Source organism: Neolamprologus brichardi, chromosome 10, assembly GCF_056152115.1.
Source record: "Neolamprologus brichardi isolate AB-2024 chromosome 10, ASM5615211v1, whole genome shotgun sequence".
Lineage (NCBI taxonomy): Eukaryota > Metazoa > Chordata > Actinopteri > Cichliformes > Cichlidae > Neolamprologus > Neolamprologus brichardi.
This window is the reverse complement of record NC_142113.1, coordinates 20417272-20536169: the sequence shown is the minus strand read 5'-3', so window position 1 is coordinate 20536169 and position 118898 is coordinate 20417272. Positions and strand designations below refer to the sequence as shown.

General features: G+C 40.6%; 14 protein-coding genes and 1 pseudogene across 20 annotated transcripts; 1 reads left to right on the top strand and 14 right to left on the bottom strand.

The window, feature by feature from the left end:
* Nucleotides 1–6200: 6200 nt before the first annotated feature.
* On the bottom strand, nucleotides 6201–13463 carry pcyox1l (prenylcysteine oxidase 1 like). 4 transcript variants are annotated; one of them, XM_006784899.3, is made up of 9 exons: nucleotides 13030–13463; nucleotides 11355–11561; nucleotides 10978–11152; nucleotides 9710–9970; nucleotides 9557–9618; nucleotides 9294–9434; nucleotides 8662–9073; nucleotides 7859–8148; nucleotides 6201–6971 (listed from the first exon to the last, which is right to left on the bottom strand). In XM_006784899.3, the coding sequence occupies exons 1-8, from the start codon at nucleotides 13136–13138 to the stop codon at nucleotides 7899–7901; spliced, it is 1617 nt and encodes a 538-aa protein (XP_006784962.1). In that variant the 5' UTR covers nucleotides 13139–13463; the 3' UTR covers nucleotides 6201–6971; nucleotides 7859–7898. The 4 variants fall into 4 exon arrangements, with proteins under 4 accessions (XP_006784962.1, XP_006784963.1, XP_087703504.1 ...); XM_006784900.3 differs by having other exon boundaries at nucleotides 7869–8148; XM_087847378.1 differs by having other exon boundaries at nucleotides 6201–8148; nucleotides 13030–13462.
* Nucleotides 13464–14163: 700 nt separating this feature from the next.
* On the bottom strand, nucleotides 14164–33746 carry tcerg1b (transcription elongation regulator 1b (CA150)). Of its 4 annotated transcripts, none has more exons than XM_006784894.2 (21): nucleotides 33644–33746; nucleotides 31878–32109; nucleotides 30379–30531; nucleotides 28963–29239; nucleotides 28635–28877; nucleotides 26338–26397; nucleotides 25114–25314; nucleotides 23752–23858; nucleotides 23553–23641; nucleotides 23284–23444; nucleotides 21897–21978; nucleotides 21649–21784; nucleotides 21384–21473; nucleotides 21157–21275; nucleotides 18983–19133; nucleotides 18682–18846; nucleotides 18251–18433; nucleotides 17819–18028; nucleotides 17623–17706; nucleotides 16035–16135; nucleotides 14164–14900 (listed from the first exon to the last, which is right to left on the bottom strand). In XM_006784894.2, exons 1-21 carry the CDS (start codon nucleotides 33688–33690, stop codon nucleotides 14699–14701), a joined length of 3093 nt encoding a protein of 1030 aa, XP_006784957.1. In that variant the 5' UTR covers nucleotides 33691–33746; the 3' UTR covers nucleotides 14164–14698. The 4 variants fall into 4 exon arrangements, with proteins under 4 accessions (XP_006784957.1, XP_006784958.1, XP_006784959.1 ...); XM_006784895.3 differs by having other exon boundaries at nucleotides 17849–18028; XM_006784896.2 differs by lacking the exon at nucleotides 26338–26397.
* Nucleotides 33747–36437: 2691 nt separating this feature from the next.
* Nucleotides 36438–41133, bottom strand: LOC148100934 (uncharacterized). Its single transcript, XM_087847379.1, has one exon. It carries the CDS (start codon nucleotides 39758–39760, stop codon nucleotides 38279–38281), a length of 1482 nt encoding a protein of 493 aa, XP_087703505.1. The 5' UTR covers nucleotides 39761–41133; the 3' UTR covers nucleotides 36438–38278.
* An 87-nt stretch (nucleotides 41134–41220) lies between these two features.
* On the bottom strand, nucleotides 41221–44754 carry LOC102783660 (uncharacterized). Its single transcript, XM_006784893.1, has 5 exons — nucleotides 44462–44754; nucleotides 44225–44359; nucleotides 42828–43067; nucleotides 42462–42726; nucleotides 41221–41528 (listed from the first exon to the last, which is right to left on the bottom strand). The coding sequence occupies exons 1-5, from the start codon at nucleotides 44655–44657 to the stop codon at nucleotides 41288–41290; spliced, it is 1077 nt and encodes a 358-aa protein (XP_006784956.1). The 5' UTR covers nucleotides 44658–44754; the 3' UTR covers nucleotides 41221–41287.
* Nucleotides 44755–47813: 3059 nt separating this feature from the next.
* On the bottom strand, nucleotides 47814–57204 carry LOC102783374 (clathrin interactor 1-like). Its single transcript, XM_006784892.2, has 12 exons — nucleotides 56993–57204; nucleotides 54520–54624; nucleotides 54308–54404; nucleotides 53811–53919; nucleotides 53372–53548; nucleotides 52835–53003; nucleotides 52325–52541; nucleotides 52159–52240; nucleotides 51994–52071; nucleotides 50033–50355; nucleotides 49677–49860; nucleotides 47814–48690 (listed from the first exon to the last, which is right to left on the bottom strand). The coding sequence occupies exons 1-12, from the start codon at nucleotides 57031–57033 to the stop codon at nucleotides 48290–48292; spliced, it is 1983 nt and encodes a 660-aa protein (XP_006784955.1). The 5' UTR covers nucleotides 57034–57204; the 3' UTR covers nucleotides 47814–48289.
* A 2813-nt stretch (nucleotides 57205–60017) lies between these two features.
* On the top strand, nucleotides 60018–63809 carry LOC102783085 (pinopsin-like). The gene is made up of 5 exons (XM_006784891.2): nucleotides 60018–60339; nucleotides 60646–60814; nucleotides 61828–61999; nucleotides 62103–62336; nucleotides 63578–63809. The coding sequence occupies exons 1-5, from the start codon at nucleotides 60018–60020 to the stop codon at nucleotides 63770–63772; spliced, it is 1092 nt and encodes a 363-aa protein (XP_006784954.2). The 3' UTR covers nucleotides 63773–63809.
* A 151-nt stretch (nucleotides 63810–63960) lies between these two features.
* Nucleotides 63961–76508, bottom strand: tpst1l (tyrosylprotein sulfotransferase 1, like). Its single transcript, XM_006784890.3, has 6 exons — nucleotides 76296–76508; nucleotides 71845–72526; nucleotides 70533–70691; nucleotides 70127–70380; nucleotides 65953–66154; nucleotides 63961–64526 (listed from the first exon to the last, which is right to left on the bottom strand). Exons 2-6 carry the CDS (start codon nucleotides 72250–72252, stop codon nucleotides 64491–64493), a joined length of 1059 nt encoding a protein of 352 aa, XP_006784953.1. The 5' UTR covers nucleotides 72253–72526; nucleotides 76296–76508; the 3' UTR covers nucleotides 63961–64490.
* A 1420-nt stretch (nucleotides 76509–77928) lies between these two features.
* Nucleotides 77929–81692, bottom strand: crcp (calcitonin gene-related peptide-receptor component protein). The gene is made up of 6 exons (XM_087846884.1): nucleotides 81647–81692; nucleotides 80708–80744; nucleotides 80514–80612; nucleotides 80331–80425; nucleotides 80156–80213; nucleotides 77929–79163 (listed from the first exon to the last, which is right to left on the bottom strand). The coding sequence occupies exons 1-6, from the start codon at nucleotides 81652–81654 to the stop codon at nucleotides 79017–79019; spliced, it is 444 nt and encodes a 147-aa protein (XP_087703010.1). The 5' UTR covers nucleotides 81655–81692; the 3' UTR covers nucleotides 77929–79016.
* A 1049-nt stretch (nucleotides 81693–82741) lies between these two features.
* LOC102782207 (E3 SUMO-protein ligase ZBED1-like) lies at nucleotides 82742–85035 on the bottom strand. Its single transcript, XM_006784888.3, has 2 exons — nucleotides 83901–85035; nucleotides 82742–83779 (listed from the first exon to the last, which is right to left on the bottom strand). Exons 1-2 carry the CDS (start codon nucleotides 84968–84970, stop codon nucleotides 83122–83124), a joined length of 1728 nt encoding a protein of 575 aa, XP_006784951.1. The 5' UTR covers nucleotides 84971–85035; the 3' UTR covers nucleotides 82742–83121.
* Nucleotides 85036–88455: 3420 nt separating this feature from the next.
* LOC148100933 (claudin-4-like) lies at nucleotides 88456–89262 on the bottom strand. Its single transcript, XM_087847376.1, has one exon. It carries the CDS (start codon nucleotides 89153–89155, stop codon nucleotides 88493–88495), a length of 663 nt encoding a protein of 220 aa, XP_087703502.1. The 5' UTR covers nucleotides 89156–89262; the 3' UTR covers nucleotides 88456–88492.
* A 1214-nt stretch (nucleotides 89263–90476) lies between these two features.
* LOC148100932 (claudin-4-like) lies at nucleotides 90477–91267 on the bottom strand. Its single transcript, XM_087847377.1, has one exon. It carries the CDS (start codon nucleotides 91215–91217, stop codon nucleotides 90591–90593), a length of 627 nt encoding a protein of 208 aa, XP_087703503.1. The 5' UTR covers nucleotides 91218–91267; the 3' UTR covers nucleotides 90477–90590.
* Nucleotides 91268–92547: 1280 nt separating this feature from the next.
* Nucleotides 92548–94181, bottom strand: LOC102795047 (serine protease FAM111A-like; annotated as a pseudogene).
* A 2911-nt stretch (nucleotides 94182–97092) lies between these two features.
* Nucleotides 97093–97903, bottom strand: LOC118453803 (claudin-4-like). Its single transcript, XM_035905380.2, has one exon. The coding sequence runs from the start codon at nucleotides 97779–97781 to the stop codon at nucleotides 97119–97121; it is 663 nt and encodes a 220-aa protein (XP_035761273.2). The 5' UTR covers nucleotides 97782–97903; the 3' UTR covers nucleotides 97093–97118.
* Nucleotides 97904–103828: 5925 nt separating this feature from the next.
* Nucleotides 103829–104625, bottom strand: LOC148100931 (claudin-4-like). The gene has a single exon (XM_087846883.1). The coding sequence runs from the start codon at nucleotides 104567–104569 to the stop codon at nucleotides 103943–103945; it is 627 nt and encodes a 208-aa protein (XP_087703009.1). The 5' UTR covers nucleotides 104570–104625; the 3' UTR covers nucleotides 103829–103942.
* Nucleotides 104626–109650: 5025 nt separating this feature from the next.
* LOC102783389 (serine protease FAM111A-like) lies at nucleotides 109651–117262 on the bottom strand. The gene is made up of 4 exons (XM_087846882.1): nucleotides 117126–117262; nucleotides 114429–114499; nucleotides 112794–112909; nucleotides 109651–112056 (listed from the first exon to the last, which is right to left on the bottom strand). The coding sequence occupies exons 3-4, from the start codon at nucleotides 112833–112835 to the stop codon at nucleotides 110206–110208; spliced, it is 1893 nt and encodes a 630-aa protein (XP_087703008.1). The 5' UTR covers nucleotides 112836–112909; nucleotides 114429–114499; nucleotides 117126–117262; the 3' UTR covers nucleotides 109651–110205.
* Nucleotides 117263–118898: the final 1636 nt, after the last annotated feature.

Genomic DNA, 118898 nt, shown 5'->3' with positions numbered 1-118898 from the left:
TCCCCAAGTTTATAATTTTTATTATTATTTTTATTTCTTACATTTTTATTTAGAAAGCTTTAGGTTTTTTGTGTTTCTTGGGAATCGTGTTTCGCTATAATATGTTTAAAGTGATCTTGAATAGTTCTTCAGGCTTTCGGAAGGGTATAATCAGTGTCTTAATAGGTTTTGGTTTAGACACCGATTGCTTTTTCATTCATTTTTGGCCCAGTCCTTGTACCTAAGCATTTTCAGAGGAATATTTTTTGTTTGTTTGTGTGTTTGTTTGCTAAGACAATGAACTCTGATCTATGAATCATTCAAGCACACAAAGTCTTCTGATTCAAGGGATGAACCGGTGTTGTTTCTACTCATAACAAACAACATGGCAAAGAACCAGTTAAATTTTTTTAATCTTTAGTCACAAAACCTTTGCTGAATCTACAAAAATGATAACACAGTTTGAGAGAGATAAAATAGCATTTTTGCACCAAGAAGGTGATTCCCAAAAAGCTGTTAGCTGAAAACATGGCATATATCATGGTTTGCAGTGTGTCCTTAAAAAAAAATTGGAAAATAGATAAGTGGAGGACAAAAGAAGAAGGGGAAAGGCTAAAAGTCTATCTGTAGCAGATGTCAATAAGAAACGGGGAAAAGTATAGCAAAGACCTGACACAACACCTGAGAGATGCATATGATCCTTCAGATGATCTATTGCTCACTGACGCCTCATCAGAAATGGTCTCAGTGGAAGGGTGGCTGTCAAGAAGCCATTAATAAGGAAGAGAAACAAGGCAAAAAGGTTGAGGTACATGTATGTCAAATTACACAAGAACTTATGGAGTGATGAATCCAAATTTGAAAACATTAAGAACAAAACACCATCAGTATGAATGGTGAAGGTCAGGAGAGAACGTCTACAACTATCTGCAAAATACAGTTGAAACTTTCAGATACAGTTGAAATGTTACAAGACTCAAAACCAGGTCAGGCAGTGTAAAACACATCACACAAACACACAACTGAAATAAGCTAAAAAACAAACAAACAAACAAAACAAAACACTGACAGAGGCATAAAGGGAGAGAACATAAACACGACTGCACTAGTGCAAATTTTTGGTATGTGTTGGGCTTTATGAATCAGTCAATAACACTGAATAAAAACAGGAAACTCTATGGGTGTGCAGTCACTAACACTGAGCAAAGACGGACAGATTCCCTTCAAAGTTTTTCTTAAAAGTTTTAAGGAGTGATAATGACAGGGTGATAAAGTGAGAACATACTCAGATGCCATGCGAGTTCCTGGCGAGATCAAATGAACATCCATGGTTATGACTAACTGAGTAAAGAGCAAACAAAGTTATCAAACAGCTTTTTAACAAAGAGTCTATATGATAAAACAACTTAGTGTCCTTGTCGAAGAACAGACACATCCTTTCAGAAGAACCAGTGGCAAGCTGAAAAATATAATTTAAAAGCTTTCAGTTCTCTGGTTGAGGAAAAGCAGGACTAACAGAGTAAGTCTCCATTGAGTTCATTCCAAAAGAAATTATCCAAAAGGGGGTCATAAAGCCAACTGTTCCAGGCAGCCTCCACCCACCTCTTCACTGGAAAGAGAAACCACCAAGTGTCAACACGGGTACAGACTGCCACAAACAAATTTAAATTTACCATTAAAACATCCTTGAAAAAAAAAGACTTATATTTTGATCTGAACTAAAAGTCTTGATGAAAGAAAGGGAGCAGAAAAAAATTAGTAATTTTAACAGAAAATGAAACAACATAGCTCTTTCAGTTTCATTATTACTCAGTCCAAAAAGTGAAAGCTTGATGGGTGGTCTTCAGATGTGGGGGTTTGCAGTCAGAGGACTCTCTTAAAGAATCACATCGATCTCTTCTGCAGACTTCCAAGGCAGACTTAAGTTGTTCTGGTAACACGTGGTGGACCAATGCCTCACTAAGACAAATATGTGTCAGTTTTTCCCCTTTAATTTGTTTCCCATCTGTATCTGTCAGGTCGGCTGAATACAGCAGTCTTACAGACTTCCACTGATTTAATAGCCTCAGAGTAAACAGATCACATGCACATCAAACGGCCTGTGGGAAGCTCTGCCAGGCTGGTAAGGGATGGGAGAGGATCAGATAGAAGAGAACAGTATGAAATATGGAGTGTGTGTGTGTGTGTGTGTGTGTGTGTGTGTGTGTGTGTGTGTGTGTGTGTGTGTGTGAGAGAGAGAGAGAGAGAGAGAGAGAGTTCTGTGGAATTTCTGAGCCTCTGCTGAAATTAGGTTTCACAGGAATTCACTGCATCCTCAGAGCAACTCGTGTCTGCCCACTCAGCTGCACTGTTATCAATTAAATCCCTTTATTTAGCACACTTTTTTGGTTATGAGTTATCGTTCCATCAGCCTAGAAAAGGATTATACTGCATAGTACTACATACTGATCATCTACCACAAGTGGTAGGGGTGAGGGGAGGAAGACAGGACAAAGACATGTTGTAGATGAGAGCCAGTGTACATCATGGAAATCCCCCAGCAGCCTACACCTATTACAGCGTAACTAAGGGAAGATTCAGGGCCACCTAATCCAGCCCTAACCATATGCTTTAGCAAAAGGCCTAATCTTAAAAGTACAGAGGGTGTCTGTCTCCCAAATCCAAATTCGAAGCTGGTTACAGAGAAGAGAGGCCTGAAAGCTGAAGGCTCTGCCCCCCCCCCCCCCCCCCCCCTCTACTTTTAAGTACTCTAGATAAAAACAAATAAACTGGCAGTCTGAGAGCAAAGTGCTCTAACAGGGTGCTATGGTTCTACCTGATTATTCAATACCTTGTATGTAATTTTGAATTCAATTCTGTATTCTCTTTTTAGTCCCTGTCAGTACTCTTGCTGCAGTATTTTGGATCAACTGAAGGCTTTTCAGGGAGTTTTTAGGAAATCCTGATAATAATGAATTGCAGCAGTCCACCCCACAAGTAATAAATGCATCAACTAGTTTTTCAGCATTTATAAGCATGTAGTTGTAAATCCATCAGTCCAATTTCTTAACCACTTACCCCACATCTAAAATATGTCTAATAGCAATTTATAATTCTCTAAAAAATGCTATAATCAGTAGATGTATTTCAGATAAAGATAATCCATTTGGCTTGTGTCAATGTAGCTTGCCATCACCAGTGTGTGAATGTGTGTGTGAATGGGTGGATGACTGGATATGTAAAGCGCTTTGGGGTCCTTAGGGACTAGTAAAGCGCTGTATAAATACAGGCCATTTACCATTTACCATTTGTGTCTGTATGATACATACACTCACCAACTACTTTAGTAGGCACATCTGCTCAACTGCTTGTTATTACAAATATCTAATCAACCAATAACATGGCAGCAACCCAGTGCATTTAGGCATATAGACATACTCAAGACAACCTGCTGAAGTTTGAACCGAGCATCAGAAGGGGGAAGAAAGGTGATATCAGCATGAATGTTGGATGTTTGTTGGTGTCACATAGGCTGGTCTGAGTGTTTGTGATGAGAATGTTTACAGAGAATGGTCTGAAAAGGAGAAAATATCCAGCGAGGAGCAATTTTCTGAGTAAAAATGCCTTGTTGATGTCAGAAGAGAATGACCAGACTGCCTCAAGCTGATAGGAAGGCAACAGTAACTCAAATAACCTCTCTTTCTAACCAAAAACACACAGAAAAGCATTGGTGATTGCACAACACGTGAAACCTTGAAGCAGAAAGCCAAACCATGTGCCACTCCTGTCAGCTAAGAACAGGAAACTGAGGCTGCAGCAACTGAGGAATGGGCTCACCAAAATTAGATAGCAGATTGGAAAAAGTTTCCTGGTCTGGCCTGCTGGTGTAAACAACCTGAAAGCATTATAAAAACAACTGGAGAGATGAGATATTTTATTGTTCAGTTTTCATTACTAATGATGTAATGTCCCAAGTATTTAAAATCAAGGGGAACCTTGCATCTGAAGAAAACATCTTCAGTCAATTCATTATATAAAGGTGCATGATGACAGGCTTGATGATTTATGACTATGGTCATAACTCATCAAGCCTTTGTAAAACAGGGTAATGGTCACATAAATATTTAATTATAAGAGTTTGACCTAGTTGGCTATGTGCCCATCAACCCGGTTGATTGAATGACGAAAAAGTGCATAAGTGGTTGAGCCTTGCGTTCTATTTTCAGCAGTGTGATTGTTTTCCTGCTGCTAGGAAGCCAAGCAGGAGAAGATACAGAGCCCATTATATGTTACATTACATTGCTGCAAGCCTGGAGATGGCTTTTATTGCCTCAAGTTACAGCAGCACCATCATCCCTTTACATTTAAATAACCTGTAAAATACACTATATATATTTAATTGCATTTCTTTCAGTAGATGATTAAAATGTGTTTTTAATGTCTTTATCTTCAGTAACCATCTGATCTGATCTACATAAGAAATTCTGTGATCCAGAGAACGACCAAAGGACCTTGGGTAACCTCCCCGGAGATATGGTCAATTTTCCGGGTACAGACGCAGAGGCAAAACGAATAATTCATTGTGGAATAAGTACTTACCCTGTCAGAGTGATTTAGATTATATGCCAACTGGAGCACAGAATTAAAACTTGACTGGACACCAGGAGGCTTGTTTTTCAGGACTTTGCATTATTGAACAAATCAATTTTCTTATGTGTAATTATTAATAGAGAAGAAATAAAACCCTGTCTGCTGACACATAGTCAGCACTGAAGTAGACTTCTTAGTGTCCTTGTTTGAAAGCCAAAATGAACAAAAGCTCACTACAATAGAATAACTTTTATTCTATTAACAGTCAGAGAAAAATGCAAATTACTCTAAAATGCATTATTATGTGCATCAGAAAGATTAAATGCAACATGTTGATTAATGCCACTTCATTTTTACATTTCAAAAAGAAAAAAATTTTGGCAAGTACAATATTTTACAATCAGTGTATGACATTTTGTGAAATTAAACACTTTGTTAAACATTAACTTGTTGGTTCCGAATGAATTAAGGCATCTGACCTCAAGCACAGAAATAGCCCTCAGCTCATTATTGTTACCAAGTCTTTAGGTGGTCAAGCCCCCTCAATAGCCCCTCAGATCTCTCATATGGAGGACTTGATCCCAAGGACAGGAATCACTGGACTGAACTCCCCAGCTGGATGTCAAGTAGGTAAAATTGCCTTACCAGCCAGCTACAAGAATAACACGCTGTATACAAACCAATAAGGTCATGTACAGTTAGTTAAGTATTTGGACAATAACAAGCATTTCGTTAACTGATTAGGAACTGCAGACATTTTTATTCAGTTCTTCATTTTCCGAGGCTCAAAATTAGTTGGACAATAATCCGACAAGCACATTGATGGCCAGATTAAAGATGTGGAGCTGACTCAAAGTGTAAACCTTCCATTTGATAGATCTTCACTGGAACTCTATATCAGGTAAGAAGAAATACTTGATGCCTGTGGGGGTGGACATCATTAGGCTGAAAACCAAAATAAACATACAGAGAGACGGGAAAAACTTTAGGAGTGGCTAAATAAACAATCTGGTACATTACGAAAAAGAAGGAATGCACTGACCAACTCGGAAACATCAAAAGGCCTGAAAGATCACAGAAAACAACTAAAGTGCATTATGACAGAATTATTTCCAATGGTTAAGAAAAAAAGCTTTACAACATCTGACCTCTATTAAAGAATGCTTTTCATTTACTGAAGACAAGCGTGAAGCCACAGACACAAAAACAAGTATCAGCTGAAGGTGGCTGCAGTAAAGACCTGACAGAGTATCTAAAAGAAGGAAACACAGCATCTGGTCATGTCCATGGGTTCTGGACTTCAGAGGATTGGACTGCAAACAATTTTCATCAAAGTATTTAAAACAATTCTGGTATTTAAAATTATGTTTGTCCAATTACTTTTGAGCCTCTGGGGAACTCTGTATAAAAATTGCTGTAATTTCCAAACAGTTAATGCAACACGTTTGATAAACTCACTCAATTAAAAATGAAAATCAGCACTGTGGTGCTATGCAAAGACAAAAATACAAATATTGTGTCATTATACAAATACTCATGGACCTGACAGTATAATGAGTAATACCAAGGGGCAATTTATTACTACTTTCACTCTGTACTTACAGTACAGCTTTATTACATGTTTATGACTATACTAGTTTTTAGAACCCCCCCCCCTAATTTAAGTACTACTGTACTATTCAGAGTGCACAAATTGGAATGGGAACATTTAACACCATAAATACAGGAGTTTGCCAGATAATTCCAATTTCAGACCCCATTCGTCTCACTGCTCTTTAATTTGATCATGTTTTCATGATCAGAACTTTGCAGCTGACACAGACAAGTAGTCTGAACAGTATTGAGATGTGTATTTGCTAGAAAATTTACATACAAGTACTGGGGCTACAAATTCTACTGTTATACCTAAAGAAGCAATTTTTGAAATTTGAAATTAAAAAAGAAAAAGAAAAAAAGGGCTAAAAATACACAGTTTCCACCACATTGATTCTGAGGCCATCACAGTGTTTTAAATCAGTGTCATCAGCCACTTTTCAACACACAACAGAAATCACATTATCCATCAACTGAAGCCCTTTGGAGTCACAAGGTTTTCTAGAAATCCACTTCAGCCCAAATCCAGTGTAGATAAATTAGAAATTCAGAAAACAAGACTACTCAGTCACATGAAGATAATCAGCTGTCAGCGATTTCTCATTGTGTCTTCGTACAAACCTTTTCCCCATTCTGAAAGTGAAACCCAAAATTTTCATGTGTGTGCTTTACATGATTAAAGTCCTCAGCAGAAAAGCTTTTTTCCCACTGACGCTTTTAATGCTTGCGAGAAAATGGAAACATTTGTGGTCAGCAGCAGCAGCAGCAGCAGCAAGGATCTGTCCTCTGCTTTTATTCAGTCCGCTGTGAAAGCCGGCTGGCTCATTTCCCTGAAGAAAAAAAAAAAAATTTCCGCTGGATTATGCAACAAAAGCAGCAGGAAGGGGAGATAATGATGAAAGAGACAATAGAGCACTGCACCAGTGGCCACTACCATGGGTTGGTGAATAATTATTAATTTACAGAAATCCTACTGAGATTACTTTAATGAGATCTCATTGGTGGCAACAACCAGTCCATTAACAGTCCCTACATTTACAGAGTAGCAGCAGCAGTGCTGTGGTTTTGATTAGATGACAAAGTTAAATCAGTTACGTACTATACAACAGCTTATTGTTCTAAACGCTTTCTTGGCTTGGAAACAGAAACATTTGTTTAAGAAGAGCAGTACCAAAGCCGTAAACTGGTATTTATATTAAATGGCGTTCATTAACAGCACTACCACCTCCTAACAGTCCGTACAGTATACAGCACGCCAGCTGGTGTTCACCACATTTGCTTGGTTTTCTTATTTCTTGGCAAAGGAAAGGTCCTTGCGGCATCATTTTTGGATGGAAACTGCCAATTAGCATCGGCAATAAATCCACAAACAAAACTGCAACATGTCTCTTTTATGTGGCACAGAGAATCAATGAAGTGAAACAGGCCTTTTGAGTAGCAGAGCAGGACCAGAGTCTGTTAGTCTGTTAGATTATTGGCACCATTATCTGTCAGATAATGGTGCCAATATAATGACTTGATTTATGGTTTTTGATGTTTACGTTTAGTTAGGAGGCAGCAGGGTTAAGTTATGTTCAACTTACTGTACTGACTGAATAAATTCAATGCATTCACGAAAGGTTATATTATATAAATGGACATCTAAATTCGCTTGCCACTGGTCAAAATCACAAAAAGTTTATAATTTGGTTGGGTGACACCATACACTCAGACATACATCACATTACCCATCTGGGTCTTAGCATTCGTTTGTGAGGTTATAGTTCGGTTTTGATCCTGTGCACCAGATCTCTCTGGTCCACCATGTCTGTCTGTCTATTCCAGCGGTGGTAGGCTAGCAGGGCGATATTTTTGGCAGCCACTGAGCTCATCTCCATGGCGCTACCAGCCCACTCAATCCCATTGAGGTAGTAGAGATTGGGGTGCAGCTCCACAGGTGGCAGTCGCTGGCTGCTGCTGTAGCGAGGGTAGGCCTGCCACTCCGTCACCTGCACTGAGTAGTACGACCTAAAATTGAAGAGAACAGTATGATAGAGTAAAGCAGCCAATTTAAATAAATACCTAAATTTCACTACCTGAATAGGAATATTTGCTGGTTTTCTCTGTCTTATACAATAGTAAATTTAAAAACTTACACTAGACCTTGACTGATATTTACCGATATCAGCGCTGGCATTTATAACAGCCGATACATTACAAATTCAAAAGGACGAGACGTTTGAAAAATACCCTTCAAACATGTAATAAAAGCACAAACAACAGCTGAACCAGTCAGAGCCTAAATAAGTAAACGTGGAGTCATCCACGACTTGCTGTAACCACAAATCAAGTTTATTTTTAAACTGAACTGACTCTTACATAATACTAAGAAACGTTAGGGAACGTAATCGGCCAATATATTGGATTCTTACAGATTGGTTTTAAAAATCTCATATCCGTCAGGCTTTAGTTTGTACCAAACAAATACAGAATTGCCCAGGCATGACTCTGGGATCAACTTCTGGGAAGAACATGGCTGACCTGAATAGCGTTTTGAGCTGAGTCTTTTCCAGCAGCTGTGGGGAGAACACCTTGTAGACTCCAGCCTCCTGCGGCTGCTTACGCCGGAACCCTGCTGAGATGTTGACGGGACAAACACTAGCCACGCTGTTAAAGAACAGATCAGGTGTGTCGGTCGTCAAGACGCTGGCGAAAGGGAACAGACGGGGGTCCGGGAACCCAAAGAAGGAAGTGTTGAGGTAACCATGGACGATGGTTGCTACAGTGCTGTGATAGCTGCCAGGCAGCTCATCAAACGGAGGCGTGAAACCTTGAAACTGGACTCCAGACCCGACGCTAGCCTGTAGAGGCGTCGCCAACACTACAATGTCATACAGCTCTGATGCCGTCCCAGTTGCCGTGGTGAAGCTCAGCTGGTACTGGAGTCCCTCTCCTGTATTACAAAAAAAGCTCTGTGGATGACAGTGTAAATCCTGACAAACCATCTCATTCTTTCTTTCATGTTTGCTTTTATGTTCAGCTCTCTCTTCAACACAACAGGTGGATTATAATATACAATGGACACACAGACTCACAAAGAATAATCAATACCAGTAAAGCTGTCACAGCTGAAAAAAAAACTTAAAAAACAGGACACATCAGGATGGCATTACCTGAGTGGATGGGAGAGATGGAGTTGACCTGTGCCTCCAGCAGGTTAGCACTGGCCATTTTCAGCAGGCCTGAACACACCAGCTTGTTGCCTCCTTCCACCGCCCACAGGTTGTTCTGGGCACCAGCTAAAGACACAGCTCCTGAAACACACACAAGCACACGCAAGCTGAACAGACAGTGCCAAGTGCTTTAAACCAATTATCAGCTGCCCACACGCTTTCCTGTTCTCTCACTCCCACAGACCACCCCGCTCCCCTCTCACCTTGCCTTCCTCTTCTACTCTCAACCCTGCATCTCTTTTCCTCTCTCGTCCTTTCCTTTCTCCTGAGCCAAATCAGAAAGGAAGACGTTCAGGTCATAACTGTCCCCGAATGCACCTTCACAGCTGTTGCCCTCTTACTTCACTACTCATCACCCCTTCACTTCTTCCTCCACTGCTGCTTGCATCTTCCCACTTAGCTGACCTACAAAGGCGGGGATGCTGACATTCTGTCCGTAGTTGATCCTCATCACGGGTGCGATAACCTCATCAATGAAGCGTTGGGACACACCCAGCTCCAGCAGCGAATCGGACAGCGGCCTCCGGGTCATGTTGATGAAGCCGCTGCCCCCGAGAGAGTCCAGCAGTTCCTCTACGGAGCTAAAGGCGTAGCCGTGGGCCTGGTATTTGTAGATCCTATATTTCACATGCACAGACACACAAATTATAACAGTTAACGACTAAATCAGTAGACAGAGCAATATGGAGATGTTTTTTTGGTTTCGTTTCCTGCTCAAAGTTATTCAGTCAGCAATAATCTATTGGCAACAAATCAGAGACGGAGAGAGAGATATAGAGACTTGTGGTTGTCGACTTAGAGAGAAGGAAAGAAAGAAAAAAAGTGATGAAGAGATAAAAATCACTTCCTGAGGGAGGAAATAGATGTTGGTGGTGGAGGAAGGAAAAAGCAAAATTCTGTTTCTGGTTCATCTTTCAAGGCAAAACTGAGCAGAGGAAATATAAATGTAAGCAAAAGATTTGACATGTTTGGCCCTGAGAGGGTTTGATATCTGAAATACACTCATGCAATTCTACACTGTATATTTGTGTTGCTGGAGGATAAAGACAAGTTTCATGTCAGTGGTCCTTTCTCACTGGCAAATCCCAGGCAGATGGCTATCTATATTTACGCAGACCTCATGCTCGGAAAGGCACACAATGAGTCAAGGTTTTGCAGTTATTATGGCTGCAGATGCCTAAGGCGCAGAGAACAATAAATAGCTCAAAAACAGGCTTCCCCCACTGACTGCAACACCAGAAGGGAATGCTGTGCACATTTTAAGGGCAAGACAATTGTTTTTATAGTTCAACCTTATCTATGAGATAGAAAAAACAATTTTGGGAAGAAAAGCACTTGAGGCATGAATGACTCAGCTGGATCTGCAGTGCCAATTTTGGAGCATTCATGTCATTACCACTAATCAACTAACAATACTGCCACCAGAAAAAGGCAGGAGAAAAAATGAGCATTAAGAAATAAACAAAGCTTTGCTTCCACTTGCAGAGACACCCACAACAGAATTATGATACCCTGACAGCGCAGTTTGTAGCGGCGCCCCTGCCACATCCCATCAAGTGTCCAACATGCAAAGAAGCTGAAGAGACAAAATAATAAAATCAAGGCACTAAAATTTCTGACTCACCTCATAAACTTCTCCATAATCTCCTCCACCCACATCTGCAGACGTATGAAGCTAATACCGTAGCGCCACCACAGCCGGAACAGGTCGAGCAGGTACCAGTCCGTCTCCTCCAGAATCACCTCTTCGCCGTTAAATACCGCCATCTTTCCGGCCACGTTGCGACGATACTTCAAACCTTGTTTGGGCAAACACAGGACGACACGGAGGACCAGCATAATGTCAGGTTTCTAACTTTCCTCTTGTAAAGTGATCGCTTTTGCTGGGGAATATTTAAAAAAACAAACGCAAGAATCCCTCCACTGGTTTGAAAAAGCAAAGCAAAATTTTAAAATCTGACCTCTGCTGTGACTAATTAATGTCTTTGTCCATGAACTCACCCAGCTGCTTGACAAACTCCTGCATGTGGAGGTTGAGCGAGTGAATAATGGAGCCTCCAGACTCATAGTCGTTGTGATTGACGGTTACGGTGGCGAGACGGCCTCCCACCTCTCCCTTCTCAAACACGTCCACCTGGACCTCTGGGCCAAAGTGCTGCCGCAGGAAGTGGGCAGTGGCGCTGCCTCCTATCCCTGCCCCAACCACAGCTGGAGAGCAAGAGACACAGAGTGAGGTTGGGTGATGAAATGTGCCTTAAATCTAACGGAGATCTATAATACAGTGTAAATTTTCTGTTTGCTGGTGTTGTTGGCCTCTCTATAAGGGTAGTAACAGTTTCATCAGTATTTACTATTCATCTATAAGTGGACTAAGGATGAGGACAATAAATTATGCTTTTCTTGAGTTTTTGGGTTATCTTGAAGTTTAGAGGTTGAATAGAGGCACATTGATAGGGCATATTGTTTAATATCGAATGATCTCTTGTTACAGCACTTCCACTCATCATGGGGATGAAGGTCATTGTAATTCTGACCTTTTAATGATTTCTTTGAACTGTTCTTTTTTTCAGGGTGAAATGACTGTACAGCATACATCTTTACATATGACTTTAAAAAACAATAATTGGGTGCACAAGTTTTGGATTTTCTTTAATCCACATAGGCTTCAAATTAAACACAGATTCAAATATATATATATACACTCAGTTAAATCTTTTATAAGTGGCGCTGAAGGCTCTACAATGTTGTTTAGTTTGACAAGGCCAAGGCCTACTAACTTCTCATTAGTGATCACGATTAGGAAGCTCCCTTGTAGCCATTTGTATACAACTGCAGATTCCAGGATTATCAAACAAATGTAATTGTAAAAATTATTCAGATGTATCAAAACTTTGCCTGGGGCTGTTACCAGTGGTACTGGTACATTGGGGGGAATAATGAAGAAGGACTAATTCTTCAACCTTTGGACACAAGTGTTCCAACAGAACAATGACCCCAAACACACATCGAAACTGTTTTGAAAAGGCTAAATCAGACTAACATTAAGTTTCTGGGATGGTTTTCCCAAAGCCCTGACCTCAACCCTGTTGACACTTTGTGGACTATGCTTAAAAGCTGGGTCTGTGGCAGGAAACCAACCAATTCTGCCAATAAACTCACATTGAGAAAGAAACCGCCAAAACAAAAACAAAAAATACCATGACATTCATGCTCATGATGACAGTATGAAAAACTTCTGACTGCAACTGTATGTAAAAGGAAAAATGAATTTATTACTTTGATGTTTAACTTAAAAAAAACCAAACAAACACATTATTATTTTGTTTTTTCAAGTGTAAGATTTGCTGTATTTCCTCTTTTGTGCTTTTATATTTTCCGTCATATCTTTAGGTTTTTTGGGCCTCCTGGATGGTGATGACAGCTGAAGCTTTACTTCCTGTTTATTTGAATAAAGGTTGCTTCAAAAAGCAAATTAACAGATAACTCCTGTCTATAATTAAGCTTTCTTAGTCACGTGACACACAATGTTCAGGCTAGGTTAGTGTTTGCCTTTATCTTCAGTATTCGGAGACCCCTGATGGATGCTGCTTATTCATCAGCCCTCAGACTGACTGAGAGGCTAATATTAGCTGAACTAAACACCTAACTAGGATGGTTTAATAACTGCTTTTCTTGCCTATCTTTGAAGGCGGAGCTCCGTCGACAGGACCGTGTTCCTCCGGGTCTGCGACAACAAACCGGGCTGCCAACACAGCGACGAAAAGAGGGAGCAAAGAGCAGCCCATAGCGACAGCAAAGCAGCGATGACCGGATGAAGAGGAGAGGATGCGACCGTTAGGCTAATAGCACACGAGGCTAGCTTCTACCTTCTCTATGCGTTCACAACAGTAGAAACTCAACGGTGTGACGATTAACGTGTAAGTAAATGAGGCCGAATAAGACGAGGATACAGCACAAAGGATGGATAAAGATGGTGATGATGATGGTGCAGCAGTTGGACCGCCACTCACGTCCACGTCCGGCAATATCACGTGATCCAAACAGATTGTTCCGACCAATCAGAGACGGCCGACTGCTGTGTCGTGCATGTCAGTGGTTTTCAAGCTTACTGCTTCCAAATTACGCTGAAAAGCACACCTTTAATGATATCTATAGAAAATATGTATATTATATAGCATTTTTGGTTGTCAGATGAACGCAGTTCTGAGCATAACACCCACATGTTTGTTCATTGCTTTGTTTCCGGTGCCCTCTTGTAGAACGTGAAGTTTTTTTTAAGGAGAGATTGGTTTTCAGTTGCCTCTTTCACTTGCTTGGCGGAATGCTGGCATTAGTTAATTCCTTCCAGCAAATGACTCACTGTCACTGGAGGCTGTTTACATCCAGCTGAAACCATAAAGCAAACTGCTTTCACAGGAAATTTCCGCCCCTCGGGTGGTTTTGTGTCAGAGGGACAGCTCTGGAGACAAAATTACAGAGACAAGGCTGAGATGGTTGGGACACGTGCAGAGGGATATGTTTTTTTTCTCTCCAATATATTACTTAAAAATTGTGTGTATTGTACAATTTATTTAGGTTTGTCACTAAAAAAAATAAATTTCAAAAACACACATTTAAAATATGATACACTTGTTGTTACAGGGTTAAGGAGTATTTTATAAATACTTGCAGTTTTAATAACTGCCTAAATAAGTGTCCCGGTGCACTTACAGATTCTTGCTGAGCAGCAAGACTTAACTTTTTGACATGTGTTATTTGAGAATAAAGTGTTACCTCGATTTTGACATTTCAAATAATCCAGAGCACAGCATATTGAAAAACAGTGGAAGTCGTCTTTATTTCATTCAACAGAGAAGCTGCTGCAACACTGGAGTGAACCACTGAGCAGAAACTAACATTCACACTGAGCCGCTGAAAAGATGACCTGGCACAGTGGATCTGTAAGGCTTAAGGACGCCTCAATCACATGCATACACACACTCAACCTCATTTACATCGGCTTTCTTACATCTGTGTGGCTGCACAACCTGCAGCCTCATTGCTATCCCTCCTCCCTCTAATGTGGTCAGTCAGAGGTGAGGGGTTAAGGGTCACCTTGGGATCAGGTAACCTCTAGTCCCTGCGCCTCAAACGCAGGGCTTTTTCATGACTTTGACATAACACAGAGACGTTAACCGTTCATCTCTATGGTACACATCTAAGCAACGTAACCCCCCTGAAAAAACACTGCATGGCCAGCCGTGGGCCTGGAGAGCGGAGATCAAGGGTGCTGAGGGGAGGGCATGCTCTGGCCAAAGGGAGGGCGAGGAGGAGTACAGCACTGGCCAAGACAGTAATTAGATTGGTCACTTGGTAGATCGTCGGGTAGGCTCAGAGGCGGTGGGAGGAGGTGGTGGGCCACGGCGGTCTAGATCTTCAATGTAGAACATGATGAGCTTCCTGCGCTCCTCTGGGACACACTCCAGAACAAGGTACCGCTTGTCGTTCTGAAGAATCTTCTCTACGTCCTTCAGATGCTGCTCCGACTCCTGGATGAGCTTTCTCGACCTGGGCACAAGGAGACAGGGAGAGCGCGCTCACAAGCAGGAATACAATAAGATGAACAGCACCCTCTCCGAGTCCCGGGGATGGAGTCTACTCGCTCTAGAGCTGAATGTTTTTAAGACGTCAGCCCGATTTAGTTGGACTCAGGCATGCTGCATATAGCTGCCTTTAGTAAAAATAGCTGTGTTAACTGACAGCATGTCACCACTTCTAAAATTGGTCCTCATGAAGCTACAAAATGTAACAACGTTGCATCCTGGATGCTCTGCAGCAGATAAAAAAAAAGATCTTGCAGAGGGTAATAAAACCAGCAGAAAAGATCGCTGGCTCTGGTCTTCTGTTGCAATCAAAGAGACTGCAGAAGCAAGACACCACTCAAGAGCTTTATATAAGAGTCACTAAAGACAGATCTCATTCTGCACTCACTGTTTGACCTGTGCTAGATGCTACAGGTCCATCAAAACAAGGACACGTAGATTAAAGAGCTGTTTTTATTCAGCTGTGCTACATCAAGCATGATTACTGCAATACACTATGAGACGTTCTATTTAATTCTCGACTCCTTTGTATTAAAAATAATTTATTATCTTTTACTGAGAGGGCTTGGATTATTGTGTGAATGGCTTGTTTTTGTAGTGTTCTTTATTTTGGGAGTAGCACTTCTGTTACGTTGTATTATTTTAACACTGTAGACAATGAAAGGCATTCTGATTCTGAAAATGTTGAACCTCACTGCGCTCTGTATGTGCGCACATCAAGGACTAGTGAGCTGCTGAGACAAACTTAAACATACTCAGGTGTGAACCGTGTGCAGCGCAGTGTGAGTGCAGGCCAGTGGGGATACAGGGACAATGGTTAAAAACTGTAATTCAGATATTCTCACTATTAAGCAGACTACGGTTTCAAGTCATGCAACCTGTGCAAGAATCTTCCAGTGTCGTTACAAAAAATAAAATAAAAAATAAAATAACTCAGATTTCACCCACACCAGTTTTCCACTAAAACATCTAACACACCATCTGCTTAAAGTTGCAGAGAAATAAAGACTAGATGAGCTTTATTTATAACAAGTTCCTAGGAAGGGGCACAACTGTGTCGGGTTATGCAAACTGAACATATGTGAAACAAAGCACAGACCTGTATGTGATGAACTTTGTCTCCTTTAACAGTGTCCTGAAGTCAGCTTTGGCTGTGATGTATTTGTCTTTGATGTAGTCTTCAAACTCCCGCTGTCTCTTCTACAAACAAGGACAAACAGAAGTCAGAACTCCAGAAAATGGGAGTGTACTTCACACAAATAATTAAACTCACATTATAATATGTTTAAGATATATCAGCCACTGTTGAGAAGCTTTGCAGTCCACAGGCAACAGCTTTCATTGTAGAGGTAGGATTATGAATAGAAACACCACATGAATCCAAAACAACGTAAGTTGCCAAGTCCTTGAGATCATGACGATGAAAGTAATCATTTGATTACAAGAAGCCTTTGAATAATAGAGTGAATTCATGCATGCATTTTTTTCCATGCTGACATTTAATTTGTAATTTAGCGTTTGCTTCGATCTAAACGTTTCCTTGAATAGGACGGATGCGGTTCAGGCGTCTACTAATCGGAAGGTTGGCGGTTCAATTCGTGGGCCCCCCTACTCAGCATGTCAAAGTATCTGAACCCCCATCCATTTAAATATTTTAAGCTTCCCCAAATCCATCCATTGGAGTGTGAGCGTGTGCGAACGATACACAAAAAACTGCTTGTATGAATGTGTGTGTGATGAGTGAATGAGGCTTGTAGTAAGAAACCACTTTGAGGGCTCAAACTCAGTAGAAAGCCTCCTTGTAGACACACCTATGTAATGGATTTCAAAAGGTTAATTGGCACTATGTATTCTTGGCGTCTCAGCTCGCAACCAAAGGTGATCAGGAGATCCAGCACCACCTTATGGCAACAACCAACATGGGTTTAAACTAAGCAAAAAAATGAATTAATTGCTGTTTTAATTAAAAAAAAAAAATAGAGTATTTGTCCTTTTTCTGTCCTTCTGTACATGATGGTGATGTTTTTATGCTGCAAACAGCAGAGCACGTTGAAAGCGAAAGTTGAGACATTTGAACTCTGGAATTTTCTGGACTTCCCCTTTGTCGCATTTCGCTGAACAACAGAGAGAGTTTATCCACAATAATTACCACACACACCACCGAAGATTCAACAGAGAGCGAGAGATACAGCATCACTTTCACTACCCTCTTGATAAATTCATTCATGGTTTGGATTTTATTAGACGCGCTTTTAGTCTGCAGTTTTAAGTCAAATCATCTTTTGGGCTGACTGAAGAGACGTGGAGCAGGACTGGATTTATAATTCACTTCTGAATTATCCGATTCTTTTGTTTAGACTGGCAATAAGATAAGATAAGATAAGGTTTATTAGTCCCACACGTGGGAAATCTGTTGTATCACAGCAGAAAGTGGACAGTGCAAAGTTATAGCAGCAAAAATTTAAGAAAAACACTGGAATAGGATAAGAAGCAGCTGTGAAGACTGCTACAGGGTGTTTAATCCTAAGGTGTGGCATTAAGTGAGATTTTAAGTGAAAGAGACAAACACACTACAAGTGACACATTACAGAGCAATACTGCTTTCTTGTGACGTACTTTTGCAACACGACTAATCTCTTATCATCTTATAATAATATAAAGATGGGTTGGAGCCCATAACGTCTTACCCTGTCACTGGAAGAGAATTTAATACAGCGAGGATCGTCTTTGATAACTTTCTTCACCTCCTTCCATGTGGTTGTCAAAGTAATCTACAACACACACAAAAACAACAACCTTTTCTTTAAAATTGTCAGTGATCGAGCTGCAGATCTATCATATATAATGTATTATATATATAACATATAAAATGACTTCTGGCACCTTTTTCTGTCCTGTTTTTTCACTTCTTACCATGCTGGTCTCATCCAGCAGTTGTCTGAAATGTTCCTTCTTTTTCTTGGCCAGCGCTTCTACGTGTTCATTAAACAGCTTCTCCTTTTCCTCTCTCTCCAGCAGCGAAGCTGACTCCCAGCGATGGTCTTTCCGCAGGTTACGACGTGTGTCTGACCATGTTGCATCAGAAGAACGGACCTGAAGGGCGAATGCAAAAACAGCCATGAAAAAAAAAACTGCTTGAAAGGATCAAAGAGGGGGGAAAAACCCATCTAGTAGGATTAGCCCCAAAATAAGCAACACATGAACTGTAACATTTCAAATACTTGATCCTTGAACAATGATCACAACTTAACGAAACTCACACATGATAAGAGCATGTGTTTTTTCACACCCCAGTGTTTCTGCAGAGCACCTCACCATGTCAGACATTAGAGCTTTGAAATGCTGGATGGCCTCCTCCCTCTTATGCTGTTCCCTTTCTCGGTCGATCTCTTTGGTCTGTTCTGATCGGGCCTTCTGGACCTCCCGCTCCCTCTCTCTGAGACTGGCCTCAATACGAGCCTGACGTTCCAGCTCTCGCTCCTTCTCAATGTCAATGTTCTGCAGGTGATATCACAAGAAGTCTGTGTAAGCTTCTTTCGATATGTTGCACTAAATTCTCTCTTTTAGAAATACAAGTTAGGTTGAGCTGGTGCCATATACATCAGGTCAACGTCCAGTTAGTTAACATTTATTACATGTGCACCTCCCTAAAAGTACATGAACAGTAATCATTCCAATGAATGCTTTCGTACACATCAGATATCAGCACATAAACCCTGACGTTATCTCCACAAAGCTGCTCCTACCTTGGCTTGTTTTTCCATGAACTGTTTGAAAAGCTCTTCTCTGAGTGCAGAGCTCTCCACATTCTTGTATCGCGGGTCAGTCTCTAGCCTCTCTTTCACTTTGCTCCACCGCTGACCTCCCTCTATATGCTGCTCACTCAGAAGATCAAAAAAGTCCTGCTTGACCTTAAAGAAAAAAACAAACACGTCAAACTTTATTATAAATCTGGGTAAAAACAACGTCAGCAGCAGAGACGCAACTCTGGAGAGTTTAAGGCTAAGAAAGAAAGACGGTGCACTTTGAGGTGTGAGTGAGTCTTACCTTCTCTCCCCTAGACTTGGAGTCCTCTTTTTCTCTCTTCCTCATAGCAGTGATGAATTCCACAAAGATAGCCTCCCTGTCTTTCATCTTCTCTATGGTCTTAAATCTGGGATCTCGGCCATGCTTCACTGCAAATTCACTAAATGTTGTCCTGCAAAAAAGCAAATATGCTGATTATTAGGAAGCAAAACCACTCGGTACAAAGATACTTAAAGTCTAAAAAGGACCTTGCAAAAATACTGGTGGCTGACAATGCTACTCCTTAGCCTCCTAGTAGATGCGTGCATCTGATTTTCAGAAAACATGACCTGACCTTGACCTTCGAAATCATCTGAGATTTTTTTTTTTTTTTTTTTTGTGGGGGGGGGGGGGGGGGGGGGGGGTAGAATTTCAAAATATTACGCTACCTGGTTCCTGCATTTATTCATTCATAGCCTACTCAAACAAAAGCCTCCTTTCCACTAGTACTTACTCAGCTAAACTCTACTTGATTTTTAGGGTTTTCTATTTAGTCGTAGTATTCGGCAACAGTTACTGTTTTTAGTACCTCAGGGCTGAAGTTCCAAACCCCTGAGTTGAGCTGAAAATGTGATGTCAACAGGCTGCATGCCACTGATTGGTCAGGAGGTGACGTCACTGGATGAGAGTCATTCCTTCATGAGAATCAAACCTGACATTTTTGAAACCCGGCGATGATGTCGCTTCGATGTCCTGCATTACTGTGTTGTGTTTGTGTTGCATACAAATTACATGACGGCACTTTCTCACCACCTTGCTATAACGACTAGGGCTGGGTATTGTCACTGATTTCTAGAATCGATTCGATCCACGATTCCATTCAATTCGATTGGGGAAATTTTGCCTCAGTCTATTCTATTATACTATTATAATTCTGATCACGTATCAGTACACTTCCATATTTTTATATCTATAAAAAGAAAGCTGACAGTTGCGAGCCTTTATCAGAAGTGTAAGCATCACAGCAGATGCCTTTGTGTCAAAGTAACTGAGGATAAAACACAGAAAAACATGAAGGCGACTTTCCTTGCCTGGAATTTTATAGCAGATGACCTTAAAAATATTCTGCAGTAGATCAAAAACGAAAGACAGTGATTAATCAACATATGAACATTACCTGATGCTGCTGAAGTGAAGCAGAGCAAAGTTACAGAGGTTTTATTAGAGACACAGCTAAGCATTTTGCAATTTTGCATAATTTTAAAAAGTTTACATTTGTTCAGAAGCCTATTGAACAGCAGAAATGAGGCTTTCTTTTCAGAAGTAAGTAAAAGGAAAAAAAACAGCGGCCGACAGCGCTGTAAACAACGGTAGATTTGTGCGTAATAAGCAAGCGAAAAATGCAGAAAAAAGATTTTTAGATGGAAAACTGTTCTTGAAGTACAGAGAGAGAGAGAGAGAGACAGCGAGCTCTGCATGATGTGTGATTTTATCGTGGGGGAAGCAAAACAGCAAAACTAAGAGTGAATTTATGACGATGTTTACGTGAAGCGAAATGTGAAGCATAGTTTGGATCTTCTTTTGCTGCTGGTTCAGTCAATATTGTTTGGAGAGAGATAAAACTAACAGCTTTAGAATCAGCGCAAAAAGGGCGTAAACACAAAGCGCGGACCCGCCGAAACATCAGAATCAGCGAGCTGTCAGCTTTCAGCCCCGACCGTGTCCGTGCCTTCGGGTGAGAAAGGCGACATCTCACTGATTCTGATCTGTCGGCGGGTCCACACTTTGTGTTTACGTCTTTGTGCAGAATCCGTGTACCTGCTCTCATTTACTGTTTTAGCTGTTTGGTGGTTGTTGAAATTTTGTGAGGTTTAACCTGAGATTCTGGCGTTTCGGGCAAAATAAAAGTATATTTAAAAATCAATTCAGGATTTTAATGAATCAATTTTACGTTATCCAAGCTAGAATCGATTTTAATTGATAAATCGATCATCAAAACCCAACCCTAATAACGACCCTACCCACACTGAGGGGGTACTCAATTGAAATGGAAAATGACCGAAACCAATGGTTGAACGGCGCTTAGTAGGTACTAGTAAAAAAGAGGCAAACGAGTAATGTAATAAGACTTTTCTTTTTGAGGGTAATTGTAGTGGTGACTGATTTGACCCCATAAAACCACTATGAAATGTAGTAAAAGTGGACTGTCCTGTCACCTTGGTGTGAGCTTCGCCTCCTCCATCATCCTCCTGAACTCATCTTTGGCCTGCATCAGCTTGTTCTTCTTCTCCTTCCTTTCCTCCTCTGCTCGTGTCTTCACATATTGATCAAATACCTGAAGCACAATTATACCAAAATGACTCAAAGACCGCAACAAAGTGTAACAGCTAAAAATACAGTACAGAGAAATACTGAGAAAAGGGTAAAAAGAAAAAAAAATAACCTGTTTCCTTTCTTTGGGGTTCAGTAGTAGGTAACGTGGATCAAAAACAATCTTGTGGAGTTCTTTGTCCCAAGTTGAGAATGCAGACACCTACAGGCAGGAAAGACAACAACAAGACTAAACGGTGACCACGTGTCTGACAAAAGCCTGAAAGATTTGACATTTCCGAGCATGTGCAATGGAAAGAAAATCTCAACAAGTGAGAACAATTCATCTCATGTGGTTCTCTCAAACAAACTTTATTTTTAAAAAAAGGATGTGTTACCCCTCTCTCCAACAACATATCTTTGAACTGGGTCATCCTGGCCTCTAGTGGCACTATAGCTCTTTCTCTAGCTGCTCGGAGCTCTGCCTCCATGGCTGCTTCCTTCTCAGAGTCTGCCTCTTTCGTGTCCTCCTTCCTGCAAGTGTTAAAAACAGAGGTGGTGGTGAGAGAATCATAATTTTTTTAAAAGGTTAATGAATCAAAAAGAGAAAGGGAAAAAATGAATTTTTCACAGGGATAGGACTTACTTCCTCTTTTTGGCTTTGGTTGGCTCCTCATCTTGATTCTCTTCAGCAGCAATGGATAGTTCTGGATCCTCCTTGCTGACACCTGTGTGTGAACACAGACACAACACAAATATAGTGAACACAGAGAGCCAAGAATGACTGCAACACTTGTGTTTTTTTTTTGAGGGCTCCCTGCCAAAAGGTAGTGCCACACAACTTCAAAGACTACTAGTTCAACTTGGACTGTTTAAGCCCAGCATTTGTTTGTTCTGAGGGCATGTGCTGTGTTCATGGCTAACTGATAAGAGCTGAGCCTGTCCCTGTCCCTCTAATGAACGTGGCCACGTGGGTAATTGTTGTGTGACGCAGGACTATTGTTGCAGAAAGTGGTTTTACCAGCGTGCAGCCATTGTGAAGTCCACGCTGACAGAGGTGACTGTAATTAGCCTTAAACTGTATAACAGTGGAACAGCTACCCAAATGTCATGCACAGGGTTTACTGTTCCAAAAGAGAGAAAATAAACACTCGATCTGTGCAACTACATCACTGCTGTCTCTCCAATCACTGATACGTTGTAATGTTCAGTAAAAGGTGGTTAAGGGTGAAAGTCAGAGGTCTCACAGGTGGGTTGAAGACACAAGTGTATGACTGTATCAGTTCTTATCCCTACTGAGCCACAAAGATCAACTGATTATACAGATTCAGATGCTGCAAAAATTTTGGGAAAAAACAAAACAACAACAACAAACACTGGAGTCTTTGCTTCTGGTCTTTACTTCTTCTCTTCCTATATCAGATCTGATGAGGGAGTATTGTCTCAGTGGCGACACCTATCATTCAGGAGAATATGGTAGCTTGCTCCTTAATGGTGAGCATGAATAGAAGTGGCCGTGTGATGATGTTGCCAGCAGCATGTGAAGTGTCCAACGTGGCAGATATACCGGGGCCTAAAATATGTCAGTATTTAGATGAACTGTAACAAGTTAAATATCAGCTGCTTCAGGCAGGCCACACTGTGAATATATTTTAAGTGTTTATTTTTGTTTCACTAACATGTAGTTTTAAGCAAAATAAAAAAAACAGGGGAAAAAAGTTGATTTCAACAGAAATACATTATGTATTCTGCGGCTCGTTATTATGGAAAATCCATAAAGCTTGACATAACTTGGAAAAAGAAAAGAGGACAAACACTCAAATATGTGAAAACATCTGACTGAAAATTCGGACCACAGGCTGTACTCTTGTTGCTTCGTCAAATAAAAAGATAAATAAATTAATAATAATAATAATAATAATAATAATAATAATAACAACAACAATAATTAATATGCCTTTCTTAGCTTAAACCTTTCCTATATCAATACTCACAGTACATAATGTATAATTTATAAAACATTGCATCCACACCTGTCTTCTTGTTGTCCTCCAGACCCCTCTTATGTGGTGGCTCCTGGATGTGCTTGTCAACATCAGCTCGACCAACCAGCTCCTCGGGGCGGTCCCACATGGAGAGCCGAGTTGTTGGGTTGTAGAAGAATACACGATCATCGCCTGTCCACACCACACACCTAAAGCAGATTAATAGACACAGAAGAAGAGAAAAAAAGGGCAGCATTATATTACCGCCCTGCCATATACCATGAAGGAAAGTGTGCGATGATATGCAGGGTCTGTACCATGGCGTGCCAGGAATAGGGTTGGTGGCTACAGGCCTGGCTTTCTGAGCTGCCTTTTCCTCCTCCGTCATCTCTTCTTCTTTCGTCTCCTTGATAAAGAGAAAAAAAACAAGAAATGGTTTTCTGTTGCTGCTACCTTCAGATGGTTTACTGGATTCAATCTGTTTTGGCTTGGCAGTGCAAGTGGTTAATCAGATACCTCCTTCTCATTATTAGTGTTTTCCATTTTGTTCTCCTTATCCTCCATCTCCATTGCCTCAGCTTCCTCCTGGGCAAGTCGCTCTTTTGCCTTTTCTGCTTCTTTTTCTACAGAGAAGGGAGGAGAAAAAAAACAGACATAAATGCGGACAGTGAGATAACTAAAGTTTGGCTTTACATCTGGTCTGACAAGAAAGTCAAAGTGGTTATAGCCTATGAGTTTGGTAAAACTGAGAATGAGCCCTTTTAATTTAATTAACTCTTCCACTGAATGAGCTGGAGCCTGAAATCTCAGCAGGACTGGGAATCAGTGTATACAAGCTTCAAACTAACTGGATACTGTGGCCATCCACTCACCAGTCACAACATTAGGTACACGTTGCTGGCACCAGGTTGGACCTCCTTTAACCTCCAGAACTATATTACCTCTTTATGGTCCATATTGACATGGCAGCATGAAGCAGATTTGTTGGCTGCTCACCTATGACGCAAATACCACCATACCCCAAAGACTGGAATGAGATCTGGACACTGTTGATTGTCCAGATCTGCATTTTCTCCATTTTTCTCGTCCACACGTAAATGCAAAAACTGAGTTTTCAAAAATATCCACCCTGGCCGGAGTTTTTAAAAATCTCAGTTTTCAGTGACCAAAAACGCAGTTTACGTGTGGACGAAAGGTGCAAACGCAAAGAAAAATCTGCGTTTTCAAAAATACCCAGGTACATGTGGACGTAGCCTGAATGTCAGAGCAAAAACTGACCCCAGCATTTTCAGAGAACTGCTGCTTATCGGATATTTTCTCTTTTTCAGATCATTCTCTAGAGATGGTTGTGCAGGAAAATCCCAACAGATCAGCAGTTTTTGAAAAACTCGGATCAGCTTGTCTTGCACTACCCCAACCATGCCATGTTCAAAGTCACTTAAATCACCTTTCTTCCCCATTCTGATGCTCATTGCAAAATTCTGCAGATCATGTTGGCTATATCTACATGCCTAAAGATAGCAGATGGGCCAGTTACATAGAGCAGTGCAACAGATGTACCTAATGAAGTGACGGGTGAGTGTATGTAAAAATGACGAGTCTGAAGAAACATCGTTTCCTGTGTTTTGCAGTGCAGAAAAATCGTTATTACAGATTTTTGGGACATTTTAGAAGATTTAGAAGATTTGAAAAGAAATTCAGCTAGACCCACTATTTGATTTGCATTTAAAAGAACACAAGTCTCTCTTTTTTTAAAATACAGATAACAGATAGCTAACAGATAGCACAGTTTTGGGAAAAACTCATAGCTCAAAAGGATAATACTGGATAAGACACATGATGTCAAACTAAAAATTTCACCACGTCAGCAAAGCCTACCTTTCTCCAACACAGCCTGTGGTTTCTCCCAAGTGGACTCTAGCGTCCGGTTGTTGTAGTAGTACGTTTTCCCGTCTGCTGTTTTGTACTCCGACCACTCGGGGAGCTGCAATGATCCAGCCATGGAAGCAGGAGCTGCAGAGAGTGTCAGCTGGGGGTGCATCACGGAAACTAAAGGCGGGCCCATACCAGGAAGCATGCCTGTCAGCAGTCATACAGGGAAGAGAGAGGCCATTGTTGGCTGAGAGTCATCTTTATGTCTGAGCCACGAACACTAGCTACAATGGCATTAGTTTAGATATTAATGAAGGCGATTTCATGACCCAGACTGTTACCAACATATGGTGATAATAACAACAAAAAACCCACATCTTAATAAAACCAGAGGTAAGAATGATTCACTGCAAGCTAAAAACTGTCGTTGTGGGGGTTTGTCTGCTCATCAAGCAGAGCAAGACGAGGGAAAATAAAAAGAGAGGGTATTGTGATTTTTGTGAAAGAAACTCTTCACGTCTAAAATGCTTTGAACAAGCAACTATATGACAATGAACACAGGCCACACAAACAGACAAATACAGTAGTGACCACAAACACACAACCATGCCACAAAGGAGGACGAACACAACAACACATCATGTAGCCCTAACCGTTACACTACCAAAGCCCTGACAACAATGAGACTGCCCTTAAAATATAAAGATGGTCACTCCTTTCTTATAAAAAAACAAAACAAACTTGTTTACAGTCGACAACCACAAGCCTAAAAATGACCCAACAACCAACAACTCAGTAACATCTAACAATTTAGAACAGTTAACAGCAAAAAATTACCCCCTTCCGGTTCAAAGAATCAGTGTCAGTATCATTTATTAAATGTTAAATCATGTTCTTGTATGTTTGCTTCTCTTCTTCTTCTTCTTTTTTAAGTGGGGTAGAAGAATTCAGTTAAGAAACTAGAAAAGATGTCACACAAGATGAGAATGAAACACTGCACGTGACTCTATCTAATCACCCTCTCTGATCATGGAAACAAAATTAAGCTTCTGTTTCTATCAGCTTTAATGGAAGGAATTTCACCACTGTACACCCAATGGACCATGTTCACAGCACTCAACACCATGCCACTGTTTGTGGGTCTGCATATACACCAGACTACGCATGTAGACATCATTCACTACCATGCCATCTACTGTAGATCTGATAGGCGAGCGGCTGGGTGTTTACCGTTGGCGCTGGGGCCTGCCTTTACACAGGTTGCATCTACTATCTGCATCATTGCTACACCTGCAAGAACAACGGACAAGCAAGCATCTGGTTGAACACAGCAGGACACTAGATATCAGCTACCATGTTGTGTAAGAGCTTGTATATGTTTGGCCCAGTTCAGACAAAACACACTACCAGATTTTTTTTCTGCCTCTGTTGAAATTTATGTGGCTGTAGTACATTTAAAAATGTCAGGAATCAGCTGCACAACATAACGTACGGCCCGTATTGATGGCACATCTGAGAGAGTGAATCCATAATAACAACACCGTCAATCAGGAGATTCCAAGTCTGACATTTGAAAACCATCTGTCCTAATTGAGGTGTGCTTTCAGCCAATTTTGATTTTAGCTGGCAATAAATGTATCCATCTGTATGACCTTTCACTTTAAATTAGATCTAAATAATGGGCTGGAGCTGGAGCCTGCTGGCTACCCAAATCTTTTGTTGTTAATATTTACAACAATAATAAAGCTTCTTTTGGGTGCTCCCTTATTCACAAGGGGTCACCAACGCAGATGAATCTACATGTAAGATTTGGCACAGATGCTTACACCCTCCTGACACAACCCTCCCAAGCATCTGTGCCTCTTCCCAGTCTTGACCTGGGGATCTTTCACACATCAGGCAAATGTTTTTATGACTGCACTATAAAGTCACAATTAAAATAAAATAAAAATCTGGGTTTCTACCCAACCCCCCCCCCAAAAAAAAAGTTGCTATCTGCAGTACTGAGTGTGGCTGTATCCAAATACTTGACTCTGTGGATTCTTCTTTATTGTTGTAATTATTCAGTTTCATCTCTTACACTCAAAAAAGGAGAGAGATCGCAAACTGATCTTTTGCTCTCCTACAACCTAGAATCTGGTCAGTGACCCCCTGGCAACCTTCATTTGGAAGTAAAAAAAAATGTGTATTCCCCCCCCCCCCCCCCCCCCCAAAAAAAAACAAAACAAAACAAAAAAAACCAAACCCAGCTGTCAGCCTTAATGCGGCTTAAATGCAGTCATCGCGATTAAAAATTTTAACACTCTCAACCCATCTGGAGCGCAGAATGAACAAAATTTGGACTGCCAAAATGCGTTGACAGAGACATTTCAGGGATTTTGACTCAGTCTGCGCTGCGGATGGGTTAAATGGAAATTCCTTCCATTAAAGCTGAGGGGGAAGGAACGTGATGAAGGCACGTTAACGCTGACAGCACTAAAAAAAATGTAAAGTTGACAATTTGGGATTTCTTAGGCGTTAAACCAGATGAAAGGGGCAAACCTAAGGATGTAACCAAAGCGTTGTGCCACTTGTGCAGACGTTTAGCGTGAGCTGAGCACTTAAACACGGTTAACTTGCATGAGCACTCTGAGGAGGATGCATTTCACTCGCAGATGAAAGAGGGTGCTGTTAAAACAGCGTTATTATTTTTTTCTATTGACTGCTCCATCATTATTAGCAAACTTACTCATGGGCAAATAAATAAATAACACCCTTGTAAAAACTATCGTCGATAGTCGATGTATTCGTCCAATCGCCAAACCCTAGGGTACTGCATAAAAAACTCCTTGTTATTGCTTTGGTGGCTAACAGATTGAGGAGGTCGCTTATTGTTTGTTTAGAAGATTGGAAGATCACTACAACTCAGAGACTAAGAATAAGAAGAGAAGATGCAGCACCTTCTTTGCAATTGATTTCACCATGTGACAGCCTGCAACCAAACAGTTGGGGAATACACATTTTTCCCTAGCAACCTGTGGTCCACATGGTTAGTGACTGACTGCTAGACCTACATGAATGGGGTCTAACAATCACTGTCTCTTTGCTATGCAGTGTAAAAGAGCAGGAATCTGGGGCTGTTTCTAACATTTTCTCTGAGCAATCATCTTAAATGTAATTAATGCTAAAAATCACAACACTAATTATATTTAAATCAAATTTGTGGCAGTTCTGCTGACCAAACGTTCCCTTTTGATAACCACTAACAAGACTGGAGTCCAAAGAATAGTATTCAGGAGAATCATACACCCTATAACCAGCCCTACGTGTCTTGTGCACACCTGACTGGATTGAATCATATATACATCCAAATATTTTAGAAGACCTTAGATACAAAAAACCCTCCTGGACTGTAAAAGACAGCCTTACAGCAACAGCAGCAGGCCATGGTGGACAAAACATTTAAAAACATGGCCCAATGAGGCAGAATAGTCATTACAGTATATACATGTACAGCTTGACTAAAGGTTTTCGTGTCTCATTCTCACCTGGTAGAGGGATGTGCATGCCTGGCAAAGGCACCCTGAAAGGTGGCACCATGACAGGAGGGAAGGCAGGTATGGCTGCGGTGGGCTGGGCCACACTGTGAGGCAGGGCTGCTGGCAGCAGTGGCACGGTCTGCACTGCTGTAACAGGAGATGGCACCGTGGAAACAGTCACCACAGTGACCGGAGAAACAGCAACAGATGAGGTCGCTGTGGCAATAGGAGGGAGGTCTGCTACAACGGTGGCTTTTGGGAAGAAAAAGAAGTACTTTTGGTTTTATTCTTGCTTTGTGTGTGTGTGAGTGTGAGATGTTGATGAAGTGCTGTTTACCTGCTATGCTCGCAGAGGGGGAATGGGTGGTGATGGAGTCTGGACTGGAGGTGAGTGTGCGGGAGGGGGCCGAGGATGGAGCTTGAGTAGGGGAGGCTGCTGCTGCTGTGCTTGCTGTAGTGTTGACACTGCTTGAGCTGGCGGTGACCCCAACGTTTGCCCCTGAACCTGCAGCCCCAGCCACGAGAAGAGGGTTGAGCTCAGACTGCTGGATGACCTTCACGCCATCAGGTTTACTCCATGATGACTCTCTGGTCCGGGCGTTGTAGTAATATGTCTGTGAATGAGAAACAATCACAGTTTTTTTTTTAAAATAAAAAAATCAGTTTTTTATGATTACAAAAAATGAAAGAACAATTTGTATTGAATTACAAATAATTAATAACAAAAATTGAATCTTGTTACAGCAGAGCTCTGATTTAGGGAATACAGCAAAATTGAAAAGGAAGGTTTACAAAATGTTAGTGAGACCTGCTTTGACACATGGTTTGGAGTAGGTGGCAAAAACAAAAAGACAGGAGGCTGAGCCGGTGGTGGCAAAGCTGGAAATGCACAGATTTTCATTGAGAGTGACCAGAAAGGATATGATTCAAAATGAAAATATAAGAAGGACCAGGTCAGGTTGAGCGATTTAGAGACAAAGTTATAGTGGCATGGTTGAGAGGGTTTAGACATGTGCAGAGGAGGGTTAGTGGATATATTGGACAAAGAATGTTAAAAGTGGAGCTTCCAGGCAGGTGGAAAAGAGGAAGACCACAGAGAAGATTCAGTGAAGGAGAACATGCAGTGGGTTGGTATAAGAGAAGGATGGAAGACTTGGAGGCAGATGATATGATAAGTAGTAGTACAGTGACTGGGAGAGTGGCAGGTACCCACTTGATAGGCTTATCAATTATAACTACACTCAAAAGGTAGGTCCCGATTAACTAGTTCTGAAAAGATGACAACAACATTTACAGTGAGTCGATGACAATTGAAATATGTTAAAAACTGTTATTAGCAGCCTTGTTGTCTTCCAACGGTGACTGAAATGCAAACCAAGTAAAACATTAAGTAACCAATATGGGAACTTGACAACTCGAGCCTTATGACTGAGCTTCTAGGGGCAGCAGCCAATATTTCAGGCTAAGCAAGATTTCTTGTTCTACCAACTAAGGAATTTAGCAAACTGTAAAAATCTCATTAAAAAAAAAAACACAACACACCACTTTTAATAAGAGACAATATTGATGCAACCATAATTTCCAACCTAATGTCAAGCAAAATAATTCGATGATTTGCTGTCATTTCCTCTAACCAGCTTTAACTATGTGTGCACAAATTATTATTAAAGCTGTTTTAGTGCAATCAACTTATTTATTACACATATCATCTTGAAGATGCCTGCTATCTGCTTTCATAGGACCTCCACCTTACCTTTCCTTCTGGCGTCTTGTTCTCTACCCAGATTTCTTCAGCAGGGTTGAGCGCAGGGTTTCCAGATGCGGGAACGGGAGGCATCCCAGGAGGAAACAGCATTCCTGGTGGAGGTGGCAGGTTACCAATAGGAGGGGGAAGGAACGGAGGTCTCTACATAAAAAAGAGAGGGCACAGAATTTAGCTTTCATATAATAAAGAGCAGAACTGAGAGTCTAAATTATCCCGTTAAAGCACGCTATCCTCCAACATAATGTGTCTGTAGAGGATACAGAAAAGTGCACAGTCACAAGCAGTGGAGGGCTCAGCCAGCAGCTGATGCTAATTGGCCTTTTTGGATTCCAATTAGGGAGATTTGAGCATCATTACCGTATTATACAAGAGAAAAATCACATTGCACCAAAGAATCAATCATGAACCCAAAAAGATTATAAAACAAAGATTAGTCATATGCCTCCTTATTGCCTGCCCCTCCTTTTAAGAGTGAATACTGCTGTTATGCTGTAACAGAGAAGGACACACTCTTCTTTGCAGACTCTACCTGGGGCTACACGGCTGATCGATGCGTATTCAATAACTTAAAATAATAACTCAATTCACTCCGTTTCAAAAACCATTGTGAGCACGTCGCCAGAATAAAGTTGTCGCAATATAAGAATTTTAAACTCGATACCAAAACACATGACAATACTTGATACCATTTCTGATACCATGAGGAAGATTTTAAACCCATCCTACATCACCAGAATAAATGGCGAAGAAGTCATATCCTCAACTTGCACTCACTGTGAAAGTTTATTATCTAGTTCACATATGCCTGCAGCCTCGCTCTCATCCAGCATGTACACTGCTCCAACTCAGCCTGCAGCTCTTCACCTCCACACCTCTGCGTTAAGAATTGAAACCGCCTGATTTCCCGCTCCAGACTTCCATCTTTATTTGCTCGGATTAGTTCGCCACATTTCCCTTTCTGCTTAGCTCGGCTACGGTTCACTCCCTGCTCTGTACAGCCAGGAACCTGCCAGGTTTTCTGTTTCTCCATAACCACCTAAGTGGCTAAGTATTCGATCAGTCAGTCGTTCAACCTGCAATAATTATTCATCATTTTTCTAACTACAGTCCGCAAGCCAACACGTTACTAATAACAGACAGCTAACAAGGCTGTTGGGTAACTGACAATAGTTAAATAGCTAATGTTAATGTGTGCACTGGTCGGGTTAACATTTTTATCTATTTAATACTTTCATGCTGTTGAAATGTTGTTAAAAATTCCTCTTAAAGTGTTGTTCAGTGTTATGAACGTTAACTACTACAGCTGTTAATGACAGGAGGAGCCATGTGAAGTTGTGTGTCATGGAGGAAGGAAAGACAGGACTGTTGGTATCAATATTGTTGCAAGTGAGTATTGAGTATTGATTTTTTTTTAACAACCCTACACCACAAGAGGGTAACATTTCCATGATGAAAACCATGCTTGTAAAAGAATGTGGAGCAGTTACCTGTAGGTGGGGAGGCCCAATAGGTGGAGGCATCCCTCCTGGTGGAGGGATTGGTGGCATGCTGGGGTCGAAGGGTGGACGTGCAAACGGAGGTCGTGGCGGAGGTCCCCTCATCATCCCAAAAGGAGGCGGCGGTGGCCTAAGGAGTGGTGGTGGGCCTCTTAACACTGGGGTCTGTGTAGGCGCAGGCGCAGGCGCAGGGCCGCGAAACCGCACTGCCTGCTGCGCCATTCTGGCACAACATAATAAAAGTTATAGTTAAAGCTTATGATCAAAACTAACATGACACTAAACTGTAAATAAAGCCTTTGAAAAGAGAGCAGAAAGCAATTATCAGCTTAATTATTAAATATACAGTACAAATTATACAGTGCAATGACAAATTATCCTTCACAATCCAAAAATAAATGACACTACAAAAGTAATAACATCTGTAATATCATATTAAAATCTTTTTACAATCGAGGAAGCTGCAGTATAAGCCAGGAATGGTTAGCAATGAATACAAACACTTTCTGCTGACTAATGTGAGACTTGCTGCAGAAATGGGCCAGCAAACAGCAGCGGAAGAAGTACTCAGACCTATTATCAAAGTCAAAGTAGCAATAGCACAACTTAAAACCACGCTAATAAGAAGCAGAAGCTTTGTGTTACGTCGCAACAATTTAATGCTGCCTAAATGTTCAAAGATGCTATGATAGAAATGAAAGATTTCTCTGGTTCTCTGACACAAAAAATAAACAAATATATATAAGTAAATAAAAAAATAAACTCTGGGCCATTGCCCATCACCTAAACTACCATTTTAATCCGAATTTGCCTAGAATTTCACAATCAGTGTATCGCTAAAGTATCCATCAGACACCAACATGAGCTCTGTTGTATGCTGTACTTGTGAACTGTTATTACTGATGCATAAACATACATTTACATGTACGGACTGTAAATACTGCTCGCTTTTCTAACCAGCTGACTGGATGGTGTATAACACATTCATTTCATTAACTTGTAACTATGTCTCTCAGATACATGTTCCTTATTCAAGCAATTCAAGAAGTCCAGACGCTTTTCTTTCCAAGCTCCTTAGACTACGATGACCTGAATGACTGAGAACCTTCACAGATACATGTTCCTTATTATAAATACCTTAGGATTCTACTTAAGGACATCATTTAGGGGAAATTTACTTAATTGCTATGCAATGCTGTTTGAAGACGGTGTGACGTGGACGTGTTGTCCATTCAGACTCTGTGGTGTTTATATTCCTTCATATCTACATGCTGAACCCTTCAGGGTTATACCCGCTTGGCCGATGAACACAAACATTCAGCAAATGTCGTCTTGTGATAATCGGGCTAACATCAACCTTTTTTCTGTCTATTTAAAACAGCTACTTTCCAATCAATTTAGCATATTTTTGCTAGCTGGTTATAATTGATAACAACCGCCACGTTTGAGCCCAAGCACAAAGCCGGGTGATTGGGGTGGCCTTGCGTGAGAGGTAAACATCTGTCTGTTTAATCTGTCTGGCCCATGTTTACCGCGTGCCGGGGAGCGGAGAGCAGAAATCGAGCCGCTCTTCAACACGGGGGCTAGCTAGCTGGAAGCTAGTTAGCTGGCGTGGCTACATTGACATGCACGGGCGCCACATATCAACACCACTGAACCAAAAGCAACGCAGACTAGCTGCATATTAAATGTCCGCAAATGCTTCATATTACCCACGGTTAATAATCATTTTAACGCTTTACTCGCTGTTATCTGACCTGTTGTCGTTGAACCCGATAGTCTCGCTCTCTGCCTGGTCCGCCATTACAGGAAAATGTAACCGCTCTCTTCCTGGAAACGCCCCTTAGCGGTGACTACTTTTCCTATTCGCCAGGCGCGGACCTCAGTCACGATACAGTTCGAGCTGCGTGGACTGTGATTGGATATTGTCTTTCTTGCGAACGTTTAGTAAAGTGTTCATTGGTCCGTTTGGGTCCCATTTTTCATGATGTCTTTGTTCAGTCGGTGCTCCGTGCTGTTGATAATAAGGCAGATTCTAATCACTGGAGATTTGCACACACTCCACTTGTGTTTTGGTGTCCGTGTTTTGTTTGATTTACACCTGTTGAGATGGCATTCCGCTACTTAAAAGAAGTGGCAGTACACCATATAGTGGAAACGCCCTGCGCTTACTGGAAGGCCTTCTGAAATGTAGTCACAAACCTAAAAGTGCATGATATTATCTTAAAATCACTAGTAAATATTATCAACATCTTTTTACGGCCAACGACTTTCCCTGTTTCTCTCACATGTGCTATTATCATTCTGCGGATCCATTGGTAATTAATAATTATCAGCCTATTTCTAATCATTATTTGCTCAGCAATATATATATATATATATATATATATATATATATATATATATATATATATATATATATATATATATTAAGAAATAACTGAATGAAGACCTTTCATCTCACAGTATTAATAAGTGCCAATCAGGTTTCAGAGCCAGAAACAGCTCTGACTAAAGTTATCAACCTGACCTGAAGATCAATAGTGCTTGGTGCAGTGTCTCAATGTTGGAGAATTTTCAGATTTCCAATGTAGCAGAATACACTTTTTCATTGCAGTACTCGCAAGTAAAATAAAATATTTCTTATGACAATTCACTCTTCTATCACTGGGCAATTCCACAGCATGTGCAGGAGATCACTATCTGTCACCTTACATCTCAAACATTTGGGGGAATAATTATTATCAATTTTATGTAACCTATAAGGGGTGTAATATATCCTATGAAATATATTAAATTGCATTTGCCTGTGTTTTGTAGAAATTAACATGGTCTGTGCCTGTTCCAATAAATGGTGCCATTCTACCTCTTCATAGACATGGCCCAGGTCTGTCTCCCATTTTCTTTTTATCGACGCTTTGTTATGGTCAGATAACTTTTCACTGGTAATAGCATATATAGAAGATGCTATTCCTTTTATTGACTTCCATGGTTTGGTGCAAAATTGTGTTTCAAGAGGAGTTTTTTTTGGTATCTCGGGGAATAACCCTTTGGATTTCTCTTTGACCCAATCTCTTATTCGTAGGAATTTGAAGAAACTTTGTCCTGGGAGTTTGAATTTTTCCTTTAGTTGTTGAAAGCTATAAATGTATCATTATTGTATAAGTCAGCAACAGTTTGAATATTTCTGTCCTTCCATCCCCGCAATATTGGGTCAGCAATATGATGAGAGAGATTAGGGTTGCCCCATAGGGGTATCCTTCTAAGAAAAGAGATATTTATTTTCAGAAGTGAGTGGGATTCCTGCCAGGCACAGAAGGTGTTTAATATTATCAAATTGTTTGTGAGCTTGGATAGACATTTTTTTGTACCTAAAAATAGAACATCTTTTAATAGTATGGGGTTCACCTCATGTTGTTCTATTGGAACCCATCGAACCTCACTCCTCTCTGCATGTAGCCAGATCCAAATTGATCGATACTGGGAGGCAAGATAATAGTTTGGTACTTTAGCAATCAGAATTATTGTCTGAAGGCCAAGAAAGATGCCCAATGAATTAATTTTACCAAGTGGATCATTATGGTAACTTGATTGACCTTTGTTATTATTATTTATTTATTTTTTATTTTATTTATTACAGACTGGACAGACATGACTGGGGGATGGGAAAGGGAGAAAGAAAGGGAGGGAAAGAAAAACAGAGAGGAAGAGGGACAGTGAGAGAAGAAAAAAAAAGAAGAAAACAAGCAAAAAGAGAGCAAAACAATATGGAGACCACAGCAATAACCTAGACAAGTGTAAGTAACAATAAATACTAAATAGTGAATGTTATTTTGCAGCACGCAAGACCGACAGCGCACGATGTGCTTTGAGGTAGCAGCCAAGAAAGATATAATTTGTGTCTGTGATCACCCGTGTGTACACTTGTGTGCACACCTGTGTAGATGAGTGCGCTTGTATTAAAAAGGTTTCTCCATGTGAATTTCTGCCAGAGGTTGTGGGGAGCCATAGCCCTGCCCCCCAGGCCCCAGACATCCAGAAGCCCCCAGAGCGCGAGAGCCCAGGGAGGACCATCGGAGGGGCAGCCGCGCCACCCTCCCGTAAAGAGCTGAGGAGAGCCCGAGATGTGGGGTCACCAAGCAGGCACGGTGCAGAAGCCACAGGGAGCTGCAGTGACGTGTCCATGGGCTCCGCCAGCAGCCAGAGCAGACTGAGGCCTGAGGTCCGAGAACCCCCCCACCCCCCAGAAGGGACCCAACTGAGCCAAGCAGGCACCGGTAGTGAACCGGTACATACCTGAGCGCCCAGTCCTGGACAGCAAGAACCACCAATGCATCGATGTCTGGGGACACCTGAGATGTTCCCAGATCGTCTAAGACCCGACCTGACACAGACACACACATACACAAACATGCATTCCCACCCTCATGCACACATATATAAATACTCGACACTCGCCCAACATGGAGACAAACAGAAATGGACACTGTACTCACACTCCCCACACATACTCTATACCACAGGAGATGTTATCCTTTTCCCTGGGGAAGAGACAAGCAGTCCTGCAGCACCCAAGAGGCCCAGCATCCCAGACCCCGACCAGAAGGCCAGCCCCCTGCCCCGACTAGCAAACAGCAAGTCTGCTAGTCTGCAGCATTCAGATCCACCCCAAAAATCATTCAGTGCTCAGAGAAACTGCACTATACCCAAGAGCTGCATCTGAGACCAAAGTGGAGGTTTGGCCATAATGCACAGCAGTACCTTCAGCAAGAATCAAACACCTCAAACCAACTGTCAACTATGCTGGTTCAAGGGTGGTGATTTTTTCAAAAAGAGCTTGTTCTGCAGCCACAAGAGATAGTCACCTTGCAGCTGACAAATGTGAGGCCGTTTGTCCGACAGCTAAAGCTTCTCCTAAATTAGGCCATGCAACAGGATAATGACCCCAAGTACAGAAGCAAATGTACAGCATGGAAGCCCAGACCTCAACCTGACTGAAATGCTGTTTATAAAGGAATGCTTGCAATGCTTGAATTGAAGCAGCAGAGTTGCGGCTGCTAACTGCTGGTTCTGTAAACTACTCAAACATAGAATGATTGTGATATTGAACTAAAACAAATGCCTGAATCCGAAATCGTGGATATCCTATTGTGGTGATCTGAAATATAAAACTAAATGTGATTCAGAAAGTTTTCCTTTATATATATTACTTTGCATCCAGTGGTTAATATATACTAAAGAGTATATATTTTCATCATAGTCAACAAAAATTGGGACTAAAATCTGGATTTAGTTACATGGAAACCTCTTGTTTATTTTGTGCCATGTACTGTCACATATGCTAAGCCTAATTACACAATGATTGCCTGAGCCTATTCTTTTTAAATGATGAAAAACTCAAAGGCACGTTTGGGCAGTGGATCTGTGTGAAATCAGCAGCTTGCAAAACTAAATCAAAATGTGTGCTATTGATTCTAAAAATAGAAATCACAATAAAGTTCAACATTTACTAAAACCGCCATTCAATCATCTGAGAATCTTTACTCATGAAATTATAACGGTTAGATTAATTTATATGCAGTGATTTACTGATCAATGATAAAAGGGGAGATTTATGCAATAACGAAGACTGTCATGAAAAGTATTTGGCATCTGATCTCCTGTAACCCGCGGAGCTAAGCTGTTTTACCAGCTCTGCTCTCTGATTTTTCTTTTTTCTTTTATGAAAAAACATAAGTTGTCAAAGTTATTTGTTTGCAAATGTATTTCAGAAATATCGACATACTTTTTTTTAATCAGCAGAAACTTTATGTCAGTAGTACAAAAACCTGCACTGATCTGACCTAATTTCTTCCTCATCCTGATTTGTTTTTGTTTGTCTTCTTGTTTTATTTAATTCCTTGTGGGATTTGGATCCAACACGTAAAGTATGCATATTATGCACACACACAAACACACACACACACACACACACACACACACACACACACACACACACACACACACACACACACACACACACACACACACACACACACACACACACATTTCTTGTATTCTTGAATAAAGACATTGATTTGACACATTTAATTAGCAGCCAATTGTTTTTATTGTTCAGTTATTAAGAAAAAAGAAAAGGTGGGGGTGGGGGGATGTAAAGAAGAGCCTAAAGTAAAGGGAGAGAGGAGAGAAAACCCCAACAATCCCCTCTGAGCAAGCACTAGGCGACAGTGGATAGGAAAAACTCCCTTTAAAGGAAGAAACCTATGACAGAACCAGGCTCTAGAGGGGGCAGTCAACTGTCGGGACTGGTTGGGGGGTGACTGTGAAAAGAGGGGAGGGAGATGGGAGAGGTTTTAGTAGTTAAAGGAAGGGAGGGGGGGGGGGGGGGATTAAGCTGGAACAGAGGTGGGGGAAGAAGAGATGGCATCGGCAGTAGTGAAAGAAGGAGTGTTCTTCCTCCAGAAGAAGCGGAAACGTTTTTTCTTTTTCTCCAGCTGCTTTTCCACGAGCACCTTTTTCTCGAGGATGAGGATTTTCAACTCTTCGATTGTTTCTGTGTTTTGCTTCTGCAGCTTATTGCATTTTTTCTCCACTTCTTCTATTTCGGCTTGTTTTTCTTCCAACCTTTCTTTCAGCACTTTAGATGTTGCCTCCTGTTTTTGCAGTTTTTCATTTTCTCCTTCCAGCTCAGATGCTTTGAACTTCATTTTGTTGTAAAGTTCTTGCAGATTTTGGTTTTTCTTCTCAAACTCCTGGAGAAGAAGTTTTTCTCCTCTCTGCTTAATGACCAGCTGTTCTCTCTCTTGAAGCAGGTCTTGATATTTGTGCAGTGTCTCATCGAACTTTACCTGCAGCATCCTGTCGTTTCCCTCCATGAGCTGGAGTTGGCACTCCATGTCTCCCTGCTTTCTGTCCAGCTGCTCTTTCTCTTGAAGGATTTCTTTATTTTGTCGCAGAGCTTCATCAAGCTTTCCTTGCAAGCTTTCATTTTGTTGCTTGATGCTCTGAAGCTTGGAATCCATTTCTTTTTGTTTGATTTCTTGTTCCCTTTTCTCTTGAAGAAGCTTCTCCTTTTCTTGCAGTGTGCGATCAAGCCTTTTTTTGTCAACACTGTACATTAGCTCCATGTCTCTGAGATTGCTGCGCAGCCCTCTCTTCTTCATGCCGTCTTCTTTCTTCTCTTGGACGAGTTTTTTATTTTCTTGCAGAGCTTCATCAAGCTTTCCTTGCAAGCTTTCATTTTGTTGCTTGATGCTCTGAAGCTTGGAATCCATTTCTTTTTGTTTTAACTCCTGTTCCCTTTTCTCTTGGAGAAGCTTCTCATTTGCTTGCAGTGTGCGATCAAGCCTTTTTTTGTCAACACTGTACATTAGCTCCATGTCTCTGAGATTGCTGTGCAGCCCTCTCTTCTTCATGCCGTCTTCTTTCTTCTCTTGGACGAGTTTTTTATTTTGTAGCAGAGCTTGATCAAGCTTTCCTTGGAGCTCCTGGTTCTTTTTGTCCATGTCATGGAGATCCTGTTGTTTCTCCTCAATAATAGCTTCCTTTTCTTGAAGCGCGTATGACAACTTTTTTAGTTGAGCGCTCTTTCGCTCATTTTCCTCCATCAATAACTTAATCTTCTCTGTGTTTGTGAGCGCTTCATCCTCCATTTCTTCCAAACGTTTTTCCTCTAGTTCTACTTGGTCACACCAAGGAAGAGAGGAAAGGGAAGGGTCTAGTGGCTCATCCCAGGGAAGAGCGTAGGGGTCAACTTCTTGTCCCTTTGGATCTTTTGTTTGAGACATGTTGGGTCTGGATACAGTTACTATTGCAAAGGATCCAAATATTTCAAAAGGCTTTTCTGGCGAACGGTTCAATGCTGCGAACATCAATGCTGCGAGAAACGGACTAAAAGTCGTTGCTCTTCACGCCTATTTATGGGTTTTAAGGATCAAAGGATCAAAGGATCAGAATGGTGGTAAGATTCTACATGTGTGTGACGTCATAATTCTGTAAGACAATGAGGTTGTCACATGATATTTTTGGAGGAGGGCATTTTTCAACTTGGACAAATTATCAGTAAAGTTTCAATCTCTGTTATTTTCCCCAAAAAACGTGTTGTCGCAATAATGTTTTCTACTGTAATTGGTGCCAACAGATGGCGGCAGTTTAAAGTTGGCTGTTACTCTGCCCAGGCTTCTACCATAGAAGAAGAATGTAGACCAATAGTACTTTAAGGTTGGTCAGGTTCTTGACTGGTTGTCGTCATACCTAAAGGGTAAATGAGTAATTTTAGAGCTGCAGAATGAAACCAGGTGTTCCTCAAGGGTCAATTCTGGGTCCAGTACTCTTTACACATCCCAAACCAGTCAGGAAAAATGGATGCCCCTCCTTGATCCTGCTTCTGCTGGAGGTTTCTTCCTGTTAGAAGGGAGTTTTTCATTCTTACTGTTGCAAAGTGCTTGCTCATAGAGGGGTCATCTGATTGTTGTGGTTTTCTGTGTATTATTGTAGGTTCTTGACCTTATAATATAGAGCACCTTGAAGCAAATGCTTTTGTGATTTGGTGCCTCAAGGCACTTTCAAAAACTGTGAAATCATATAAAACAATATATCAATCAGGTTATGACTATTGCTCTATTTGCAGGATCACCCGAATCATCAGTGGGCCTTACACACACGCGCGCGCGCGCACACACACACAGAGAAACTTTACCATATTTCTGCAATACTGAAGCCACTTCACAGGCTCTCAATGTAGAATTACCTTTAAAATACTTCTATTACTTCATAAAGCAGCTTTCAGTGGTTTGGCTCCCCTCGCAACATCTCTAATTTGATCATTGTCTATAACCTGATTAGACTTCTCATGCTATTGGGTGCAGAGCTTTTAACTGTTTCCAGAATCACATCCAGGTATGCCATGAGGGCTTTCAGTTACTGTGGTCCCATTCCTTGGAACAAGCTGCCTGACCTGAGGTCCATTACAACAGCTGTATGTTTATGTGTGACTGTTAACGTTATTTTTTTGTAAAGTGGTTTTACTTTTATTATTTGGAATGCCTTAAGACATTGTAGTTTTTATCTTCTATGTTAAGCACATTGAGCTTTCATGTAATGAAATAGGTATATAATGAAATGTTTCAAGAAGAATTGCTGATTTACTAATTGCAGCAGATTACACTGCTGTTTGAAGCATGTGTGCAGTCAACCTCATTCATCCTGTGTGTTTCTGCTGTTAGTTTACATCAGTAGCAATAAAAAAAAGCACAATTTCTTTTTGTGTTGTGGAGTGCTCTAAATACATGACATCAGCTAAACAAAAAGTAGAATAAAAATGAATAAACTATTAATATGCGAAAAATGTATATTTGATTTGCTCAAATGAAAATCAGCCAGTGTGTGCTGAACATCTCCTAGAACAGTCCAACCACGTCGATGTCCCCCTCAGATTTGTTCGCCTCGTTTCTGTTTGAAGACAGCTGCTGATTGGTGATGATGCTGGGCTGTGTGTGGCTCTCTAATGTGAATGAACCACTGAGGACTTTCTCAGTGCTGTTAGGCTGCTGCGCTGTTTCCCCGCTGAGGGAGGCTGGAACAATCTGGCCTGTCTGCGGGTGAATGCAGTGATGATCCCTCCCTTCTCCCATGGAGCTCCTTGGATTTGGACATATAGAGAAAAGCCATACATAAAGACACGGAAAGGTAATTATTAGAAAATGTGACAGTGAAATTAAAAGTCCAGTAGCTGCCAACTATGAGAATCTTTACATTCTGTTAAAGCACTAATATTACATTTATTGCCCAAAGAGCCCTGACCTGTCCAGAGCAATGATAACGGACCTGCTGGGTGTCCTGGGGTGTCTGGATGAGTAACACTAACTGCAGCTTGTTTGCGAGCAGCTTTTGCACACACTACCATTGTCTCTTACTAGGATGGTAAAAGTGGTGACTGGTTTGGGTGAGGGTGCTCGATCAGGTTGGGCTATGGGGAGTTGCTACATGTCAAAACTACATTTGTGCAAGGGATCAAACTTCATCTGTCTGTGCATCTTTTGTTGTGGCTGCTTGGTGTAACACTAATGTACAATATGTTGATTAAAAATAAATAAATTCCCTGACATAAGAACTCCTGACTGATATAAGACTTAATCAAGTCGAAACCCTATAGTGCTGAAAAATGAAGGCAAAAAAATGCATTTCCTTTAGTGGTAACTAGGGGTTGCTTCCAAAAGCAAGTTGATGGCCATAGACAGCCATGTTAAAATATCCAACTAAGCGACATTAAAAAGCATATTTACAGCCTCATAGAAAAACTGGCTTATGATCTAAGGATCGATTTGTGGAAACTTTTTGATAACTCAGGATACAGGAGTTAGAGGCATGGTCGCTTTGATTGACAGGCCTGCTGCCATGATTAATGATTTCCACTTGTCTCCGAGCTCTCAACTCAATAAACGGTGTCACTGAATTGGACTTCTCTGTGACGTTTATGCCGTTGGTGTACTGCCGCAAGATTAATGTGTTCGTGAGCTATGTAGTGCTTAAAAGTCTGAGTTTTCTGTGTCATGAAAGTGGCTCTCTCTTTACCTGGTTAAATCAATATGGTAACTCAGACTGGACACATAGGGGACAGGTAGTAGGTAGTAGGGATTATAGTACACTTTGTAGGAGCCAGCGGGTGCCAAAGATATGATGGGGACCGGGCACGTGGGCTGAGCTGAACACAGTGTTGTCTTTTCTTGTGGGAAAAAGGGGGAAAAACTAAACTGGTGCTGCCCCCAGTCCTGTCTAGCTTCCTGCACTGGGGTGAAATATTCTCTGTGCTTCCTCTTTCTGGGTTGATACTCGTAATCTGGCATGATGAAACAAAGACAAGTGTTAATGGAAAACAGATCCACTTTTACTCTGCAATAAATGTTTACTATCATGTAGTCTAGGGTTTTTGCTTCATACCAGGAAATTGGTGACTATGGATGTTTTTCAGTTGATGAGCCACTTGAAAGTAGGGCTCCTGCTGTTCCTTGCTAAGCTTGGACCACTCCAACCCGAGCTGAATGCTAATGTTTTTAATACTGCCTCTTGTCATGGTTTTCTGCAGGACCTTGCGGTGTATGTGAGCCCACACCATGAAAGCATTCAGTGGCCTTTTAATGTATCCAGTTGCGTCTCTGACAGTCTGCATTTGCTTTATGTCTGTGGGAGACATAAACGTTGTGTAACTATATTACTGGCAATTTTTGTTAATTTTCTTTTGAATTTTTTAGAAATATTTTTAGAATGTTTTTTTTAACCTTTAAACACACTCCCAATAGAGTAAAAGCATACCTGGATAGAAAAACACACAGTCAAACACTTTAATTGATGGATTGGCCTCCCTACACCCGCTTCGGATGTTCACTAGCACCCAGATGTCAGTATTATTGAAGCAGTGTAGGATCATTTGACAGAGAACTAAACAGGCAGCCAACATCCAAAGAGGGGCTTTGGATGTCCATCAAGATGCCTGAACTATTCCTAAAGACTACTTAAAGAAATTATATGAAAAGCTTGGCTATGAGAGTTCAGGCTGTGTTGCAGAATAAAGGTGGTCATACCAAATATTGACCTTTAAGCTCACTGAAATTGTACAAACTCAGTTTTTCCCTTATGTAGTTCCATGTATGTCGGCACATGTTTCAATAAATTGCTGCACCTAATTTCCATTTTTCTGGCAAAATATAATAAAAACGAGGGGTGACTAAAGACTTTTGCATCATACTGCAATAACATGCAGAAAGGCCAGGAGTTTGTGATTTTGATTTCATAAATGATTCCTGTTTTCATTTAAAAAGTTAAGATCTTGCAATTCTTCCATACATACTGTTACTTTTCACCTAGTATATCATAAATGAGGTTAATTCCTTGTTGGGTTGTTAATATAGATTCTACCTACCACTATACTTAAAGTGACATTTACATTAATGAATCAATAATTATGACCCAACAATATCATGGACATGGGTCTGTATAATAAATGGTTGTACTTTTACTTTAGATACTTCAAGTACATTCTGTTACTAAAACAGTTTGTATTATTACTTAGTACTTGTATTATTACTGTTTGTAGTATTACTAAGTAATACTGGCTCACAAGCCAGTATTACTTAGTAATACTTTTACTTAAAAGTTATAAATACTTGTTTCACTACTTTTTAAAACAGTTATTCATTTTTTTTTTATTCATAAGTAGACACGCAATACCCTGTGCTGGTCCATCACATTGAAAAAGTCCTGAAAACACTCCTGCATACACGTTAATTTAATACAAATACGATTTAGCAGGCTATGTTAACAGCTACTACTTATGATACCTTTCTCTGTTGGTTGGATGGTTAAACAGACAGCCGGAATATCATCTCCCTGTGTGGGCGAGGTTTGGGTGAAGTGGTCGGGTTCCTTCTTCAAATATCCACCAACTCCACAGCCCTGAAACATCCCATTGTGACCTGAAAAGGGACCATTCGTTCACCACCTTTTCTGACCTAGCCCCGTCATAATTTTGGATACTCATTTGGAGGTGGATACTTTCTCTCTTTCTCGTAACTTACTTGTTTCGACTGAGGCCAAACTGGTTTTGTTTCTGGGAGTAGTTGGCCCGCTGATCCCGCTCTGGTGACCCTCTTTTTTGACTGGACAATCCTGAAAGGTCTCTTGACCCGGGCTGACACTGAGCCACGGGTGTTTAAAACTACCTTCTTCAGCCTCTTCTTCCTCTTGTTTTATCTTTTTGGAGTTGGTTTCCATTGTGAGACTGTTGTAGCGATTATTTTGGAAGAGTCTCTGTGTGTCGTGCGTGTTTTAATTGAGTGTGACCGAATTCAAAACCGTTAGTTGCCAAACGGGGACGTTATGCAGCGCGAGATCTGAACGTTGAATGCTAATGTGTTTGTAAAATGGGTTTTAAGAGGTTTACAGAGAGAAAGATGATGCGATAATTAAAAATAGCTACTTTTACACCTTTCTGCAAGTTATAAGGTTAAAAAACTATTTCAAACATGTCTGGAAATGTACAGAACTATGAAAAAGTCTCGAGTCTCGAGGAACCGTTGATTCCTTTATTTATTTATGTCAGGAAAATTGAAAAACAGGTGTAACGAATTACTGCAACATGTGCTAACATGCATGGAAATACAGTTTTAAGGGGGAAAAACAGAGTTTGTACAATTTTAATGAGCTTCAAAGTGAATATTTGGACCAACCACCTTTATTCTTTGTTACAGACTGAACTCTCTTTTCCGAACTTCATGAAGGAAATTCAAAGCTCTTCTTTGGATGTTGACTGGCTTTTGTTCTGTTCTCTGTCCATGTGATCCCACACCGTTTCAGTAATGTTGAGGTCTGGGCTCTGGGGAGGCCAATTTATGACTGATATTGCTCCATTATGTTTTTTTCTATTCAGATATGCTTTTACTGCAGGGACAGTGTTTGAGATTATAGTCATGTTAAAAAAAATGTAGTTGTTGCCAATCAGATGCTTTACAGATTGTTAGGTGGACCAAAATCTGATGGTACATTTCTGTGTTCATAATTCCCTCAATTCCCTCCTGGCTTTCTCTGTACATATTGATGATTTGGACATCAAATTTCAAATTTTGATTCAACACACCATAAAACCTTTTCTTATAGCACTATGTAAGAACCAGTTCACTTACCACTGAAACCATTTCTGATGAGGCTTCAGTGAACAGTAGACAGATCAATGAAATCCATCTCTGTGGATATGGTTCTGTCTGAGGTTTTTACTGGATTTTATTAGGCACAACATTTCTTTGGTTCCCAACTTATCCTTTCCCTCAAATCTTAAGAACTCACTGTTTACCGTATGCCAAGTTGTTGGTTTTTAGCTCTTTGGGAATCACCTTGTTGGTGCAAAAAAACAAAAAAAAATGTCTGTCAAACTGTTATTGTCAGTATTTTTTGTCACTTGTTCTTTGCTAAGCTTTCTGCTATGCATAGACACACCACTGGTTCATCTCTTGAGTTAGTTGCCCTTTTATGCTTGAATGATTCATGGGGCAGTGTTCCAAAGTTGTAGAATGATCTGACCTTGCACGTTAGGCAGGCCTCTTCTCTTTCTGAGCTTAAAACTCCTCTTAAGACACATTTATCTGCTAAAGCCTTTGGCAGTCTTTTAAGGGGTTGACTCAATTTGACCTTAAAAAACAAACAAACAAAAAAAACCCCTCTGGTTTTATGTTAAAGTGCTTTATGAATAAAGATGGTATGGAAGTGTTCACTGGCTTAACAAAAACAAAACATAAAAAGCTCAAGAAACAACAAAACTACTGCCCAAGACTATAATTTTGGAAACAACTGAATTACAAAAATAGAAATCTCCTGTGGTCGGACCAAAGCCTGTTTGTGGGTCTGGCAGGCAGGTCAAGTTCACCAATGTCCCCCATAGATACCAAATCTAAACACCAAAAATACGTTTTTAAAAAGACAAAGAGAAACTAGCCTATAATAAGTACACAAAGAAGAAAACTCTCGATTCATGTTGTCATTTAATTTATTGTTGAATGAATTACAGAAAATATAGGGTACAATCAAATTAAATGAGCTGTACTGAGAAAAAAATAAAATAAAATCATGATTTCAGTTAACTAAATTACATCATCAGTAGCTCTCCCATATGAACATAAAATTACAACTAATAAAATATTAAACTAATAGCTATGGTGTTATCCTTTTAAGAGTAACAAAATAAAGATTTGGTCTTTTGGAGTGCAGTGCCTCAAAAACATGACAAGAGGTTCTGCTGAGCTGTGTCTGCACATCAAACAGAGAAAACTACACACACACGCACACACACCTCTCACACAAACTCCACTCAAGATCCCCAAACCTTCCATAACCATTTATGATAACTAAGCAGATGAAGTATCAAAAGGTGAGGCCAGATTTTTTCTTAGCAACCAAGAGACCCCCACCCCCAAGTGAAGTGTGAGTTGACAAAAATACTTTCTAAATAAATGTACCAGGCAGCGGTCTCAAAAAACTCAGCATTGTCTCACTCAAACAAAAATGTTGCAGATTGTGTTTTCAGTTTTGTAAATATTGGCCCCGCCCTTTCCTGCAATCAATACATATATGGTGTCCATACGTAAAGCAGAAGAGACCTAACAGAAATATGTAGAAAGAAATGACACAATCACAAGGAGGTTTAAGGGAAAATAGGAGTGGAAAATACTCCGAATAAAATACTGACAGCCTTTTAATGAGGCTTGTAGATGTCAGATGCACCTACAATAAAATATAAATACAGGGCAAGTGCCACTTTTAACAGTAACTGACTGTTATGAACTTTTAATTTCCTCCGAGTATTTTACAGTAGGTATATTAGTTTATGTTGTCTTTTGAAGGGCATGTTATTCACATACTGAGCATCCATTATAGAGAAAAGCTACAAGCCTGATAAAAAGAGAAAAACATGAAAGCAATTAATCCATGCTCATATGGCTCAAGAATAAGTATAAGCATCAAGTGGTACCTCAACATGTACAGGTTTCTACCCTTTGATGGACCAGATTAAGAATTGTCTACACTCCAGAGGTACAAGTGCCTCTCTTCTGCAGACGAGTGCAGGTACTGCTGCACAAAAAAAAAAAATAAAATAAAAAGACTGCTGCAGCTGTCAAAAAAAAAAAAAAAAAAAAAAAAAAAAAAAAAATTGTGTGTGTTTTTTTAAACAACTTCTGTTACATAACACTGTAATATTCGCTTCTTTAACCTGTTGAATTCTGGGCTGGTTCTCAAGTCAGTGAGGCAGGATTAGCAGTGCGCTCACACAGCGTCAGTGTGAAAGAGATGAAGGAAATAAATGTATCTCTTGGCATGATGGAACAGATTCTATTCTGCTACTGAATTTGGTTGAAACCACACAGAACCTGATCTCACAGCTATAAAACGTTAAGGCAGTAATGCCATTTTTATTGGAGTCCACTGTAGTGATTAATTTCTCTGAGCAGATACAGATGGAAAGATTTTGCAGTGTTTCTGTACTGAAGAGAGATACACCGTGAATAATACTGTATATGAAACCGTTAAAGACGAAGATTTTACCCCCTACAAGGAGGTAATGACTAGAGGCTTTGTGATGACACCTTCTCTCCATTTCTGAGAATCTCATACATCTAATTACCACTGGATGAGGAGCACCAGTGGGTGCTTTCCCCTGCCTCCCCCTGTATCAGCAGACTGGGATGACGAATGATTACTTCACCAAAGGAAGCAGAAGCAGAAAAAGAGACTCATGCAAGGTTGTCTTCGAGTACAGCAGTCCTTTCATAATTCACTCCCTCATCAAGTCAGACATGTACACCCGCACACAACTCTCTCTCACTCGAACACACACATACGCACACAAAAACAAACCTTTATTTCCCAAAACTGCCAAAGTTAGCAAAGGCATCTTGTTTGGGTGGGACCACAGCTGGGGTGATGGAGTGTGGTAGGCCCATCCCTACTGCTGGAACTCCCATTCCAGCCATACTGCCCATCATCACTGGAGCAGACATGCCCATATTCATGTTCATGTTCATTCCCATCATGCTTTGGTTTACAGGAATCCCACCCTGTAAACCTGTGGTCATTGAAGCTGGCATACCTGTGGCCAGGGAGCCAGGCATGCCAGTTGTCATTGTTGCAGGCATGCCCATTGTCATGGGGTTGCCTACCATCATGGGATTAGCTGGTGGTCTTATTGATGCCGCATGGGGCGGAGAGCTGAGGTTCAGTCCTCCGAAGTTCTGGGCCAACAGGTTGACGGGAGGCACGCCTACACGGACACATATGGAGAGTTACTCAATATTCTCTGCTGTACAACTTATAAAGTATTATCACATCTAATAACTGGATCATTAGATGGCCCATTCTAAACAATATACATTACAGCACAAAAGCTTAGGGCAGTTGGCAGAAAATTAAACATCCCTACATACAGAGTAACAATTATTTTCAGCAACAAGGACGACACCTGCAACAGGTCCTTGTCTCACAGAGCCATGCTGTCAGTATCACAGGGATAATGAGGAGACAGAAGCAACTATGACACGTTCCTGAAGCTATCCAGAACAATGAAGCCCAGTTAGGAAGCCTTGAGCTGAGCTTTTTCATGGTTGCCATCTTTGTGTTTTACACCAAATGGGATGAGCACAGCGTGGATCTGACTGAAGACTTACACTATCTGAGTAATAATTTGATTGGTAAGTTGTTAGACTATGAGCATACCTGGGATAAACTGCCTTTCTGACTCTTAGAATGACAAATTACATAAGACAGTTACATGAGGCTTCATGTTTTATTCTGGATGAACCGAAACTATTGACTAAGCCCATAAAGTCATCAGAAATGAGGTTTACTGACCTCACAGAGTGAGGGAGCTGAGGGCTTTTCCCCCCATTGACTGCTCTAGAACTAAAAGTCAACCCCTGCTGGCCATTAAAAAGAATGCAGACAATTTTTAACCCTTGAAGCCACACCCATCTTTCATACCATCAACAGGAGCAACATCTCTGGAACTCCAAGTACTTTCAATAAATGAGTGCAAGTCTATGGATGAACACCAACTTTATAATGTTCTGTTTATTGCACATTAACTCTTCATGCAGGGGATTATTATTTAAAAACATCTTCAGTTTACTTAAACTTTTCTACAGTATTGAATATCCAAAAGGTCTTTTGACTTTGCCATTACACTAAATCTGTAATGTGCATCAATTAAAATCCTTATTTGTTTCCTCATACTGTGTAATACACACATACCTTGTTGCTGGATGATATTGTTGAGTGTGGGTGGTGTCTTAGTGGGGTTGAAGCCTGCTGAAAGGAAGTCCAAGCTGATGTTGACAGAGGGGTCAGACCAGGTTGACCCTAATGTTCCCTGACCTCCAACACCAACCTTCTGCTGTTGTCCTATGGGTGGCTGAGATGACATGGCTCCCAAACTCTGAAAAACAAATAAAAATGTTTTCTTTACACAATACAAAAATAAATATAGTAATATGTATAATAATTGAAAATGTACATTCTCAACTGAAGTGCCCCCCCCTCCAATTTTTATTTATTTTTATTTATTTTATTTTATGAGAAAAATGAGACCACCTTGTTACTGCACCTACCTGTTGAGAACGAGAGAGGGGCATGGTGTTTAAACCACCAGAAGCGCCGGGTGTCACCACTCCCAGAGAGAACGTGAGGCTCTGAGAGGCACTAAGTGTTGTATGTGGACTGGTTATTTGATTGTTAACTCCGCTCATCAGGTCCAAAAGCTCAGCAGAAGGTGGAATAGAGGTGGTACTGGAGGTCGGGGCTGTGGGTGACTGAACGCTGCCAAACAAGTCAGCGACAGGTTGGGAGGGACCAGAACTAGATGATGCTGGAGGACTGGCAGAGAAGGCATTCCAGTCCCCAAATTCTCCATTTCCATTGGATGATGCAGCAGCTGCCAATTGGACGGCAAAGGTACGTTTAGTTGTAACATATTGACAGGAGCTGCTCCACTCCTTTACTGCATCTTTCTTTAAAAATGTATTACTAAATATACACTCTCAAAAAAAAGAAAAATCTACATAAAAGTATAGTCCAAAGTTTACATCCACCCAAGGGCACAAATATCACAGTAATTTTGGGCTTATAATGATTTCTTTGACAGTCCCTTTTCCAGGGTAAAATGATTGTTCAGCATAAATGTTAAATGACTGCTGAAACTCCAGGGTCACTGTCCACAGTGAAGCGAGTTTTACCTCGCAATGGGCAGTGGCTGTCAACTAAGAAAAAAGACCCTGCTCCAAAATCGACACCTTCAAGCTCAAGTGAAATTTCCAGCTGCCTACATGACCAATCCAAAAGCCTAGAAAAAGGTTTTATGGACATGAAGTACAGATTGGCCATAACAGAAAGAGTTATGTTTGGAGGAGTAAACGTTAGGCTTTCAGACCCAAGAAGACTGTACCAACTGTTAAGCATGGTGGTCGTAGCATCAGGCTCTGGGGCTGTTTGGGTGGTACATTGCAAAAACTGAACTAAGAGAGGAGGACGACCTGCAAATTCTTCAACTTCACCTCAAATCCACAGATGGATAGTTAAAACATAGACACAGTTGGTTGTTCCAACAAGACAAGGATCCCAAACCATGAAGAGGTGGTATTAATGGGAATTAATGAAGTACAAATACTTCATTACCGTCCTTAAGTGGAATTTTCAGGTATCCATACTTTACTTGAGTATTTGTTTTTCTGACAAATGTTTACTTTTATACCAACTTTGCATTATTCAAACATTGCATGAAAATACTGGGTAGTTTTGTGCAGGATAAATAAGTTAGCCTGCAGCAAGCTTACAGCTTGTACCTGTGGTGAATTCTAAGTTGCACTGGTGCACAGTGGCTACGGTGCTGATGTTGGTATTCGGCTACATAAAGCATAATAGATCAATCTACATTTAAGCTGTGGAAGCTTCAATTAATTCACTGAATACCAACTGTATATGGTCTAGTTAAAAGATAATCTATAGTATAGTGTCACAGTAGGAAATGAAAAGCTGCCGAGTTAGCATATGAGACATTTGCTTACATATTGTTAAATTCAGTTTTGTAAATCCACAAAGAGCAGCAGGTGAGCTGATCACAGCCTGCAAACTTTAAAAAAAAAATACATAAATAAATATGTAAATAAATAATTTACTGGAGTTCACAATAGAAATTGAGTTGTGATTCTTTTTGCCATGCTAAGTGACTACAACAGATCTAAGTGTTCCCCCACCTCCTGAATCCCACAACTGTACTCATTTTTCTGTTTAGGTGTATGAGTTGGGGTGTATGGATATATTTGTGCTTGTGCGTATACTTTTGACCCTGTTTATATTAGAGAAAATGCTAAATTAATTTAACTCGTGCACTGTTTTTTTCAAGTCATTAAAGACGATTGGTTTAAAATAATTTCACCCTGGAAAAAGAACAGTTCAAAGAACAAAAAATATATATATAAAAAAAATTAGCAAGACATTTATGCCTATGATAAGTGGTAGCAAACGTCAAGAGTATTATTCTACAGTATGAAGCCAGCACTAAAATGAGGTTTACCGGCGGAGGTTGGGAGGCTGGCAGAAGCTGCAGGAGATGAGAAGTCTGCAAAACCACCAATGAGGTCTGAACTGCCACCTGGAGAGATCAACACAAAAGCTGACTCATATAAACTGACTCATACAAAGTTCTAGAAAAAAAGTGACAAAAGCAGTTTTCATTTACCTGTTGTAGTGCTCTGATTGGACAAAGGGTCGATCACAAGCAGGTCAGCCAGGCCACTGCTGGAAGACTGCCTGCTTGATGGCTAGAGAGAATACAGGAGGAAAGTGTCCACATGTGTAAGTACACTGAAACTCTAACACATCTGGTAAGGAGCATGTGCAAATACCTTCTCCTCTGGGCTCTTGTCTCCAGTATAGTTGGCTGCAGCACCCAGGTCCAGGGTCTTGTTGGTTGCTGCCACGGTGCGCTTCCGTGTGGTGGTGGTGGTGGTTTCAGTTGCTTGTGTGATCTGAATGCTCTTTGTTGTGACGGTTTCCTCCTCATCCTTGAACTCGAGTGTTTCCTGCCTACCGTTTCTTGATGCTCGGTCCTCCTCATTGTCACTATGGCAACCACAAGGAGGATGTATAAGCGCTCATGAGATTTTTCTTTGGTTTCGTTGTTATTGTGCTATAACTGTATGTCGGTGCACGTTATTGGTTGGATGAGTAATCCAGGTCCTGGTGGTTTAAACATTAAACCATTTGATGTTCAATGTGTGGGTGACCATGCATTCATTTTTGTTTATTTATTATGAGCACTCAGTTGGCTACTGTGATAACATCTTCTGCAGCTTAAACCCTGCAATCATGCACAGATCAGTGTGCATTATTATTATTCCAGAATGCATGTTTACCTAATTCTGTCAGGCGAGTCATCTCGTTCCTTCTTCCTGAACTTGTTCAGAGTGTCATCAATGGTGCTGCCAATCTTATCACTGATCTCTCCGAGCTTCTCACTAAAAGGGAAAGATCCTCTGCTTTTATCCCAGTCTTCATCCCACTTATTCCGATCCAACTCATTAGCTGAAGGGAAAGATGACAGAACTGGAGATGATTCAGTTTCATACGAATCAAACAAAGGATGAACAGTCTTTGGTACCACTAGTATAAACCTAACTGCACATGCATAGTATCTATACTATTTATATGAGATATAGAAGTAGATAGGTGAATAGTATCTACCTAATCAATAAAAGACAAACTCAAATACAAGTTAATGAATTAATTAACAGCAATAAAAAAAACATAATACAGGTAACACTGGTTTAACATTTTCATAAATAAAATAAAATCAAGTCTACTGTGCTTTGTACAATCTCCTTACAAATGTTTGGAAGGGGAAAGTTATGTTATCAGTTGGGCTGTCAAAGAAAACCCAGCACATTACTTACAGTTCTTAAAGCTGCCCCCTCCTCCGCCCATACTGTCAGAGGAGACGCCAATGTATTTATCCTTGTTCTTCTTGGCCTTCTTCCTCTCTTCTCTTAATCTGTCATCATCCTGGATGAACTCCACCATCTCCTTCACCTTTTGACGCACATTAATACCCTGATCTTTACCATTCTCATCTGGACACAGAAGACACATGCAACACAGAAATGAAAACAAGACAATTACCTGGACAGCTGTGACATTTATTATCAACAGTACTTTGAGCAACACTGTAACCTTTCTTCCAGAGTCAGCCATCCGGGTCAATGTCTTGGAAGCTAAATGCTAGATTTCTAGACCTAGTTTATTTTAGACATAACCACATTACATCTCAAATTCACAGAAACATTAAGAAGACTTTGGACCACAAAGAACAATTAAATTCATTTAGACACACACCAATGAAGTGGTAGTTTTCTAGAGATCTCAGGTCGTAGATGTGTTCTCTGGCACTGGTGACGACCCTTTCAGAGCCATTCCTGATCAGGTAGGCCAGCAGCAGTAAGGCCTGAAAAAAAAAAGAGAGATAGAAGTAAGCAAAAACAGGGATGAAAATTTTTATTTTTTTAAAATAAAAATTAAGAGTCGGATTTGGTTGATGTTAGTGAGAAATGTTTCCTAAGAATGCTCAAATTCAGAGTGTGTTAAAGTTCCCTTTCCTCTATCTAAAAATCTAAACTTAAACACAAACTAATCTCCACAGCTGCGTGACTGAGGCTTAAGTTAATTTTCTTCATATGTAGTCTGACAGCAGATAGTGTTCAAAAATATAAGTAAACCAGTATGTCTGATTTAAAAACAAACAAACAAAAAAAAACAACAAAAAAAACCACCTATAGGACAAGAGACCAAAATTGCCTCAGTCAGGTTTGTACACAACAATAATCCAACAGTACCTTGTAGACTCGTCTCCAGTTCTTTTTGTTGTCCTTCAGCATCCTGGTCCACAGCATGTTCATCACCTCTGGGAACTGCTCATACATGAAGGTAGATCTACAAATACAAAAAACAATAAACAGCATTAAAAAGCTTAGAAACCAAATGCAGGCAAGTCATTTACACAGATTACACTACACTTACGCTCACTCTGAGTGAATACATGACCTACTTGGCTATTTCTCCCATTAGTTGTCCAGAGGGTCCCCAGGGGTCATCATTGGTGGCCTCTCTCACCTTGGACTCGATTTCTGAGTAGTTCATCACCACATTGGTGCTGTTGACACAAATATATGGCACATAATCTTCATGAGCAATTGATAAATCATTTTCATGCACAGGTGAATCTGCTGACTGTTTTTTTTTTTTTAAAGATAAAAAACAAAACAACAAAAAGAAACAAGAACAACAAAATAAATGATTAAAGTCATGCATATATTCATGCAGGATACAAGAGAGTTAAAAAGAATGAAACAAATGTTTCTCTGATAACAAGAATCCCAGTTCACTGAATAATGAATGAACTTTGTAAAAGCCTGACCGCTGCACTTCAGATACTCGAGACAAAAAGGGAGATGTGGGAAAGTAGAGTTTTTGTGTGTGTGTGTGTGTGTAAAAGGCAAAACAATGCCTGTTTCCTGCCCTCTTTGTATTTCAGGGCTCACCTGCTGCTGTGGTTGTTTGAACTGTTGTGCTTGTGTGCATGAGTGTATGTTGCATTTTTAATGGACACAGCTTGGTTTTGCAAATAAACACAGACAAAGAACATCAGCTTAAAGCACCACTCATCCTTTTCCTTATCATAGTCTTTATTTCCTGCTTCCTGATCTTCAACACTCTTATCACTTCTCCATTCCTAAGCAGCTGCTTGTTTTCTCCTCTTCTTTTTTTAACCTTTCCTCTATCGCTGCCTTCATAGCTCAGCTGTGATATTGTCAGTAGATACGATAGAGACAGACAGCAAGAGTTATAGGTCACCCTGACTTTTAAAAGAAAAAGCCACAACTGCCAGCTCTATTGAGGCAGATCAATAAAATCCATTCACTATGCCCAGCCAGGTACAACCAACAGCTGGTGGGAGCTGTTGTCCATTTCTCCATCTAAAGCTCTGCTGAGATCTCTGCCCAGGCTGCTTCTTTATATCCGCTCTTCTTAAAATCTCCAGATTTGAATTATCCAGATGCCACTTTGGCCTTGACATTTAGCTCATTTTGTATAATTTTTAACCTTATGAGACAATTTTTTGTCAATTGTATTTACTTTATTCAGGCTGGTTTATTATAGGTTCTGTTTAGATCTGCGATCCATCTCAAATCACTGTGGGCCTTCAGCTTGACCACAGATTTACCTCCAATTTTATCATCTACTGTTTGGAGATAATAATGGTTGAATGTGAAATCTTACCTTCACATTTGAAAGACTTTTGAAATATGTCTTGTAAAGTATAATAGTCAACCCAATTCCACCATGTTTTTCTTCCCGCACTTTGAAATTAGTATTTACCAACGAATATATCAAAAACTATTAACTATAAACAGCTGAAGTTTTCACTATCTTACCATAAAATAACGGATCAGGATCAATTTTTTGGGGATAGATACATAAAGGACGTTCAAGTATTGGCTAATTAAGATAAAATTCGAGCCTTCATGTAATTTAAGCCAAATTAGCGGTGGTTGAGCAGAAAATGTTCTGAAAATATGATGATTTGAGAATGATCCAAAGATGAATGAAAGGACCTTTTCAAAAAAGTTGGTTTACTCTCTGACCTAAATAATCTCAGTAAACTTGAAACTCAATTTTCGTTTCCAGATTTCAGGCAGTGTGAGTAACTCGCTAAAGCTAACCCAGTTTCTCTGTGAGACCTGAGGTGACAGGAAGCTGTTGTTCTTGCAGTGCAGAGACTGTACACATTATGCAGCACATTGTGCATACAACAATAGACACCACAAAGAAGCATGCGTAATCTACTGTTCACACAGTACAATGTGGCAGGCTGCAGCACCAGCATTAGGTCCTGGATCATGTCGTTTTAGTGGCTAACAAGCTTTGTTGTTTGGACCACGGGGACATGGGCCTCCTCAGACTGATGTAGCTTCTCTGAGGCAATGGAAAATTTACTGCCCACATACATACGGCCAGTTACATGCCCATGATTACTGCTTAGATTCTCTATATATTATATTGAATCATGAAGGCCCATTAATAAGGATAGCGGGCACTACTGTAGGGTGGGACAGGGCGTGATTCTGCAGCAGCACGCATAGAAACACTCATAACATACCCGACCTGGGCTTAGCGATGCTAGCAAAATTAGCTAATAGGATAGCATTTTCTCTGGATGTGAGACAAATACATCTCCGGTTTATAGCACCGCTCTTTTCCCCTCCTGACTTTAGTTATTTTTAAGCAACGTGGGTAGAGACAGAGCTTTAAAAAATAAACAACAAAAAACACATCTATATTTAAAGCATCAATGTTAGAGATTGGCAGCTAGCCAGCTAGTCGACGCTAACAGCTGAGGACTATCGCCGTGACGTCACAGCACTAAAAGCTGCTGATGCTGCCCGGCTCGAGCCTCCCGGCTAACCGCTTAGCTCAGAAGCCACTTAGCGGTTTAGCTCCACCTGCTCATCGGTACTCACGCTTTGTCCACCAGCTCTCTGACTTTCCACATGTTCAGCATCTCCGCGCACAGCTGCGGGCTTCGCCGCCTCGATACTACGTCGCCCCCGTGTCTCTACACCCCCCCGCCGCGAGCCAGAGGTGGGTGTCCGGTTACCGACGACACTCTTCCCCCCCAGTCACTCCTCGATCAGCTCCGGTTGTAAGCGACCGCTGCAGTTATAACGGACCGGCCCCAGTTGCTACGGAAACGTCGTTCTCTGTCGACGTCACCGGCGCGTCGGGACCACGCATCGCTCGCGGATTGAATCACGTGCTTTTTATGTCAAACGAGAACGGAAGACTCGTTTTATTTGTTTGCTTTTGTTTTTCTGCATACAGTAAACAGGCAGTGCCTTGCTATAGGACACTTCAGCCTGGGGATGTTTGGCCTGTGCGGGATAATTGGGGTTTAGCTGACGGTATAAATAATGTATTTCTCATTTATTCGTATTTTCATATGTTAAACGGCATTATTATATAAGAAAAAACGAGTCAAGTTTTTTTTTTTTATTAGTAAGTACTTTATTCAAAATTGTGTATTCATTTTTGATGAAAAAACACAAAAATATTCAGTTATTTAATGTCTTATGAATTATATCTTTATAAGTAAGAGAACTATATGTATAATAACACATATATTATATACTATCTATAACTATATAGATGTAAAGTTTTACCACTTTGTTTTTCATATATACTGTTAAACAAAATAAGAAAATAGATGAATATACTGTTATTGTGGTCACTTTAATATAAATTCAGTTTTTACTTTTCTGAATTTTACATATTTTTAGTTTACCTTGTTATAGAATAGAATAGAATAGAATAGAATAGAATGCTATTATTTGTCATTGTACCTGTGTTCAGTGAAATTTGGAGTATCTGTGAGCAGTGCATACAGTTAAAATGAAAATAAATAAATATAAAAATTAGAAAAAACTGCATGCACAATACACACCAGAATTACAAGAACTATACACATATCCATTTCACAGTCTTTGGTCATATTAGAAAGTGTATGATTATCTAACATTTGTATTTTTTTTTTTTTTATTTATACTATTTTTTTCTTTGTAGTGTTAATTTTTTATCTTATAAAGGTATCTGTTTTGTCATATTGTGAATATTAATTTATTCAATTAAAAAAACACCTTTTCTCTTTTATACTTTTTGTTTTATGTTTGTTGTTTTTAACTTCATTCTAAAAGCTGTAATAACAATTTCCCTGCGTTGGGATGAATAAAGTGTGTACCTGGGTGTTTGTGTAGAACAACATAAATTCAAATAAGCATAATTAGAAATAGACAAAAGTGATGTTTTCCACATCCCATATATATCAGGTAATACACTAAAGAGCATGAACAGAATCTACATGGAGAAAAAGAAACACTTTAAACTGGGAGCACTGGACCAAAATCACAATATCCTTTCCAAATTTGTAAACAGCTCCAGTGAGTTACAAAATACAAGTCTGAGTGGAAAGGACTACAGAAGACACACTATAACTACAAGTAAAACTACACATCCAACAACACTGTGTTTAACTGACACAGAGAATACCACCACCAAGAAAGACAAGGATAGGCTCTTCCCGTCATCACTGCAAATTATATCATTTTATAAACAAATATAAAAATGTAATAGTTAATTAAATTAACCTGATTCAAATAACAATATAAGCATTTCTGTACAGTTAAGGTTTGTTTTATCTATAGTCTGAAGACCCGAAGATGACGTTTTAACGGTACTTTCATCCATTAGAAAATGCTCCCTTCAGTGGTTAAAGTGTAGTACTGCATCAAAGTGATCTTATAGACCTAAGTTCGACTTTTGAGTGAGCGCTGTTGGCTTGAATTATTCCATAACTAATAATGGCAGCTCTAAATTAGTTTAAAAATGATGTAAATATTATTTAATTAAAGTACACAGGATCCTGTATGATTTTTTTTTATATTTACAGGAGAAAAATAATGTTTAAATCTGTCAGCTGATCTCCCGCCTGCAGATCTCCTATCATTTCTTCATTCTTCCATCCATAATGATGCCCACCCTCAATCATCACCCTTCATCACTTCCTAGCTCCACTTCTTTTCCACAGCAGCCCTGCTCCACATCCTGCTGCAGAGCATCACAGAAGCTTGTAACCCAGCATCCAGGTCTTAGTGTTAGCCCGGCTTGTCTCCATACGTTGCTCCAGAATCATTTCTGCATGCTTAGCCTTTAGTTCCAGTTCCTTCGGGAGTAACCTTTCTTCTGCTGCCAGTCACCTGCCTGCCCTCATCTTCTCCCCTGTTCACCAGTTTATTCCACCGCCTGGCCGCTTTCTGCACAGCTTCCCGCTGTGTTCTGTTTCTCTGCCCTCTGGCCCTGTTGGGCCATTCTCTCAATATCATTGTTTCCCATTATTTAATTATTTATTTTACTTTTTAACTAGTTTTTGCATTTTCCTTGGATTCTCCTCCAAGAGTTCTCCCACTGACAGGCTTCACTTGAATTTTTTGGACCCGAGTGTGTTCCTGGCTCAGCATCTGAGTGAGCCAAAGCTTATATTATTGATAAGCTGGCAGAGATATTTAGGTCCCCAATCTGGTTCTTAACACAGTATTAGCCTCTAACAGAACAAAATAAAGACATCTCTTCTTTTGATTGATTCGTTTCCTTTCATAGAAGTGTTCTTCACTTTTTAATCTACCAAAAAAACAAACAAAAACGGGCCCATCTTAGTATTTCCTTGTTTAGTTTAAGTTCTTCTTTGACAGTATTCAGTGTTTTCATTTGAAGAAATAAACTGGCAGCAACTCGTACAACTCATATCCATAATGTATGAGAAAAAGACAAATCCCCCCCCCCCCCCCCCCCCCATTCTGCCCACTCCCCTTGAGTATTTAAGCATTTGCAGACATCTTGTAGATGTATTTCTTACTAATGCCTCCAGTGAATTCAGTTTCACTTCTCTAAGAGGATACTTCCATACGCCTTTGCTTTGTCTTTCTACTCATTGCCATGGAGACCCACCTGCAGCACAACAACCTCAGCACAGAGCACATCCCCAGTGCCCTGAGCCAAGCAGGTCACACCGCGGCGGCCGTCTTTCTTGGGTTCGTACTGGTTCTGGGGTTCTTCGGCAACTTTCTGGTGCTCCTGGTGTTCTCACGTTTTTCTGGGCTGAGGACTCCGGCCAACCTGCTTCTCATCAACATCAGCATCAGCGACATGCTCGTTTGCATCTTTGGCACATCCCTCAGTTTTTCCGCCAGCGTACGTGGCAGGTGGCTGACAGGTTCCTACGGGTGCCAGTGGTATGGCTTCTCCAATGCTCTCTTCGGTGAGTGAGGTTAATGAAGCCCAGTTTTACTCTGGGAAAGGAGTGCGTAGCATAAAAGGCAGTTTTTGAACATCATTGTAGTTCGTATTTTTTATTCTTCGCTATTTCCATTAAAAAACTAACAAAGATCCAAATAAGAAAAAACCCCCACAACAAGGCTTCTTTGTATCCTGTTGGGTATAGTTTGTAAAATGTTTTTATAAAATTATTTTATCTTGAAATGTTTCTGCTACTCTGGTTATGAAAAGTAAGAATGCATCCTGTTTGATCACTGCTGCTCTTTCACCTGACGTCTCTCTATGGCAGGGATCGTGTCTCTAGTGTCTCTGGCTCTCCTGTCCTTTGAACGCTACTCTGTGCTGCTCTGCAAACAGCAGTCGGACTCCTGTCAGTACCGCAGGGCCTGGCTCGCCGTCGCAGCCTCCTGGCTCTATTCGCTGGTGTGGACTGTGCCGCCACTGCTGGGCTGGAGCAGGTCAGCCAACCTGAAATATTCCAGACCTCAGAGAAAAGTCTGTGATTTATAAAATAATGAACCACTACAGCTGGTAGAAATAGAGGCAGAGTGATAATCAGAAGGTTGGTGGTTCAATTTCTGGCTGCTGAACCCTTGTTCCCGATGTCATCAGAGTGAATATTAGATTAAAGGGCTAGAGCTGAAAAACACTAAATAAGAACCAGTCTGTTCACTGCTTTAACAATGAGATCAAAGGCTGAGAAATGTTAGGTCATTAGAGAGCTCTGGCTCATTGTAGTTCATTGTTTAAATGCCTAAAGATGATTAAAGACACAAGATCTCTCATGACTTAAGCACACTTTTTTGTTGCAGCTGTGTGTCTCTAATATATGTTTCTCTTTGGTTAAGCAAGTGACACGTATAACTGAGAATATTTGCATTGAATTGAACATTTGGGTAACAGGAAGCTGATTTTTCATCTTTCTTTTTTAATTTTGAAAAAAATCTATTTTTGTTTTTTTTTTTTCATATTAAAGGTCAGCTGTGGATTTATGTATGTCATGCTGGACTTTGGTGCTGTGCCTTCATTTCCCTTTAAACCAGTTTATTTCTGATTGACTGTCATTCATTAAAAACAGGTTTTAACACTGAGCTGATGGGACTTCTCGGTCAGGGCTGTGTGCCTGAGATGACAACATTAAGGATATCTGCTTGTTTTGGCTCACAGAGAGTATTTGCACATATGCTGACCTCATTATTTGAAAACTTGGCCATATTTTATATGCATCCAACACTCTAACAGTACAGATATGGCAGGAAAGTCAAAAAAGGACCTCTTTAAAAAAATGAAAACATTAAATCAACCTCATTAAAACTGGCATTATTCTTGTTTTTCACAACAGAAGTATTTAAAATGTGCACATATTTTAAAAAACAAGATATTTTTCCTGCTCTGTGCAAACCCCCTGTCTATTCGAGAGCTGCTTGTTTCTGCTTTACTGTTTTACTGTTCATCCTGTGTTACTGTGCAGCTATGGGCTGGAGGGTCCTGGCACCACCTGCTCGGTCCAGTGGCACCAGCGCACAGCCACGGCTCGCTCTTATGTCAGCTGTCTGTTCGTCTTCTGCCTCCTCCTGCCGCTGGTGCTCATGTTCTTCTGCTACGGGAAGATCCTCCTGGCTGTACGAGCAGTGGCGAGGCAGGTAAGCTCGTAGCTTCACCTTTGACCTCTGCGTAATGTTTGAAATCTGGCTCTCATCTCTGTGCATCTGCCAGTGTGTTTAAAAGAAGTGTGGGTGTCTGCAGGTCACAGGGATTAATTCAACCTACCCTGACTGGAGAGAAGGCCGTGTCCTCCTGATGGTGGTCACCATGGTGACAGGCTACCTATTGTGCTGGATGCCATACGGAGTTGTGGCGATGCTGGCTTCATTTGGAAGGCTGGGCTTAGTGCCACCTGCCGCCAGTTTAATCCCCTCACTGTTGGCAAAAACCAGCACTGTGATCAACCCCTTCATTTACGTGGTGCTGAACAGCCAGGTAAGAAAACAGGAAAAACTCCTCCAGATTAAAATGACACCAACTGTCATCAGCAGCAACTCCGATACCTGATTATTTGAAATCATTTTCATTAAAAACAAAAATAAAACAACAAAAGATTGAAAATATTCATTGGAAAACATTTTAAAATGCAAACACCTCCAATCATAAAGTGATGGACATGGTCAGGAGCAATATTCAGGGAGGCTGTATCATTTAAACAGTGCGCAGTTGATACTAAGGGATCCAAAGCATGCTGAGAAAATATCCCCCACATCATTACACCAACACCAACCGGCCTGAAATGTTGATACAAGGCAGGCTGGATTCATGCTTTCATGTTTACATCAAATTCCCTATTTCCAGTTTTCTGTTCTTCAATTTTAGTGAGTGCATGTGAACTGTTGCTTTGGTTTTCTGTTCTTAGATGACAGTAGTGACACTCAGTAGCTCATCTGCTTCAAGGTTTGACGAGATGCACTTCTGCATTTAATTGATAAAACGATTCAAATTGCTGCACCTTTAGACTGCTTCCAATCTTTCTTCTCTGACCTCTGACATCAACAAGGCATTTTCACCCAGAGGAGTGAAGCTCAGGGATCTCCTGTTTTGGACGATTCACTGTAAACCGTGCAGATGGTTGGGCAGGAAAATCCCAGCAGATCAGCAGTTTCTGAAATACTCAGACTAGCTTATCTGGCTAGTCACTTTTTTTCTTCATTCTGATCCTCGGTTTGAACTTCACCAAGTTGTCTTGATCATGTCTACATGCCTAAATGCATTGTTCTAGCTTCAATGTTAGTATACTTAAAAAAAACCCAAACTAAAAGCAGGTGTAAAAACATTCAAGTTAACTGAAATAAAAATAAAAACTGAAACTTGCAACTTAAATAAAAATGTGGAACCCCTGAGAAGATGTCCTCCAGGTGATAATAATTAGAAGTACTGAAACTAACAGTGAAACTAGTAAAAATTTATATAAAATTGAATGAAGCACAATAAATCCACAGTAGTTGAACTAAAATAAAACCCTCATACAATAAAGCCCCCATACAGGAAAAATAATTAGACAAAATTCCTGTTCCCATTTGGACTTATTGTACAAATGTTTTCTGAAAGTCTAAAATCCGCCTCATAGCGTGTGTAAGAGATGGTGTGAAGATCTTTTTTCCCCTAAAGATTATCATGTGGTTAATATCAGGCATGCATGGATTTTCCTTCTACCTCTGTTTCCCTCTTAGTTCTCCAGGTGTCTCCTGCACATGATCGGTTGCAGCTCACAAGCTCCGCCCAACCCAGAAAACCTCACGCAGCCCAGCAGCAGGGAGCTGTGGAATCACGCTCGCAGCACGCCAACACAGGAACAAAATACAGTAACGCCCCAGTTCACGTCCAGAGGGCAGCAGGTCCAGCGTGGTGCTAGTGGCTCAGTGTGAAGCACAGAAGATAATGACTGTCCTGCTTTATAAACATGCTCTGTATTTATAATTAACGAGTCAGTTCTTTTTCAATTACAAGAAAAACTTCACATTACTGCAAGTGCACTGACATATGCAGACTCCGTCGTTCCTTTAAATAGTGCTATGTCAATTTGGCGCCACCGGGTGGCGCTATGGAGGGCATTAAACTAGTAAACAAATAGGTGGACCACAGCAAGAAGTGACATTTATTTTCTTTTTAATAATGCTCAACAATTTACCACAATTAGAAATTGTTCCAGTTCTGAAATTCCTGAATGGGTAACAGCAAAATAATTTATTAAGAAAATAAACATACGTCTTCAAAAAATATACAGTCATTATGCTTCACGAACACCGAGCTCCCAGCGAGTGAGGGATTGGTCTGAAGACAGATTCACATTGTGATGGTGAGGTCATAACAGCTGACATGATGGTCGAGCTGAAACACAGATTCGACCTGGAGGGGTGGAACGATGAGTGGCGAAGAAGCAGAACTTCCCTGAGCAGGTAGTCCACTCCAGACCTGCATCTTAAACACTCCGCCAGTGTACAGACACGGACACCGCACACGAGTCTTACGAACGACTCAGAAACACACATGGAACACTTAAATCTTTCCCGCCAGGTGTAGCTCCTCCAGAACTTGAAATCTGTCGTTGCGGCGCATCCATATTGCTGAACATCACAGCCATGCTTAGCTGGGGTGAGGAACATCTGCTGATTTTGCTTTCTATGGAAAGAAAAGACAGAGTCATTCACAGGTCACAGAATAACAGGAGAAACTATCGAGGCTGATTTATGGTTGCAAATTGATTCACTCTGGCAGCTACGTGAAGCTCTCTGCACCGCTGGATGTCACTTGGTGAAACATAATATCTGATTAGAGTGGATTTCTTGCTGTATGTTAACATGCAGGTGCAGCAGTGGATGTGCACCAACATCTGGGCTGCAGCAGCTGTCGAGAAACAAGAACTGTGGCTCCTTCAGACTGTTTATCATGGCACTGAAGATTAAGGTCAAAGACCTGTTAAGGAAGTAGAGGACTGTTTGTTACACACTTCCTGCTCGCTGGCTCATCAGTGTGCATAACAAGGAATGAATTATTGCCAGCTTTTGTAATGTAATTAGCTGCTATAGTCTCATATGGCTGCAATCCGACTCTGAACTGAGGAGGTTGAAGCAACATTTGTGTTCTTGCATTTTGCTACGCCAAGTACTGTTGACTGGCTTCATTTACCCTAATGTGGGCAATCAGGATAAGCGGTTATCAGAGACATGAACAAGTCTACTTGAATCTGATGGATTACAACTACAAGAGTCAGCTGTAGACTCAGTGGTGTTTAAAGCTGCGTACACACACAAACCACAAGCAGCTACGGGTGAAATAACCACAGGTGACAGGAAGTGAGCAGGACAAGATAAACTTTTCTCAACTTCCACCTGAGGGACTGAAGCGACTACCAGTGAGAGTGAAGAATACAGCTGATTGACATTTGACTTGTCACTGATTTCATAGCCGTTGGTCTCTAATTTTGAGCCTAACCTGCTACAGAACAGGTTTTTAGAAAATGTAAACATGTGAACCTTCCTTGTAATACTGAAAACCCAAGGTTAAGTCTGAAGTTAGGTGGATAAGGCCAAATCCTACTTTGCAGTACAGATCTCTGGGCTGTGGTGCATTTGTGAAACAGCCAAATGGGGCTCGCCTACATGCAACACCACATGTAAAATTAGGTAAGCTACCACACAGCAAGTTGTAAAAAGACTATATAATGAAAAAGGATACATCTCTCCTGATCATGGGAAATACAATCATTCACTTTAGTGAAAACAAGCAGGAAGAAGCTGATGTTTTCCTGTTAACAGAAACATATACAAGCCTACTGCAGGACTCCTTTGAATCCTTAGACTCAAGGGCAAATCTTTGTTTTTTTTAAGGTTTCTCTTGAGAGGAAAAGCTGGCTCATTAGTTTAGTTTCACCCATTCCTGAATTTAAAAAAGCAGAGCCAACTTTTCTAATTTAGGTAGTTATTGTTCATCTGCATGTCCTTTTAGTGGTACAATAAAATCTCCTTCCACTGTTTCATATGGTAAATTCATCATGTTAGGGTTTGGATGTCTAAGTGGCAAAAACACTTTTAACTTTTAAACTCACGTGTGAGTAGTTGAACTCAGGTGCCAGGGGCTCCGTTTTTGTGTAGTCGGGAGGGTTGGCATGGGGGTCGTAGCCCAGGCGAGCTAGCATGGGAGCGATTTCAGCCATGTCGTTGACCACATCAGGGGGAATTTGCCCCACCCACTTGGACAGTGCCTCCGTGTTCACTGGCTTCATCACCTGGTCTGTCGACCGCTCCACCCTGCAGAGAGCCAAACGCCCACGTCATGTATGCGAGTGCGCAAGTTTTATACAAAGAAAAATTAGTTCTGCTCATTCATTTGATCTCTTTACAACCAAGGCGTGCCCCTTCACAGCAGCCTCAATGGGAAATAATAATTCATAAGTTACTGGCCACCAAAGAAAGATAAATAAAAGGGTTAAATACAAAAATAAAATATTAAAGAATAAAATAAACACATTTTTTCTATGTGCATTTGTGTCATAATCATGATTGGCAAGAATAAAACAGTTTAGTTCTTTACCGTATTTTTAATTTTGTTATTAATTTGCTTTTATTTTGTGTATTGACAGAAAATAATAAAGAGCGTCACAAAGAATTGCAGATGAAAACAGAGAATAACTCGAAAGAAAATAGTCATTTTAAATCTTCCATATAACTCCCTCTGATTTAATTAATGTGTGCACCCTGTTCCACATTTCCTACTTTAAGCATTTGGGTGACTAACACTGTGCCGGCCGTTGCATAACTTCTCAAAGTGAGGGTGCTAATTCTCTCAGAATGTGGCCTAATTCCTTCAAATGCGCGCCAGGTTTGGGTTTAGCAGCCAGACTCCCACCAAATCCCCCGAGCTTCTGGCCTGCAGAGAAATGCTCTACTTGAGGCACAACAAACAAGTGGAGCAACACAAATTAAAAAGTCTTTCTGTGGGAGTCCTGTATGCTTTACTTGACCCTGAACGGTTTGGCTGATTTAAAATGAAGATTTTCGGCATCCTGCACGACGTGATTAGTATTTTTTTTTCTCATGGTGGGTTTGCAAGTCTTTACTTTGCCTGTTTTGAGTTGCATTTTTAGACTCGTGCTTACTGCTTACAGTCCTGATTTGCATGAGAACAAAACATCTGAGGTAAAACCCACAGGGTCAATCGCATTTGGTGAAATTCCCTTAAGACTAAACCTGAAACTGCTAGGGGAAAAAAATCTGCAGTAGTTTTTTTATAATAATATAAATGTATTAATCAATAATGAAAACAAACACAAAAACATACACTTGAACTTAAAGTGATTTTTTTTTGCCAATGTGCTTGCAGTCACATTACATGACAAAAGAAATGAGTTTCAACTTTAGAAGACATGAAGGTCTCACAGTCATGTGACTTCCTGTGGTTTAAGACTTGTTTTGAGTGAACACCTCACACATATCATTCTTCACACATATTTTCACACCGTTGTGCACCCTGCTATATCTGACACTGTCATCTTAAGAAACAGAGAAAATCTGTTGGAATACAAAACATAAAAAAACCTGCAGGACTGAGGAGGATCCCAGTGAATTAGCTGAGATCGCTCCGCACTTTAAATGAGTAAAAATCCAATTTTTTCCAGGTGCAACAGTTTCACTTTATTTCTCACTAATGCAGATGGAGTACTATCATATAGAAATGGATAAACATGAAGAAAAATGCAGCCATATAAAATAACTTATTCATTATATTATGGAAGACTTTATTTTAATTGCACTGTTGTTAATGAGGACAGACATAACTGTTGGCAGCATTGCAGAGTAAACAGTCCAACTGGTGCCTTTCTTAATCTTGGACCATCATTTAACCTTCAAGCTGTGCTGCTTATTTACCATAAGCACATCTGAGAAAGCCTTATCATTCAATAAAGCATGTTGCAGTGTAAGAACATTTACTTTTACTAATGGTTTGCTCTGTATTTTATTACAATGAAACTTTTATATGTTCATATACAGTTACTGAATAAATATCAAAGATGAGTGAGCAAAAATCTGGTCAGCACATGGAGTGTGTGAGCAAGATGTGTGAAATGTGGGAATCTCAGCTGCCTTTCAGAAGCCTGAAAAAAACAACACTTTCTATCGTGAAATATAGCTGCCCCTCAAAGCCAGCGGGGCGTGAATTCACAAGATGAGTAAACCGTTTAAATTCAGCATCATGCATGTGCACAGCGTATATGGCCTAACAATAAAACAGGAACGCAGCCTATTAACTGCAAGCTAACTGCATATTCAGCAAATCTGTTTCTTTCATGCAAACCAATTAAAAAACTTCCCTAGACCTCCTCTAGATTGGATATGGCCAGATGTGTGTTGACCATTCACTTCATGCGCATTGGAGAATTTTTACCATCCTCCAGCAGAGACTGCATGAAAATTTGTGGGATTACTCCTGGCTCAAATTTGACGGTCTGATTTTCACTTTTGAAACAACTGAAACACTTTTGGTTTCTCAAGTTGTGAAACATCAAATTTTGCAAAACTAGTAAAATGGGGAAACCTCAGTTAATTCAGTTTTGAATAAGTCGAGTGAATTAGGCACTTTTAAAAACAACAAGGGTTGAACAAAATGCTGTGAACCAAAGCGGTATAAAATGCAACAGGAAAATACAGAAAAACAGAAGACAAACAAGAAGCAAAACAAAAGAAAGGTGAAAACTCAGTCACATTTAAACGCAGCTGCAAATGGCTGAATTAACTGAGTATACTCCTCTCACAAGGGACAACACCTCTCTTTGTCTGTCTGGGTGCTGCAGCTCTCTGCTCTGAACAGAGTAGAGGGGGCAAGACAATGCTCTGCCCAAAGGCACTAAATTCAGCAAAGAACGTTACAACTTCTCAACAATAGTATGAATTTACAGTGTGTCACATCACACACAGTTTCATCCATTTTCTTCAGCTTCAATTCAGGTTTTTATGTGTAGGGTAGGGGGCTGGTGTTTATCCTACCTACCATAAGGTGAGAATGGGCAAGCAGTCTGTCACAAAACCATTCACACTCATGTTCACACCTATGTGCAATTTTAGAATTACCAGTTAAGCTAACCCCACTGACTGCATATCCTTGGACTGTGAGGAAACCGGAGTACTTGGAGACACCCCTGCAGACACGGGGAACAGGGCCTTCTTGCTGCAAGGCAAAAATGCTAACCACTGCGCCACCGAGTTCTCAGTCTAAATTTTCATCTAAAACGCCTCCTACATCCCTTCTGGATTTCCAACTTGGAAAGCTGGAAGAAAGCTAGCAGTAGACGCAACCAGTATTAAAACTTGAATCTGCACTGCCTATGTTGTGCGTTTTTGATCACTGATCAGGCTCTGTTCATGTACGTGTTTGCAGCGGTATTTTTAAGTGTGAAAACAAGTATTGTGCTCTCTTGCTAGCGATGCATGAATCGTTCAACCTCACTAAGAAGCAAAGCAAATCCCATTTTCACTCACTGTCCTGCCTTTACTACTGGAATGTGCTCAGATGACATCTCAGTTCAGAGTACCTGGAAGGCGGCAATTAAGTGTGATGACCTCTGCTGTGAGAGAGATAGATGTCAGGAGATAAGCCTTCCAGCTAGGGTGTGTGTTTAACATTAGCGTACACCACAACTCAACAGAAAATACCCTCTTACATGCTCCTTGATGCAACCAGACTGCAAGGCTGATCCAGCAGATCATTGCATAATTTGCATTTAGCCCCGTCTCCCTGTGCTCTTTTTTTTTTCCTCATTTAAAACTGTAAACAACAAACAGAAACTTCTGTTAAACTATTTTTTACACTTAACAGAAATAAAATCATTTCTAAACAGAACTGAAGGTGAAAATGCAAAGTATGCATGTGCATTAAAACCATGTCATGGTTGAAATGTAGGCTAGCACAATTTGCTAAACTTCTTCAGTGCATGCACACATTGCATGCAAATACATTAGGACTGCTGCTACTTTTAAAGGTTAAAAATAAACCACTGTGTGTATCTTATCATGTGGAAAGTTTCAGTGTAGTGTGCTGTTTATTATGCTGAGGTTTTGAGATACCCACTTCTAAAACGTTTGCCACAACAGAAGCTTTCATTTGAAAAGACACTTGAATCAAAGGCAGATATATAAAGGACGGCCCATCTGAAAACTTTATAACATTAAACAAACTATCTAAACAGATAAGTATCACTAAAGCTAGCACATATTTCATATACTCACTTTGATAGAGACACTCCACCAGCCTTTCCAATCAGCTCTTCGTGGTGCAGCACCGATGGGTCCCACTGCAAATCCAGAAAGTGCAGCAACTTTCTCATTTCCTCCTCTGGGTGGAGGACAAGCTGCTCATACCGGATGGGCTGACACCTAGTGTATCCGACCGCCTGGCACTGGCTGAACATGGTCTCCACCGCACTGCTCCACTTTGTTAGGCAGTCCCTGTAGCTGGTCAGGTCAAAACCGGAGATGGTCACCTATGAAATGAGGCAGAGTGTGAAGGTCACCACAGGAATCCCGACAGGGAAAACCCAGCGAGATGGCATGCTTTTTTTGCATCTCTTGTGGCTGCTCGAACAGCCAGCCTGAGAGGACGCTGTAGCATGAAGGAGAAAACAGACAAACGCACCTTGCGTGATATCATTGAGTGCACAGTTGCCCGTCCATCTCGTAGCATGAGCACAAACTTTGCTTTCGGGAAGATGTGAGCCAAATAAGACAGAGACTTCAGTGCAAACGGGTCCTTGTTGCAAAGGCGAGGCGCAGGCTCCCCGTGACCAACTATCACCTGGAACACACACACACCCCGAATAAAGTCAGTTATCATCATCTCAATATACAGAAATAATAACTGCATCAATATAAGGACTCACAAATGTCAGCAAACCCCTGGAGGCAGATCGCTGAAACTATTGGAATGAATGTCATCACTCAAAAAACTTGAAGTTGGAAAAATTTGAACAACAAACATGTTTGAAATTGACCACAACAAAGAGTGCGGACCCAGGACATTTTATTTGTTTCTATCACCTGGCACCACATATGAAACTCAGCCACGAGGTAATTAATACGTAATGCACTAGCTCTCACATAAATGCTGGCAACAACGTCAGCCACTTCTTTAGATTGCGTCGCAGCTCTACAAATATTCCCAGCAGAAGTGTAAATCGCGCTTAATGGCAACTCACCACTGTATTATTGTACTAAACAATAAGGTGCTGCCACTTAGACAAAATTTCCACATCAGCGCTTTTATAGGGGAAGAAGTTAAAACTGTAAACATTTATTCCAGGAAGTTTCATCTTATTAAACTGCTGCAACAAAGGTCTGAGCTTTTTTACTGGTGTATCGTTAAAATGAAGGTAAAAACCAACACAACTGAATTAACTTCCCACTTTTTTTTTTGATACACCATTTCTGCTCATTGGGAACTTCTTCCTGTCTCCTTCCTGGAGTTTGTATTGTTTATTGTTCATGGGGTCTCTAAGCTCCTCTTTTCTATTTCATCTAACCCTATACCAGCTGTGACAGATGTGTGCTCCTCCCTGAGCCTGATTCTGCTCAGAACTTATATCTGAGTGTTAGAGAGAGAAAGAGAGAGAAAACCTAACTCACAACATAAAGCAGGTTCAGACTGCTGTTGCTGTAAAGTGGTCCTATACAGCTAAGACCGAGCTGAATTAAAGCAAAAAAAGGAACTTTTTACAATATCCTGCAGGTTAATCTGGGCAAGCTAAAGATTTTCAATGCTGAAGAACTAAAAGATGAACTACAGCTTAAAAAATATGGAAATTTGTCCTTCAATATTGGCATTTCTCTGGGGATTTATTGGGCTATACATGTGAATACAAACATGTGACCCTGTCTCTCTCACACACTCTTCACCATTAAAAAACATGAAGATGTGTTTCATTATCGCAAAAGCAGCCTGAGAAACCCACCTCCAACAGGAACGCTCGCACAGCTGAGTCCAACACGTGGTCAGTGACGCCGGCCTCATCCAGTCGTATTCTCTCCTTCACTGAGCGGCTCCAAGTGGCCCTCATGGTCAAGAGGCGGGGAATCACTCGGGTCTCTTCTCCACACCGCACGGCATTGTGGGCGTCCAGCATGACGCGCATCAGTGTCGTGCCGCTCCTAGGGAAGCCCCCAATGAAGATAATGGGTGTGTCTTCTGGGAAGTGATCAGTCAGGGATAAGCTCTGATTGCCTGAGCCCAGAGTGAGCTCCATCCATCGGCGCCGATGGCTTTTCGGAGGGCAGTCTACCCCGCTCATCCCCAGGTAGAGAAGGGAGACGGAGCAGAGGAGCACGCAGCCCAGCAGCAGGTTTGATCTGGTGCTCCTCATTGTTGGGGAGGTGTGTGTTTGGGAGTTAGGAGGACATAAAATGAATTCAGGGGCAGCTGAGGAGACTGGTGGAGGGACTCACTTCAGTTTAACTTAGCCAGTTTGACAGTCAGCTTTTAGGATGAGTGCTGGAAGTGATCCTGAAGAAATCCTGGAGGATGGTGTCTAGGAAGGTTCCTCACTTTTTTGCAGTTCTTTGCACCCGTTATCGGTGAGCAGGATCCAGGTGTGTCGCACTCCACAACCAGCTGTGCGTTTTATCCATGCTTCTTACCTAAGACAAGAGAGGAACATGTCATAAAACTCAGAAAAAGCTGCACAAGAATCAGCTTATAACCAAAGACACTGTGTTTCTCAATGACGGTAAAGCACTTCACTATTAGAGTACTTTCCCAGCCTCATTTTCCAGCTTCTGAGTATTAAAAAGCATGATTATCATGTTACAAATTTCCAATAAATAACTCTCAACATTAGCCCAGAGTGAGTTATCATCTGCTGGCAGCGTGCGAATGGTGGCCGTCGTTTTTGCCAAGAACACTTGCGCACACGTGCGCGCACACACAAACACACACACACACACAGGCTTTCAGAGGAGCTGAAATGCATCCAGTTTTTCTCCTCAAAGCATCTATTTTGCATCACTCCTCCGGGGAGCCACCGACTGCTAAAGCCATATCAAAGTTCACTGCGGCACGCAACGCAGACACACTCTCAGGCAATGTTTCTGAAGCCACTAATTACAGCTCCCTCATGCTTTTATTCTCACTGACAGTTTCTGCCACGCTGAAACGCAAATCAATTTGTTAAAGCTCACATTACTATTGACCAATTCAGACATCCTGCAACTTCCCCATTTATCTTCTGCAATGTGCATACGAGGAGTTTCACAAGTCGGTGTTTAATTCCTCTTACTGGTACTCTAAAACAGCAAAGCATGTATAAAGCACCGAGCCACTACTGACTTAAGTAAATGCTTGAATTAATGCAACTGAAACTGCAGCGTCTTGCTAAAGTGTATCTGAAATATTCCTCCATTTCTCAGGGGCATTTTGGCATCTTGCTTGTTCTGTCTGGGTGTGGAGGGATCCCAAACATCTGGATGGCATGTGGGGGAGCAGTACCCTCTGTGGGTTGGATGAAACTGCCTGAAAAAATGTTCTCTCTGGCAAAACTAAAAGTAAAAACAGCTGTAAATGAGGACATTGGGGTTGGGCTATGATGGTTTGGTGCTGTCTTAAACTATCCTAAGTCTAGTAGCACCCGAACGATTTTTACATGTAATTCTAATTTAATTTGATGCAGAGATTAAGCCACTTGGAGCCTGCAGAGAATTAGGGCAAAGTACTGAGCCTTGATGCTTTTTTTCGCCCCTTTTTCCTCAACAGATTTAAAAGCCTGGATCAGACATGTTACAGAAAAAGAAGCATATTTTCCAATTTAAACACTCCAGTGTTTTAGTCCTCCCATTGCCAGTTAAACAGACATGTATGGATAGTTTTTGTCTTACATGCAGATTCAGTAGAAAGAGAGAAGGGAAGGAAATCCTCTCGAATGAGAAACATTAGTTTCTGATTATTTGATGGCACCTGAAGTGCAGAAAATCTACTGGATATTTTATTTTTAGAGGGAGCAAAACACTAGGAACATTTAATTTGTATATTTTTTAATGCTTAGTAAACCACAAACAAAAGTCAGTTCTCCTTTACTGCACTTCAGTGGAAGTAATAACAAATATCTGAAAACTCAGGCAAACCTTTCTGCATGGGTAAGCACGGGTTTAGAAAGAATGGTTAAATTGGTTTCTGCAAACACAACATATCTGAAAACTGTCCTTTCACAAACAAACCTAAAATAATAAGAGGAATGAACCTTGATCACAGTCCATCTGCAGAATCTGCAGTTCAGGTGGGTTGCAAGAAAGCAACACCTTTGAAACCTTTGAGCAGAAGACAGTCACGAAACCTCCAAACAAATATATAAACTGACTTCCTGCCAAAGATAAAAATCTTGACAGTTATGTTTTAAAGTTTCAGTGAAGAGACTCTCAGTTTGCAGTTCTCACCACTGAATGTCCGCGTTCATTCGTTTTTATGTTTACTTTATTTATACTCTATACCGTAATGACAGGCTTTCCTCAGTGAAGTGAATGCTCACCTCAGGTCTCTATATTTGTTTTATTCCTCATTTATTAACGGTGTTTGAATTTTTCGCCCTGCTCACCTGTTCTTACACACACCATGCTTCTGGTTTACAACAGTGAACACACTCTCACCACACACTTTGTTAGGCACACCTGTTCAACTGCTTGTTAACACGAATATCTAATCATCCAAACACATGGCAGTGACTCAGTTGGATGTTGTTCCCAGACAGGCTGATCTGAGTATTTCAGAAACTGCTGATCTACTGGGCTGTTTTTGCACACAATCATCTCTAGTGTTTACAGTGAAGGGTCCAAAAATAAAAAATAAAAGCGCAAATACCCAGTGAGGGGCAGTTCTCTGTGAGAAAACGCCTTGTGGATGCCAGAGGTCAGATGAGAGAGAATAACCAGTATGCAATAGAGCATCTCTGAAAGAAAAACACGTGAACTGGGAAGCAGATGGGTTACAGCAGCAGAAGACCGTACTGGGTGCCACTCCTGTAGACTAAGAACAGGAAACTGAGGCTAAAGTGCACACAGGCTCACCAAAACTGGACAACAGAACACTAGAAAAATGTTGCTTGCTGTGACGGTAGGGTCAGAATCTGTTGTAAACAATATAAAAGCATGTTCATGAAAGCATCCATGGTGCCTTGTATTGACAATTCAGGCTGATGCTGGTGTAATAATGTCGGGGATATTTTTTTACCAACTATCCATCATTTAAACACCACAGCCTACCTTGAGTATTACTGCTGACCATGCCCATCTCTTTATGACTGCACTGCGCTCTTTGCTTTTGATGGCTATTTCCAACAGAAAGCAACACTTTCTGGTTTCCTGACATGACAATAATTTCACTGTACTCGTATGTGCTCCACAGTCACCAGATCTCAGTGCAGTAGAGCACCTTTGTAAGGGAACAGGAGATCTGCATTATGGATGTGCAGCCAAAAATCATGTCAATAATGACCAAAATCTCTGAGGAATGTTTCATTGAATCTGTGCTATGAAAAATCAAGACAGTTTTAAACCAAACATGGATCCAACCCAATACTAGATGTACCCAATAAAGTGTCCAATGAGTGTCTCTCACAGGAAACATGTGGCTCTAAAACTAATGAGCGGATCTATGGGTACATCCCTTCTGAAACCCAAAATGATTAGCTGACAGAAAAGCAGCTGAAACAACAGTTTTACTGTCATTAAACAAGGAAGAAGTGTACAAAATCTACTAAATCACTGTATATCCGTCCTATATCTGGAAGACATTTATCCTGCCATATAAAATGCCACGTTAACCCCAGCTTTAGTAAGGAAATAGTCCTTACTGTCACACAAAAACATATCCTTTGCTTCACATTTAGTTTGTAAGGATGTGCCCTCCTACTCTGTGCTGCATTGTTTCCTCTCGGTGTCAACAAATGTGAAATGACGGTCTCAAAGGCTTATGCTGCGTTGCAGCTGCTTCATCCTGAATTGAGGCTCTCTCTCGTTATTTATTTATTTTTGCCGAGTTGCACAAAAATATGTTGGCCCAGCTGGCTGCTGGTGGGTGTATTTGAAACAGGTCGCCGCTGTCACTGCAGTGCGCGTGCTTGTATAAATAGGATTACTGCACGGCAGCAGAGCGCAGGCCCAGCAGCCACAAACATCTGGTCTCCCTGCACCCCGAAGCAGGAAGGCAAAAAAGCCGCCAGGTGAGTGAGTCAGTGCCCCGTTGGCGTTCACACACACACACCGGGGACACCTACGGCTCTCCATAAACGACAGCCAGACTGTCACGGCGCGTTTTCACCGCCTGCACCTGGTATGGATGGGCTAATTCGGTTCCATTTAGATAGCTATCCTAGCTGGAAATGTCTTAACCGTGAAAAAGAAAAAAATGGTGTTCACTCACCAGCCGAAATACGAAGAAGAAACACACACATGGACCTTAAGCCAGAGGCAGACAGCTGCTCTGTCTCCCCCCCACCTTCTCAACACACACACATCGGTGTTTACTCTCATCTATGGGCGAAGGTCACCGCCGTGGTGTCTACACCATTTCCTAACTTCGTGAGAAGTCGAGCTGTATCTAACATTCACACAGAGAGCGAGAGAGAGAGAGAGATAGGGGAACAGAGGATACGAGCGCAGGCTGGCAGAGAAAGCTGGGCGCTGATTGGACGAGCACAGCTCTCAATTCTAAAACGCATCTGCTTGGACGATTCTGATTGGCGGACGCGTTAAAGGGCAATTTCGTCGACATAAGAGAAGCCGAGCGAAGCAAAGCAGTTGCACCGGAGGCAAGAATTACTTTACCTTATCGATTTGTATGCTCTCAGTAAAAGCCCACCGGGGAAATTTAATCACAGCGCGCGATTTAGAGGAGGTTAAAGCCGCCTCATTTAATTTACCCATCGTTTCATTAGGAGCAGGTTTTTGGCTACCCTTAACATCGCCTTTATGATAGATTGCGGCCTCTGTGGACGACCATGTGTGACCAAATTACAAGTAAAGCTGCCAACATGCAATAAATAAAATATTCAATATCGACTCAGTCCATGGATAAGTCATGAGAGACATGAATAATAAATGAAATAACTAGTGAGGTGATGAAAAAAAATAAAGGAAAAGAATTATATGCTTTTGCTTTATAGGCTGACACTCTCTGGACACTTCATTAGAAAGCCAGTAAGTAGGCATCAAGTCAAACAAGTTAGGCATGTAGATATAGTCAAGATAACCTGCTAGAGTTCAAAAGGAAAGAACCATTTCACTACAGTAATTATGGTGATTATTGTTGGTGCTGGTCCAATGACCTGCTAGGATTTTCCCACACAAGCATCTTTAGGGTTTACAGAGAATGGTCCGAAAAAGAGGAAATATCCAGCGAGCAGCAGTTCTCTGTGCAAAAATGCCCTGTTAATGTCTGAGGAGAATGGCCTGACTGCTTTGAGGACACATAAGAACAAAGGTATGCAGAAGAGCATCTCTGAAAGCGCAACCAAATCTTGAAGCAGGTGGCCTACAGTAGCAGAAGACCACACTAGGTGCCACTCACTGTCATCTTAGAACAGGAAACTGAGGCTCACCAAAACTAAGCAGCAGGAAATTGGAACTACACTTGGTTTCGTGAACACAACACTGAGATCATTGCACTCAATTGGCCTCCAGACTCACCAGATCTCAATCCAGTAGAGCACCTTTGGGGTCTGGTGGAGCAGAACCTCATCATGGATGTGCATCTGAAAAATCTGCAGCAACTGTGTGATGCTGTCATGTCAATGTGGACATGGCATCTCAGAGGGATGCTGTGAAGAATTAAAATCACATTGCCAAGTACATACTGAGTCTAAAGCACATCCCTGTTTTTGTAAATGCATTGTGACTCATTTTAACACCACATCCTATTTCATATGTAGACTTTTTCCCCTTTTTACTTCTCCCCTATTTAAATCTGAAAAAAAAAATTCCCTCACACAAGCGTAGTCCTCTGATGGAAAACTTTAATTACTAATATGTCAATAATATGTCAATCTTTTCCCCCAATGATGCCAAAGATATGTTGCCTACTTCCACTTTTACTGTGTTCTTACCAGTCTTGACTGCAGAACAAAATTAATATAGTACAGTAAAACTGTCAGATTTGGTAGTTCGTTATCGTAATAATGAAAGTAACAGCGATAACTGTGATTGTCATATAGAAATTAATAAAGTGTTCCTCCTGTTTACATTTACAAGCATGACCGATTTGGCTGGGTTGGGGGGCTTGGCGCACTCAGATGTGCTGTCCAAAAAATCTGTGTTCACTTCACTTAGGCGTCCCGCCTCGGCAAGGTACTTGGCAAGCACAGGAAACTGATGTGATATGTCAACAGGAAGCCCAAAAGCAGAAATATACATGAGTCTAACTAGCACATCCTTCCTCTACTATAACAGAAAGTAAAAAAAAACCCCAAAAAACTGGAGTTGATCCAGGGTCTGTGGTTAAAGAGTTTGTGCTGCAAACCTGTAGTTTATATCCCGTGTGACCTCTGCACAGTTACAGAAACACATCTCTGTGAAACATGTCCTGCAGTACTGACAACTACGGCCCTGCAGCCATACCTGAAAGCAGACATAGTGGCTGCAACTTTTCTGTGTGATCCAAAATTTACAAACAACCACTGCTTATTTCAGCTGTTACATCTCTTTGTAATGCAAAGGGCAAAAAAAAGTGTCAGCATGTTTTAAAAATCATTGCTTCGCAAACTGAATAAGAGTTGAGTGACAACCTCCTGGCTTATATTGTTCTTCGTTATTACACAGCCAATCTAATCATACTGTTTGAGCTTACATTTATGCTGCACCAGCTTAAGTTTAATCGCACAACTGTCTAACATTGCATCTTTGGAAATCAGAGTCCAATAATTCCAATTGTGACACACTACCCTGTTTGATTTAATGCAGCTATGTAGTATGAATCCACATAGAGAAACAATCAGTATATTTTCTTCTGCTTATGTAACAGGTCAACTTGATGTGAATTATCAAGCTGTCGGGCAGCATGTGTCCGATCATGCACAGTTCAATTAGTCGTGCAAATAATCAGTCCATCCAGTTCTGCAGTTATCTCCAGTTCTGGCCCGTCATGGTGTCATGACTGTTCGCCGCCGTCATCCATCTCTGTGTCTGCTGGAGCTGCGTTTTCTTGCTCTGGGTCTCCCGGTAGGACATCTGTGACTGTCTGGATAAGCTCCTCAATCTGCTCCTCTGATAGTCGCTCTTCACTCTCTTCTACCAGCTGAACACAGAAAGAAACTTCAGACAGTGCAACACTAAAGCCTCCTGATGTGATTTTATCTTCTGTTTTCAGTTCATTTCTGCTTTATGTCTTTGTTCTGAAGCTTTTGATCATATCACATGATTTCCATCAGTAGATACAGTTTGCCAGCTTTCATGGAAGTGTCGATGCTTGAATGTCCAACAGGGGCAACTAGTCCCTGAAGTGCTCAGATAAAACTGGGAAGAGATCTGTAAAAGATCTACATATTACTGAAAACTGTTGAACTCTACAAGCTGATGAAAACCATGTGATATGAGATGAAAAGCACCAGACTCAACAGCATCACTTTATCAGTGCATTCTTCAGCACATTTAGCGTCGGCAAAGAACAACTCAAACTACATTTTTACACAGTCTGAATGAGCCCAGACTGCTGCAGGGACACTCCAATCTACTAACTTTAAGGTGCAAGGTGGATATTTTTTGGTGGTGTTATTTTCATCTGTGATTTACAGCTCCACTGACAGATTTTGAGTTGAAATGACCCACAAATCTGCATGTTTGACATCATTTTTGTTTTTTCTTCAATAATGGAGCCTTAAAAGTGGCCATTAGCAGAGGTTAGGTTAGTAGTCCTATGTAAAAACAACACAAAACAAAACAAAAACAGTGTTTCTGTCCCGTCTGTGGAAGCCAGGCTCATCTGTTCCTACTTAAGTGAGCCATCACACAGTTCATTTGTATTATTCAAACAATCTGAAGGTGCATTTGCTTTGCTTGTTGTTGCCTTCACAAATGTAGGTGTCCATGCCGCGTGCCTGCCCGGCAAGATTAAGACAATATTCCATCAGCCTTTTACAGCTCGGGCGTATAAAGCAGAATACCAGCACACCTATTCTTTAGGTCACTCTGAGAGTACAGACTCATTTCTAATTAAATGAGAACAATGTAATAAATAAGAAATAAAAACACTGTAGATATGAAGATGCAATTTAATTTAAAAACACTTACAAGCTGGATTTCCACTGCAGTCAGAGGCCGGTGGTTCAGTAGCTGTAGTTTTTCTGCCCTGTTTGGGGGGAAAAACAGTTCTCATCTAAAAAGAGCTGTGCATCTTATGCTGTCTGTAAAGTTCTATTGAAAGCATCAAGGCTGGAAGTTACTGTGATGGCCTGATCTTACTGACTTTGTGAGTTTGTGCGGCACCATGGTGGTGAGAAACTCCTTGACAATCTCAGGGCTCTGTCTGCTGCAGGGCGTCTTCGACAGGTACTTCAGCGTCTGGTGGAAGTACAAACCAAACTGTGGCTGTGCTTTTGAAAACAGGTAAACATGAAAGGCACGAGGAACGCAGACGACGTTTTCTGACCTCATACATGATGGTGTTGAGGTTCTGCTGCCCGGCGCTGTGTTTGTGCTTCCCGCTGTCCTTTCTCTGCTCCTTCAGGTCTGTGAGGAGTTTGAACACCTGAGGAACACACAGGTAAACAAAAGTGTCATCGGCCTGATGAGTTATTCTTTGAACTGACCACAGAAAATAAAGAAGAAAGTGAGAAAATATACCTCATAGTTGCTGAGCATTGCAGCGTTAGCATTTTTCCTGAGAATAAAAAAAAAAGCACATGTAAGCATTTGTTTTTGAGGGTTATCTCAGTGGAGGCTGTGGTGTTTAAAAGATGTTTATACAAGGTAGAACAGATCCAGGCTTTCGTGTTTTTTATGCCAAATTCTGGCCCTACCATCTAAACATTACAGCAGAAATTGAGACTCATCAGGCCAAGCAACATTACTCCAGTCTTCAGGTGTCTAATTTTGGTTATCCTATATGTACAGTAGCATTAGTTTTCTGTTCTTAGTTGACAGGAGTGGCGCCCAGTGTGGTCTTCTGCTGCTGCTGTGGCTACAGAGTATTTGTGTAGCACATTTATAAACAATATAAAATATGGGCAATGTGCTACCATAGCAATGGGATTGCAACTATTAATATACTAAGATTATTTGTTCAAACGAGTCAGTTTAGTGCTAAGTGTCAAAATCTCAGCATTATTATCATTATTATTATTACCTAGTAGTAGTAGCAGCAGTAGTAGTAAATAATGCATCACACAAAAAGAAAACATCTCCTCGCGTGAAAGAACCTGGCATCTGTTTTCACGTGTAATTTATAAATAAATAAAAATAAAAAACAATTTCGATCCAAGCACAAAAATCTGAATCAGTAAAGTGCTGACAAATGCACTTGTTATTATGTTGTCATTAACGTTCTGCTGCGTTAACTTAATTTATTTGTTGATTGTTTATTTCAGATTAACTGGAAAATGTGACTACAGCCCTCACACGGGTCCCAATAACTGAACCGGAAACTAAAAGACAGCGAGGCAGATTCTGCACTTTTAACCACAGTGTTTAGCCTCAGGTGAAAAAAAAAAAACGTTATAAAAATGTCAGTTAAAATTATGCAGATATAAAATGAAATCCATTTTAACTTAAAAACGGTCTTACACTTCCATTTCGCCTGGCACGTCGCTCCGTTACAAATGTGTCCGTGTGGGAATGCTAGTCCGCGTTAAACGTTCCGCCACTAGGTAACCTCGATGGAAGTTGGAGGGCAGAGGCCAACCTGGTAAAGGAAGTTAGTACCTGGGGTATCAGGTTACTGTATGAAAAATAAAAAAAACTTTCATCTGTATCTTTTTTTTCTTTAATTGTTGAAATCTCCCATTCCTTCATTGTTTTGCTTTATGCTGCCCTCTGCTGTTCAGACTATTTATGATTTTATAAATGCTGTTTATTCCTAATGTGAACATGTGAAGCAGCAAAAACTTATTAACATCCAGATTAAAGACTGTAGAGATATGGTCATCTGTCTCAGCATGATCTTGCTGAAAGTCTGGGAGGAGGGGCTAATGCATATGACAATGTAACTCCAGACACCTTTCTGGACAGACAGATTATTCTGCAGGGCATCACTCCTACTCTATGGGGACCACAAGAGTCACATGCGTCGAAATAAAGAATTCTGTGCTTAAATAATGAATTGTACAAAAAAATTATGAATTTGTAAAATCATTGTATTTATCCAAACATCAGTAAATTATTACATTATAATTATACTGATTTGAGCTCATTTAATTTAATATGCGGGTGCACACATTCATTCTCAACTGGACATAAATGATGATCAAGAACAATGTTTAGTTTTATTATTAACATGATGTCTGTGTTTATTAATGCAATTTGAAAGTAAATACTCAAAAGTTGGATGTATGATGGACTCATCAAATCCCAGCTTCTAAACACAGTATGCTGAATCTTAGCATTAAATACCCAGTATATTCTAATCAGTACAATTTAAGCATTCACAGCACCTACAATATCTACACCTGTGTGGTGGCAAATGTACAGATCTTTCTCTCTCATATATCTATATCTATCTATCTATAGTGTCAGTTGATTAAATTATCGTGACTAAATACTCATGATAAATCGCAAATTAATCTTTTTTTTTTTTTAAATCTGTTCTAAAGGAACTTTAGGATACTCTTCATGTTTCTAATACCTTCAACAGTATGGGAGTGGACAAACTACTATACTTGCTTTATGCAAATATGTGTTTATTTTTAATCGCAACAATTCAAAACAATGAAAAATACAATGAGAAATCCAGAATACTGTTCAGCAAAGCCTCAAAGGTACTGAATACTCAAAATTATGCCGAAAGGAATCATATACTCCCACACAATGTAACTGTTTAATTTACCATTAGAGTGGGATCAAAACAAGGAGTGCAGTTAGGGTATGAATAAAACAATTTGGCTATACTTCTTTTTGCTCTCCAGTTTGTTTGTTTTTAAGCAGAGGCTGAGCAACCCAAGCTTCTTCCTCCTTTTTTCCTAATAAAACATGAACATGGAAACAGCACATAAGAGAAACAAAGAAAAAAAACCCTAGAACATACAGTACATGGGTTGTCACTATTACTTTGCACTAACCCAATTGCTCAAACAGACATGCATCTTAACATTTTGAGATGACAGGGCAGCTCGCTTGTTCTGAAAAACATGCCCAGAAAGTGAAAATAACCTCTCACATGGTATGGATGTGGCAGGTGTTGCCAAGTACATGCGTGCAAGGTAGGCCATCTCACTGTGTGCCCCTTCATGCTTGGACCACCATTTCTGGGGACAGTCCTCTATGTCAATAGTTGGCTCTGCCCTGTATCGCTCCACACATTTCTCAATATAGTCCTCCTCTTCATCAGATGAAGACTCCGAGGCAAACATGAGAGCTGATCTTTTCTTAGATGGCTCATATGTTGCTGGTTGTTCAGGCTGTGCAGGCCTCTGCCTCTCCCTGAGCAACGCACTGATCAAGCGCCACACCTCAGCCCTGTCAGCTCTGCTTAGACACTTAAGACCCTTAAACCTAGGATCCAGTGCTGTTGCAACCCTGAGCCACATGATGTTAGTTTTTTCCTTGTGCTTCTCCATTTCTGCTTTAAAGGTCTCCTTGAATTTAACCATGTAAGCTGGGTCATACTCAGAGACCTCCATCACTCGCGACAGGTGACACAAAGCTGGCAACACCACTGAGCAGGAAACAAACTTCTCCCCTCCCAAAAGTTCAGTTATATACCTGCAGTAATAGAGAAACATACATCATTAAGAATTTGTTACATTCAATCACAAAAGGTCAAAATACTTTATACACACACTCTCTATGTCAGAAGTGGTAAGAGTAAGTATTAATAAATTACCTGCAGTGTTCAAGAACCGTCTCCAGCTTCTTCAGTTTCTCCACTTCAGCTGTTGTTGGCATTGTGACATTGGTTGGATGTAGTGCCAGTGCATCTCTCAGTGGTTCTTGATTTCTCAGAACATGCTTGATCATCTCCAGGTTACTGTTCCATTTTGTTGATACGTCCTGTGTAAGTGACTCTTTTTTATGAAAATGTGCAATTTGCTGTTGTTCGAGCTCCAGTGCGTTCGGTGGGCTATGGTTGAAATGGCCTATGACCTTTCTGCATTTTGCCAATGCGCTGTTAAATGGACTGTTCTGTAGAGAAACTGTGATGGCTCGATGGAGGCTGTGTGCGATGCAAGGCATATGCTCTACAGGTAGCTGACTGGCCGCTGCAACCATGTTGCATGCACCGTCAGTGGTCAGCGTGCTGACTTTATGTTCAATCCCCCACTGTCTAGCTACCTGCAGAAATTGCTCGGCGCACGTGTCGGCGAAGTGCTGCTCCTCAGTCTCCATAACAGTCAGAACATGCGACTTTAGTTCCCACTGTGGTGAAAGATAATGTGCTGTTATTCCAAGGTAACTGTGATTACTTCGAAAAGTCCAATAGTCTTCGGTGAGTGCAACCGTATTGGTCTGCCCCAAAGCCTCCTCGACTTTGGCTTTCTCATCTTCATATAAGTTGTGGATCTTGGCTACAGTGGTGGCTCTCGAAGGCAATTCATACGTGCAGTCGTTGGACGCTATGCGAATTATTTCAAGTAGCCCCTCATCCTCCACAATGTCAATCGGCCTCCAAGCTGTAGCCACCCATTTTGCTATGGCTGTTGAAAGTTTGTTGGTTGTAGAATTGTCCATACGTCTCCTTTGAAAGCTATCCAGCATGGTCTGCATTTGGCGAGGGAGATTCTCTGCTTCAGCTGTGTGCTTGGCTAGCAAATGGTATTTGAGACTGGACGTGCTACGGTGATAACGCAGTTCACATCGACAGTAAATACAAATTACTTTGGTCTTGTCAAGAGATCCATCTGGCATTGCTTTAAAATTGAACTTGCCGTTCAAAATACGCCCTTTTTTGTCCATTTCTGCTCACTAGCGATGGCTCGCTTGAAGCTGAAGCTCCGGTGCGTCCACAACACACTGGTTCTCGAGGCTTGATTCGTTTGGTCAGAGCCACGTGACCAGTGACGTCCGAAGCTTCATAACTGATACGATTCGCGGGATTTGTGGAGTGTTTTGGTTGTGAGAGATAGCAAACCACTGATCATTTTATTAAGAGACATCGAGCCAGCGAGGAAGAGAGGAGGTTCTGTCGTGTGGGAGTATTTTGAATTGATTTTGGTCAATCGGGTGAGTTTGTCAGCTTTCTCTTCTTGTTTTTCGCTTATGTTTTCTGTGTTTTTATTTGATCTGAAAACGTGAAAAGGTTAAAATGTCTTAACAAAACAAAAATCTGCTTTTCATAATATAAATATCGTTAAATAACTTTAGAAAGACTTCCATTTGACCCTTTTAATTTAAAATAATCTAATAAAATAATCTTAAAACCTCTACCAGAAGCCCGGGGGCTTGAGGGTCCTGCGCAGTATCTTAGCTGTTCCTAAGACTGCGCTCTTCTGGACAGAGATCTCCAATGTTGTTTCTGGGATCTGCTGAAGCCACTGGGAGCACTGTTACCTTCGCCCTCCACATTTTCTTGAGCTCTTCTCTGAGCCGTTGGTATTTCTCGAGCTTCTCGTGTTCCTTCTTATTGATGTTGCTGTCAATCGAAACCGCTACATCTATCACTACGACTGTCTTCTTCTGTTTGTCTACCACCGCTATGTTCAGTTGGTTAGCTATCACCATGTCAGGGTTCCCTGGCCACTGACAGTACACCTTGGCTGGTTCTGTAGAGAACAGCTAGTTTATTCTCCTGCCTTCAATCTCTCTGGTGTACCTCTTCGAGTGGCTGGCCAAGGCTGTGAGTCTTTGCTTGGCAGTTTCCAAGGCCTCATGTACAGAACCAACTTACCTGGATGATCGAGCATGCATTTAGAAACTATTGATTAACGTTAATAAGCGAGTGCACACATTTCTGTTCTCTTATCACTTAGATTTCTGAATCTTAAGAGTGAATCAATTTACAGCAGGAACCGCACACCTAGTCATCAAATGTTTGGTAAAGCAGCATGAGTACGGTAAAATGTAGTAGTTTCCTGTTAAAAATCACACAAGCATCACACCACATCTGGCATATATACTTCTATTTTATACAGTACACCGTTGAAATTATAAACTATATATTCCAGTCATCCACTTATCAGCAATTCTTGAGTAAATGGATGTCACTGATAAATCAGTGCAAGTGTTTTTAACAAATCTGTTTCTTGTTTTTGTAGAACTCATCAGCAGCTGTATTTAAATGTCTTCTTTTCACTTTTCCCAACCTGGAAGCTAAGCTTCTGAGTCTTATCCCATGTAGGTGGCTCTTCTATGTTGTGCCAAAAAGAAAAACAATTTCTTTCCAAGATCCAAGCTTTTTCACTTGTGTTTTCTTTGTCTAATATTTTAATTTGTTTAATGATTTGAAACACTTTTTCACACCACTGTATGTACATGGAAGTTCAGTTCAAAAACTATGAACAGAATCCAATATCCACTTCATTTGAATTTGAATTTGCTGGTAATGTGAATCACTGCAAATGTACTAATGCCCAGTTTGTAACAACAGACACGATGCCTCATACTACAAAACAACCCCAAGAGATGCGGTTAAATGCCCTCTCCAAGTCCAAAACACCCGACATATATTGACCAGTTGGGCTTACTTGTCGACACTGTTCTTCATAGGATAAAGTGCTGGTGCCGTGTTCCACCACCAAGAGCCAAGATCATTTCCAGAATTTTTATTTATTTAATCGTAATTCTAGGAATCTTTTGGCACATGGTGTTTTGGAAATGTAACAGTTTCTGTTTGTAGACTTTAAAAAACTACAGTTGATTCATTCTGATGATGTTATATTACTTTAAATACAAATTCAAACTAGGTCCTCATGGTACTAATGTCACTTGTAACTGTACTGTGTATACACAGGACTACTGATATAGGGTTGTGTTTTTGTGGCACTTAAGTTTAAATTGGCCTTGGACAACCATTCTTCCATAGCATTAACAACAGACGAAAAAAATAAATAAATAATAAAAATAAGAACATCATGGCTGTGTACCTCCGTAGCACAGAGGATAACTGATATACTGCTGATCGCTGGTTTTGAAAAGTCCTAATTTCATACTGAACCTGGAGGTGGCTCTCACAGTAAGAGGCCACACATTGCAGATGGGAATTGGAGAATTTCAGGGTCCTCCAAGTGCACACACCACAGGCCACATCTTTAAGTCCAACATAGTGTTGTGGATGAGGAGCAGTTTAGAGTGCTAGTCTTCTTCAGCTAATCACGTGTTTACAGAACTAGCTTTGGTTTGAAGCCCTTTCTGCACTGATAACAGCTGGAAACTCTTCTTAATCTCCTCCTCTTTCCAGTAGTTCTTGATACAGCTTATTCAGTAGTTGTGCCCACAGATAAGAGTTCTTGGATACTTGAGTAAATCCAGACAGATTAAAAAGCACAACTGAAGCCCTCATTCAGACATTTTCATTTCCTTACAGTAGATCAAATCTGAGCTTTGATCAGCTTAAGCCTGTGTTTCCTGTGTTTAGATCTGCAGCAAATAGGACTCATCACTTTTTCCTTGTTTCCCTCATTTTGTCAGACAGCTCTGACAAAATGAGGGAAAATGTGGACAGAGATAATTCACTGTGTTAGAGAGGAGGCAGCAGGTTTCTCTTCATTCCAGGAAGAGGAGCGGCTTCTCTCTGGCAATGAACAGCAGTTCAACATGCATTGTATGCTTGACAACAGGAACAGAAGAATCTGTGCTGCAAAATATATTTGCTGTGGATTTGGCTCTGAATGTAGACTCGGTATCCCAAAAAATTCCAGCGTGACACAAAGCGTAATAGTTAGTGTTATGTGTAGAATTATCTGCTAATTTGGGTAAAAAGCAAAAAGAACATAGCATTAGCCCTTCTGCTCCAGTTAGCATTAGCTGCTAACATGGCAAGCTGGAGCAGCTAACACTGCTAATGCTGAAAAAAACACTGTCCCAATATAACTTACGCCCTGAAAACACTTAAAATAAAGCCTACCGTGAAATGTGTAGTTCTTTTTGCTGGCCAACATATGCTGGTCTACTAATCATTGAGAACAGTACAGTTAGCACAGTGTAGGTAAGAGCATATGAGACAGAAGAAATTCAATAAAATCTATTAGAATGTAAACTTGCTCAGCTCAGTTCCCATATCCTGTAAAAACCCATGCATATCAGAGGGTATGATTTTACACTGGCTCTGTTATTTACCCTGTAAACATTTAAAAAAAAAAAGAAACTAAAAAAACAACTTTTTTTGACTGTGTGCTCACAAGCATTCAGAATGCTGCACATATTCCTACCATATGTTTTGAATACAGACAAAATGCAAAGATTCCTACAAATTTTTACTCATATTTCAGACTTTATTACCTGATGTTAACAGTGGACTTATTCAAACAGAGAGTGAAACCATCATGAAACCTTTTTCTTGTTTCTAGTAGAACGCTGTCTAGATGAACGTTGTTGTTTAGTGTTAGTATGTGCAGATTTAACATCACATTCTGTCTCATTCCTGCAGAAAAAGGAGCAGCAGAGAAGGGCTCCCCCCAGGTATAGCAGTCCTGCGGACACGAAGCCGATGAAGAGTGAAGCTCCCAGATCCCTCCTTTGATCGTTGGCCAGGTCAGGGTTGAACATATCATTAACAATGGTGCGTGTGGTCCACTGGACAGGCAGGGCCACCAAGCTAGCTGCAATGAGAAACAACACTCCAGAAGCTATATCCGCTTTGGTCTTTCGCCTTTCGTCTGGTATAAAGTTGGTGCACTTGGCCCCAACTACACCAAGCAGAATCCCAAAGAACTGGATGATGATAGCAAAAACGATGAGCACTCTGGCATCCTGCAGGTCTTGAGGTAAGGTGAGCGTAGAATCATACTCTTTGCACTTCATCTCATGTTTAGTCAGCAGAATGCAGTTCACCCACAAACCCTCAAAGATCACATAAGTAGTGGCAATGTCAGCACTAATGAAGTCTGAGACTTTCCACAATGGGAGGAAACAGATAACTATTGTCCCTAGAACACCAATGATGGCTGAGACCAAACCCAGAATCTGTCTGCAGCTAACTGCCATGATGAAGCTCTGTTGATCTCTTCAAGGAGAAAAGTTAGTAAGAGAAGATTTCAGCAGGTATTAATTTTTATTGTCCACACAGAGGAGAAGTTGACTCTGGTTTTCTTTCCTACTGATTAGAGAGTGCTAAAGGAGGTGACAGAGGAGGAGTTTTCTAGCATGAGAAGAAACAGGTTTGTAAAGAAATCTCACCCAACCAGCTTGTTTCAAAGCACCTGTGATACGGACAGTTGAGTTTCACATGTGAATACAAAGGCCGATATCGCAAAATCAGAAAAATGCAGACATGCAAAATGTTAATTATGAACAATCGGGGTTCAAATACTGGTGGAGGCATACAAGGCACACATCCAGTAGGGGTCACCAAGGTAGGCTACATTAGCTTAGCTTACCTTAAATGTAAACAGGAGGGACTCTGTTAAATAGTGAATTTATATGTATAAAAATGACAGTGATGACTAAAAGTAACTACCCAAGTAACTACCCAAGTAACTACCCAACTCTGTACTAAGTCACAAAGCTACTAAATTAGCTGAAAATGTTGCGAGTTAAAATTGTTAAAAAACCCCATTGTTATATATTATCTGAGCGATATTTTATGTTAATAGGCTAACATGTAACAATCGGCCAATCTGTTTTAATCAGATTCTTTTGTAGAGCTGAAATATAAATTGTCACATATTATAAATGTACTCATATTTACTTGCGCTGTCTTGTTTCATCAAATATTAGCTTTGCGTTAATTTTTAATGTTAAGGTTGATCCATGAAAATGCATTTTGACATAACTTTGATCAAAATAACTCACCTTTGTTTTGTCTGCTTAACACAACTGGTGTCTTGAAAAAAACTGAGACAAGTCTGACAAGTCTGTGAGCTGATAATAACTTTAACTTAGTATTTGACGTTCTTTAACAAATGTTGTGTAAATATTTGTTAGGAATATGGGGTTTTTTCCTTACGCTCTCATTCTTTAATGCAAAAATCTACCAAACGAAATAAAAAAAATAATACATTTTTAGCCTGTTTGCCAGCAAGGATCTACCACAAAAGCTGTAAAGATACTTTCACAAACACTCCCAAAACCAGATTTAGTGTTAGAATTTCTTTATCGTTTGACATTATTGTAATTATTCTTGCTAACATAATGATGTTATATACTCATAACTGCCAGTCTTAAATTATATTGGCATATAATCGTACACAGAAAAAAATATTGATCAATAACAAATAAAAGGAAAAGTAAGTTCAAACAACAAATTTAAATCAATTACTTGTTTTGTGCATTACTAGTATGCATTCACACATTCAAAATCCTGGGTGTTTGTTCCTACAGTTTGTTTTGAAGCCAAAAAATTTACAGTCAGTTAAGCAGTCATAATTTTTTACTTAACTTAATAACAGACTAATTCAATGGCAAAGAGAAAGTGAAACCTTTATCTTGCTTCCACAGACTCAGCCCTGGAGTATCCAACCTCATATTCAGTCTCATTCCTGGAGGAAAAGGAGCAGCAGAGAAGGCCTCCTCCCAGACACAGCAGTCCTGCAGTGGCCCAGCCGATGTAGAGTACATCTCCCGGCTCCACTCTATGAACGTCGTCCAGGAAAAGGCTGTTGGAATTCATACTATTGGTGAGGTTGATCCAACATGAGCTGACTGGTAGGGCCACCAAGATACCTGCAATAAAAAACAAAACTCCGGAAGCTATAACTACTTTGGTCTTTTTCCATTTGTTTGGCACAAAGTTGATGCATTTGCTCCCAACCACGCTAAGCAGAATCCCACAGAACTCGATGATGATAGCAAAAACGATGAGCACTCTGGCACCCTGCAGGTCTTTAGGTAAGTCCTGTATAGAATTGTAGGATTTGCACTGCATCTCGCCTGTACTCCTCATCACACACGTCACCCACAGACCCACAAAGTGGATCTGAGAAGTGGTGATGCTTGAACCAATGAAGGCTGAGACTTTCCACAACGGCAGTGCGCAGATGAAGATCGTCCCTAAAAAGCCAATGATGGATAAGAGCAAACCCAGAACATGTCTACAACAGGCCGACATGAGGAAGCTGTGTCGATCTCTTCAAGGAGGAAAGGAGGGTGCTCCTGAGAGTTGCAGTAATTTGTCTGCGAGAGACAATTTCAGCAGGTAGTTGTTTTTGTTGCACATTCTCTTCCTCTCCATGACAGAGGAGGAGTTTTCTAGCATGAGCTGAAACAGGTTTGTGAAGAAATATCACTAAACCACCCATGAAATGTAGAGCTGAATACAGAAACAAAGACTTGACAAAATGAATGCATTTTGAATCAACAATTCAAATAAAGACATACTGTTTTATAGGGTGTAAAAATTAAGTGTGAAAACAGAGACCGAGTGATAACTACTGAAATAGTCCAGCTGTGAAAGCAGTCACTGTGAAACAACTCTTTATTTATTCAGAATTTTGGGATTAAATACAAATTGAGTCCCTTAGTAAGTTGTTTCAGTGTAAATTATCAGCATCGCTGCAATGTGTGAGATTTATTCACAGCACTTGCTAACGTATAGTTCCCAGCCAGAACACATAACTTTCAGAGTGACCTGATACTCTTGGATTAATGACTTGCAGAAGTTTGCATATATAGGAGTGATAAATTGTCTTGCACTTTTTTTAACCTGAGTATCAGTGAACGACCAAGAATTCTTGGCACATGTAGGGTCTGGCAGGCAAACCTTACAATTAGTCAAAAAATAATAATAATCAAACCCTACACAGCAAAATAAACCTGCATCTTTAGATCTGGTCAGTATTCTGTTCATTGTGTGTAGGGCAGATATTTACTGAAAATAAATCTGAAAGTGACCCTGATTCAGGCTCTTATATGATTAAAAAACAACATAAAAAGCAACTAAACAGCAAACCGTATTTATTTGATATAAACTGGTCATATTGAAAATATTGATAAGGTATGATATTTTGAAGCCTTTGATCAACACTCCATATATATTCAGCCACAGTTGATTCTAAATTTGAAATAAAGCATGCACAAAAAAGAGAAAAAAAATACAGATATAAAACAGTACAAAGGGTATAAATGTAAACCAGACTTATTTGAGACTGTACTGTGTAAATGTCACATCAAAATGAGAAACCTCAACATGATATTTATCACATCCATATTATTTGAGCTCTTTAACATCGGAGCAGATTCTCTTAGTTTCTTCAAATTTAACCAAACACAACATTGGAAAGTTGTTATTACTTGCATTTCAAAAGCACAGAACCAGCATACATGCATTATTATTATTATTAATATTATTTATAGTACATGATGCATCAGTTGTTTAACAAAACCTTATGTGAAAGAGTAAATTGAAAAAAAACTATTCGTTTTTTGAACAAGTGTCCTGATTTATTAAAAATAACGACGGCTTTTACTGCTCGAACTGTTCTCAATTTATCTTCTGTCTGCAGTTAACCTTCTGTGCACTCAGTTAATATCCATGGGCTCTGGCTGCTCTCTCCGAGAGAAGAATTCAAAGAAAGCCTTCAAACTCTCGTCATCTACAGCCACTGAACTGTTCACTACTTTTTTAAACCTTGTGAGATTTCTGCTCTCAACAAGCTTTTTCACACCAACCAAAAAGTCTTGCTGTCGAGCACATTTGCAACTGAGGTATTCTTTCAACACATCAAACTTTTCTCTCTCCACCATTTGAATAATGATGTGCTCAATGATGTCAGAAAAGGGATACCCAAACTCTATGACACTCTGGTTTTGACCCATCACACCAGGGTAGGCATACCCTCCTGAATGCATTGCAACAACATCGCCGTCCTCGTTAAAGACAGGAGAGCCAGACGACCCAAAATACAAACAAGACTCGTAAGTCAGAAGGTGTTTGCACTGTTTAAGATCAACTGCCACTTTTTCAAAGAACCTGCGAGTAACGAACTGGACAGGCTCTTTTTTACTGTAATGCCTTTCCACAACCTGATTCCGGTTCTCAGATGAAACAACCAAACAAGATTCAATCTTTTCCACCATCTGGATGTCCAACAATGCTAATTCCACCACTGTGACGAATTAATCCACAGTGTGTTAGGAGACTACCAGGCAATATCTGGACATCACTGAGCTTTAACAAAGCCCAGTCAGTCCCTGACACATCAGGTGAGTAATCATAACCACAAACCTCTTCCACATCTATCAGGCCATCTTTCTGCTCCAGACTTTCATAAGAGAAAGTGACAGTGACCCGCTCATTAAGCCGGCCGTTATCATTACAGAAATCTTTAATAACATGGGCATTTGTGAGGACAAATCTGCTGAACACGAGGAAACCGCTTCCTTGTGGTTTTCCATTTATTCTTACTTGACAAACAGAATGACTGAGTTCCATGAGTTTCCTCATTGTTTTTACTTCTCGGCACGACTGAGCATTGCTCCCAAACTCCAGACGCAAAAGATTCTGGGTGAAATTAAGATCATGAGCTTGTTTTTTGCTGCTTTTGATTGAGTCTTTAAATTCTGAAGACAAACAATTTTGCATCTGTTTTAAATAAATATTTCCACACAGATTTGGTTTCTTTTCTGCTACATTGTCGGTCTCTGATTCGACTGTGTTAGTCTGCTGTGAAAGCTCCTCATACCCACCAGAATCCCCTGCCTGAGATTCACTTTGCAGCACGTAAGCATCATCAAGACTGCCAGGCTGACTTTCTGGTGGATCAGACTTGTCGAGCAATTTGATCTTAAAAGTTTCATCATCAAGGTCGTCAACCAGATTGCACATCTCTGTGACCTGGGGTCTCACCTGGTGTGATAGACTGCAGCCTCTATGGATCTTGTGCTCAGAGCTTGTTCCTGTGCTGCCATGATTAATGCCTCTGTGCTGTTTTTCAGTCCAGCTTTGTCCAGCCACTGGTAGGATTTCTGGATGTCAGATGGTTCATTTTTACTGCCAGGCGCTCACGGAGTGCAGTCAGCTTCTTCAGCCAGTAGGCATGAACATTACAGGGCCTGGTGCTGTCCAACTCTTCATACTGGAGACCCTGTCTTGGATGTCTGCCACTGTGATGGTTACTGGTCCCTGTTCAGCGAGGTTGCTGTGGTCTGCCCTCAGATCCACTAGCCATTGAGCATTGCCGTTATGGGTTGCATCCTTCTCCCATATGCTCTTCCAGTATTGCTCCATTTCTAGCCTTGGTGGTGCTGTTCTCATATTGTTGCCTAGCCACTGAGAGTACACCTTGGCTCGTTCTGTAGAGAACAGCTAGTTTATTCTCCTGCCTTCAATCTCTCTGGTGTACCTCTTCGAGTGGCTGGCCAAGGCTGTGAGTCTTTGCTTGGCAGTTTCCAAAGCCTCAGGTACAGAACCAACTTACCTGGATGATCGAGCATGCATTTAGAAATTATTGATTAACGTTAATAAGCGAGTGCACACATTTCTGTTCTCTTATCACTTAGATTTCTGAATCTTAAGAGTGAATCAATTTACAGCAGGAACCGCACACCTAGTCATCAAATGTTTGGTAAAGCAGCATGAGTACGGTAAAATGTAGTAGTTTCCTGTTAAAAATCACACAAGCATCACACCACATCTGGCATATATACTTCTATTTTATACAGTACACCGTTGAAATTATAAACTATATATTCCAGTCATCCACTTATCAGCAATTCTTGAGTAAATGGATGTCACTGATAAATCAGTGCAAGTGTTTTTAACAAATCTGTTTCTTGTTTTTGTAGAACTCATCAGCAGCTGTATTTAAATGTCTTCTTTTCACTTTTCCCAACCTGGAAGCTAAGCTTCTGAGTCTTATCCCATGTAGGTGGCTCTTCTATGTTGTGCCAAAAAGAAAAACAATTTCTTTCCAAGATCCAAGCTTTTTCACTTGTGTTTTCTTTGTCTAATATTTTAATTTGTTTAATGGTTTGAAACACTTTTTCACACCACTGTATGTACATGGAAGTTCAGTTCAAAAACTATGAACAGAATCCAATATCCACTTCATTTGAATTTGAATTTGCTGGTAATGTGAATCACTGCAAATGTACAAATCCCAGTTTGTAACAACAGACACGATGCCTCATACTACAAAACAACCCCAAGAGATGCGGTTAAATGCCCTCTCCAAGTCCAAAACACCCGACATATATTGACCAGTTGGGCTTACTTGTCGACACTATTCTTCATAGGATAAAGTGCTGGTGCCGTGTTCCACCACCAAGAGCCAAGATCATTTCCAGAATTTTTATTTATTTAATTGTAATTCTAGGAATCTTTTGGCACATGGTGTTTTGGAAATGTAACAGTTTCTGTTTGTAGACTTTAAAAAAACTACAGTTGATTCATTCTGATGATGTTATATTACTTTAAATACAAATTCAAACTAGGTCCTCATGGTACTAATGTCACTTGTAACTGTACTGTGTATACACAGGACTACTGATAAAGGGTTGTGTTTTTGTGGCACTTAAGTTTAAATTGGCCTTGGACAACCATTCTTCCATAGCATTAACAACAGACGAAAAAAATAAATAAATAATAAAAATAAGAACATCATGGCTGTGTACCTCCGTAGCACAGAGGATAACTGATATACTGCTGATCGCTGGTTTTGAAAAGTCCTAATTTCATACTGAACCTGGAGGTGGCTCTCACAGTAAGAGGCCACACACTGCAGATGGGAACTGGAGACTTTCAGGGCCCTCCAAGTGCACACACCACAGGCCACATCTTTAAGTCCAACATAGTGTTGTGGATGAGGAGCAGTTTAGAGTGCTAGTCTTCTTTAGCTAATCACGTGTTTACAGAACTAGCTTTGGTATGAAGCCCTTTCTGCACTGATAACAGCTGGAAACTCTTCTTAATCTCCTCCTCTTCCTAGTAGTTCTTGATACAGCTTATTCAGTAGTTGTGCCCACAGATAAGAGTTCTTGGATACTTGAGTAAATCCAGACAGATTAAAAAGCACAACTGAAGCCCTCATTCAGACATTTTCATTTCCTTACAGTAGATCAAATCTGAGCTTTGATCAGCTTAAGCCTGTGTTTCCTGTGTTTAGATCTGCAGCAAATAGGACTCATCACTTTTTCCTTGTTTCCCTCATTTTGTCAGACAGCTCTGACAAAATGAGGGAAAATGTGGACAGAGATAATTCACTGTGTTAGAGAGGAGGCAGCAGGTTTCCCTTCATTCCAGGAAGAGGAGTGGCTTCTCTCTGGCAATGAACAGCAGTTCAACATGCATTGTATGCTTGACAACAGGAACAGAAGAATCTGTGCTGCAAAATATATTTGCTGTGGATTTGGCTCTGAATGTAGACTCGGTATCCCAAAAAATTCCAGCGTGACACAAAGCGTAATAGTTAGTGTTATGTGTAGAATTATCTGCTAATTTGGGTAAAAAGCAAAAAGAACATAGCATTAGCCCTTTTGCTCCAGTTAGCATTAGCCGCTAACATGGCAAGCTGGAGCAGCTAACACTGCTAATGCTGAAAAAAACACTGTCCCACTATAACTTACGCCCTGAAAACACTTAAAATAAAGCCTACCGTGAAATGTGTAGTTCTTTTTGCTGGCCAACATATGCTGGTCTACTAATCATTGAGAACAGTAAAGTTAGCACAGTGTAGGTAAGAGCATATGAGACAGAAGAAATTCAATAAAATCTATTAGAATGTAAACTTGCTCAGCTCAGTTCCCATATCCTGTAAAAACCCATGCATATCAGAGGGTATGATTTTACACTGGCTCTGTTATTTACCCTGTAAACATTTAAAAAAAAAAAAAAAAAACTAAAAAAACAACTTTTTTTGACTGTGTGCTCACAAGCATTCAGAATGCTGCACATATTCCTACCATATGTTTTGAATACAGACAAAATGCAAAGATTCCTACAAATTTTTACTCATATTTCAGACTTTATTACCTGATTTTAACAGTGGACTTATTCAAACAGAGAGTGAAACCATCATGAAACCTTTTTCTTGTTTCTAGTAGAACGCTGTCTAGATGAACGTTGTTGTTTAGTGTTAGTATGTGCAGATTTAACATCACATTCTGTCTCATTCCTGCAGAAAAAGGAGCAGCAGAGAAGGGCTCCCCCCAGGTATAGCAGTCCTGCGGACACGAAGCCGATGAAGAGTGAAGCTCCCAGATCCCTCCTTTGATCGTTGGCCAGGTCAGGGTTGAACATATCATTAACAATGGTGCGTGTGGTCCACTGGACAGGCAGGGCCACCAAGCTAGCTGCAATGAGAAACAACACTCCAGAAGCTATATCCGCTTTGGTCTTTCGCCTTGCGTCTGGTATAAAGTTGGTGCACTTGGCCCCAACTACACCAAGCAGAATCCCAAAGAACTGGATGATGATAGCAAAAACGATGAGCACTCTGGCATCCTGCAGGTCTTGAGGTAAGGTGAGCGTAGAATCATACTCTTTGCACTCCATCTCATGTGTAGTCAGCAGAATGCAGTTCACCCACAAACCCTCAAAGATCACATAAGTAGTGGCAATGTCAGCACTAATGAAGTCTGAGACTTTCCACAATGGGAGGAAACAGATAACTATTGTCCCTAGAACACCAATGATGGCTGAGACCAAACCCAGAATCTGTCTGCAGCTAACTGCCATGATGAAGCTCTGTTGATCTCTTCAAGGAGAAAAGTTAGTAAGAGAGTTTTGTAAGAGAAGATTTCAGCAGGTATTAATTTTTATTGTCCACACAGAGGAGAAGTCGACTCTGGTTTTCTTTCCTACTGATTAGAGAGTGCTAAAGGAGGTGACAGAGGAGGAGTTTTCTAGCATGAGAAGAAACAGGTTTGTAAAGAAATCTCACCCAACCAGCTTGTTTCAAAGCACCTGTGATACGGACAGTTGAGTTTCACATGTGAATACAAAGCCTGATATCGCAAAATCAGAAAAATGCAGACATGCAAAATGGTAATTATGAACAATCGGGGTTCAAATACTGGTGGAGGCATACAAGGCACACATCCAGTAGGGGTCACCAAGGTAGGCTACATTAGCTTAGCTTACCTTAAATGTAAACAGGAGGGACTCTGTTAAATAGTGAATTTATATATATAAAAATGACAGTGATGACTAAAAGTAACTACCCAAGTAACTACCCAAGTAACTACCCAACTCTGTACTAAGTCACAAAGCTACTAAATTAGCTGAAAATGTTGCGAGTTAAAATTGTTAAAAAAACCCCATTGTTATATATTATCTGAGCGATATTTTATGTTAATAGGCTAACATGTAACAATCAGCCAATCTGTTTTAATCAGATTCTTTTGTAGAGCTGAAATATAAATTGTCACATATTATAAATGTACTCATATTTACTTGCGCTGTCTTGTTTCATCAAATATTAGCTTTGCGTTAATTTTTAATGATAAGGTTGATCCATGAAAATGCATTTTGACATAACTTTGATCAAAATAACTCACCTTTGTTTTGTCTGCTTAACACAACTTGTGTCTTGAAAAAAACTGAGACAAGTCTGACAAGCGTGCATGCTTGTATCACCTCCTCCTGTCCTGTCGGTGGCGCTGTCACTTGGTGTTCGCTCGCTCTGTGGTATAGTATCGCTTCCTGTTCCTGCTCAAAAACAGTGGTGTTTCTGAGTAGCTTATTTGCTTAGCAGTTTAATTAACAACTTTTAAATACATTCTTTTTTTTCCACAGTATAATCTTCACGTGCTTCATCCGAAGCACACTTTCTGTGTACTCACTACCTAATTTATAGCCAAAGTATTCACTCACTGTCTCTGTACTGTTTCGCTAGCTTAGCTCGTAGCCGACCCGTTAGCACCATGGCTACTTCACCTGTCCCTTCTGCACTTTCTTGCTCATTGTGTCAGATGTTTAGTTACTCCTCGGCCTCCTTTAGCAGTAATGATATCTGTAACAAATGTAGCATATTTGCAGCTCTGGAGGCCAGGATTACTGATCTGGAGACTCGGCTTTGCACCCTTCTCTCACCCTTAGCTAGCCAGGCCCCTGTAGCTGGTGCAGCCGAAGATAGCGTAGGCCCCGCTAGCTGTTCCCCGGCAAATCCCAAGCAGCTGCGGAAAGAAGGCGGCTGGGTAACGGTGAGGAGGAAGCATAGTCCTAAACAGAAGCCCCAGGTACTCCACCAACCCGTTCATGTGTCTAACCGTTTTTCCCCACTCGGTGACACACCCGCTGGGGGTCAAACTCTGGTAATTGGTGATTCTGTTCTCAGACATGTGAAGCTAGAGACACCGGCAACCATAGTCAATTGTCTTCCAGGGGCCAGAGCAGGCGACATTGAAGGAAATTTAAAACTGCTGGCTAAGGGTAAACGTAAATTCAGTAAAATCATAATTCACGTCGGCAGTAATGACACCCGGTTACGCCAATCGGAGGTCACTAAAATCAATATTGAATCGGTGTGTAACTTTGCCAAAACAATGTCGGACTCTGTAGTTTTCTCTGGTCCCCTCCCCAATCAGACCAGGAGTGACATGTTTAGCCGCATGTTCTCCTTAAATTGCTGGCTGTCTGAGTGGTGTCCCAGAAATGATGTGGGCTTCATAGATAATTGGCAAACCTTCTGGAGGAAACCTGGTCTTGTTAGGAGAGATGGCATCCATCCCACTTTGGATGGAGCAGCTCTCATTTCTAGAAATATCGACAAATTTATTAAACCCCTCAAAACATGACTATCCAGAGTTGGGACCAGGAAGCAGAGTTGCAGTCTTACACGCCTCTCTGCAGCTTCTCTCCTCCTGCTACCCCCCCAAAAACCCATCTCCATAGAGACTGTGTCTGCTTCCAAAAAGACAAAAAACAAACTAAAAACCAGCAACAAACAACTTAAACATTTACAAAGAAAGAACAATACAGTATCCACATCTGAACCAAAGAGTAAAACAGTGAAATGTGGATTATTAAATATTAGGTCTCTCTCCTCCAAGTCTCTGTTAGTACATGACTTAATAATTGATCAACAAATTGATTTACTCTGCCTTACAGAAACCTGGTTGCAGCAGGATGATTATGTTAGTTTAAATGAATCAACACCCCCGAGTCATTCTAACTACCAGAAATCTCGAAGCACAGGTCGAGGGGGCAGTTTGGCAGCAATTTTTCACACCAGTCTATTAATTAATGAAAGACCAAGACAGACTTTTAATTCATTTGAAAGCCTGATGCTTAACATTGTCCACCCCAGCTGTGAAACTCAGAAACCAGTCTTACTTGTTATCATCTATCGTCCACCTGGGCCTTACACAGAGTTTCTGTCTGATTTCTCAGACTTTATATCTAATTTAGTTCTGAGCTCAGATAAAATAATTATTGTGGGTGATTTTAACATCCATGTTGATGCTAAAAATGACAGCCTCAACATGGCATTTAATCTGTTGTTAGACTCAATTGGTTTCTCTCAAAATGTAAAAGAACCCACCCACCACTTTAATCACACTCTAGATCTTGTTTTAACATATGGCATAGAAACTGAACATTTAACAGTGTTTCCTGAAAACCCTCTCCTGTCTGATCATTTCTTGATAACATTTACATTTACAATAATTGATTACGCAGCAGTGGAGAGTGGACTTTATCAAAGTAGATGTCTTTCTGAAAGCGCTGTAACTAAGTTTAAGAATATAATCCAGCCACTGTTATCATCGTCAATGCCCTGTACCAACACAGAGCAGAGCAGCTATCTGAACGCTACCCCAACAGAGGTCGATTATCTTGTTAATAATTTCACCTCCTCACTACGTACGACTCTGGATACTGTAGCTCCGGTGAAAACTAAGGTCTCTAATCAGAAGTACCTGACCCCGTGGTATAATTCTCAAACACGTACCCTAAAGCAGATGACTCGTAATCTGGAGAGGAAATGGCGTGTCACAAATTTAGAGGATCATCATTTAGCCTGGAGAAATAGTTTGTTGCTTTATAAGAAAGCCCTCCGCAAAGCCAGAACAGCTTACTACTCATCACTTGATTGAATTGAAGAAAATAAGAACAACCCCAGGTTTCTCTTCAGCACTGTAGCCAGGCTGACAAAAAGTCAGAGCTCTTTTGAGCCAACCATCCCTTTAACGTTAACTAGTGATGACTTCATGAACTTCTTCACAAATAAAATTTTTATCATTAGAGAAAAAATTACCAATAATCATCCCACAGATGTAATATTATCTACAGCTACTCTTAGTTCCATTGATGTTAAGTTAGACTCTTTTTCTCCAATCGATCTTTCTGAGTTAACTTCAATAATTACTTCCTCCAAACCATCAACGTGTCTTTTAGACCCCATTCCTACAAAACTGCTCAAAGAAGTCCTGCCATTGATTAATTCTTCGATCTTAGATATGATCAACCTATCTCTAATAATCGGCTATGTACCACAGGCCTTCAAGGTGGCTGCAGTTAAACCTTTACTCAAAAAGCCATCTCTAGACCCAGTAGTCTTAGCTAATTATAGGCCAATCTCCAACCTTCCTTACATATCAAAAATCCTTGAAAGAGTAGTTGTCAAACAGCTAACAGATCATCTGCAGAGGAATGGTTTATTTGAAGAGTTTCAGTCAGGTTTCAGAGTTCATCACAGCACAGAAACAGCTTTAGTGAAGGTTACAAATGATCTTCTTATGGCCTCTGACAGTGGACTCATCTCTGTGCTTGTCCTTCTTGACCTTAGTGCAGCATTCGATACTGTTGACCATAATATCCTGTTAGAGCGATTAGAACATGCTGTAGGTATTACAGGTATTGCACTGCAGTGGTTTGTATCATATCTATCTAATAGACTCCAATTTGTGCATGTAAATGGAGAGTCCTCTTCACACACTGAGGTTAATTATGGAGTTCCACAGGGTTCAGTGCTAGGACCAATTCTGTTTACATTATACATGCTTCCCCTAGGCAGCATCATTAGAAGACATAGCATACATTTTCACTGCTATGCAGATGACACCCAGCTCTATCTGTCCATAAAGCCAGATAACACACACCAATTAGTTAAACTGCAGGAATGTCTTAAAGACATAAAGACTTGGATGGCCACTAACTTTCTGCTTCTTAACTCAGATAAAACTGAGGTCATTGTACTCGGCGCTGAAAAGCTTAGAAATATGGTATCTAACCAGATTCTTACTCTGGATGGCATTACCTTGGCCTCCAGTAACACTGTGAGGAACCTTGGAGTCATTTTTGACCAGGATATGTCCTTCAACGCACATATTAAACAAATATGTAAGACTGCGTTCTTCCATTTGCGCAACATCTCTAAAATTAGAAATATCCTGTCTCAGAGTGATGCTGAAAAACTAGTTCATGCATTTATTACTTCCAGGCTGGACTACTGCAATTCATTATTATCAGGATGTCCAAAAAACTCACTGAAAAGCCTTCAGTTAATCCAAAATGCTGCAGCAAGAGTACTGACAGGGACTAGAAAGAGAGAGCATATTTCTCCTGTTTTGGCTTCCCTTCATTGGCTTCCTGTTAAATCCAGAATTGAATTCAAAATCCTGCTCCTCACATACATGGTCTTAAATAATCAGGCCCCATCTTATCTTAATGACCTTGTAGTACCATATTACCCTATTAGAGCACTTCGCTCCCACTCTGCAGGCCTACTTGTTGTTCCTAGAGTATTTAAAAGTAGAATGGGAGGGAGAGCCTTCAGTTTTCAGGCCCCTCTTCTGTGGAACCAGCTTCCAGTTTGGATTCGGGAGACAGACACTATCTCTACTTTTAAGATTAGGCTTAAAACTTTCCTTTTTGCTAAAGCATATAGTTAGGGCTGGACCAGGTGACCCTGAATCCTCCCTTAGTTATGCTGCAATAGATGTAGGCTGCCGGGGGATTCCCATGATGCATTGAGTTTTTCCTTTCCAGTCACCTTTCTCACTCACTATGTGTTAATAGACCTCTCTGTATTGAATCATATCTGTTAATAATCTCTGTCTCTCTTCCACAGCATGTCTTTTATCCTGTCTTCCTTCTCTCACCCCAACCGGTCGCAGCAGATGGCCGCCCCTCCCTGAGCCTGGTTCTGCCGGAGGTTTCTTCCTGTTAAAAGGGAGTTTTTCCTTCCCACTGTCGCCAAAGTGCTTGCTCATAGGGGGTCATATGATTGTTGGGCTTTTCTCTGTATCTATGAAGCGCCTTGAGGCGACATTTGTTGTGATTTGGCGCTATATAAATAAAATTGAATTGAATTGAATTGAATTGACAAGTCTGTGAGCTGATAATAACTTTAACTTAGTATTTGACGTTCTTTAACAAATGTTGTGTAAATATTTGTTAGGAATATGGGGTTTTTCCTTACGCTCTCATTCTTTAATACAAAAATCTACCAAACGAAATAAAAAAAAATAATACATTTTTAGCCTGTTTGGCAGCAAGGATCTACCACAAAAGCTGTAAAGATACTTTCACAAACACTCCCAAAACCAGATTTAGTGTTAGAATTTCTTTATCGTTTGACATTATTGTAATTATTCTTGCTAACATAATGATGTTATATACTCATAACTGCCAGTCTTAAATTATATTGGCATATAATTGTACACAGAAAAAAATATTGATCAATAACAAATAAAAGGAAAAGTAAGTTCAAACAACAAATTTAAATCAATTACTTGTTTTGTGCATTACTAGTATGCATTCACACATTCAAAATCCTGGGTGTTTGTTCCTACAGTTTGTTTTGAAGCCAAAAAATTTACAGTCAGTTAAGCAGTCATAATTTTTTACTTAACTTAATAACAGACTAATTCAATGGCAAAGAGAAAGTGAAACCTTTATCTTGCTTCCACAGACTCAGCCCTGGAGTATCCAACCTCATATTCAGTCTCATTCCTGGCGGAAAAGGAGCAGCAGAGAAGGCCTCCTCCCAGACACAGCAGTCCTGCAGTGGCCCAGCCGATGTAGAGTACATCTCCCGGCTCCACTCTATGAACGTCGTCCAGGAAAAGGCTGTTGAAATTCATACTATTGGTGAGGTTGATCCAACATGAGCTGACTGGTAGGGCCACCAAGATACCTGCAATAAAAAACAAAACTCCGGAAGCTATAACCACTTTGGTCTTTTTCCATTTGTTTGTCACAAAGTTGATGCATTTGCTCCCAACCACGCTAAGCAGAATCCCACAGAACTCGATGATGATAGCAAAAACGATGAGCACTCTGGCACCCTGCAGGTCTTGAGGTAAGTCCTGTATAGAATTGTAGGATTTGCACTGCATCTCGCCTGTACTCCTCATCACACACGTCACCCACAGACCCACAAAGTGGATCTGAGAAGTGGTGATGCTTGAACCAATGAAGGCTGAGACTTTCCACAACGGCAGTGCGCAGATGAAGATCGTCCCTAAAAAGCCAATGATGGATAAGAGCAAACCCAGAACATGTCTACAACAGGCCGACATGATGAAGCTGTGTCGATCTCTTCAAGGAGGAAAGGAGGGTGCTCCTGAGAGTTGCAGTAATTTGTCTGTGAGAGACGATTTCAGCAGGTAGTTGTTTTTGTTGCACATTCTCCTCCTCTCCATGACAGAGGAGGAGTTTTCTAGCATGAGCTGAAACAGGTTTGTGAAGAAATCTCACTAAACCACCCATGAAATGTAGAGCTGAGTACAGAAACAAAGGCTGATATGACAAAATGAATGCATTTTGTGTAAATGAAAAAATAAACAATTCAAATAAAGACATACCGTTTTATAGGGTGTAAAAAGCAGTGGCGTGTCCAGCGGGGTGGCCTGAGGGGGCACAGGCCACCCCCACAACCAGACTGGCCACCCCAGGTGCCACCCCGAAGTTAAAACAATAAAATTTAATGAAATATCAAATGTACGATTATGGTGTCACAGTGAAGCTCAGATATCCGAGGGTAAGTGAATGCAGCACCGGCTTCTGCACTATGAGCATCATGTTAGCAAAGGTAGGAGAGCCAAGCACGAAAGACTGCACCGCAGAAAACATTTTTTCGGGGAAAGATTAACAAGTTAACATAGCTGGACTAGCCATCGGACATTTGCACGGTGGGCTGATGACTTTTTTTTTTTTTTGTAATGGCATGAACAATGTACGGAGCCCCGCAGGGGACATGGGAGAAAAAAAAATTAAGACGGACTTTTGCAAGATCTCGCAAAACAAATTCGGGGTCTCGCAAAAGTTGAATTCCAACAATGGCGGCAGCTACTTAGTTGTAATATTACTCTTTCTGGGTCACAAAATACACTTTTAAGATATTTTGAGGTGTGAATGTAGTTGTGTAAACGTCAGATACCTGCTCGGTTTACAAGACATCACATATTTGCAAAAGTGCTCCGACGTTTTTGGAGATCTGACACCCACTATCTCGAAGCTAACGGGAGGTCGAGAATTTTTTTTTTTCTCCCATGTCCCCTGCGGGGCTCCGTAACAATGAGAGGCGGTGGATTAGCCAGATGCTGGCCAATTTGTAAAAATAACTCAGTTGTTTGGTGGTGGCTATGGCGGAGCTTCCACAGAGGCAACAGGTGGATGACGGAAGGGGAGGCAGGAGGAGGAGAGACCCCAGGCAGCCGCCGGTCCGAGTGTCAGGTGAACTGAACTTCAGGTAAGAAGTTATGACCTGCAGTCTATCTGGGTCAGATATAAACCAAGTTTAGGTGGAGTTTATTTTCGTTGTGCTGACTTTTTACCGTCAGTTACAATAACTCACTGCGTGAGCTAACGTTTCTATACAGCTGTTCGGTTGCTATGATGTTACTGATAGTGAACTTTATTTTATTCATAAGGTTAGTTAGTAGAGTTGCCAACGGCTCCTTAAAAATGGAATGGTCCCTCATTCAGAGAAAATATTATGCGTTTTGTATTGAGCTGAGAAGAGACGCAGTTTGTCCCGGACTTTAGCTAGAATGGAAAAAGGTTTTTTTTTTACGCTTCAGCTGCCTCTTCTTCTCTCATTCTCTCCCCCTCCCTCTCCTGTTTCTACTTCAATCATGAAACTGATCAATGATCAGCTGATCGGCTTTTCTCTCTCGTTTGTTTATCGCCCACTTTGCGCCAGAAACAGGAAACCAGTGGATGTCGCGCTAAACAACAGCAGCACGTTTAAGCTTGATCAGCTGTTGTTAGAATTTATTTAATATTAATTTCTAGTATCAGCTGATGTTTGATGGAGCCACAGCTGTAAAGCTGCTGGTCATGATATCGGTTTGGATATGTGGTGAGAGGGAAACATGAAGATGAAACCAGGAGATGTCCTTACTGAATCATCAGAGCTGAACAGGTGATGGAGAAACAGGTTTATCTTTTAGGTGACATGAATGAGTTGAAGTTATGAACTGTTTCTGAGACAAATAACACCAGGATCCTTTTCTAAGTAGCTGACAGCTGGTAACTGTGCAGGGGCGGGTCTAGCAAAGTGTTGCCAGGGGGCCAGGTAGGGCATTAACAGGGAGAGGGGGGCACAAAGAAATACTTTTCTTTCTTATTCTCATTTAAAATATCTAGCTTTTATTAAATAATTATCTGAATTTTACGAACAAAGTTTTTATCTGACGTAAAATGTATAGAAATCATACATATACCAAAAAGACAGTGTACATCACTGTCACAACAGCATTTGTTTTCATTCAAAGGCTTTATGGCTTTAATACCTGGTGGGCTGGTCTGTAGTGAAAATGCCCAATTTTTTGTCCCAGTCCAGCCCTGCAGGTTAATACTGGCAGTGTCACCATGCCAGCTGACTGTATTTCATCATCAGCCAGTGTTGTTCTTTATACATCAATATTACCAAAGTTAACCATAAGGCAGCATATAAAGTATTTACTTGCTTTCAGGTTTTATTCAGATGTTAGTCTTTTTATTTGTTTCCCCACTTTTTTTCTGTTTCAAACTCAAACACCAGTTTGTGAGAAGATTATCTTCTTTTTTTAATAGGCATTGGTTTTGCATTGGCATTGGCTAATTTGCCAATTGTATGTTAAAAATGTTCGTATTTTAATATTCAAAAATGTTTTTGCCCAAAACATATGTGCACTACATGTCAGTAAAAATACTATGCAAATATTGATGTCCTTGACTGCTGAATAAACACTGACTGATTGTATCTCTTGTACTTTATCAACGCAGTATCTAAAAACTTTGCACCGTAGTGGTTAAAATCTCATTCTAATAAGAGTTAAAAGCGCATTCGGTTATTAGGTTTATAGTTTTATTGTATTATGGTTAACAGTTGGTAGAATTTCTTTTTAACATTATCTGCCAATTACATCTGCCACCCTTCTCCAAATCTGTGCCCCTACCTGGCCCCCCCCAACAAAAATATACTAGACACGCCACTGGTAAAAAGTAAATGTGAAAACAGAGAGACTGAGTGATCAGTACTGAAATAGTCTGGCTGTGAAAGCACTTACTGTGAAACAACTCTTTATTTATTCAGAACTTTGGGACTAAATACAATTTGAGTCCCCAAGTAAGTTGTTTCAGTTTAAATTATCAGCATCGCTGAAATGTGTGAGATTCATGCACAGCAGATGCTAACATATAGTTCCCAGCCAGAACACACCACTTTCAGAGTGACCTGATTGCTGATTGAGTGACTGATACTTTAATGACTTGCAGAAGTTTGAATACATAGGTGTGTGTATATAGGTGTGTTTAGTGTGTGCACTTTTTTTTTTAAACCCGAGTATCAGCGAATGACCAACAATGTAGGGTCTGGGAGGCAAACCCTATAGGATTAAGACTCTGAATTTGATGGCGTCGTTGCCCACCTCTCAATTTTAAATACACGTAGACACTGAGGGCTATCAGGAGGGACTATGCGCTTACCTGCTGCTCTCTGGCAGGTAGCTCCATGCCCTCCTGGGTTTTAAATGCACCATAGAACACACATGCATCAATACTACATATGAGCGGGCGGAGGGAGGTTTGGAGTCTTCTCACACCCCCGTTCTCTGCGACCTGCTGGAGCGGGGGGCCAGGAGGAAGAGTTGGCCGTCCGACTGGGGTCTGGAGTGTGGGGCCTCCCTGCTGCTGCGGAGTCGGGGCGGTCTGCTTCTCCCCACCGCAGGGAAAAAGGGTGACATCACCTGGGTCTGGGTGCAGTTTCCTCCTCTAGGGGCAAGGGTACCTAGACCCGGTTCTTAGAGTACGCTTGGGGATTGTGATTGTGTGTACAGTGTCTCTCTATGTCTGTCTCCACGTTGGTTGGGTGTTGAGTAATTGCATATGAGAGCATGAGGGTGGGAATGGATGTTTGTATCTGTGTGTGCCTGTATGTCTGTGTCTATATGTCAGGTTGGGTATCAGACGCCACCTCTCTGGGGACATCTCAGGCCCTCTAAGGTATGGAGGCCTATCTCCCCACACCACTTCCCCTGCCGGTGGCGGACTCCCTCAGACATCGGTGCGTTGGTGGTTCTTTGTGTCCGGGGATGAGCGCCCAGATACCCACCTGCTCACTGCTTGGTGGCTGCTTATCGGGGCCTGGAGCCTGGGGTTCGCTCGGGCCACTTCGGGGGTGGGGTGCCCTCGGCCTCTTGGCCTGGGGCTCGGTCACTCTGGCGCAGCTGGCTGCTGGCGGAGCTCACGGGCACGTCACTGCAACCCCCCCTGGCTTCTGCTCCGCGGCTGCTGAGTGACCCCTCATCTGGGACTCTCCTCAGCTCTTTCTGGGACAGTGGCGTGGCTGCCCCTCTGTTGGTCTTCCTTGGTCTCTTGTGTTCTGGGGGCCTCTGGATGTCTGGAGTTTTAATCTCCTTCATACCTGCTTCATGCCCTGGTGGACGGGGCTGTGGCTCCCCACACCCTCTAGCAGATCATTACAAGGAACCTTTTAAAAACAAACGCGTCCATGCTCACAGGTGTACACACGGGTGCTCACACACACAAACGACATCCTTTTTGGCTCCTACCTCAAAGCACACTGTGCGCTGTCGATATTACGTGCTGCACAATAATGTTTAATATTTAGTATTTACTGTTATATTCCCATATATCATCGTGATGTTGTTTATTGTATTGCTCTCGTTTTCTTCTGCTTGTTTTCTTTCTCAACAGGTGATTGATATATGTATTTTTTGTTTTGTCTGGTTATTTAGTTGGTTTTTGTTTTTTTGCCCTTTATCCCCATCCTTCTACTCCGCTGTCCCCCCCCCCCCCCCCCCCGCCTCCCTTCCTTTCTCCCTTTTCTTTTCCTCATTCAAGTTTGTCCCGTATCTAGCAAGTGAAAATAAAAAATAAAATAAACAATAAAAGGTGAATCAAATAGACCATTACGGCAAGGCTGGGATGGTCAATTTGGTAAAGTAAATCCATTGGGCATCTTTCTTTACCTTCAGACAATAATTCTGATGGCAAAAGAACCAAACGGGACAGGCAAAAAAAAAAAGAAAAAAAAAGAAAAAAAGACTGAATTTGAAAAAAAACCCCAAAACAACAAAATCATGATTTGGGAAAAAACAAAACAAAACAACTACAAAGAAAATCCCCCCACAAACAAACATGAAAAGCAGATACATGGTATTTATTCGTATTTATTCAGTTTAAACTGGTCATATTGAAAATATTGACAAAGAATTATATTTTGAAGCATTTGACGAACCTCCATATATATTCAGCCACAGTTGATTTTAAATTTTAAATAAAGCATGCACAAAAAAGAGAAAAAAAACAACATAAAAAACAGTACAAAGGGTATAAGTGTAAACCAGACTTATTAGAGCCTGTACTGTGTAAATGTCACAAAAAAAATGATCAACCTCAACATGATATTTATCACATCCATATCATTTGAGCTCTTTAGCAACAGAGCAAGGTCTCTTAGTTTCTTCACATTTAACAGGACAAAAGGTTGGAAGGCCAGTTGTTTTACCTGCACCTTAAAAACACAGAATCAGGATGTATTTATTATTATTATGATTATTTATGATACATGATGCGGCAGTTTAACAAAAGTGTGTATAATACTAACACAAATAGTAAGGCAAAAAGCTTTTTTTTTAAAAAAGTGTCCTGACTTATTAAAAATGACAACTACCCAAACTGTCCTCACATTATCTTCTGTCTGGAGTTAACCTTCTGTGTACTCCATGGGCTCAGGTGAAAACAAGAATTCAAAGAAAGCCTTCAAAATCTCGTCATCTACAGCCACTGAACTGTTGACTACATCTTTAAACTTGGTGAGATTTCTGCTCTCAAAGTGGTTTTTCACACCAACCAATAAGTCTTGCTGTTGATCGCATTTGCAAGCGAGGCATTCCTTCAACACATCAAACTTTTCTCTCTCCACCATCTGAATAATGATGTGTCCAATTATGTTGATAAAAGGATACCCAAACTCTATGACACCTTGCTTTTGACCCTTTGCATCAAAGTATGGATACCCTCCTGTATGCATTGCAACAACATTGCCATCCTCGTTAAAGACAGGAGAGCCAGAGGAGCCATCATATAAACAAGACTCGTAAGTCAGAAGTTGTTTGTGCTGTTGAACATCAACTGCAACATTTTCGAAGAAACGACCAGCAAGAAGTTGAACACAGTCTTGATTGTCTTTCCAGTGCCTCTCTGCAACCTGTTTACGGTTCTCTTGTGAAACAACCAAACAGACATCAATTTTTTTTACACTTTCACCTGGATATCCAATAATACAAATTCCACCACTGTGGCGAACGAATCCACTGTGTTTTAAGAGACAATCAGGCAACGTCTGATCAGCACTGAGCTTTAACAAAGCCCAGTCAGTCCCTGACACTTCCGGAATATATTCAATACCAACAACCTCTTTCACATCTATCAGGCCATCTTTCTCCTCCAAACTTTCAAAAGAGAAAGTCACAGCAACCTTCTCATTAAGCCGGCCGCTATCATTACAGGAACCTTTAATAACATGGGCATTTGTGAGGACAAAATTGCCAAACAGGAGGAAACCACTTCCACGTGGTTTCCCATTTATTCTCACTTGACAAACAGAATTACTGAGTTCCATGAGCTTCTTCATTGTTTTCACATCTTGACATCTTTTAGCATTGCTCCCAAACTCCTGACGGAAAAGATTCTGGATGCGGGAAACCTTAGGAACTTTAGCTTTCTTGCCTTTTACCAAAATGTTAAACTGTGCAGACAAATCATCTTGCAGCTTTTTTAAATAAGACAGTTGGTTTCCTGGAGCCATATTTCCACAGAGATCCGTTTTTTTTCCTATTGTGTTGTCAGTCTCTGACTTGACTGGGTCAGTCTGCTGTGAAAGCTCCTCATTACCACCAGATTCACTTGTCTGAGATTCACTCTGCACCACGTAAGCATCATCAAGACTGCCAGGCTGACTTGCTGGTGGATTGGACTTGTCGATTATGATCTTGAAAGTTTCATCATCAAGGTCATCGACCAAAATGCACATCTCCGTTTCCACTTCAGTGCTTGTGTTAGAGAGCACACAGTTCTTAGTGAACACTGTGCTGAGAAAACGACCATCTCTTTGTAGAGCTTGCGTTACCGTTTCATTTTTGTATGCGTAAACAGTAAGTTCCTGCATTTCTTTTTTTACTGCTGGATTTTTCAGGATTTTGACAACATCTTGACCTCCCCTTGTCACCACATGAAATATCACAAGCTTGCTAGATCGTCCACTAGTGTAGGGATAACCAGAGCCACTAACTGGTTCCTGTGAGTTCTCCACAGCTTTCACAAACTTCAGAATCAGACATTCATCTTTAATTAATCTGCATGGAAAGTGTGAAGCTATCGCTTTCCCATTTCTTACAATAACAAGCTCTTTGCCCTCCTGCTTTTCTGCAACTGCTTTGAACTTTGGACTTTTCTTCAGGCAGTCCTCAATAGTTTGCGCTTGACTGCAGGTATATTTAGATTTGTTCTTCATGTAACTCCAGTCAAAAGAATGAGTCAGATGAGGCTCCTCTTCCTAGGGGAAAAAAAAAGTTCTCTCATAACTTACAGTAGAACCTTATTCTATTCAAGCAGATACTCAAACAATACCATCCTCTTACGTCACTTTGCGTTATTAAAGACATCTAAATCAAATCTTTAATTGAAATGCCTAAAAATGTGTGAGTGTTTTATTCATTTCCAACACAGAAAAGAATGAATGAGACATTGACAACAGGTTTTAAACTCAAGAGGTGGGAGTGCATTGAGTTCTTGAAGTAACAACATGTCAACCCCCAACACTGAATGGCTGCCACAGACCATCACTCTCACCTTGTCCCTTCAGACTGATTCTTAATCTAGTTTTGCTTTTTGCCACCGCTACTATCAGCAAATGGTACCTGCAGTGGCATTCGGGATATAAAGGCACTCAAGTTCTTCCAGAAAGATGAATTCACATGGATAAAAATCTGTGGCCACTGCTTGTAAAACAGTTTAGTTTTTGGGAGTGGTCTTGATGTTGCTTCTCCAGTGCACCACTCTTATTTGCACCAAAGCAAATGAAATGGAGTCAATGGTTTATGCTTTCTGACTTTAAGTTTGACTCACTTTGTCTCAAACTGATGATCAAGGGTCCCACTGAGTTTGTTTTTTACAGCCTATTGTATGTACACTGTAAGCGGCAAATTTAAACATACCAGTAAGCAAATTCATCTGTGATGGTTTATACTAACCAAGGCAAATACAAATTTGATTATAGGAGAAAATCAGCACCTCAAAGGTGTCTCTTGGTACTTCATTTCTGCTCGCCATCATTCCAGGTGAATTCGTGAATTCATCCGCAGCGCTGTTGAAAAGGCTCTGGAGGTCCCTGTATTAAGCACTTAAACCTGTGACACAGAAATCACAAAACTTGGACCACCACAGACTGTTTTCCTTCGTGGTGATGAAGGAAAATGCTGAGCTGGCATGTAAAAGGGCATTTGTTCAGCCCATTCTCACTCCTGGGGCGTAGCATGGCGACGTTTTGTCACGTACCGCGACGTTCGTGAGGAACGCGAAAGGTGACCTTCCGCGTTCTTATGGTACGCGCCGGGTTATGGCTGAATTGCAGTGGAATGACGGTCCCGCGGTAATAGACGTTCCAGCCATGTATTCCAGCCCTAAACCTAACCTAACCTTATCCCTAACCCTAATCATGACCTTATTCCAAGCCTTAACCAGCACTGTAATGACATAAAAGAATGTTTTCCAAAGCGATTTTAAGAAAATGAACGAACATGTGTAGATTGAGTCCAAACGCTTCTCATGTTTTGTCATTTTTCCAATCTCGTCATTTAGGAACGTGTTGGGTACCCGAAAGCGTAAAATGTTGACGATTTGTCACCTAGCGTAAAATATTACGCTTAGGGAGTGAGAACGTGTTGCATTTATTCCCTTCAAGCACCCCTACAATAGCTAAACCCATTTGTTCTCTGATTGGAAGGAAGAAAAATGGGGTCAAAATTTGTACTTGTAACTTGAAACTTGAGTGCAGAGTTTCACACATATTTTTTGGCTAACTCCACACACAAATCTGTTTTACACATACACAAATTCTATTTACACATACAAATCCTGATTTATTTATGACCACAATTTGAGCCCATATTCATGTCAATGAGATATAAACAAATACATAGAACAAGAAATAGACTACAGGAGTTGTAAAAATTGGTTTGCATTAAATCACACCCATAATTCTTAAATGTGACTTTATAAAGATCTAAATAGGCTAAAAAAAGCTACCTTGAATTACAGTTAAAAACAAATTAAAACAATAATGTGGACTTGCTTGATCGCTAACCAAATAACAAGGAAACACCAAAACCTAGAAGCTAAATTATTAAAACAAAGAGTACGAGTAATGAACCGCATATCAAACACATTCGATGGGAGATGAGGCACTTCGTTTAGGACTCTTCTCTCCGTTTGGCAGGAAGGGTCGTACTTAAAACAGAGGAAAAAAAAAAACACAGTAGAACCAATGAGGGTGATTACAGCAATGACATAAACAGAAAATCCCAAATCTGTACAAAAAAAAAGATCTGCTCTAAAAAGATTTAAAGACAATATGCAGGACTATACTTCAGTCAGGAGAATAACTGAGATAATCCATCTACAATATGAGGTTAGTCATTAATGTACTGCTGTATGGTCTGGGCTGTAGTTAAGGTTTAAAAACTGAGCTTTAAAACATGCTGCCGATGAACTGTGCTAATAAAAACTGCGAGAGGCTGACAGTGATCACTGACCTTTTTTTTTTTTTTTAAATAAAGAGGCTTGTTCAGATTAAGCAGAACAAGATCGGGGCAGGACCAGAATCATATTATATCATTATCATCAGGGCAAACATGGCATATGTTTTACCTGATGGGGTTACTGTTGAGGGGTTGCTGCTGCTCCTGCTGCTGATAGTGCTGGACTGTATTGATCTGAGACTGTAGACATTAAAAAGTCCATTGAAGAGATGGTATTTGATTATACAAGTGTTATGAAATAATAATAAAATGCAAAGATTGGTGACAGCACTTGGACTCATAATGCAACAGATATAAAAAACCTCTGGAAATAAACTGAAACCAGAATATTCATAGGGTAAAATAATTCATAGGGTAGGGAATTAACAACAGAAAAAAAAGTTCTATATACATAAAACAAGCATGCACAAACACACATACAGTGACATTTTATACCTTCTCCAGAATACTGTGTATACTATGGCAATGAGTTTGCATCAAAGTGCTGATCCAGAATCCTTCTGTTATTATTAATTCCTAGTGGTGTAATAATAAAGTAATACGAATAAAGAAATTGAGTAATAAATATAAAATAATGTATTTCTGATTATTCAGTTTATTTTTCTATTCACTCTGTGCAGGCAGAAAGCTTGTTAAATGTGTTAATGTAGAAATACAACAATTTTGCTGTTGTAAAAATCAGCATTTTGTCATATTTGAAATATAAATCCCAAATAATCTGAATCTTAATTTTTTTCTTTAAAATACAGTGTTATTTTAATATCATAATTATAATCCATAATTATGTGACATGCATATTAGATAGTTTTTAGTGAAATATAAGCCTTAATATATATAAGAAATATATAAGAAAGGCAGGGAAAAGCCCTACTTTAAAACTAAATGTTCCCTAAAACGGTGGACAAAGCTACAGACCCATGACTCCCTTTCCCAGTTAGCTAGCAGCAATGACCTACAATACTTGTGAAGTTAATAAAAAGACAGATAATGTTTGTCGTGCTGTTGCACACACAGCATGCTCATGCATTTCAGTTCGTCAGTTGCCACAAGACAACTTACCAAGGTTTACATAATAACCAAATACTCCTGTGTGCTATAGACTATGGGTGTCCAAATTCATGGGCTGGATCCTCCTGAGGCCGCATTTGTATGCATTTACCAAAGTTGATGGCATGCTGAAGACGTAATCAGGCCATGTTTTTCAGCTGTGTTGGAGTAGGGATGCATCTAAAAGCTGCAGGACAGTAACTCACCAAGACTGGACTTTCGCACCCCTGGACTATAGTGTACGCTGTACACCCTACTTACTGGTTTCCTTTGCCTCAGTCTGCATATATGTCCCAATTAATTTGTTTCTTTCCCCTACAGCTTTGCACCACCCAGGCGGCAATGAATGCGCATGCTCTTTGCGAGCTCGTCCCCGGCTCGTAACAAACGTGCTCTGCCCTCAAGGGTGATCATTTGATTATGGTAATCATGTGACTGATGCAAGCCAGATCCTTTTATTTAGCAAAATTGTGATTATCAGTTAGATGTTATTGTTGAGGGGCACAGGCAGGACTCCACACACGCACACACATTTAAAAAACAAACAAATAAACAAACAAACAAACAACAACAAAAAAGCGGTAAAGTAACTCTCAAATGTTATAAAAACTAATCCCTGTCATATTTCTGGGTCATTTTTATCCAGCTTTTTCAATTTCTTATATTTTGGTATATTTCTGTATTATGATTCATGTTGTGGTTCTATTTTGATTATTATTCTAGATTTAGTTCAAGTGTCAAGTCTGCGTCTTTGTAAATTGTTTCTTGTTTCCTGTTTTACTTTCAAGGTTCATGTCTGATGTCAGTGTGTTTAGTTTTACTTGCCTCCTGTCTCGTTAGCCCTAATCTCTCCCAGTTGTGTCTCCCTCCTTTTTCCCATTCCCTGATTACTCCCCTGTGTATATAAGCCCTGTGTTTTCCTTTGCTCTCTGTTACATTGTCTACTCACCCTTATCCTTCACTGTGTGCTTTGTCTGCCTGTTCTATTTAGTCGCATGTCCAGTTTAGCCAGTTTTCTGTTTTGCCTGCAACCAGTAATAAAGCTGAGTATCTACAAGTTAACTTTGCCTCCGTGAGTTCTACTCTTGGGTCCACCATTTCTGCCTGCCCTCACACAGCCATGACAATCCAGGTGTTGTGCCAAAAAGTGATCGCCTGCCAAAAACTGATTACTCATATGTAAACTGCTATAAATAACTTGTTGCTCTATAATATTTGGAACATATTTCAAATGTATCCCTTATGAATTATATCAAGTCATCTTAAACAACAAGCAACATTCCCGTAAAAAGGTACAAGGCGCAATCAGTTTTTAGTAGTGATTTTTATATAGCCTTTATTTACGCAGTTAAGAAAAATCTCACTGACGTTAAAAATCTCTTTTTAAAGAGTAATCTGGCCATGAGGTCAGCAGAAATTGGAACAAATATAACAATAGTTCTGTAAACATATTTAAAGTGGACAAAAAGGACCGGATTGGTTATAATGTAAGTAACACAGAGTTATAAAGATACTTGAAAAACAGGTAATTTATATACTTTATATATAACCCATTTGTAAACCCTGATCACTGAATACTAACCGAATACCAACATACGTAAAGATATTACACATAAAAAACAGACATATGAGATCAGTTTTTGGCAGGCGATCACTTTTTGGCACAACACCGGCAACACACTACATGAGCACCTATTATGAAGCAGAATCCTTTGTGGAGAAAAAGAGGTAAAAAGTTATTTCTAAAACTTCAACTTACCTCAAGTAAGGAAAGCAACAGCCTGCAACTGGCCACTCCGGCGGATTAAATGGAACTGTTTGCTACTGTCACAACCGCGCCCAGTTGCTCTAATGGGTGTTTCCAAGTGATGGCCCGCTTGAAGCACTTGTGTCAAGCCAGCCTGCAATTCGAGACTTGCAGTCAAGCCAGCCTCCAGTTTGTTTTCTGTTCCCTGTGTATTCAAATTATTACGGGAATGGATGTGGAAACCGGATTTCAAAATAAAAGCCAACTTCAAGTGAATTAACAGATATGTTAATAACATAATAACATATAATTTAGGCTTGTTTACAAACTCTAATGTTAGATCTACATGACACAACATTGTACCCTAATAGCGCCCTGTCAATATCAAGGAAATCTTATTTAGTAAAAGCCCTGTGAATTTTCATTTTTGAACTACTCTTTCAATGACTTCAGAATGCTCTTAAAAGCAAAAGTCATATTTACAAAGACTAGTTGCATTTTATATCAACACTAACCACAGAAATTTGAAATTGCCCATAATTGACTTACTCTTCTAACGATTTCAAAATGCTCTAAATAGAAAAAAATCCTGTTTCATTGATACCATATCAATGAATCTAAAATGGATTCATTGATATGGTATCACTGTGGGGCTGTATACTGTTGATCTAAAGTGGAATTACCCTGTGGAAACAGCAATTTTCCTTTTTAAAGCATTCTGAAATCACTGAAAGTTAGGTCTTAAATGGGCAATTTCAACAGGTCATTAATTTGGGAGGCAAAATCAGACTGACTTGAAATTGATATGGTATCATTGTGGGTTGGCATACTCTTGACCCAGATTAAAATTATCCTGTGGAAACAAGAATTTGTCTTTTTAGAGAAATCACAAGTCATTGAACGATTATTTCCCGTATGTCAAAGGGTTCTTATTTTGAAAGGCAAAATCATAATGACTTGAGATTAACCTGGTATCACTGTGGGATGGAATACTGTCAATATAGATAGTAATTATTCTGTGGAAACAGCATTTTTTCATTTTATAGCTTTCTGAAGTCGTTGAAAACGCACACCGATATATGGTCAATTTGAAAGGGCCATTATTTTGAAAGGGAAAATAAGAATGATTGATGTCAAAGGAGCTTGCAAAGAAAAGCGTCTGGACTTCTTTAAGTTACTTGAAGACGTTTCACCTCTCATCCGAGAGGCTTCTTCAGTTCTAAGGTCAAATGGTGGAGAGTCCCAGATATAACCCTAGTGGGAGTGTCCCCCCACAGAGGGACAAAAGGACCCCCTGATGATCCTCTAACCGCCTGAGCCAAGGTGTGGAACTGGGTGTGGGTCCCAATCAGCCAGAGTTTCGGGTGAGTTCATTGTGAAACCTGGCCCCACCTTATCATGCGAATTCCTGAGGTCAGATGGCCCAGGGTGTGAGTGGGCCTTAAGGCGTCTGGGAAGGGATCTCAAAACTGGATTATAGATGGCAGAGAGTTGGTGTCGTAAACCACCGCCTCTGTTCAAAGATGGTCGCTCACAGTGGACATAGATGGCTTCTTTCACTCCTCTTTCAAACCATCTGTCCTCTCTGTCCAAAATGTGAACATTGGCATCCTCGAAAGAGTGTCCTTTATCCTTAAGATGCAGATGGACAGCTGAATCTTGTCCTGTGGAGGTCGCTCTTCTGTGATGTGCCATGCGCTTGTGAAGTGGCTGTTTGGTCTCTCCAATGTAGAGGTCTGGGCATTCCTCGCTGCACTGTACGGCATACACCACATTGTTAAGTCT

Coding starts and splice junctions, on each gene's coding strand:
- tpst1l (XM_006784890.3), bottom strand. CDS start 72,252: ATGAGGAGCACCAGATCAAACCTGCTGCTGGGCTGCGTGCTCCTCTGC. Junction 70,381..70,532: donor ACTCAATGATATCACGCAAG/GTGCGTTTGTCT, acceptor CTCATTTCATAG/GTGACCATCTCCGGTTTTGA. Junction 66,155..70,126: donor GGTGGAGTGTCTCTATCAAA/GTGAGTATATGA, acceptor GGCTCTCTGCAG/GGTGGAGCGGTCGACAGACC.
- crcp (XM_087846884.1), bottom strand. Junction 80,426..80,513: donor TCAACACCATCATGTATGAG/GTCAGAAAACGT, acceptor TACTTCCACCAG/ACGCTGAAGTACCTGTCGAA. Junction 79,164..80,155: donor CTGCAGTGGAAATCCAGCTT/GTAAGTGTTTTT, acceptor TTCTGTGTTCAG/CTGGTAGAAGAGAGTGAAGA.
- LOC102783085 (XM_006784891.2), top strand. CDS start 60,018: ATGGAGACCCACCTGCAGCACAACAACCTCAGCACAGAGCACATCCCC. Junction 62,000..62,102: donor TACGAGCAGTGGCGAGGCAG/GTAAGCTCGTAG, acceptor GGGTGTCTGCAG/GTCACAGGGATTAATTCAAC. Junction 62,337..63,577: donor ACGTGGTGCTGAACAGCCAG/GTAAGAAAACAG, acceptor TTTCCCTCTTAG/TTCTCCAGGTGTCTCCTGCA.
- LOC148100933 (XM_087847376.1), bottom strand. CDS start 89,155: ATGGCAGTTAGCTGCAGACAGATTCTGGGTTTGGTCTCAGCCATCATT.
- pcyox1l (XM_006784899.3), bottom strand. CDS start 13,138: ATGGGCTGCTCTTTGCTCCCTCTTTTCGTCGCTGTGTTGGCAGCCCGG. Junction 9,435..9,556: donor GAGTAGAAGAGGAAGGCAAG/GTGAGAGGGGAG, acceptor TGTGTGTTTCAG/GAGCTGTGTCTTTAGCTGGT. Junction 8,149..8,661: donor CAGCTCAAAACGCTATTCAG/GTCAGCCATGTT, acceptor CTTCAATTTTAG/GTCGTACTACTCAGTGCAGG.
- LOC102783389 (XM_087846882.1), bottom strand. CDS start 112,835: ATGATGGCGAGCAGAAATGAAGTACCAAGAGACACCTTTGAG. Junction 112,057..112,793: donor TACCAAGAGACACCTTTGAG/GTGCTGATTTTC, acceptor TTTTTCCCCTAG/GAAGAGGAGCCTCATCTGAC.
- LOC102782207 (XM_006784888.3), bottom strand. CDS start 84,970: ATGGACAAAAAAGGGCGTATTTTGAACGGCAAGTTCAATTTTAAAGCA. Junction 83,780..83,900: donor ACGGTTCTTGAACACTGCAG/GTAATTTATTAA, acceptor CTATTACTGCAG/GTATATAACTGAACTTTTGG.
- LOC102783660 (XM_006784893.1), bottom strand. CDS start 44,657: ATGGAAACCAACTCCAAAAAGATAAAACAAGAGGAAGAAGAGGCTGAA. Junction 44,360..44,461: donor TTTGGCCTCAGTCGAAACAA/GTAAGTTACGAG, acceptor GTCCCTTTTCAG/GTCACAATGGGATGTTTCAG. Junction 43,068..44,224: donor CATCCAACCAACAGAGAAAG/GTATCATAAGTA, acceptor TGTCTCCCACAG/ACATAAAGCAAATGCAGACT.
- LOC118453803 (XM_035905380.2), bottom strand. CDS start 97,781: ATGGCAGTTAGCTGCAGACAGATTCTGGGTTTGGTCTCAGCCATCATT.
- LOC102783374 (XM_006784892.2), bottom strand. CDS start 57,033: ATGCTGAACATGTGGAAAGTCAGAGAGCTGGTGGACAAAGC. Junction 52,241..52,324: donor ACAAGAGCCCAGAGGAGAAG/GTATTTGCACAT, acceptor TATTCTCTCTAG/CCATCAAGCAGGCAGTCTTC. Junction 52,072..52,158: donor CAATCAGAGCACTACAACAG/GTAAATGAAAAC, acceptor TGATCTCTCCAG/GTGGCAGTTCAGACCTCATT.
- LOC148100931 (XM_087846883.1), bottom strand. CDS start 104,569: ATGTCGGCCTGTTGTAGACATGTTCTGGGTTTGCTCTTATCCATCATT.
- LOC148100934 (XM_087847379.1), bottom strand. CDS start 39,760: ATGTTCGCAGCATTGAACCGTTCGCCAGAAAAGCCTTTTGAAATATTT.
- tcerg1b (XM_006784894.2), bottom strand. CDS start 33,690: ATGGCGGACCAGGCAGAGAGCGAGACTATCGGGTTCAACGACAACAG. Junction 23,859..25,113: donor ACAGGCTGTGTTGGAGAAAG/GTAGGCTTTGCT, acceptor CCTTCTCTGTAG/AAAAAGAAGCAGAAAAGGCA. Junction 18,029..18,250: donor AAGCTCTAATGTCTGACATG/GTGAGGTGCTCT, acceptor TTCGCCCTTCAG/GTCCGTTCTTCTGATGCAAC.
- LOC148100932 (XM_087847377.1), bottom strand. CDS start 91,217: ATGTCGGCCTGTTGTAGACATGTTCTGGGTTTGCTCTTATCCATCATT.